General features: G+C 37.5%; 6 protein-coding genes and 1 non-coding gene across 10 annotated transcripts; 3 read left to right on the forward strand and 4 right to left on the reverse strand.

Annotated features, from left to right (window-relative positions):
- Positions 1 to 29,462: 29,462 nt before the first annotated feature.
- LOC133876600 (small nucleolar RNA Z247) lies at positions 29,463 to 29,601 on the reverse strand. Its single transcript, XR_009901590.1, has one exon. It is a non-coding gene; the product is annotated as a small nucleolar RNA Z247 (small nucleolar RNA).
- A 7,918-nt stretch (positions 29,602 to 37,519) lies between these two features.
- On the reverse strand, positions 37,520 to 39,065 carry LOC133876276 (uncharacterized). Its single transcript, XM_062314557.1, has 3 exons — positions 38,088 to 39,065; positions 37,985 to 38,038; positions 37,520 to 37,927 (listed from the first exon to the last, which is right to left on the reverse strand). The coding sequence occupies exons 1-3, from the start codon at positions 39,063 to 39,065 to the stop codon at positions 37,520 to 37,522; spliced, it is 1,440 nt and encodes a 479-aa protein (XP_062170541.1).
- A 67-nt stretch (positions 39,066 to 39,132) lies between these two features.
- Positions 39,133 to 42,484, reverse strand: LOC133876277 (uncharacterized). Its single transcript, XM_062314558.1, has 2 exons — positions 41,035 to 42,484; positions 39,133 to 39,557 (listed from the first exon to the last, which is right to left on the reverse strand). Exons 1-2 carry the CDS (start codon positions 42,482 to 42,484, stop codon positions 39,133 to 39,135), a joined length of 1,875 nt encoding a protein of 624 aa, XP_062170542.1.
- A 12,684-nt stretch (positions 42,485 to 55,168) lies between these two features.
- LOC133876278 (cysteine-rich receptor-like protein kinase 44) lies at positions 55,169 to 55,696 on the forward strand. The gene is made up of 2 exons (XM_062314559.1): positions 55,169 to 55,273; positions 55,391 to 55,696. Exons 1-2 carry the CDS (start codon positions 55,169 to 55,171, stop codon positions 55,694 to 55,696), a joined length of 411 nt encoding a protein of 136 aa, XP_062170543.1.
- Positions 55,697 to 57,036: 1,340 nt separating this feature from the next.
- On the forward strand, positions 57,037 to 66,299 carry LOC133875895 (G-type lectin S-receptor-like serine/threonine-protein kinase At4g27290). 4 transcript variants are annotated; one of them, XM_062314164.1, is made up of 7 exons: positions 57,037 to 58,458; positions 58,611 to 58,724; positions 64,648 to 64,823; positions 64,938 to 65,148; positions 65,291 to 65,528; positions 65,652 to 65,802; positions 65,893 to 66,299. In XM_062314164.1, the coding sequence occupies exons 1-7, from the start codon at positions 57,168 to 57,170 to the stop codon at positions 66,205 to 66,207; spliced, it is 2,496 nt and encodes an 831-aa protein (XP_062170148.1). In that variant the 5' UTR covers positions 57,037 to 57,167; the 3' UTR covers positions 66,208 to 66,299. The 4 variants fall into 4 exon arrangements, with proteins under 4 accessions (XP_062170148.1, XP_062170147.1, XP_062170150.1 ...); XM_062314163.1 differs by having other exon boundaries at positions 57,038 to 58,458; positions 58,608 to 58,724; XM_062314166.1 differs by having other exon boundaries at positions 57,039 to 58,458; positions 64,666 to 64,823.
- A 23,081-nt stretch (positions 66,300 to 89,380) lies between these two features.
- Positions 89,381 to 113,635, forward strand: LOC133876280 (uncharacterized). The gene is made up of 14 exons (XM_062314560.1): positions 89,381 to 91,045; positions 91,195 to 91,311; positions 97,267 to 97,442; positions 97,557 to 97,767; positions 97,910 to 98,147; positions 98,271 to 98,421; positions 98,512 to 98,823; positions 108,355 to 109,669; positions 109,811 to 109,933; positions 112,118 to 112,275; positions 112,390 to 112,600; positions 112,743 to 112,980; positions 113,065 to 113,215; positions 113,306 to 113,635. Exons 1-14 carry the CDS (start codon positions 89,758 to 89,760, stop codon positions 113,618 to 113,620), a joined length of 5,004 nt encoding a protein of 1,667 aa, XP_062170544.1. The 5' UTR covers positions 89,381 to 89,757; the 3' UTR covers positions 113,621 to 113,635.
- Positions 113,636 to 114,597: 962 nt separating this feature from the next.
- LOC133876281 (glutathione S-transferase T3-like) lies at positions 114,598 to 115,645 on the reverse strand. The gene is made up of 2 exons (XM_062314561.1): positions 115,274 to 115,645; positions 114,598 to 115,101 (listed from the first exon to the last, which is right to left on the reverse strand). Exons 1-2 carry the CDS (start codon positions 115,643 to 115,645, stop codon positions 114,598 to 114,600), a joined length of 876 nt encoding a protein of 291 aa, XP_062170545.1.
- Between the last annotated feature and the right edge of the window lie 22,218 nt (positions 115,646 to 137,863).

The following is a 137,863-nucleotide window of genomic DNA, read 5'->3' on the forward strand; positions in this document are numbered from 1 at the left end:
TCAACCCTTGTCGTGGGTGGTGACAATTTTCCAAATGTTTTGTCAAGGGGCCCTTTCAGCCGCCCCTATTTTCCACGTGTATGAGGAAAGGAAGGAATGGTCTTAATACACGTGCTTTCTACAAACAATAGTGCATGTAAGGCAGATGCAACGCCCTCGAAGATATATCTATAAAGCTTTCTTAAAAAAATAAAATCTCTTGATAAATAGTATACTAAAAGGCCTCTTCAGAAAATAGAACTCCTAAAAATAGTATTATTCTAATTAGTAACAAAAAAAAAAAAAACAACATTAATTACCTCTTACACTTTAATATATATACCTTACATGTCTGTGCTACTTTATTTTTCATGACATACGTACACAAAAAGAAAGATGAACAACAATTCATAGTTCATAGTGTAACGTAACTAAATATATATATATATATATAAAAAGTGTCTTAATTCAATTTATTATCTTAAACTCAAAATTTATTTATCGAGTCAGAGCAATAATCGAGGAAGTCTATCGGAGACAAGGCAGGATGTTGTAACGTGTGTCTGGCTCTTGCACTGGACTAAATCATGCGGTTGTTATAATTTATGGTGGTGTTTTATATATGCTACTATGGTATAATAGACAGTACTGGTTAGCTTGTACAACGTACAATAATTACTTGCTAAACTGTAAACTCACCACGATGGTGTTGTGATTGATTAATATTTCAAGATTACCAAAGAGGTAGAAAATTAACACAATCACATGAAATATCAAGATTTATGTCATTCAGCTTAACAAATTAGCTTACATTCATTGGCGGAGATCATCTAAAGAGAAATTAACTATCAAAGAAATGAGGTACAAAGAGAATCACTTAGCCGTTAAAGACTCAATACACAATTATCTCATGCTCACACAATAGGAAAACTAAATACAAAAAAGAAAGCATCTCTTAATTTCCTTACCTTTCGACACACCAAAGAAAAATGGTGAGAATACAAGTAAGACAAAACTGACTTATCTCTTGCCCAAGTGATGACTATATATCGTTGTACACGTCTTCACTGCAACAGCCTCTCTTCTTCTTTCATGGAGAATGTCTTTTTCGCACACCCCCCTCATAAGTCCAAATCACTACAAAAAAAAATTGTTTTTCGCCACTTGCAGTTCGCCACGTGTACGGTCACTGTACACGTGGCGAACTGTTGGCCGCGTGCAAGTGGCCACGTAAATATACGCGGTGGATCCGGTTGAGACTAACTGCACAATTAGCCGCGTGTATTTTAATGCGCGCGGCCGCGAATATTAAAATACACGCGGCCAACTGTTGGCCGCGTGTATTATTATACACGTGGCAATATGTTTTTTTTTTAAAAAAAATTAAAAAATAATTTTTTATTTAATTTAAATCTGTATTTAATTATTTTTTAAGTAATTGATTGTATTTTTAATTTAATTCTTTATTTTTAGAGGAAAAAAAATATAATAACTGAAAAAAAAAAAAAAAAAAAAAAAAAAAAAGGAAGAAGAAGAAGAAGAAGAAGAAGAAGAAGAAGAGGAAAACACACGTACGAGCAAGTTCAGTAGAGAGAGAGAGAGAGATACAGAGAGAGAGAGATAGAGAGAGAGAGATACAAAGAGAGAGAGACAAAGAGAGAGAGAGAGAGAGCGAGAGACAGAGAGCGAGAGATAGAGAGAGAGTGTGAGAGAGAGAGAGATATAGAGAGAGAGCGAGAGACAGAGAGCGAGAGACAGAAAGAGAGAGAGATACAGAGAGAGAGAGAGAACACACCGTGAGAGAGAGAGAGAGAGAGAGAGCGAGAGACAGAGAGAGAGAGGGAGAGCGAGAGACAGAGAGAGAGAGAGAGAGCGATACAGAGAGAGAGAGAGAGAGAGAGAGAACACACCGTGAGAGAGAGAGAGAGAGCGAGAGATAGAGGAGAGAGAGAGAGAGAGCGATACAGAGAGAGAGAGAGAGAGGGAGAGCGATACAGAGAGAGAGAGAGAGAGCGAGAGACAGAAAGAGAGAGAGAGCGATACAGAGAGAGAGAGAGAACACACCGTGAGAGAGAGAGAGAGAGCGAGAGATAGAGAGAGAGAGAGAGAGAGAGCGATACAGAGGAGAGAGAGAGAGCGATACAGAGGAGAGAGAGAGAGAGAGCGATACAGAGAGAGAGAGAGAGAACATGTATATTTAACGTTTTTTTTTTTTTCATTTGAAACTCCTATTCAGTGGCGTGCGGGACAATTCCCACGCGCCATTGCTACGTACCTTCGCAAATTCTATTATACGTATATATATATATATTAGCCACGTGTATTTAATACACGCGGCCATATACAAAACTTAATAAAATTTGTTTTTATTAATATATATTTGATAAAAACAATTGGACGCGCGTAGAAAATACACGCGGCCAACTGGCCGCGTGTAAAAAATACACGAGGCCAATTGGCCGCGTGTATAAATTACACGTGTCCAATTGGCCGCGTGTAATTAATTACACGCGGCCAACTGTGATGCGCCCCTTTCTAGCCACGTGTACTGTATACACGTGGCTAATTGGACGCGTGTCTACAGTAACAGGTACTGTAGACACGCGGCCAATTGTAGAGTTTTTTTGTAGTGAATGTGTCTTCAGCTTTTAACAAAAGCCTTTTGTTTCAAAACTTTTAGAAGAGGCTCAATAAGTCTAGAGACATTCAAACGTGTGTGTGCCCAACAATAAGTCCAAAAAAAGTTGTGAGGCCCACGGTAAGGCCGGATAAAATCAAGTCACTTAAAACTTTAATTACGGGTGGTTTGTACAATTATAGTTATATATAGATCAAGACAGAGACTCAGGAGAGCCTAACAACTTGGATTTCTACCCCTAGAGCTTGAGGTGGACTTAATGATAGGTACTTGTGAACTCAGACAAAGCTTTGACGGCGGAGGGATTAATCAGGTTTTAATTGTGTTAGTAGCAGTATCTTCACTGTGTGTGTATATATATATATATATATATATATATATATATATATATATATATATATATATATATAGTTTTGAATACTATGTACGTACATTGTATCATTAAATCATGTAAGTATATATGAACAGAGTTGTACAGTTACCTAATTAATAAATGAAATTATGCTCCAATTAGTCTTCTGGTGTTACCTTTACCGTTTATATTTTAGTTATATTAGAAAAGAAAATTTTTATAACATTTTTTTTCATCTGTCACTTTAATGTTACGATATAGAATTACACCTCATGGTTTTTTTTTTTGAAGTTAGTGAAAATGCCAGAACGTTACAGGAAAGTCAATCTTTTTGTTTTTACCATGTCATTCAGGTTTCGGAGGCTATTTTCAATAAATACCTGAGCACATAACCCCTTTCTCTCATACTTCTATATACCAGGAAAAGAAAATGTCTGATCAAGTTTCAGCCATACCTGTTCCATCCCAAAACCCTATGCCAGAAACCAGCCGTCGCTCGGCAAATTTTCATCCTAGCATTTGGGGTGATCATTTCCTCGCATATGCTTCTGACGTAGTGCTAAAAGTGTAGCTTTTTTATTTCATTAGTTTAGTTTTCCTCACTGACAGTGGGAGGGGCCATGGTCCCTGCACTCTCTCAAAATCATCAAAAACACCCCTTGGTATCCAAAAAAATCTAATAAAATCCCAAAAAAACAAACTTAACCCTCTCAAATATGAGAAAAATATACTTGGGTGTTTTTGTTTTTTTCAAATTCCAAAAGCTTTTTCCAAGAAAATGTAAAAGAAAAAACATATATTGGGAGTATTTCTTAAAACCCATAAGTTTGGCCTAAGAAAAAGTTCAGATGAACTAAAAAATCTCCTTTTTGAAAACCCTAAATGGGTAACTTTCATCCATCCCCCCTTTAACTTCTCCCTCTCTTTCGTTTGCTTCTCTATTTTCCTTAAATTCTTGTATGGCCTTCCGAATTAGGATGGTTTTCAGTCAGACCTACTTTAATAAAAAGGTCATATCTCGTGATTTCAACAACAGATTACGGCATACTTAGTGTCGTTGAAAAGCTCATTTAAAGGGCTACAAAGTCATGTTTCATGAATTTTTGCTAAGTTTAATGTTTACTAGGTTAAAACGGGTTATAAATAGAAAACTGAAAAGCTGAACAGAATAACTCGTTTGTAATTTATATTCGAACGAATTGGCGTAATAGTTTGTTTGATAACTCACTACAAAATATGATGACATTCGCCACGTGGTAGGGGTGTAAATCTAGGCCGGTTATAACCGAACCGGAACCAGATTCAGGCACTAACCGGGCCCAAAAAACCGGTAACCGGGTAGGTACCTGGTTTTTTAAAACCGGGTACCCGGGTTCATGTTTTCAAAAGACCCGGTTAAACCGGGAACCCGGAACTGGGTTGTAAATTATTAAAAAAAATAAAATAAAATAAAATACCCCCCTTCCCTTTTACGCTTTTACGTTTTAACTTTTAACCCTAAATCATACACTCACTGACTCACGCCACAGTGTCACTCTTTAGTCTCTTCTTCTCTGTTGTCCTCCGCTCGGCTGCTGTCACTCTTCTTCTTTACTTTTTTATTTTCCTCTGCCGGTGTCACTCTTCTTGTGATCTTGTCTTCATTTCTTTTCATTTCTTTTTTAAGGTGGGTTTTTATTTTCTTTTTTATTTTGTTATTTTGTTATTTATTATTATTATTATTATTATTATTATTATTTTTTTTTTTTTTTTTTTTTTCAGTTTTCACGCTGCATTCATTTCTTCTTCAGTTCTTCTTTTCTTTGTACTGGGTTTAGGACATGAAGAACAAAACTTACTAACTTAGTGATTTCGTCTTTATTTCTCTACAAATTTGTTGATTTTTGAAGTAGACGGAGCAAAGTAAGCACCGAAGTAGGCGGAGCAAAGGTTAGATCTAGATTTTTTTTAGATCTGCTTTAACTTTGCATTTGAACTTCTGATCTGCACTGGATTTTGGGGATTTTATAGATTTTAAACTTTTGAAGTTATGTTCCTGTTGGTTTTGGTTAAATGGGTTTGTTGAGTCTTTTCTGTCTTAAGTTCCAGCTGTTTGTTTGTTTTTTCATGTTTTCCTGTCTTGTTGACTGTGTTGTTTTGGTTATAGTCTGGTTTCCAGCTTGTTTTGCTGGGCTTGTTTGAGAAGTTTTAGAGCTTGTTTGCTCGTGTTTCTATTTTGTGGTTTTGGAGTTTGTACAGTTGTTTTGATTTCAATATAGTTCAATTATTCATAAAAAAAAAAATGGGTTTGTTTTCTTTTTGTGCATGTCTTGGAACCGTTGTTCCTGTTCTAGTGTTTTCAATAGAACATATGGGTTTGTTTTGGGTTTTCCTTCATTTCTAAAGCACCCAACAGCTTTAGACTTACAAATGATTAGTTGGATATGTATTTGTTTAAATACTTAATTAGATTAGATTGATGTATAATTTGGGTTTGGTTGGTGAAGATTTTTCCTGGTAGTGATTTGTTTTATGTTGCTGCCTCTGTTTCTTCATCCAGCAAACCTCTATTTTTTAATCAGTTATTTATTATTTAAGATAGCTGCCTCTGTTTTTTTTTTTAATAAGGTATCTTGTGAGTTGTGACAGGTGACTTGTATTTCTAATGGTAGCAGATCAGCAAATGCTACCATTAGAAAAGCTAATGCAAAAGGTCCCCTTAGACTTCCTTCTATTTGATATCATCCAGAGTTGGATCCCTGAAACTGCCACTAAATTTGGTGTGCCTTGTGTCCTTTTCAGTGTGTTTTCTACTTGTGCATTAGCCTTCACAGGGCCACCTGCTAAGCTGAAGTCCCTCAACCAACGAACAAAACCTGCACTGCAACTCTTTGTATATACAACTAATAACTGAATATATAAAGCATTAAAGCCCAATGAAGTCTCTCTCCCCCCCCCCTAAAAAAAAAAAAGGCCTAATGCCTAAAATACTAAAAACAAGCCCAAAAAATATAATTTTTTTTTTTTAAAACCCGGTCTAGGTACCCGGTTTACCCGAGAAACCGGGTAAACCCGGGTAACCAGGATTCCCGGTTACTCGGGGTACCCGGATTCGGTCTTAGTTATTGAAAATCCAATAATCGGGACCCCGGTTCCGGTTCCCGGTTTTGGCCAATAACCGGGAACCAGAACCGGATTTACACCCCTACCACGTGGCTACAGTAGAGGTTACCGTAGCCACGTGGCCAGATAGCCATGTGTCTTAATGACAACGTGGCCAACAGTAGCGGGGAGACATGTAGACACGTGTAATAATGGGACTCGGCCACGTTGCCGCGTGTCTCAAATACACGTGACTACAGTCTGCCACGTGTATTTCTACACATGGCCACTTGTTCCATATGCCACGTGGCCAACTGGCCACTGTAGCTTTTTTTTTCATCATTTTTTTTTTTTTTTTAGAAAAAAAAAAAAAAAACAAATAAAACTACTATATACATGCATAATGACTCGTTTTATACACAATGCATATAAATCCTTTGATGTAAATTTTTTTTTTAGAATTAAAAAAAAAAATCGTATTATTATTAACGCTATGTATAGTATATACACTTAACTAAAGTTAGGTTTTATGGTTTATGGCTATGTATAGTATATACACTTAATTAGGGTTAGGGTTTATGGCTATATATAGTAGGGGAAACTTCACAAAAGGGTATCGAATTATAGGCCGATTTGACGAAAGGACACTAAACTTCAAAAACTGTTGAACTCGGGTATTCAATTATCCTAAACCCTCACTTTAGGGTATTCCGTCTGATTTAGGCGTTAAAACCAGACAGAATTGCAATTACGTGACATACATGTGACTTTTTCGGCCGTTTCTACCTGTTTTGCCCCCAACCTAAACGCTGTGTTTTGCATATATCATTCGATCGTTTTGTATATTAAATCCCATTTTAAAATCAGATTTTTCCCCAAATTGTATTTGAACTCTCGTGAAAACCGTACTCCCCCTGTTCGACAATATTTTGAGAAGAACCCTAATAGGGCTGGTTCCCCGTAGTGAGGTTCGGCAATACACACAAGAATCAAGGCATTAAGGTTTTCTTCACAAAAAAGTAATGAACTATTTTGTTACTTTCGCTGTAAAAGTTTAGTTATGTAACACTAATTTGTGTAGTATTCCTTTATTTTGTAAATGTAATTAGGGATTCTGGTTTCTTATTGAAATGTTGCTTATTTCGAACATGATACAACGTGTTACGTGTGTTTTCTCATACTTTTCCCGTGGTTGAGTTTGTTTTGGGACCACAGTGGTTGAGTCTATTTCGGGTAGGGATGTAAACGAAGCAAAGTTACCCGTGAGCTCGCTCGAGCTCGACTCGATAAGGCTCGGCTTGTGCGCAACTCAGTTATTAAATGAGCTATTCGTGGACACGAAACTATACTCGATTATTAAACAATACATACCCGTATAAAACCCGGCTCGCTCGTTTAAAGTTCGCGAACATACTCGTAAAAAGGCTCGGCTCACTTATTAGCCCGACTCGTATATATTTATTAATAAATATATGCATATATATTGATAAAAATAACTTATTTAATATATCACTTATTAATTAATTATTGTTATATAATATATAATTATTAGTTATATTTATAATTATCTATATAATATATAATTTAATTATAAAATATAATTAATATGATTATATCTTATATGATCTAAGAGACTAAGACACTAAGTCTAATAAAATATCTAAGATTGTTGAATTAACAATAAATTGTTAATTATATAATTTAATGAAAATCTTGATACTTAATCTTATTATTCAAATAATCATATCATATACAATGAAAATGTATTTGGTATAATCCCAAATCAATCGATTAGCATTAAAATCAACAATGTGTTTCTTATAATAAAAAATTAAGTATAATTATTAGAATTCATATTATTAGATTATATATATATATATATATATATATATATATATATATATTGAGAAATCATAGATCTTTTATAAAATCATCCAGAAAATGCTTGCTCCGCAAGTACATATGATCATATATTATCACTATAATTTATATGAAATGCATATGATCTAATAATTTATATGATATTAAATCTTATGTGATATAGCACATTATATCTTTATTATATAATGTAATAATGATATCAACAATACTTATTTTGTATAATTGTATAATTGAGTATGATCCAAGTTCTAACAATGTACTATGATCTAATATCAATAGTTATGTGATATGATTTAATAATTTATTTGATTAAATTTAAGTATGATCTAACAATATATAGGATATTAAATCTCATGTCATATGGCACAATGTATATTTATTATATAATCTAATAATCCTATGGTCCTATTTCCTATGTATCTTAATTATAATAATAATGCTTATCTAGTTATATTATATTATATAAATGTTATTATTAATTAGATACTATGGAAGTTAGGATAAGTAATTAAGTATGATTCATAATTTCCATATCATATTATAAATAATCTCATATCATATGATATAAATCATAATTCAAAATTATATATAATTAAAAATTAAGTTATAACTTTAAATTATTATAACCACATAATGACATAGTCACATAATTTATAACTACATAAGTCATAACTCATAAGTATACAATTCACACCAAATAACTAATGTAAATTATAATGATTAAGTATTTAGTTACTTAGATAATTACTTAAACAATTTTTATACATACTTGATACTTCTAGCTTAAGTATAAAATAATAATTAAGTATGATTATGATTATTATTATTATTATTACAGTTTAAATATAATTAATGATTTGTAGGCTTTTATTTGTTAGAACACTCTCAATGGCTTATGTATATTTTAATATAGAATAATTAACCAAAATTCACTTTATCTAGTTTAACTAATGGGTTTTAAAAGCCACCATACATCCGATTATCTATTCTTAATTTTATATTATTTCTTTATTACTTTTTTCGTTATCGTATTTTTTGTCCTTTTTTTTAAAAAAAAAAAAAAATAGTCATATTTAGTCATATTTGTCAACGGTCATTTTGTTGAAACGGTCATTTTCACCATTTTTCTAATAGTCATTTTTTAATAGTCGTTTTATTAAATCTGTTATTTTTCTAACGCGATAATTTTTAAATGGTCATACCAATTTAAAGAAAAAGATTATCCTTTTATTATTACTAGTGATTAAACAAATGAATAATCTTAAAGCAACTTGGAATATTCTCACTTGTGCAAGTAAAATATCACAACTAATTGAGATATTTATGGGATCTCATTGGCACAATTTGGCAGTATGCTTCATGTAGAACATGGAGTGAAAGAAAAAAAGAAAAAAAGAAAAAAAAGAACGTGGAGAAAAAAAAATAGATATGTGAATAGTACAACCCTACATGTAGAGTTGCACTATTTAAGGAATTAAGTAAAATCTTTTTTAGAGTTTGAATAGATAAGCCAATGCAGTCTCTTTTTACCACTTTGGTTATCTATTCTAGCCTAAATGTGAAAATACATAAGCCATTGGGAGTACTCTTACAACATATAATTATATCTATAAACTATAAACTATAAACTATAAATTTATAATTAAATAATTATATCTATAAATATCTATATAATATATATAATTTAATAATAAAATTTAATCAAATGGTAATATCATCTAACTATTAAGTATCTAATAGACTATAGTAGTTGAATCAGTGTCGATAAAGTGAGTTGCCATGAATGTCAGCTGCAGAGCATACATGTATGTTACGATCCTAAGTGTCTCATAAGATTTAAGTACAATCTTAACCATGTATATATATAAGCTCTTGGACACCTCCTATTATAAAGTAATAATATATACACATGTTTAAGATACATATCATTATGAATACATTTTTTTATTTTTTTATTTTTTTTATTTTTTATAGAAAGCATATACATATTATTTTTTTATAGATTATATGCATATTATTATGAATGGTTAAATGTCTTATTAGATTAGACTGTTAGTCACATTTATATTATCATAAAAAACTAGTCAAATTACCATTAAAACTATTTAGAATCACTTTCATAATAGACCCATTCAACGTGTCATTTTAGCCCTCCAATGTGAGTATAACTTTTGGAGTGACTATCTTAAAAAAAAAAAAAAAAGAAAAAAAAAAAAGACAAAATAAGAAGCTTTTGGAGTGTCACATTATATATTCAACGCCATGATAGGCAAGCAACAAAGAAATGGAGACTCTATCAAACAACAAAAAAAAAAAAACCCAAAGAAATGGAAACAGTAGCAAATTCCACAACGTACGTAGTATGAGATGTTATAGCCTAACAAAACAGTATAATGATAAGATAGAGTCAAGCCCTGCCAAGGACACAACTCACACAATTGTCCCGAGCCCCACTAAAGTTTGGAGGGCCACAGACACTATAACGGTGTGTTGTTACAACAATCACTAATACACTCTTATACAAAACGATGCGTTGCTACAATACTAAAAAAGTGTTTGCTAATTAGCTGTTCTCCATACACTTAGTCTTCTCACCCACGTCGCACACACTATCCAAGGACTGAACACATCACCTGTCTTCACAATGCTCAAAGCCTAGACTGCACAGCTTTCACCGTCTCTTTGCTCTGGAATCTTCCATGTTCCTCTTCCTTTTGTTCTTTCTTTCTTTCTCCTTACACCTAAGGAGAAGACGATGAAGAAGAAAATGGTGAACCAATGTGCGATAATATGTCATGAAAAGGTAAATCTCAAGCTCTTACTTTTAATTCTGTTGTACCCACCATGAGTAGAACTCAAAAATGATGTTAATTCCGTAGGATTTTCTTAGGCTTGATTTATGTTGAGATTTTGAGGCTTTTACTCTTGTTGGTGTTGGCGTAGCTTTGGTTTAGGTTATATGAAAATTTTTCCTCACGAGCCGGGCGAGCCGAGTGCCCGATAAAGCACTCGGCTCGTCAAAAAACCAAGCTCGAGCTCGAGCTTGGACACGAATTTACTCTTGGCCAGCCGAGCCGAGCTCAATCTTCAATACCCGTCACGAGCTCGAGCCGAGCTCGAGCTCATGAACATTTTCCACGAGCCGAGCTTGGACGACCACTACTCGCCCGAGCTCGGCTCGTATACATGCCTAGTTTCGGGACCATTGTCAACGTCTGGGTCTTTTTGATGTTGCCGAAAGGGTGTGGTCCCATGTTGTCGTTATTATCTAGTTTGGGATTTGTTGTGGTTATGATGCATAAAAGGTTGATAATTTATATGGTTGTTTTGGTCAATGGGTGGGTCCTGTTGAGTTTGCTACTGTCGGGAAATTGTTTGTATTTGGTTTTTTGGACTCATTTGAGCTATTTAATATTGTTGTATTGTATTAGGAATAAAGCTATTTGTGGACCAAATGTCTTTACTTTGTTTCTTTAAGTATGCTTTTGTTTGTTTAAGTCTGCTCACTAAGACTTGTAATTGTATTTTTACTTTTCTAGGACACATCATGTATCCAGAATTGATAATGTTTGAGGTGCATTATGGTAGTCGGTTCAATAGGGAACATAGGGTCAACTATGTAGGTGGGGATGTAGCACATTACCCTGACCCATATGACAAAGATGTGGTGTCATTTATTGAGGTAGAAAGAGTAGCTAAGACTTATGGGTATGTTTCCGGTGACCTAATTTATTACAATATACCTACCAAGAGTTTAGATGAAGGGCAACAGCTTCTCTCTTCTCACCATGATGTCCTTCAAATGTTGGAGCACTACATTGGGCATGGAATTGTAAAGCTATACTTGGTTGCTTTTGTTGCAGTTGATGTACATGTAGATCTAGAAGGAGAAGAGGATTGTGTTGATGAGGAAGGGGAAGAGGAATATGAGCAACAGAATGTATACATAACTGATGGTTTTTGGGATGAGGTTCTAAGTGATGACTCCGATGCCTCTGAGTCAGATGGTGATGGCCATACAGGAGTTGGATTAGATGCTGATGAAGGCAGAGAAGCTGAAGTAGGAGGAGATCAAGGGTTTGGAGTAGAAGAAAAAGATGGTGTAGATCTAGAGGTGGGGAGAGCTGAAGTAGGAGTAGATCAAGGGTTTGAACATGAGGCTGTCAAGGATGGTAATGAAAGGGGTGAGGATGGTTCTTATTCAGGAAACAGAAGTGGTGTATTGGTCTCTCCTACTCCTAGTGATGAAGAGGATGCGGATGAGGTTGAGTCTAAAAGAGGGTGCCATTTAGTGTAGAAGATATGTTAAATCCTACTCTGGTGCCAGGTAACACTTTTAATGATGTCTATGAGTTTAGAAAAGCCATTAAACAAGCCAATGTACTGAAGGGGAAGGACTTGGCTTACTAAATGAATTCAAGGAAGAAACTTATTGCAGTGTGTGCAGACAAGAAATGTAAATACAGAGTTTATGGAAGGCAGTTAAAGGATGAGGCGACATTCATGCTGATTTCAATTAAGCCCAAACATACATGTGCCAGGAGATATAAGAATCACTTGATCACTTCAAATTGGATAGCCGAGTGGTGCATGGATAGTTTTAGGGATCAGCCGAATATGCCTATAGATGTCGTCAAGAAAAAGGTGAAGAAGAAGTGAAATGTTGATGTCCACGATAGTTCTTTGTATAGGGCAAGGAAGAAGGCACAAGAGTCCATATTTGGAAAGTTGGGGGAGCAATACTATCGTCTATAGGATTATTGTGCAACGATAAGAAGCACAAACGTTGGGAGTTGCGTCATTCTGATGGTTGAGAGACCTATGCCTAAGGTGCCTTGTAGATTCCAAAGGATGTATGTATCCCTCGCAGCCATGAAAAAATGATTCAATGATGGATGTAGGCTTGTGATAGGTCTAGATGCTTGCTTCTTGAAGGGGGTTTACAAAGGGAAATTAATGGCAGCTGTCGGAAGGGATGCCAATAATATGATGTATCCAATTTCTATAGTGGTGGTAGAGGCAGAGACCAAGGATAGCTAGACTTGGTTTCTCGAGGCATTATTGGGAGATCTTGGCCGTAGACAGAAGGTAATCTCCTCACCATTGTTTTTTATATAATTTTATATGATATTTCAATGACTATGTATTTGGTTTTAATATGTACAGGGCCTCGTACCAAGCCTTCAGGATGTGTGTCATAATGCTGAGCATCGTATTTGTGTGCACCACTTGTATGCCAATTTCAGAAACGAAGGTCATCGAGGGGTGCTATTGAAGGACATGTTGTGGAGAGCTGCTTCAGCATACGCACAACATGAATTTCATGCTGTAATGGACGAGATTAAGGGCATTAATGCCAAAGCACATGAGTACCTTGCAAAGGTTGACCCTAGAACTTGGTGTAGGGGATGGTTCAACACACATGCAAAGTGTGACCTCCTACATAACAATTTGGCTGAATGCTTCAATTCATGGTTCACCAAGCACCGGGACAATACCATTTTGACAATGTTGGAAGGAATTAAGGGTAGTTTAATGAGAAGATACAAAAAAAAAAAAAAAAAGATCTTATTAATTCAATGGAGGGGAATGTGGGGCCTAAAATAAAGGATAAGTTGGAAATAGAGGAAGATGAGGCCGACCGTTGTTCGCAATCATATGCTGGTGATGGGTTATTTGAGGTTGACTGCAAGGGTAGAAAGTTTGTGGTGAACTTACCATCGAAGATGTGGCTTGGTGGAGGCAACCCAGAAGATTACTTGTCTCCATACTTTGGCAAGGAAATGTACTTAAAGGCGTACGTACCCATCATTTATCCTATACCAAGTGAAGAGCAATGGGTGAGGATAGATCAACCCAAAATAGAACCACCTAAGTCAAGGGCAACCATAGGGAGACCAAAAAAAGTGAGAAATAGAGGACAAGAGGAGACATCAAATCCATACACAGTGAGAAGGGGTGGGAACAAAAATCAATGTGGCAAGTGCAAGAAATGTGGTCACAATACACGACCATGCACTGTGAGGAAGAGGCATGATGAAATACAAGAACGTAGAAGATCTTTCTACAGAGAACATGTAGGAGATATTGATTGCAATCTTGATATGGTAAGTTGTTCATTTGGCTGCATACTGTTACGTACCTTTTGTTTATGTAATTAGATGTTATTTAATCCTATTTCGTTTGCCATATTGTTCATTTGTTTTAGTAATTGGGTGGCTTTTCCAGTGCCCCACTTGTGGTCCATTCTACTGCACCAACCTCCAGTGCCCCACCTGTGGATCATCCCACTGCACCAATACAAAGTGCCCCATCTTTTGGCAATCTAACAACCAGTAGGGGTCAAAAGAGGACAAAATGAAAGGGTTTGATCACTTCATTCACACAGTATGGGGGTCAAAGTAGGAAGTAGGGCACTCTGGGTTTGGCCACTAGGACAAGAGCATCTGCAAGATTGAGATCTGGTGCTACACAAGCTAGCAACCCAAACAATAGAGGCAAGCTTGTAGTTGATCTCACTGGGGACCCTACTGGACCACCCAAAATCCCAGGGAGTGGACCTGCATGCTCATGGGGTCCTCCAAAAGGTGGCATCACTTTTAGAGTTGCCCCCCCTGATTTTGATATTAGCAAACATGACAAGGGGAAGAAGAAGATTTGGCAAGTCTAATGTGTATTGTTTGTTGGTTATGATGGTTATGGTTATGTAATTTGGGGTTAACTTTTTTGAAAGGTCATGAACAGCATGGTTATGATGATTATGTTCTTTTAGTTTGACTTATGATATTTTTTTGGAAGGTCATGAACAGGGGTGTAATTTGATGGTTATGTTATTGTAGTTTGACTTATGATTTTTTTTTTTTTTGAAGGGCATGAACATGGGTGTAATTTGATGGTTATGTTATTGTAGTTTGACTTATGATATTTTTTTGGAAGGGCATGAACATGGGTGTAATTTGATGGTTATGTTATTGTAGTTTGACTTATGTAATTTTTTTGGAAGGTCATGAACAGGGGGTTATGTTATTGTAGTTTTTGGAAGGCCATTTGTTGTTTTCTACATTGGTTCATTTGTGTATGGAAGGGCAGTTGTGCATTTTGTGGTCAATCATATTTGTATGCTATTTGTGCATTGATGCTTATGTTGGTACCATGCCAAAACAGGCAGCATGAGTTACAAATGACATGGTACCAACATTTCATGGTTCCTGTTTGGCAGCAACATTGTACATGGATTACACATTACAAATTTGCACATGGATTATACCATTACAAAATTCATACAACAAGTTTTGGAACATTTCAAAGTTAACCCAAAATGAGCAATTTCTACAACATCCACATCACAATTTCTTAATGCTCAATGCAACATCATCCTTGATGTAGGCGAATCTCTATTAAACCAAAGATACAACATAAAAATCATCCATGAACAAAGCAATGCAAATTGGTACTTCCTCTCTACTGCCCGAATCTTCTTCTTCTGTTTATCTACTTTGGACTTGTATTTCTCAGCTTCATTCCTGCATTTATCTTCTTCATTCTTGCTTCTCTCAGCTTCAATCTTGCATCTCTCAGCTTCAGTCTTATATTTATCAACTTCAGCCGAGATCTTTGTTCCACTCTGTTCCTGTTCAACCTTCAAGCTGTCGTGCCACTTCCTCAATCTCGACAGAACTCGTTGCCCGTACACTCACATTTCAGGATCACGCCATATGAAATAATCAGATTTCACTTCTGGTTGCTGCATAATTGGACAAAAAGAGATAGAACCCTAAACACCAAATTAGGAGAAATTACAAAAAATAATTCAAAATTAGGGGAAACAACCTAAATACTTCTTACCTTGTAATTTATACAAGAAAAAAACTTCCTACCAAAATGACTTAGGGTGAAGGATGTCAACGACAATGATTTCAATCCACATTTGTACAGTGGACTGTTAGCTCTTGACTAGCTCGATTCACTGTTGGACATTTGCTCCATTTCACCACTGTCGCTTGACTGCTCAGCTGGGTCTTCTTATTGAACCGAATATGTGTCCTAAAAAAAAACTTGGAATTTTTCACGATGGTGGGCAGTATGTAGCTTACACTAGAACCAGAGGAAGTGTTGGGCTTATGAGGGAAGAAAGAGTAGTGAGGATTTAATATACAAAACGGTCAAATGATATATGCAAAACGTAGCATTTAGGTTGGGGGCAAAACGAGTAGAAACGGCTAAAAAAGTCACGTGTATGTCACGTGATTGCAATTCCGTCTGGTTTTAACACCTAAACCAGACGGAATACCCTAAAGTGAGGGTTTAGGATAATTGAATACCCGGGTTCGACAGTTTTTGAAGTTTAGTGTCCTTCCGTCAAAACGGCCTATAGTTCGATACCCTTTTGTGAAGTTTTCCCTATATAGTATATACACTTAATTAGTGTTATGTTTTAGGGTTTATGGTTATATACAGTATATACACTTAATTAGGGTTAGGTTTTAAGGTTTAATGGCTATATATAATATATACACTTAATTAGGGTTATGTTTTAGGATTATGTGCTATATATAGTATATACACTTAATTAGGGTTATATTTTAGGATTATGTGCTATATATAGTATATATACTTAATTAGGGTTATGTTTTAGGATTATGTGCTATATATAGTATATACTCTTAATTAGGGTTAGGTTTTAGGGTTTATGACTATATATAGTATATACACTTAATTAGGGTTATGTTTTAGGATTATGTGCTATATATAGTATATACACTTAATTTGGGTTATGTTTTAGGATTATATGCTATATATATGTAAATAGTGTACTTAGGGTTTAAGGGTTTAGTTCCTTATATACGATATACTTATAAGTAAACCCTAACCCTAATTAGGATTAGCGTTTACATTTGTGGACGTACTACAAATAATGTTTTATTTATTTTATACTTTATCAATTTAGTACTAATTTAAATATATATATATACACGCACACACACACACATAATACATATTTATATACAAGTGTTAATGGTATATTTTACTAATAGAACCCTAATCCTAGTTTAGTGCTATATGCATATTGTAGAAAACTAAACCCTAATTTGATGCTATTTATATACTATATATTAATATAATAATAAACCCTAACTATATATATATATATATATATATATATATATATATATATATATATATATATATATATATATATATATATATATATATATATATATATATGTAGCACCCAGTTATTTTTAGTTTTATACACTATCGCCTTAACAATCATTCTATAAAGTAGAAATCTACAAATAAATACAAAACCTATAATTAATACTATATACATGCATAATTCACGTAAGCGGTTTAAAAACTATATACATGCATAATGACTCGAATATACCCTAACCCTATTTTTTGTGCTATATACAGTATGCGTATATATATATATGAGAGAAGGGTTTATGGCTATATATATTATATACACTTAGGGTTAGGTTTTAGGGTTATGTATTATACGTAAATAATGTACTTAGGGTTTGAGGGTTTAGTTCCTTATATTGTACATATAATATTTATATACCATCCTAACCTTAGATTTGTATAAAGGATAAATCTATAAAAAAAAAATACAAAACCTATAATTAATACTATATACATGCATAATTCACGTAAGCGGTTTAAAAACTATATAAATGCATAATGACTCATATATACCCTAACCCTATTGTTTGTGCTATATATAGTATGCGTATACATATATATGCCAGCAGGGTTTATGGCTATTTATATTATATACACTTAGGGTTAGGTTTTAGGGCTATGAGCTATATGTAAATAGTGTACTTAGGGTTTGAGGGTTTATTTCCTTATATTGTACATATAATATTTATATACCACTCTAACCTTATATTTGTGCTATATATAATATACGTACGTATATACATAATTTTGTTCATTTTTGTGTATTATATTATACAGTTTGTGAAGTGGCTAAATACGAATATACTATATATACAATATTCACGTGAAATTATTTATATATACAGTATATATACTTAGGGTTAGGGTTTAAGATTTAGTATTAGGGTTAGGGTTTAGGGTTTTGTTTTACGGGTTAGTTTTAGGGTTAGGGTTTAGTTTTATAGGTTCGTTTTTGGGTTATGGTTTATATAAACCCTAAAACATATATGTTATAGGGCTTAGGGTTTAGCACTATGTATAGTACATACACTTAGGGTCGGGTTAGAGTTTGTGTTTGTGTTTACACTTACAAAATATATATATATATATATATATATATATATATATATATATATATATATATATATATATATATATATATATTATTCTTTTCCAAAATACATTAAAAAAAAAAAAAATCACAAATGGCGACGTGTAAATGGCGATGTGTAGTAAATTACACGTCGCCCAATTGGGACGTGGAATTATGACACGTCCTAGATTTGCCACATGGAATTATGCCGTGTGGCCATAATTTTGCCAGGTGCATTGCGCGGGACAATTCCCGCGCGCCACCTGGCCATTTATTTTAAAAAAAATGATTTAAAATATAATTAATATATTTAAAAAACAAAACTAATATACATATATATATATTAAAACTAATATACATATATATATATATATATATATATATATATATATATATATATATATATATATATATATATATATATATATACATATATATGTATATACATTCAAATGGGTAGCTTCCTATTTGAATATACTCTCTCTCTCACACACACTCTCTCTCTCTCCCTCTCCGTCGCAGCACCACCGGCCGGCATCTCCACTACTGCGCGTCCGGCCTTCCCGCGGGCGTGGTTCCTCCACCATCCACGGTGTATGCTCTCTCTCTCTGTGCCTCTCTCTCTCTCTAACCTAAAGGAGGTAAACTCCGGCCGCTGCCACTCTTTCCGGCCAGCACAGTGGAGAAGTTCAGTTTCCCTCTCTCTCTCTCTCTCTGTCTCTCTAAATACCAGCCTAAACCCACTCTCTCCAGTAAGGGTTCAGTACCCTCTCTCTCTCTAATCTCGCTCTCTCTCTCTCTCTCTCTCTCTCTCTCGGTTTGTACATACAGTGTAATGTTCCATTGTAAGTAATTTTTACATTTTTGGAACTTGTTTTTTTTTTTTTTGCTATAATGTATTTGTGTATATATTTTCCTAATTGATTTTTTTTTTTTGTAATTAACAATAAAATATTTTTTGCTTTTTCCATGCAATGCTACTAATTTTGTTGGGTTTGTATATATATTGTTGTCTATTTTTCGGGGTTTTGCTGCAATTGGTCATAATGCATTGGAAATATGTTGTTTTGTGATATATTTTACTATGCTACGAATTTGTGTTGCTATTACCATTTTTGGCAATTTTTTTAAAAAAACCAGAATAAACAAACTCGTCATCATTTTAACTTTAAAATAAAATTATCGTAACCAATAATTTCAACCAAAATTAAAATCAATAATTATAATCAATTTTTTAAAAAAACAAGAATAAACAAACTCGCAATCATTTTAACTTTAAAATAAAATTATCGTAACCAATAATTTCAACCAAAATTAAAAATCAATAACTATAATCAATTTTTTTTTAAAATGAGAATAAACAAACTCGCAATCATTTTAACTTTATAATAAAATGATCGTAACCAATCATTTCAACCAAAATTAAAAGCAATAATTATAATCAATAATTTGGAAACAAATTTTAAACAAATTTGCCACCGTCTACCATTTACAATAATATAATTTATCAAACAATTTATAACAAAGTTCAAAACCCTAACCCACAACCCACAACCCTAAACAACCCTAAACCCTAAACCCACAACCCACAACCCTAAGCCCTAAATCGTAAACCCTAAACCCTAAACCTTAAACAACCTTAAAACCTAAACCAATAATTATAATCAAGTATTTTACGTCGAAGATGGAAGGAACCCAAATTGGGTTTGTGCCGTGAGGACTAAACCGCACAAGTGTATGGCATTGGTCAGGGGGAAGGGAGTAATGATGCAGGTACAACCTATCACGAGTGCGTACCGCTTGTATTAGCCACTGCTGACCTACATGATATGAATGATGAATTCGAGCACGATAGGCCCGACATTGATCCGATTGAAGCTCCCGTTATACAATGAGTGCTATATTCATTGTTGGTACAATTCACTTAAACTCAATATACTTTTTTAATTTGTAACATACAGTAATTAATAAATACGATCATTGTATAATTTGCATGTTCATTAGTAATATATAAAATTAATATTTTAATTAATTTGTCTACATTTGTTCGCAGGTATCGATGGACCAGAGACCCCCTCCTTGTGGACATCGGGCAGGATGCCTACCCGTGCCCCCCATGACCACGTCCACAGCTCCAACGCCACTATATATTACGGCATGGCTACACCACCCAGATACTGCTTATAGACCATTGCTGCTGGGTACGGTGGGGATGACCATGTCAGATCACGGGCAGACCAGCACTGCTGGATATTCTTGTTCTCCATATTTGGTGCCGCCGACGTTCTCGCAGATGGGGATCACCTCACCTGGTCATGTGACTCGATGGTGGGTGCGAAAGGGTCATGATGCGATCAACCCACATTGGGCTAATATGGGGTACTATCCGTACCCCTTTACAGGACCTACGCCTTGCGGATCTAATAGTGAGACACAGGATGTTAGGTTTCCGCTTTCACAGTCGGGGGAGATGCAAATGCCGGCTACGGGGGTGAGATAGATGCCGGCACCGACAGAGAGCCAGGTGCCGCTTTCTGGGGAGAGTCTAGTGCCGGATCTGGGGGGGAGCCAAATGCCCCATGAGGGGGACGTTGCGATGTTGGATTCGATCAGTTGACCCCTGATAGCCCTCAAGATATGCTTTCAGATAACGATCAACAGCCTCCCCCGGCGGAAGGGCTTGGCGAGGAGCATGCAGGCGACCCAGCGCATACAGACTGACCAGATTCGGTTGATGGGTAAGTACATATTTATACATCATTGAAACTCATATTATGTTACCAATAATTAATATTAAGTTTGAAAAAAAACATAAATTGAATTATATCATTTATTAATATAATTTATTTTTTTAGTATATTAAATTAAATGTTTTTATATTCTTTGATTATGGTACAATCCAGACAGAAGCATCTATTATGAGGTGATTAGGGACCCGGAGAGGAATTGGGTGCTCCCGAGAGGGAAGAAGATTGTGTTGCAGTACAATGCTGCAACACAACCCGTAGGACGAGCCTGCGATCGTTTTTGGCGTGCTATGGGAATGCTTGTGAGGAGCGGGTTTTTCATACATATGCGGGACGAATGGGCGAGGGTAGTTAAGCAGATTAAGAAGGCTATGTGGGACGCGCTGATGGTATGTTTATGAAACTAATTTATTTATTTATTTAAAATAAAACTTAGGGTTAAGTTTTTGTTGAACTTATAAAATTAATGCTTAAATTGAATCTGCAGGAGAAGTTTTATCTACCTGTATCCGTAGACAAGCGCAAGGCACATCATGAAGCGTGGGCTGATATTGGCCATAAGCACCGCTCGTGGAAGTCAAAATTTAAAAACGCATTAGCTATTCGAGACGGTGACACGCCCGAGAGTATACGTGCGAGAGTGCTAGAGAAAGTTTTTGAGAAGTATGACACAGCAGATGTGGAGTACCTGCTGAGTGATTGGTGCATTAAGTAAAAAAGGGTATGTAGGTCTTTGATTGTATTACTATAATGTTGTGTATTTTTAATAACTGTTTATTTAATTTTATTACTACTTTAAGAGTGTCAATGCTTACATTTTTATGAAATGTTCAATGCGTAGGCGACTTGTGAACGGATGAAGCGGATGCGGGAGCAGAATGACCTCCCCCATTGTTTGGGATCCAAAAGTTATGCCAGATTTAATCACGATGAGGTATGAACAAATATATGTAGATGTTTTTCTATTTGTGTCTAATTTTTTTTTTTTTTACATTAAATGAATATTACTGTTTGTTATATATTTCACCTGGATGGCGACAGGCATTTACATCTGGCACGCCCCCCACTCGCGCTGAGTCATTCGTGAAGACGCACACAAGGAAAGACGACACTTACCTGAATGAACGTACACGGGTCCTATGCGTATACTACTGATCTATTTTACTAATATTTTTAAGTTATGCGTGTGATAAAGTATGTATTGAATACATGTGTATTTTATGTTGACGGCATACATGAGAGGATAACGCAGAATTTATCTAGTGATCCTGCCGCCACGCAGAGCGTCTCAGCAGACACGATGCGTTGGGCACTGAACGACGCGTACGAACAGGCGTTGGGGAGGCCTAAGTACGCGGGGAGGGTTCGGCAGGTTGGCCCAAATGTTACTCCTGTTCGTGGGATGTGTTTCTCTTACCGGGCTCACTCGCAAGGGAGACCATCTCAGGGCACATCTCGGGACTGGGCCGTACATGACAGGAGGATGGCGACAATGGAGATGATGCTACGAGCTGAGAGAGAGAGGAATGACGCATTGGAGCAGTGCAAGCTATAACTCGAGGTCTTCCTCACCTCTATAGGAGTATCACATGTGAGCCCTGGTGCTTAGCAGTCTCCACTTGCAAACGGAGGTAGTACGTCGTCTGTTAGTAGTGCATCTGCAGGTATGATTAATATTGTGTAAACTGTTTATTTTTAATTTGTTTTCATTACTTGTTTAAATTTGCATATAATTTTATATTTTTTAATTGTTTTTATTACTTGCAGGTAATGCGACAACGATTGGTCCGTTGTTTCCTTTTGGACGACGGCAGAGCCAGCACTCCCTTGTAGGGACACCATCGCCCGCTACACCATCCCTTGCGTAGCAATCGCCCGTTGGCGAGTACATGCCTGGGACGGTACCTCGTGATCCGCAGGGACGGCCTTCAGATTTGTAGATATTTTGTGTAATTATTTTTTGTTAGTAACGAACACGTTTATTAGTACATGGTATTCAAATTTGTAGATATTGTTGTGTTGATTTATGTAGTTAACAAATACGTTATTAATTATTGATTTGTGTAATTTGATTTTGTGTTCGTAGTAAATTTAAAATGTTGTCTTAATATTTTTTTGATATTTTTGGGTAAAATAGATTTTGTGATATTTTTGGGAGAAAAAAAAAATTATTATTTAAAAAAAAAAAAAAATGCCACGTGGCACCTGACCATTCGGCAAAAAGTGCCAACTGTTGACTTTGGCCACGTGTATTTAGATACACGTGGCAGGCATCAGACACGTGTACTTTGGTACACGTGGCTGACAGTCAGCCGTGTGGATTCAATGCACGTGGCTGACAGCAGACACGTGTACTCCAATACACATAGCTACTGTGCCACATGTATTAAATACATGCGGCTGAAACGTCAGCCACATGTATATTACACATGGCACAGTGGCAACGTGTATTCACTGTACACGTGGCAAATTGTATAATTCACAACAACCGGATCTACCACGCCGCGCACACGTGGCCATTTACACGTGGCAACCTGTTTGCCACGTATATGGGCTCCGTAAACGTGGCCACCTGCAAATGGCAAACTGCAATTTTTTTTGTAGTGACTCTTTACAAAAACAAAAAACAATGGAAATAGGATGGCAACCCCCAATATTGGGGTTTGTATAAGAGGAAATCTTTTTCCGTTTTATTTCAAGAATGCACTCGTCTACAAGGCTAATTCGAACGAGGTTACAAATGAGCAAAAAAACACCACTAGCCTGCAAATCCCTTTCAAACGAGATTGCAAACGAGCTATTATGTCTAGGCTATTTTGGAAGCATAACCAATCTTCCGCAAATTTCTTTCGAATGAGGTTACAGATAAGCAATTTTGCTTGGGCTAATTTTGAAAGCGGATTCACCCATCCGCAAATCACCTTCAACCAAGGTTGTATGAGATTCCATGAAGTTACATATGCGATTGATCTTCAGCAAAAAAGACTGTAATTTATGAGATTACAATCTGTCACCACACAAAAATCCCTCCAAAACTTGGAAAATCAATCTTGGATTCTTGTTTTAGTGCCTTTTTTTTTTTTTTTTTTTTTTTTTGTATTTCCTTTACAAGTTTGCTTAACGTTTACCTTCTGTTTTATATTTTTCCTCCTTAGACATTAATTTCCTTTTCTTTTTAGTTGAATCATGTAATAAATAGTAGGGTCACGTTTGTAAGAAAAAACTCTGACAATAAATTATTGAGAAAAAAATAAAAAAAAAAACCCTTTCACCATTATGAGACTTTTGGACCAAGCTGTACGGCTGCAGGAAAAAAAAAAAAAACCACGACCTGGCTGGCAATGTTGAAATTTCAGCACAGTCCAGGAAGTCAATGCTAATGACTCACTCATCAATGGTAGACTGCTTGTTCAGTGCGTTTGTACAATCTAATTACTCCTTGTCATGACTCTCAACTGTCCATCGTGTAACCACCATTTTTTCTTTATTGATTTCGATTACGAACTTACTTTTTTTCTTCAATAGATTCTCCCATGCCGTTGACACCATTTCTCAATCCGAATCCATCAGCGACGGCAGGACTTTGGTTTCCAAGGACGGAAGCTTTGAACTGGGGTTCTTCCGTCCAGGTAAATCCACAAACCGTTATTTGGGAATTTGTTACAACACTATAAAAAATAAGCCTATTAGCGGCGACAAAATGTCGCCGCTAATAAGTGCTTTGTCGCCGCTATTGATAAATAGCGAAGACAAGTGGCCGCTAATGACATGGTCACTAAAAGTCGAATGCTAATGCTCAATAGCGGCGACTGACTTGGTCGCCGCTAATAAAACACTAATATGTCGCCGCTAATAATAATATTTTCGACGGTAAAGAACTATAGAACTGCACCCGAAAGTCGCCGCTAATACTTTATTATTAGCGGCGACATGAAAGTGGCCGCTAATGCACTATCATTAGCGGCGACTATATGTCGCCGCTAATGATATTAAAAAAGTAAAAAAGAAATATTAGCGGCCACTTTGGTGTCGCCGCTAATGCTATATTATTAGCGGCGACACCAAAGTGGCCGCTAATGTTATATTATTAGCGGCGACATGAGTCGCCGCTAATGATATTAAAAAAATATATATATATATATATATATATATATAATTCATTTATAGTTAAAACTAATAGCCTAGAAGTTAAATAGACTAGTTTATATATCTAACAAACAACAAACACGATAAAAGCTAAGTAAAAGAAATTAAAAAAAAAAAAAAATAGTGACTAACTTTCAACTATATACTCCTCAAATGAGCTGAAGCTCATCTTGCTTTATCATGTTATAAATATACACATTTTTTATGTCAAAGTAATAATAATGACAATAACATACGGACAGAATATACAATTGACGATCAAACTATCAACAACGACACTAATGTGGAATAAAGCACCAAATTAATCAAGCAAAGAGGGAGAAGTCCAAGCTGCAATCATGAATAAGATAACCACAAATGCTTGGAAGAGATAAAATGAAGAGTTGTTAAGATGCGAAGAAAACTCACCATTTTGGAGATTTCTGAATTGCACGAACTTGCTCATATAAGAGAACTTGGGAAACAATGCATGCCACCTTGCTACATGATTCAAGAGCCTTTTCCTTTCCACTTATGTCAACCAGAATGAATGAAACTACCTGCATATTGATGAAAGAGCTTTTCCATATTGTAATTTAGTCCTCTAGAAGATGTCAGCCCCAAACACACACACACACACACACACACACACACACACATATTACAAAGACAATGTAAGAGAAGATTTTTATTAATTGTCTTGTTTTATCTTGTCTGCTCAGTTCTATATTTATACATAGGAGAGAAAGACTGTAAAAGAAACATTAGACAAGTGGAGCCTAAATATCAGGAAAAGTTTGGGCTCCATGTTTCCTGTTGGCTGTTTCCTACTCCATGTTTCCTGCTCCATGTTTCCTGCTGTTTGCTTGAGATTCAATACACCCCCGCAATCTGAACGGATTGGGACAGACGTTTAGATTGGCCCGAAGAAGAGCAAATCGAGCAGAGGTAAGTGGTTTGGTGAGGATGTCAGCTAATTGGTCTTTGCTAGAGAGAAATTTAACAATGAGAGTTTTGAGGGCTACACGGTCCCGAACAAAATGGTAATCAATTTCGATGTGTTTAGTTCGAGCATGAAAGACCGGATTAGAGGACAAGTAGGTGGCACCAATGTTGTCACAGAATAGAACAGGAGTAGAGGTTAAGAAGACACCCAGTTCTTTGAGCAAAGATTGCAACCAGGTCAATTCGGCAGTAGCATTAGCAAGGGCCTTATACTCAGCTTCAGTGCTTGAACGGGAAACGGTAGGCTGCTTCTTGGAGTGCCAAGAGAGGAGATTAGGGCCGAGGAATGTGCAAAATCCAGAAGTGGATTTACGGTCATCAGGGCAGCCAGCCCAGTCGGCATCGGAAAAGGCAACAAGCTGAAAATTATGACAGGGTTGAATGAGAAGACCATGGGTTATTGTGTGTTTTAGATATCGAAGAATGCGTTTCACAGCAGTCCAGTGAACATCTCTGGGATCATGCATGAACTGAGAACATTTGTTGACGGCAAAGGCAATATCAGGACGTGTTATGGCTAAATACTGAAGGGCTCCAACAGTGCTTCGATATAATGTAGCATCGGTCAAGGTGATCCCAGCAAATTTGCTAAGAGATGCGGAAGCTGCCATAGGAGAAGTAAGGGGCTTGGCTAGTGTCATATTAGTTTTATGCAGAAGATCAGTGATGTAACGATGCTGAGAGAGGTGGAGGCCAGCAGCACATTGAGTGACTTCCACGCCAAGGAAGTAACTTAAGGGCCCAAGGTCTTTGACGGGAAAGGCAGCCGAGAGAGAGTGGAGGAGATCATCTAAGGCCGCAGAGGAAGAGCCAGTGAGAATGAGATCATCTACATATACAAGGACCATGAGTTGGACATGAGCAGATTTGAACAAGAACAAGGAACTATCAGCTGAGGAGACAGAGAAACCAAATTCCAAGAGGTGGGAGCTGAGTCGAGAGAACCATGCACGAGGGGCTTGTTTGAGGCCATAGAGAGCCTTTTTGAGAAGACAGACAGCCGAGGGGTACTGCGGATGGACAAAGCCAGGGGGTTGGGCCATATAAACTTTTTCAAATAAGGAACCATGGAGGAAAGCATTACTCACATCAATTTGCTTGAGAGGCCACCCATAAGAGACAGCAAGAAAAAGAACAGTCCGGATAGTAATAGGCTTGATGACTGGACTATAAGTTTCAGTGTAGTCAATGCCGGATTGTTGGTGGAAGCCTTTAGCAACTAAGCGAGCCTTATACTGATCAATGCTGCCATCAACTTTGCGCTTAGTTCTGAAAACCCATTTACAGCCCACAATATTCATGGAGGGCTGGGAAGGAACAAGAGTCCAAGTTCCATTCTTGAGGAGAGCATGGAATTCCTCGGCCATAGCAGTACGCCAGACTTCCTGTTTAACAGCTTGAGAGAAACAAGTGGGATCAGGGTTAGTAGAGACAAGAGAAGTAGTGAGAGCCCGTGGGAGAGGGTACCGGACAGTACCATCATTGAACTGATGTGGTTTGTGTATGTTGGACTGGGCACGAGTAATCATGGGATGAGCACTAGCAGGGGAAGGTGCAGGAGGCGTGGGAGCAGTAGAGGAATGAGCACGAGCAGGGGAAGGTGCAGGAGGCGTGGGAGCAGTAGAGGAATGAGAGGAAAAATCAAGAGAAGGAGAGGCCAAGGGAGAGGCATCTGAATTTGAGGATGGAGGAGGTACAGAGGGTGATATAGCAGGGGAGGAGAGACGCATGTTGGTAGGTAAAGGATGGGCTGGCAGGGGGGCAGAGGAAGGAGGAGGACCTAAGAGAGATTTGAACGGAAAGACTTGTTCATTGAAAATTACATGGCGAGCAATGTACAATCGTCCAGTGGACAAATCCAAACATTTGTATCCAAGGTGAGGTTTGCTGTAGCCTAAGAAAAGGCAGGACTTAGAACGATAGGAGAACTTGTGAGAGTTGTAGGGACGGAGATAAGGCCAACATTCACATCCGAAAGTTTTGAGAAAGGTGTAATCTGGGAGTTTGTTGAAGAGAAGCTCAAATGGTGATTTTGGACGTGTCAGAGAAGGGAGACGATTGATTAAATAGCATGCAGTGTCAAAGGCATCGTCCCAATACTTAAAGGGAACGTTGGAATGGGCAAGTAAGGTGAGCCCGGTGTCGACAATATGGCGATGGCGGCGCTCAACACTACCGTTTTGATGGTGAGTGTGAGGACAGGTTTGACGGTAAGAGATGCCAGCAGTGTGGAGAAAACGTTGGAGAGGGATAAACTCTCCCCCACCGTCGGTTTGGATGCTTTTAATGGAGCGGGAGAAGAAATTTTCAACAATGCGTTTGAAATTGATGAAGACAGAAGTAACATCAGACTTGCATGCCATAGGAAAGAGCCAAATATATTTACTGAAATCATCAACCACACTAAGAAAGTAACGGTGACCATTGGATGAAACAACAGGAGCGGGACCCCAAACATCGAGAAACATAAGATCAAGAGGATGCTTGGAGACAGAGAAAGTTAAACCAAAATGTAACTTGTGCAATTTGCCTTGTTGACATGCAGGGCATACAAAGGACTGCTTGGTGGGAGCGATAGGAAGGCTAGTCCTAGACAAAATGCGCTGAACCACAGGAGAAGCAGGGTGACCAAGGCGATAATGCCATTGATGAAGAGAGACTCGTTCTCCGACGAAGGCAACAGGAGAGCGACACAACGAGGGAGAAGCAGGCCAAGGGTAGAGGCCATCCTTACTCGGCCCTTTGAGAAGCAAGGTCCCCGTGTATAGATCCTTGACACAAAAAAAAGTGGGATGAAATTCAATAAACACTTGATTATCACAAGTAAACTTGTTAACAGAGATAAGATTTTTTTGAATTTGGGGTACATGGAGAAGCTGAGATAATTTAAAGACACGAGTAGGAGTAGATAGGGAAGAGAGACCAGTATGAGAGATGGCAAACCTTGGCCATTTCCGACGCGAATTTGGTGAGGACCATGATATTCATCAGCACGGATGGTGAGGTTGGACAGATCATGAGTGAGATGATGTGTAGAACCAGTGTCGGGATACCAGTTTTCATCAGATGGAGCAGAAGGAGCAGTGTAATAAACAGATGGAGGGGCAGGTTCAACTTGATAGGCATGGTCAAATCGATGGTAACATCTAGCAGCTGTGTGGCCAGGTTTGAGGCAGACTTGGCAGGTCGGTCGAGGAGAGGAATAATGATTGAAGGAGCCACGACCACGACCCCGGCGTCCACGACCACGGTTGAAGAAAGAAGGGACAGTTTGTTGTCTTGAAGAAGCAGAAAGTGGGCGTGGAGGACGTCCAGTGGTGAAATTGTTCTTTTGAGCAATGTTGACACTTGAAACAGCAAGATCAGTAGTAGAGGTTGCATGGTCAAGGCGTTGCTCATGGGTGAGTAAATGGCCATAGAGTTCTTCAAGAGAGATAGGATCAATGCGGGTGGTAATAGAGGTGATGAGAGGATCATAGTCAGAGCCAAGACCTGCTAACACATAGGAGACTAACTCAGAGTCTCGGAGAGGAGTATGAATAGCTGCAAGGGTATGAGCAATAGTTTGAGCTTTTTGAAAATAATCGGAGATGGAAGAAGCTCCTTTTTTTAAGGTGGCAAGTTGATAACGGCATTGCATTTCTCGGGCTTGGGATTGGGCGGCAAACATGCGCTCCAAGGCTTTCCAGACTTCATGAGATGTTTTGAGGCCAACAACATGAGTCAAAGTACTCTCACTGAGAGTGGAGAGGAGCATGCTGAGGATGAGTTTGTCTTGTTGGTACCATGCTGAGAATGCTGGATTGAGAACTGGAAGAGAGGATTCAGTTTTGCTGGCAGACGGGAGATATTGAGGAGGGCAGGGTGTGTCTCCGGTGACATAACCAAAAAGAGATTGTCCTTCTAGATAGGGGACAATCAAAGTGCTCCATAAAGTGTAGTTGTCACGGGTAAGTTTGAGATTGGGGTTTAGGGACTGAGGAAGGGAGTATGGAAGAGTGGAGGATGAGGTTTTAGAAACAGTAGACATGTTAAAAGAAAAGGAACAGAAATGACCTTCCTCTTTTTCTTTTTCTTTTTTTTCTTTTTTTTTTGTTTTTTTTTGTTTTTTTTTTTTTTTTTACTGTAACCGAGAAAAAAAAGAAAAGAAAAGGATAACGCCAAATATAGTGGGGGGCAAAATCAAAACCAAACAAAGCCAAAGCACATGGGTATGGCCGTATGGGTCTGGAGCTTTGAAAGTAAAAAAGCCAAAAAGTGACAGAAAAGCAATCCAAATGCCAAGACAAACAAGAGGAAAAGGAGGAGGTAAAGTGAGAGAGAGAAAGAAAAGAGATCCAGCAAAGTGGTATGGTCTTCTTGTCTTCTCTCTTACACGCACAGTTCGATCGAGAAGGAGAATAAAGGAGATGCAGAGAAAGGAGACTAGGAGAGGCCGATTGTGAGCCGGAGATTAAGAGAGAAACCCAAGGTGATTCCGGTGATCTGATCAAAAAAACCCGGTGAGAGGGAAGGAAGGCAGAGGAGGCGCGTACAGAACGGCCGGACTCGATGGGGAAAAATCTGCTTTGGAGGAAAGAGTCTGATGGGGAAAAGTCTGATGAACTGGACGAGATGGTCTCAGGGGCTGTGGCTAAGGTGTTTGACAGAAAGACGCAGAGAAGCTACAGGAAGAGAAAGAAGACGACGTTAGTCGATTTTGATGGCTTTGATACCATATTACAAAGACAATGTAAGAGAAGATTTTTATTAATTGTCTTGTTTTAGCTTGTCTGCTCAGTTCTATATTTATACATAGGAGAGAAAGACTGTAAAAGAAACATTAGACAAGTGGAGCCTAAATATCAGGAAAAGTTTGGGCTCCATGTTTCCTGTTGGCTGTTTCCTGCTCCATGTTTCCTGCTGTTTGCTTGAGATTCAATAACACACACACACCTAAAAATAACAATTTATCTTAATGCTCTCCCAGCCCCCACCAACTTTTAAACATTCAATAACTAAGGGCCATCTTAGTAGCAAAGCCAAATTGGATTTTGAACTTGGAAAACTGATTACAAATTAAATCCTTTTCATTTCTGAGAGCTCCTTGTTCTCGGATTATTAGTGGTTAGAAGGCCATCACACACTTAAAGTACAGAAAACTACAAGGCATTCAGGAAATTTTCAAAAAAACTGTTTCTGAATCCAGCCAAACAACATTTATGATATCTTTTACTTGCAAAAAGAAAACTATATAATATATGTTTTTCAAGTTTGGGAACATAACTTCTTTTAATCCTCCACCAAATGACCTACTATTTCCTAAAAAGTAAAATGGACTGATAAAATCTATAAATGGCTAGTTGATAAAAGAAAAACCAAATGCAAAGACAAAGGTTAACTCAGAGTTTAAGCTTCGTCCAAGAGTTAACTCACTAACAGAAAGGGTTATATCATAAAGTTTATGGAAGTGAAAAACATATATGACACAAAAGTAATTGATCAACCACAAACAAATAATAACAAGCAACTATCACAATGTTAACAACGTATAAGTTTGATGGCTTTCCAGACAGAAATTGGCTTGACCCAAAGATTCCATAAAACTGCAGGAATGCATTACCCTTGTAAATTTACATGGAAGAAACCTCAACTACTTGGGATTCAAGACTTTTCTGAATTTGAATTGAGTTAACATGAAGCAAACCTCGTTTAATCCACATGCTCTTTTGAAACTTAGCCAGAAACAATGCCAGTGATTTCTCGCCTTTTGTATCCATTACCTTAGGAGATAGATAAAGGTAGCAGGATTAAAGCATGTCAGTGGAAGGAGGCGAGATATGTTTCTAACACGCTTTTTCACTCTATCTTCAACAATATCAGTAGTCAATGATACCTAACTGGAAAGTGAAAATAAATGAGGAAAAAACATAGAATTGCACGCATGCGATGAACCCCAACATGGCATTGCCTTTTCCAATTAAGGTTATTTCTCAATTATAACAGTAACATGCCGTAACCAATTCTATCGAACATATTTATATTATTAGTGATTCCATACATTTTCGACAATTCAGCAAACAAGATTTTCCAGAATAACATAGAATATGATAATTCCCCTCGTACTTCCAGTGTCCCACCAATCACACTCAAATAGATACACCCGATTTTGGCCAGGATAACGTAACTCAAGAATGTTTTCAACTCACCATAATACTCAATGATCAACGTTTTGTGCTCACCTCGAACAACAACTCCACTATTCTGGGTAGTACAAATTTGTGCATATTCTTTTGTGTGAAACCTAACCCCATTCACAATACAACCTCTATAAGATCTAATTTGACGCTCAGACCCGCATGCGAGATCATATAATTGTTTTGGGACATTTTCTGCATTGCGCCCACCAATGCATATTTGATGTCGAAACCAACGCTCGAAATTAGCCTCATGCTTCTTCCGAATATCATGACAGCCTTCTCGTTTGATCAACTCATAGTGTTCACTGCACATAAAAGTACAATTGTTAACAATCATATTGTGTCATACATAAACATAACGTAATGGTAAGAAATCCTTATTGCTACACTTACTCCAAGTATAAAGCTGTATCCTTACAATTGCTAAGCAGATACCATTTAGCCCTTGCAAAAACATTCTCATCAAGTGTTACAAATTTTGCCGCACCCAACGGTCGAACTCATTGACTGAACACATCCAAGACTTCCTCATTTTCTTCCCGGCAGCCGTCTGCACTTCTCTCTTCACGGTTCCATCTTGTTTCAAAATCACGAAGATACATGGAGCAAAAGGTCAAACACTCACCAGCTATGTAACACTCGGCATTTGAACCCTCCGGTCGCGCTTTGTTCCGCACATACCTCTTATATTTACCCAGCGTCCTTTCAATTGGATACATCCAACGGTATTGCACTGGTCCCGCAAGCTCAGCTTCTCGGGGTAAATGAACTGCAAAGTGGACCATAATATCAAAAAATGCAGGTGGAAATATTTGTTCCAATTTGCACAGAATTATGACAATATTGTCCTTCGTTTGCTTCAAGACATCTACTTTCAATGTCCGTGCACACAATTGCTTAAAAAAAGTACTCAACTCAGTCAACGTTGTTTGTATTTCAGGCTTTAAATATCCACGGATTGCAACAGGAAGTAAGCGCTGTAAAAAGACATGGCAATCATGACTTTTCATTCCCGAAAGCTTACCAGGTAGCTTGTTCACACACCGACCAATGTTAGATGCATACCCATCAGGAAACTTCACACCTTTCAACCAATCACATAACATTTTTCTCTGATTTCTTGTCAATGTGTACTTTGTAAGTGGCATCGTGGTGGTTGCACCATTCTCTGCAAGTGCAATTATTTACGTATACCCATCTCACGTAAATCTAGTCGTGCCTTATATGTGTCCTTTGTCTTTCCATCAATATTCATCAATGTACCCAAGACACTATCACATATGTTCTTCTCAATGTGCATGACGTCTAAATTGTGTCGTAGTTTTAATGTTGACCAATAAGGCAACTTAAAGGGATAACCACACTTCACCCCCCTGATTTATCCACGGTGTGGCAATTTACCCCCCAATGTACAAAAATTGGTACATGACCCTCCCGAACTTGCCAACGTGTAACAAAATGGACCTTCCGTCCAATCGCCCGTTATTTTGGACGGCTAGTCGGTCACGTGCAAGTCACGTGACCGTTTCAGATAGAAATTCTACCCAAAATACCCCCGCCTCACCTCATCTTTATACACCCCCGTGCTCGCACATATTTCTCATCTCCTTCACCAACGGCTCTTTGCAAGAACTAGGAACTAGGGTTTTCGAAGTGGGCTTCCGATTTTCGACATCTCTGACCAGTTTCGCACCATTTCCCGAAGATGCAACCATCAGGCACTGCTTCTACGGAGTAGAAGTCGACAACGAGTGGGGCAACTTCTGCAGTAATGCCAATTTGTTATTGCGAGCGTCCGGCTTGTATGTTAACCTCCTACACCGAAAAAAATTTCGGTAGAAGGTTTGTAAAATGCCAAAATTACAAGGTAATTTAACCGAAAATCTTCAGCAATTTTTATGAAGAGCAATGCTGCTTACCTCTTACTGTACTTATATAAATATTTTTTTTAAAAAAATGGACTGGGTTGATTTTTATTTAGTAGTTTTTTTTTTTTTGGAGCATGTTATTAGATTACATTTTTACACATGTGATTAATTCTGTATAGACACGTGACTTTTGTTTTGTTAGTTAGTTAGACTGTTAGATTATAACTTGCAAAGCAAGTCATGTAACTCGGTATATATATACTGCGAGTCATGTACAATTGATTATGCTATTCAATACTAAATCAGAGAATCATTTTTCTCTCAAACCTTTTGTTCAGTTTCATATTCACAGCTTGTTCCTGCTTTACATAATCATTCAACATCAAATTCAATACATGTATTAAACTCATTAATTTTCTGAAGATTAATGAGTTTTGAAATGATATGGAAAAGTGCATAAATAGCCTACGACGATTAATTTTCAAATAACATAAGCCAGAAATAACCTTTGTTTCTGTCTGTTTTATTTTATTTATTTTTTGATTTATTTTTGTTATCGTTTTTCAGATAAATCAAGCTTGTGGTTTCTGGCAATGGGTTGATCCCAAAATGTGTTCACATGGAGAGAGGGTGGTAGGTCGTTTGCGTGAGTGGCATGGAAGTTTGATTCAAGAAGCTGAACGATGTCGTACAATGGTTGAAACTGAAGTTGCAAAGTTGAAGGTGAATATGGGGATAGAGGAAGCCGAACGATGCCGACTTATAGTTGAAGCTGAAGTTGCAAAGTTGAGGGCAAATATGGAGATTGAAAATGCTGCCCTCCGTAAAGAAATCGAGATTCAGGGGATCAATTACCAAACAATGAAGAAGATTTATAAGACAATAATTGTATGTACATGGATATTGATGATTGTGTATCTGCTTATGGCTGGATCAGAATCAAAAGGTGTATTCGATTCCAAACATGATTGTATGTTGTTACCATGAAGATTTAGGGTGATGATGTTTAGGGTTTAGGGTGATGTTTTGGGCAGGGTTTATGGTGATGTGTTTATGGTTACTTTATGTAGACCATTATTGGTACGTAATGGATGATGTTTTGGAAATGAAAAATGTATGTGTGTTGAACCTGAACTTATTTGAGTCCGGTTGTGTTAAAGCATGCATGTCCACTCTAATTTTGTGTTAAAGCATGCATTCACCAATACCATGCACATACCATGCATTCACCAAACCCATTTAACAAAACCTGTCCAAACCCATTTAACAAAACCTATCCAAACATACCAAAACCATGCATTTACCAATTCTGTCCAAACATAATTTTGTGTTAAAGCATGCATTCACCAATACCATGCACATACCATGCATTCACCAAACCAAACCTGTCCAAACCCATTTAACAAAACCTGTCCAAACCCATTTAACAAAACCTGTCCAAACATACCAAAACCATGCATTTACCAATTCTGTCCAAACATAATTCTGTCCAAACATAATTTTGTGTTAAAGCATGCATTCACCAATACCATGCACATACCATGCATTCACCAAACCAAACCTGTCCAAACCCATTTAACAAAACTTGTCCAAACCCATTTAACAAAACCTGTCCAAACATACCAAAACCATGCATTTACCAATTCTGTCCAAACATAATTCTGTCCAAACATAATTTTGTGTTAAAGCATGCATTCACCAATACCATGCACATACCATGCATTCACCAAACCAAACCTGTCCAAACCCATTTAACCAAACCTGTCCAAACCCATTTAACAAAACCTGTCCAAACCCATTTAACAAAACCTGTCCAAACATACCAAAACCATGCATTTACCAATTCTGTCCAAACATAATTCTGTCCAAACATAATTTTGTGTTAAAGCATGCATTCACCAATACCATGCACATACCATGCATTCACTACACCATAGGTTTTTTAAAGACACTGAAATCTGTTCAAACATACCAAAAGCATGCATTCACTACACCATAGGTTTTTTAAAGACACTGAAATCTGTCCAAAAGAAATCAGCATGCAATTCAAACTACTTACATAAACTACATGTCCAACCCTTTCCTATATACAAAATGCCATTATATTCCAGAAAACAAAAACTTCAATGCTTCCATTCTGGTCTTTTCCTTTTCGGCTTTGACTCCATAATCTGTAATCCTTTTTCAATGGTATGGGCGATCCTTTTTCCTTTCGCCGGTGTTGAGGATGTTGTCGCCGCACCGTGTTCTGCAACTTGTGGGGTTCTTGGGGTCAACCCAAATACTCTCCCTCCTCCATCAGTACTAGTCCTAGCTGTGAGGTCAATCAAAACAGGTGGACCCTTTTGAATTGGAACACTCTGCACCATGGCCCTGATTCGATTAGACACTCTTCTAACTGGTATGCATGGTTTGGGTGCTGGCGGTTGCCTGTTCCAGCTGGGCACTTTAAGTCCAACAGGATTTTGCTGCCATAAATTTCAAATATGAGATATTGACAAATAAATAGTAGGATGCATTTTAAAGACTAAACTAAAGTAACTACCAAATTTTTCTCAGCTGTTGCAATAGGTGGGGCAGTGGCAGTGGGTTGCTGTGTAGCACCAGTAATTGTCCTTTTGAGGGCTGGTTGTGCACCTCCCCTTCGACTGTTGGGGGCTGGTTGTGCACCCCCCCTTCAATTGTTGGGGGCTGGTTATGCACCCCCCCTTCGACTGTTGGGGGCTGGTTGTGCACCCCCCTTTCGACTGTTGGGGGCTGGTTGTGCACCCCCCTTCGACTGTTGGAGGCTGGTTGTGCACCTCCCCTTGTACTACTGCTAAATCCAACGCTTTGGGTCTAAAGGCCAACATTAATAACACATCAAATAATACATTAATAGCACATCAACTACTATACAACTATATTGGTTAGTGAGACTTACACTTGTTGGGGGTGGAGTGGGCAAACTAGCTGGGGGTAGAGTAGGCAAATCAACTTCTGTCGAGGGCTGGTCCTTCTTCCTTGGACAGGTCCTGCTGTTGTGTCCAACCAGCTTGCACATCCCACATCTACCCTTCAATCCAAACTTTCTCATTCTATAAGGATTCTGAGGAACTCTCGACTCATCAGGACCTCTTACCCTGGCCTTTCGAGGTCTGCCTGTCATCTTTCTTGATCTAGGCGGATCCAATACATCATGCCCAGTCTTTACCCACTGTTCCTCACTAGGCATTGGATATATGATGGGAGCATAAGCCTTCTTGTACATCTCAATGCTATAACATGAATCTACATAATCCTCCGGTTTATGCCCATGAAATGTTATGGTAGAATGTGCATGTGCACATGGGATCCCAGTCACCTCCCACTGTCTGCAACCACATGTCCTCCTCCTCAAATCCACAGCATATTGCCTTCTTCCCTACTCTACTTCAAATATGCCATCACCAGCAAAATGGGATAGGCAGTCCGATGCAGCCTCACCAATGGCCTCAAGCTTCTCAACAATTCTAAGGCACAACTTGCCCTTCAATTTGTTGATGCCATCTCTTTTAAGTTGGTACCTTCTCATGAGCTGCTTCCTAATCATCTCAAGCATCGTCAGAATTGGCTTGTCACGTGCCTTCAGGATGTATGAGTTGAAACACTCGCATATATTGTTGACAAGGAGGTCACATTTAGGATAGTCACTGAACCATGCTCTCGACCATCCGCTGGGGTCAATCTTGTCTAGGTAGTCAAAGGCATCAGGACTGACTTTCTTCATCTCTTCCATCTGAAATCTGAACTCGACCTCAGTATATGCCGATGCTGCCTTCCACAACAATTCCTTCAAGGCCCCCCCCCGAAATCCTTTATCTCAAAAGTTGGCATATAAATGCCTTACACAGATTCGGTGATCCGCCATTGGCATAACAACATCAAAACTTGGCACAAGACCCTACATCAATCCAAGTAATATGTAAAATTATGCAAGTAATATAACTAACCTTTTGCCGATCAGAAATGAATGTAGGAGCAGTGTGCGTCTTATGATGACCAAGATCTGAAACAAGGCACTCCAGAAACCAGGTCCAACTGTCTTTTGTCTCAGATTCTACAACGGCGATTGCAATTGGGTACATGTTGTTGTTGGCATCTCGACCAATCGCAGCCAGTAGCATTCCCTTGTAAGGTCCTTTTAGAAAGCACCTGTCTAGGCCTATGACAGGCCTACAATCTTCCAAGAACCCATTCTTCATGGCTGCAAGGGACAAGTAGAGTCTCTGAAACTTAGCAGGCAAATTAGGGTTTGGTCTTTCAACCTTCATCACTACATAGCTACCCGGGTTAGTACGCCTTAAAGTCTCACAGTAATCCCACAGCCTGCCATACTGTTCACCCAGACAACCGTATATCTTCTTTTCTACCTTCTTCCTACCCCTATACATTTGACTCCTGCTGACTTCAACATTCCATTTCCTCTTGACTTCATCTTGTATCACTCGCAGTGGCATGTCTGGTTGAACCTTAAACTTATCATAAAGTTTATCTGCTATCCACCTCGAATTGACAATTGAGCTCTTGTATACTCGAGTACAAGAATGTGTAGGTCTTAAGGACCTTATTTCAAATGAGGCCTCAGTCGCCATCTGTCTACCATACACTCTATAACCACAACATGGATCTCTACACACAGCTACACACTTGGCTCTTTCATTTTTCTCAAACCTTATGTCCTTTCCCCTTCTCACATTGTATTGCTTAACAGCTTCTCTAAATAGTTGAATGTTAGCGAACTTCATTCTAAGCTTCAGGTATGGATTGACAATGTCAACTTCATGGAACTCCACATCAGGGTGAGATGAAGTCCCACATGAAGTCCCACCATCCTCTTCATCACTGACAGGTACTGGTGACAATAGGATGTCACTTCTACCAATCTCAGAGTCATTCTCATCCACCTCAACATCTTCAAACGATGACATTTTTATACTAGATGGCCCACTCTGGCCATCATCATCACCCAAAGTACCCCCACTCTCACCCCCACCATCACCCCCACCCTTCAACCTCAGTACCATCACCACCATCTCCATCCCCATCCCCATCCTCCCCATCACCCTCCACGCCCTCATCAGTTTCTGGCATTTTTGAGGGGCCAGCACTATCCACCAGATAATCTTCAAAAACATCGTCATCATCACTGATTTTATCATCCCACCATGGATCATTTAAATCAACCCTACCTCCATCATCTCCCTCTTCATTATTTTCCAAATCTTCCCCATCCCCACCTTTATCATTTTGGAAAGAAACAATATAAAGGACTACATTAGGAGTATCCACATGTTTGGCAACCATATAAGCTACATCATAATCCGAGGATACTAGTTGTAGACCATCCACTAGATCTTTGGTAGGGTCCCTAAAGTAAATCAAATCACCTGGACTATACCCATATTGTCCCACTATAGACTCTATCAGGACAAATGACACATCATTAGGGGATCAACGTTATCCGAATGGACATCCACTTGACCCCCCACATAAATACATCCATATTTTCTGTCAAACCTACCCCCATAGTTTATCTCAAAGACTAGCTTCATTCTACACATGCAAACAAAAAAAATATATTATGCATGGGACAAGGGGACCACAATAATAAATCTCAAAGACTAGCTTCATTCTACACATGCAAACAAAAAAATATATTATGCATGGGACAAGGGGACCACAATAATAAGGCACTGCAACTAATATGCAAAGCACAACTGCAATCGGGACCCCACTGCATATAAAGTAGTAACATGCAAAACAAATAGTGCTCCAAAAAAATAGTGCAACTAATATGCAAAAAAATATATTTGATAGGTACACATACATATTAACCAATGCAGAGACATATTAAATAAGGACTCAATAATGCTCTAAAATCAATTGCAAAAAAATAGTGCATTGGGACCCCACTGCATATATAAGGTGTAAACAAAACAAACCACATGGGACCCAATGCATATAAACCAAACCCAATGCATATAAACAAAACAAACCAATTAGGTTCTCGGCATACAACAAACAAATCAAAAAATGATACAAATCAGGACCCCACTGCATATAAATTAGTAAAAAACAACAAAAAGGATACAAATAGGGACCCAATGCACTTTAACAAACCAATTACGTTTTCGGCAGACAACAAACAAAGCAAAAAAGGATACAAATCGGGACCACAAATGATTAAAAAACACATACTGTAAGCGAAACCCCCAAATCCCGACAAACCCTAACATTTTTTTATACCCAAATTGCAGTCAATTTCTACATTAAAAATGAGACTAAACAAACAACAAATGAGACTAAACAAACAACATTAACAAAAACCCCAAAGCCGACAACCCTAAATTAACAAAAACCCCCAAATCCGAAACCCTAGATTAACAAAAACCCCCCAAATTGCCTACCAAAAAAAAACTTTCTCCATTAAAAAACCACTAGCCTTTATTTAACAACGATTATGAACGAGTTGAGCGGTATGGATTTCGGCGACAGGTTGTGGGTGGGTCATTTGGTGTAGAACCTTCGAAAGTAGCCGTCCGTGCTAAGTGGAAGTGGGGACCTCACGCACGAAATGTCTAAATTCAAACGATAGGTGAGGCGGGGGTATTTTGGGTAGAATTTCTGTCTGAAACGGTCACGTGACTTGCACGTGACCGACTAGCCGTCTAAAATAATGGGCGACTAGACGGAAGGTCCATTTCGTTACACGCTGGCAAGTTCGGGGGGGTCATATACCAATTTTTGTACATTAGGGGGTAAATCGCCACATCGTGGATAAATCAGGGGGGTGAAGTGTAGTTATCCCCAACTTAAAGAAAATAATCTTCTTTGTCCAATTCAACTCAACATCTGTGCGCTTTCTCTTCGTCCCACTTCCTTTCCCAAATTGCACACCAGTAACATGTGTTAGTTGTTGCAACAACTCATCTTTGAACAATTCTTTAGGTTCTAATCTATGCTCCTCAGTACCATCGAACAATTTTCCTTTTCGGCGCCATACATGGCCCCTAGGAAGCCATCTACAATGACCCATGTAACACGTCTTACGTCCATACTTCAATCTCTTGAACGTTGTATTCTTGTTACATACCGGACATGCAAGGCTTCCCTTGGTAGACCACCCAGACAAGTTTCCATATGCGGGAAAATCATTTATTGTCCATAGTAATGCCACATGCAACTGAAATGTCTCTTTCGTCGCCGCGTCGTAAGTGCTTATGCCTTCATTCCACAATTCATGCAAATCATCAACCAACGACTGCAAATACACATCAATCTCGTTTCCGGGTGCCGTGGGTCCAGGGATAAGTAATGACAATATCAGATTTGGAGCCTTCATACACCTCCACGGAGGTAAATTGTATGGCACTAATACTACTGGCCACATACTATATGATGTACTCATATTACCAAATGGGTTGAAACCATCACTTGCCAAACCAAGTCGAACGTTGCAAGAATCACGAGCAAACCAATCATGTTCTTTATCAAACTCTTTCCACACAATCGAATCGGCTGGGTGTCTTAGAGTGTTGCCGTCATCTTCTCGCCCATCTTTGTGCCACCTCATTTCTTTAGGTATATCTTTTGACGTAAACAACCGTTGTAACCTCGGTTTTATTGAAAAATACCGCAAGACTTTTTGAGGAATTTTCTTGCCACTACATTTGACACTACTCCATCTTGAAGTGCCGCATTTTGGGCATTTATCTTTATCGGCATGTTCCTTCCAGAAAAGCACACAATCATTCTTGCATGCATGTATCAACTCATAACCAATACCCAAGTCTCGAGTAAACTGTGTTGCTTCTCTGTATGAGCGTGGCAATGTCTCTTCATCTGGAAGGGCCCCCTTTATCAAGTCAATCATCATATCGAATGCCTTGTTAGACATGTTGCAAATCGCCTTTATATGAAGCATCTTCAAAATGAAAGAGATTTTTGAAATTTTCTTATAGCCTGGATAAAGTTCTCTTAGACCATCTACACATAATCGGTCAAAAGATGTTCTATGTTCGTGATCGTCGGTAATGGAACCTTGAGCAGCAGAGGATTCACTTGTGTTAGCATCCAAAAATGTCCCCATACGCACATCACCTAACAATTCTTCAACCTCATCAATCTCATCTATCGTTGCATTCATACGCACAGAGTGGAAGTTGCCAGTAACATTTACCCTACACGGATCTTCTTCCCCATGAAATATCCATCGGGTGTATGTAAGGTCAATTCCATGTATATACAAGTGACGCTTCACCAAGCCAATATGCTGAAAAAGTCGATTTCCACATGCACGACATGGACACCTCGTCTCATCACCTACACCCACACATTTACTCGCCATTCTTAGGAATTCTTCAACACCTTTTTGATATTTATCTGAACATCGAGTAGGTTCTTGCATCCAACTCTTATCCATCTTGATGTCCTCTATCACTATTTACTGCTTTCCTACATTTAATCACAAGCGTATTTAGAGTAATTTTGTTTTAAGCACAAGTGTTCCTTAAAAATTTGGCATGAAGGGGGTGCATAACTATTCACAAGCGCACATATAATTGTCTTAGCAATAAATAAGTCAGCAACAAGTGGCCATTATACATTATCAAGAGGGGGAAAAAAATAACAAAGAGAAGAAACAAACAAAATAATAAATAATAAAAACAAAGAAGAAGAAAAAAAAAAACAAGTTATTTGAAATAAGAGATGAATATACAACCATTAAAAAAAAAAAAACAAAATACCGCAATTGCAAATATGAGGAAAAACTAGGAATTCTAGGATAATTATTAATACTCAGTTAATGTTTGTGATCACATCCAATATAAGCTTGGATTTACTTATTAGCTTATTCGTGTATGTGTGTGTGTGTATATATATAATTATATATAGGTTTTATAAATGTAAGTATGTTATATAGGTTACTTGACTATGTATATAACATTATAAATTTGTAAGCATAACTAATAATATTCTATATAAATATAATATTGGTATACACTATATGCTATAAGTATATACTACTAAGCATATATAATATATCATATAATAATGTAAGCATACTAACCCCTATAATTAAATATATAACATGTAACCTATTTATTTATGCTAACGTATTAACTATAGTCTTTGACTCTAAGTATATACTGGTTACTTATGTGCTTAAGTAATTAAATGAGAAAGGATGCAACCCTTCATGATTGTCTATATATTGACAAGGATTAGAGGACGAATTTCATAATTTAATTCTCTGACTTTTCTCTTTGTTTTTCTCCTTGATTTTCACTGTAACGGGATAATCCTTCCAAACACTTCCATTGATTATTCTTTAGAGTTCCATCAGTACGTGTGGAAAAGTTTGCATCTTTATAAGTTATTAGTGAGAGGCATTTAAAAAGTAAATAAATAAATAAATTACATTCTAGTTAGTATTACTAACTATAATGATTCTATTCAATGGAGAAAATGGAGCAAATTATTCAGTCTTTTAATATGGAAATTATAGCTTTCTATTCTATTCAATGGAGAAAATATGTAACTCATGCTAGTGAACTCAAAATGGCAGAACATTTTGCTGAACATCTAAGGCAAAATGTTGGGACAAAAAATACTGTGATATTTTTTGCTAATAAATATTAATCTATGCTTAGCCAACATGTAAAAGGACAAGATGTTCAGCAATTTTCATAAAGATTATGATGAAAGCAATGAAAGCCCATCAATGTTAACTACAAACAATCTCAAAGCCTCATATATGTAAAGAAAACAAAAATAAAGGAATATAGTGCAACACTACTTCCTTTTAAAGAACAGGATCCTCTTTTTTTATTCTCCTAATCGACAAAATATGCACCAGTATCTTTGTTTTTTTTTTTTTTTTTTCTTTTTCAAGGGTAGGGACATTGATATATTTATATCCTTCAAATATATATAAAGTTTCAATTCGGTTCTTAACAATTTAAAGTCTTGTCAAGGAAAAGACTTTCTCACTAAATTCAGTTTTCAAACAACTACTATTGGATGAAAGATACCCAAATAAAAACCACCCCTCAAAATTTGAACTTTTGGTCGGATATGGTTGGGAAGTTATGAACATGGTCTTTTGCTCTTACTTAGATTGGTGTTGGTGAACAGGATGTAAAAGCATGCGACAGCCTTAAACAAAAGAAAAAAGCCCTCTTTATTGCATGAGCAATAAAGATGTTTCCATCATTGGAAAGAACAGAAAAGATAAATCAAGCACTAAAATATGACTTTTATGCAGCCCAGAAATCCATCCGAAAGAAAATTTCAACCTACAACCAAAAAGTATTCAAAAGGAAGAGTCAAAGCGAAAAAAAAAAAAAGGTACAAAACTGAGTCAAGTACCAGAAGAATAAGTCTTTGTTGCACTAGCTAAGATGAGATGTGGAACAGACATGTTAACAGAAATAATTATTTGAAATCATGAAATGAACATAGCAAGAGTACAACAAAATCTACAAAAGTGCTCAAGAAATACCTATTTATGTATGAATATAATCATGTACAGAAATAAGAAAATCAAGACTTAACGATGAAAACACTATGTATCACCTAGAAGAAAAGGCACAAGAGAGCAATAGTTTACAAATAAAGTCTTACTAATTCTCCTCCAAATATCTATTTTTAAGGTGAGAAAAGATAGGTAAAGGCTTGACTTTACTCTCCTAAGGTTAGCCTTAGAAGTCTTATACTCTATTATTATACCCCAACAGCAGCACTGCATATATATTAGAATTGGTTGCCGCTGCTGCTTATCCTCTGTTAGTTCTTGTTGGCATGGCTAGATCAGTAGAAGATATTAGATTCATAGAGGCGGGTTCAAGGTATAGAAGGATTTGATAAAGTTGCACGATTGAAGCAGGAAAGCAGGAAATCCCCTAGATCTGATTGAACTAATAGAACCAGGGGGCCTATCGCTTTGATTCAAAAGTTGCTGATTCATGTGCAGCGGAAGTCTGACGCATCCTTTCTTATATACGGATTAGTCCTAATAGCGCTTATGCAGCATCTCTGAGAACAACCCATTCATGCCCAAGGCAAGCAAACTGAGTGCTCAATTTATTCAAATCATTATAGGCATGTGGGGTATCAGACATGTCTCCAAGAAGTATTAGAGAAGTGTCAGCGCCCATTTTGAAATGCATTTAAGATGTAATACTTAACTAGTTCAATGTCAATGTACTATAGGTAACATTACAATCTTCTACCAAATGTGTTTCAATATAACCACAATATCCCCCCAACCATGTATAACAGAGAATAATTCCATAGCAATAAATCAAAATGCTTACACATTGATCTTGGATCACTATATATAGTTCCAACTCAGGTTGTGACTGATACACAAAAAAACCCAGAGAAAAAAAAAATAAGATTACCTGATGTGTGACCAATTTGGGCTGTCCTTTAATTTGCTTTAAACGATACTTAGAAACAATAAATCCAGCAACACCTCTCTCTTTCCAAAAATGATCAACCTGACAGATAATGAAAAAGAAACACATTAGACATTTGGTCAGCTGAAGAATTTTATAAGAACATAATTATCAAAATGAAGTAATTTAGCACAATTGCACAAAGATATGACCAAAAAATATAGTCTGCCCCTATTAAATTAAAGAGTCTAATATTGATTGCAAATTCATAGGATATAAATAGACATATCATCTCGTTAAAAGAAAAATTCATTAAAATGATCAGATCCTTCACAGTATTTAAGAGAGGGAATGAAGAAGAAACTAATAAAAACAAAGAGGCGGGCATAATATCAGGAAGAGGATAAAAGGACAGAATCTAATTCCTTTTAATGCAAAAGTATTTAAGCTCAGAAAAAGGCCTAAAAATCCTTAATTACTCCAATAGAGCCTCACCTAAAAGAAAGATGTATGGACAAAATCAGAACGATGTTTCAACAGAAGAAAGACAGAGAAAAAAAGTGGATAAATTACCAAATAAAATGTTATTTTTCAGAATCTAAAGATCATAAATAAATGTACTATAAGGTTTCCAAACTAATAATAACTATTAGATAGATAATAGCATGCATACATTCTGGAATTCTAGGTATAATCAACACCTAATGCTTTTAGGTCTACATATTTCACATCTTCAATGGGAGTTGATTTTGTCTAAGAAGTTCCAGGAAAGAAAAGAACCAAAGCCCATTAAAAGAACCCCAGAAGAAGATTAATCAAGACCCACGCATAACAAAAGAGCAAGATTCAATTGTGAACCAAAAAGGAAGAGCTTTTTGTAACCAACTAGCTCAAAAAGAAGAACTTTAAGAAGCTGAAGACCAAGTAGAGATTGGATGATGTTTCTAAGATAGCAGAAACTGCAGGAAAGAAAGCATAAAGATTGGACAGAACATATTTCAAGCCATTTTAAGCTTGAGAACAAAGACAATGCGGGGATGAGCATTTTACCTTTTTGGACCAGTAGCTCAAGACTCTGATTCTCAGCAATGGTGGAAATGGCTTTCAATGAACAAGAAACAAATGGCTCTCTCTTGATCGTCTTTCTCTCTCTCTCTCTCTCTCTCTCTCTCTCTCTCTCTCTCTCTCTCTCTCTTTGTTTAGTCTCTAGAAGAAGAAAAAAAAAAACACCCAGATGAAAAATAAGCCTCCCGCTTCAATTTTTAGCCTCCCGCTAAATATTTTGACGAAAAAATAAAATTAGGATGTCGTTTTTCATTAGCGGCGACTTTTATATGTCGCCGCTATTAATCATGAATTAAAAAAAAAAAAAAAAATTAGTCCACAAAAATTATAAAAATTATAATCATTGTATGATTGTACATCGATCAATCAGACTATGTGTGAAATTTTGGTTTAGCGCCACTGATTCCCGCTTTTATTTTTATCTAAACACCGTGGTTTGCATTTTTTTTCATTTAATTATTTTATATGTTAATATATATTTATTATAAATGAAATTTATTATTTTTATTTTTTTTATTTTTTTTAAAAAAAAAAAGCAATATTTTTATTATTTTATTTTTAAGAAAGGGAAATGCACCATCAATCCATGTGATTGACCAAATTAACAAATAAGAAATGCTAAATGTACTTACAAACCTTTACAAAGAGAGATCTACAAACTGAAGTGGAGTCTATGTGGCATTTTGACGTCATTCTTGGTTTACTTTTTTATTTTTATTTTTTTTTAAAAAAAACTTCATTATTCTTTCTAGAAAGCACCGAGCCTCTCTGTTGCCAAATCTCCTCCCCGTCGCAGGACGGCCGGTCCTCCAGCAAGAGCTCGCTAGTGGTCGCCAAGGCTTTCTGTCGCCGGATCTCTGTGGCCGTGGCCGTTCTCCCCTTTCGCCTGCCCAAGAAATCTAGCACGTCGGCCGTTCTCCCTTTCACCGGCCGTTATCCCCTCTCCCAGCCGTTCTCCCTTCTCTCGAGCTCTAGTCGCGACCGTCCATGGCCTTCGAGAATGGACGCGCCTCGGATTCGAAGCCCCCCCTCGGGTGGGTTGCCGACCCGATCCCCTTTGCCCTTTACCATCTCTGTTTCACCAAAGAGAGTGGCAAATGCGCATGACAGGGCCGGCTCGTTGGATGGTGGCGAGGCACAGATCGACGACGTGGGCTTTTGCAGTGTTGCTGACGTCCTTTGTCGTGGGTCGACGCCACAGGGAGGCAGTGCGGAGGTTGGTAGCTCTGCGATCTGGTTGATCCTGGTGCAGTGGTGCTTTGGATTTGGATTTTCGATTGGGAGTGGGTTTGATTCTTGGTATTTGAGTGGATGGGTATTTTAGCAGTTGCAATTTACTGTTTTCCGGTTGGTTAGGTGCCTGTGTCTTCCGATGAGGTGGGTTTCTTGCAATAGGCTGGACTGTGGTAGTGGGAGGATGGAGATGGTGGGTTTCTGGCCGGTGTGCTTAGTTCAACCGGACTCCATCCTACCTGTCTATGTTTTTTAATTGATGAAACATTCATTTTACTTGGAATCCTACGTGTCTAAATTTTTTAATTGATGAAATGCCACGTAGACTCCACCTTAGTCTATAAGCCCCTCTTTGTAAAGATTTCTATGTAACACCCTGGTCCCATATTGGGAAGAGATGAATAGTTCACAGAGTGAGTAGTTTATAAAGATACTCATGGGTGTTAAGTCCCACATTGCCTAGTTACTAGGTGAAACTGGGCTTTATAATGGATTCTAAGGAAGCTTCAAATTGACTAGTCCTTTTGGAGTGATAGTGCAGATGTGGCTAGCGCTTTTCCTTGGGTCGTTACAAATTACCTCTAGCATTTTTCTTAACAAACCGCTCTATGTGGTATTAAATTAAATTCAGAGGTCTCTGTGGTTGGATGATTCATATTCAAACCCTTTTAACTCGCATTTTTTTAGCCATTTAATTCGCATTTATTAAATTTTTTTTCTCCGTCAACGATTGGGTAATAGTAGATTATTAGTGGCGATTAATAAAAGTCGCCGTTAATATCTTTCCACAAAATTGAATAATATTTTTACTATTTTTTTTTTTTTTTTAACTATTAGCGGCGACAAAATGTCGCTGCTAATAGTTTATTATTAGCGGCGACTGTTAGAGGTCGTCGCTAATAGTTTATTATTAGCAGCGACTTTGGGTCGCCGCTAATATTTTCCCGTACTAGCCCGCACAAGAAAAAAAAAATCCCACGAACTTATTAGCAGCGACATATTAGCGTCGACTTTTAAGTTGACGCTAATATTAATTTTTTTTATTATTACCGTCTACTATTAGTGGCGACAAAAATGTCGCCGCTAATAATCAACTATTAGCGGCGACTTATACATGTTGCCGCTAATAATCAACTATTAGCGACGACTTTTGTGTCGCCGCTAAAAATTTGGACGCTAATAAAGTAAATTCTTGTAGTGCAAGAATATCCCAGTTAAATCTGTTGTTTGGGTCGCAAACCGGCGCCACCCAATCAAGGACTTGTTCGGTATTACTACCAAAAAAAAAAAAAAAAGTGTTTTGAACCCTTTTTTTAGAGTCGTTTTAAGGCCTAAAAACGGCTCTAAATGTTTTGAGCCCTTTTTTTTTGAACTGTTTTCAAAATGGCTCAACATCTCAAGTATTAAAGTTTCGGTTTGAGCAGTTTTTCACTAAAATGACTCTAATTTGAGCCGTTTTAATAAAAAATGACTCAAATCGGTTTAAGCTGCTTTTTAAAACAGCTCTATTTATTGAGAGTCGTTTTGTCAAAAACGGCTCAAACCGGTTTGAGCAGCTTTTGTAAAAACGGTTCAAATCGGTTTGAGCTGTTTTGGACAAAAACAACTCTAAATAATTGAAGTCGTTTTAAAAACCCTAAAACAGTTCTAAATTTTTTATTTTTTTTAAAAAAAAAACATTAATTTTTTTAGAGCCGTTTTAGGGTTCCTAAAACGGCTCTAAATAAAAAAAATTTAGAAACAAAAAAAAAAATAAAAAATCGAAACCCCTGTTTTGTACACTATATACATCCGATCAAGAATCCCTCTAGCCAGGAACACCAATGAGTTGGACTAAATGGCTACAACCACACGCAGTTAGCAACAAAAGTTAACAAAACACCACAGAAACAAAACTCTACTATGGCCAGAGCAAAAAACAGCAACAAACAAATTCAGAGAAACAAAGAGGAAAAATAAGACTACATCTTCACTGATTTCGTTACATTCTTCAGTTACAAGAGTGAACAATATATAGGCTCATTAAGGGGAACACATCCCATGAATCATGCAGTGAAATATGGAGAAAACATGGAAATAAAGAAAAGGAAATCAGGGATGCGATTCTGCAAAAATCAAGTCGATGTTGTCAGGCAACTGAGGAGAATCCGGAGGAAATCAAGGAGAGGGAGTCGGCTGTTGTAGGCTGTAGGCTGTAGGCTGCTGGAGGACTTTCTGCTTATCTGGAGAAAATCAAGTCTCTGGGTCACGGGTTTGCCGGATCTCCTCTCTGCTCCTACCGGCGGTGTTTCTCCTAGCTCCCAGCTCTCTCTCTCGAACTCCCTCACTCTCGATCTCTCCTTCTCCGTCTCACCCTATCTCAGACTCTCTTCTCTCTCAATCTCTATCTCTCAGTCTCACCCTCTCTCAAACTCTCTCTTTTCATATCTCTGGGTTCAGGCGAGAAGAGGAGAAAGAAGAAAGAAGAGAGAAAAGAGTTGTGTGGCCGTGTGGGGCAGTGGCCAATGGGCTCATTTTATAAGAGAGAAAAAGAAATAAAAAATGTTTGAAATTTTTTGAACAAAATGATGAGGGTTCGTGTCCCGCGCACCCCCTCCAAAACGACTTGGAGTCGTTTTGGGAGAAAACGACTCCAAGTTGGAGTCGTTTTTGCCCAAAAGAGCTCCAACAAAAATAATTTAAAAAAAAAAATTAAAAATTAAAAAATATATATGTACAAATTAAAAAAATTAAAGAAAAAAGAAAAAAAATTAAAAACAAATTTTTGAATAAAAAAAAAACTGAAAATTATAAAAAATAAATAAATAAATAAACAAACGAAAAAAAATTAAAAATAGTTTTTATTTATTTATTTATTTTTCCTATAATTTTTTGTTATCTTATATATATATATATATATAATTTTAATAATTTTATGAAGGGTATTTTTGTCATTAGGGGTATTTTTGTCATTAGAGGGAACATTGACATTTTTTGTTAGTTTGAGGAAGAACATTGATATAATTGATAGTATCACGATCAATCACATAGATCGTACCACGATCCATCATATGATCATACCACGATCGATCACTTAGATTGTACCACGATCCATCACATTGACCGTACCATGATCAATCGCATAGATCGTACCACGATTACGGTACGATCTATGTGATCGATCGTGGTAGGATCTAAGAGTGATTTATCGTGGTACAATCAATGTGATCGATCGTGGTAGGATCTAAGTGTGATCGATCGTGGTACGATCAATGTGATCGATTGTGGTACGATCATGTGTGATCAATCGTGGTACGATCATGTGTGATCAATAGTGGTACGATCTATGTAATCGATCATGGTACGATCATGTAATCAATCGTGGAACGATCTATGTGATCGACGATCAATGTGATTGATCGTGGTACAATTTATATGATCGATCGTGGTACCATCATGTGATCGATCGTGGTACGATCTATGTGATCGATCGTGGTAGGATCTAAGTGTGATCGATCGTGGTAGGATCTAAGTGTGATCGATCGTGGTAGGATCTAAGTGTGATTGATCGTGGTACGATCAATGTGATTAATTGTGGTACGATCATGTGTGATCAATCGTGATACGATCATGTGTGATCAATAGTGGTACGATCATGTGATCGATCGTGGAACAATCTATGTGATTGATTGTGGTACGATCAATGTGATTGATCGTGGTACAATTTTTGTGATCAATCGTGATACGATCAATATGATCGATCGTGGCACGATTTATGTAAAACTTTTTTTTTTTTTTTTTAATTGTTGCAATTAGAGCCGTTTTGATCAAAACGGCTCTAATTTAAGTCGTTTTAACTAAAACGGCTCTAATTAGAGCCGTTTTAGAAAAGCGGCTCTAATTTGAGCCCTTTTAGAAAAGCGGCTCTAATTTGAACCCTTTTAGAAAAACGGCTCTAAGTGTAATTGATCGTGGTAAGATTTAAGTGTGATTGATCGTGGTACGATCAATGTGATCAATTGTGGTACGATCATGTATGATCAATCTTGGTACAATCATGTGTGATCAAATAGTGGTACGATCTATATAATCGATCATGTGATCGATCGTAGAACGATCTATGTAATCGATCGTGGTACGATCAATGTGATCGATCGTGGTACAATCTTTGTGATCAATCGTGATACAATCAATATGATCGATCGTGGTACGATTTATGTGAGACTTTTTTTTTTTTAATTGTTGCAATTAGAGCCGTTTTTTATCAAAACGGCTCTAATTTGAGCCCTTTTAGAAAAAGCGGCTCTAATTTGAGCCGTTTTTATCAAAAAAACGGCTCAAATTAGAGCTGTTTTTCTAAAACGACTATAATTAGAGCTGTTTTTAAACTACCTCAAACTAATTGGAGCTATTTTATTTAAAATGGCTCTAATTGGAACCGTTTTGACTAAAACGGCTCTAAGAGCCATTTTTACTGAAACGGCTCTAATTAGAGCCGTTTTTTTAAAAGGGTTCTAATTGGAGCCGTTTTAGTTAAAAACGGCTCAAATTAGAGCCGCTTTTCTAAAACGGCTCTAATAAAAACGGCTTAAAAAGCCTTTTTTTTTTTGTAGTGCGTGTTGATGGTAAATGGTTGTCAATAATGCTTTCCTACTGCACAAGTATCACAAACCTCACTTTTTTCTTCAATAGCAGGAACAAATGTAAAATCTTCTATGCCACATATAAAATCACACCAATATACTTGTATTAACTTTGCACCTTACTCATCTAGTGAGTTTGCATGTACCAACATTTATAAGGTTTTACAAGTGTAGTTTAACTACAATAGAACTCAAGAAAGCTATACATCAAAAGACTCATAACTGTGATATAATTCAAACTTATCACTTGTTTTTCTAATCTCTTATCACTTTTTTGATTCTAATCTCTTATCATTTGACTCTCGTATAGGTTTAGAATTGGTTTGGATATGTGTTGATTTGGATAACACGTGATATGCTTTAACACCACAACCATGATTTATAGAGCAAACTAGCTTTTAAAGCAACACCTTTTTCATTCTTAAAAATGAGTGCAAAGCTTGTATAAATTGTAACTTCAACCACAACCATTCTTTGTTTTCCTTGGTCATAAATTGTACATTCATAATAACCATGCTTTAAGAGTAGTCCAATACTAAGCATGTTTTAATCTAGCTAGTTCCAAAACAAATAGCATATATATATATATATCATGAATTCACTTTCTTCTTTTCTTTGTTTCAATTCCAATGCTATCTTTCCCTTTCACTTCTACCACTTCATCATTTCTCATATTTACATTGGAATTGAAGTATACATGTCAAGAAAAATTTCTTTCTTCAGTGTCATATGGATGCTACATTAATTGCTATCCAAAAACCATACACCAGTCTTCTTTTTGAAAACATTTTGGCATGCATGTATAAGATAAGTTTCGTTCGCTTTTGATCCCTTCGAACAACTTCTTTCTCCTCACTGAAGTTTGTTTAACAATTATTTTTCAATTTACAATCTTTTTGCAAATAACCAAAATTCTTTTAAATGGTAACATGGAGGCTTTTCCTTAAACCAATAATCATTCTCAATGGAATCGATCTTTTCACAAACATTACACCTTCATGAAGAGCCTTAAGCATTTGATTTTATGTCATAGTGAAATATCTGGATTCAGACCCCAAGTTTAAAATAGTTCAATTCACCAAACAAATTGTTATCAAATTATTCACCAAAGATATTGTCACCACAATTAAAATAAACATAACATAAACTGATCGACACACAAATTTGTTGACGCATTAGAAACACTTTTGAAAATGCACAATTTTGGAAACTAGAATTGGCCAAAGACTCATTTAGAAAAGAGGATTTGGTGTTAACAACTTGATTCAAATAAGATTGTTCTTTCCCTTTCAGTGATAATTGCACTTATGAACGTCCAGAGGAACTCGATTGCAAAGCCTGTTTGGATGGGTCTACAACCGAGTCTCTCTAGGGGTCTCCCAATGTGACTCAGCCGCATTCCCAGCCGGAGGGGGTTGTAACCAAGCTTCTCGTGAGATCCCTTAATGAATCTTGGCCGTAACCCTGTCCGAACGGGAATGCGACTGAGGGTCTCGGCGGCTCAACCATTAATAGCGTTAGGCTACAACCCGTGTCCAAACGATGTTGCGGTCGAGTCGTATTGCCCTCCAATTTTGCCCTAGGGTTATGCTAAATCACTCACCTAATGTTAACTTAATTAAAGTTAACTAAACCTAGCTCAATCTAACTAGAGTTGAGATCATATGAAAAACAGTGTTGTGACAATGCATTAACCATAACATAGTTTGAACATATTTGTTGTAGTTGCCCTATTTTGATTTCTTATGTGAAAAGTGAAGCACATTTTGGTTGTATCAGAGAAAGCGAAGAATGATGTGATAATAGGCCAGAACATTGAAGGCCAAAAAGAAGACCTGGAACTCCCCTTGTTCGACCTATATACTATAACTAATGCCACTAACATCTTTTCAAGCAACAACAAGCTTGGCGAAGGTGGTTTTGGACCCGTATACAAGGTAAGTACTTTGTAACAAGTTGTATAAAGTCCTTAAGAAAAAGCAGCTCTTATCATATTCACTCTTAGTATAATCTATCTACAAATGTCAGTTTCTAAGGCACACTAGTAGATGGACAAGAAATTGCTGTGAAGAGGCTTTCACGGGGCTCTGAACAAGGACTAAATGTGTTTAAAAATGAAGTTATATTGTTCGCTAAACTGCAGCACCGAAATCTTGTTAAGCTTTTGGGTTGTTGCATTCAAGTAGAGGAGAAAATGCTAGTATATGAATACATGCCCAACAGAAGCTTGGACTGCTTCATTTTTGGTTTGTAACCCTTCACTATCTACTTTTAATCAGGTTTCAAGTTATGATTTCATGGTTAATCAAAGAAATTTTCGATTTCTTTCTCTCATTTTTTCCTGTTAAACATGTGATTAACATAAATGACATACTCGCCAGATCAAGCAAGAGCTAAAGTTTTAGGCTGGTCTATACGCTTCCATATTATTTGTGGAATTGCTCGGGGACTTCTTTATCTTCACGCAGATTCTAGACTTCGGATAATACATAGAGATCTTAAAGCAAGTAACATTTTACTTGATAATAAGTTGAATCAAAAAATTTCAGATTTCGGCTTGGCTAGAATTTGTGGAGGAGATCAGACTGAAGGAAACACAAACAGAGTGGTTGGAACTTAGTATGTATTCTAAACATGCTATATGATTGACTCTTTTTTTTTTTTCCTAATAAATTAGTCTCATTGTTGATGGTTTTTTGCAGTGGTTATATGGCACCCGAATATGCCACTGAAGGTCTATTCTTAGTAAAATCCGATGTCTTTAGCTTCGGGATATTGTTGCTAGAGATATTAAGTGGAAAGAAGAATCGAGGGGTTTTCCATTCAGACCAAAGTCTAAACCTTATTGGACGTATGAGTGTTTAAAACAGTAAACCATTGATTTTACGTATAATGAAGTACTACTGATGAATGGTTTTCAAAATGTTTTAGGCATGGGAGTTGTGGAGAGATGGCAGGCATTCTGAACTGATTGATGCGTGCTTGGGGGACTCGTGCAATTTTTCCGAGAGTTTACGTTGTCTCCATGTCAGTCTCTTATGCGTGCAACAACATCCTGAGGAGAGGCCTAGCATGTTGTCTGTGGTTACGATGTTGAGCAATGACAACTCATTACCTGAACCCAAAGAGCCTGGTTTCTATGCAGGAAAAAGTTCGCCTTGGGCATATTCTTCATCGGCCAACCAGCAATCATCTTCAACCAATTATATATCTGTAACACAGTTAGATGCTCGATAGAGGCTAGGATCATTTATTGCATGTATTATACAACATATCCAGAATTAACTAGGAAAGTATCCAAAACATAACAAAAGTTATATATCCTTGATAAAAAAATTCAAAAAATTTAAAACTAAAAAGTTATAGGAATTAAAAAAAAAAAACTAAATTAAAAATTCAGAACTAAAAAAATAAAAATAAAAAATAAAAAACTAAATAAAAAAATTAAGAATTAAGAATTATTTTTTTTAAAAAAAAAAAAAATTAAACTTAATAAAAAGAAAAGGAAAAGAAAGGATGGTGGTCCAACCACTCCCAACTGTTTGGGGGTGGCTTAGAGACCCACAAAAGTCATCCATTCCCAAGCGTTTTTTAGGTGTGGATCAACTACCCCTGAAACTTAAGGGCCACCCAAAAATTAAAAGTGTTTGGGGTTTTTTTAAAAATAAAAAATAAAATTGTAAAGGTATTTATGTAAATTTAGTTTTAAAATTATGGTAATTTCATCATTTTATTATTATTATTATATATATATATATATATATATATATATATATTAACGATTCTGAATAATAAAGAGGGTTATTTGTAAAAAAAATGGCACTTTAATGCAGTTGGGTATTCAGTTGATAGGGCAACTTATTAGTGAGTGGTAGTTCATAATTGGGAGAAACGATAATTAACCATTTTTTTTTAATAATTATATTTTGGGAAAAGTATGATATTTCAAAGTAAAAATAGGTGTATTATGGGAAGAAAAATAGAAAGTGGTCGTGTGCATTTTAATGTTTGACGTATAGAGTGGGTTTTTGACTTGTCTAAATGTCACTTTTGGTAGTTTGGTGGTGGTAAATGAAAAGTGGTGGAAGTTGGATGTCATAAATGAGAAGTACTGGTCGTAATTTGGTAGGCCAAAGAGGTTTTTTTTCTTTTTTCAAAATTTAACTAATAAAGTACTTGTAATCACATGAATTACCACGTCAATTTATAAGAAATTTGTAATAAAATATATAGTATCTTTAGCCGCACTCAAAAATATTAGCAAATTAAATCATTAGCTTTGCTAGGACATTATAATTTTTATTACAAATTCTTCGCGCATAGAGTTATTGATCCAAGTGACATTTACCACGTCATCAAATTTAATCGTTGTTTGTAATCAAATTTGATCATTTCATTACCATACGTATTTACTCAAATTTTTTCATCAATAAAAATCTCTTGTATTGTAACATCATCAATTAATAAGGTAGGACGAAGTTCTAAAACTTTATGACGCGCGTGAACAGTGACGTAAGTCACCGACGCCTGAACTACATAAAATCGTCAGTCTCTCATTTATTTTATTTTTGTATTTGGTTGTCTTTTCTTCCCTAAATTAAGGTTCACGAATGCGACAGCCTGCTTCAGTCTAAGCATGCGTGTTTACTTTCTAATTGATCCTTATAATGAGCCTCAACTGTAAATTAAGCTCTCTGAACACAAAGCTATGCAGATTTTTTCTCTTGTGATTGTGATTACCAACTTTCTTTTTTTCTGCTCTGGATTCTCCAATTTTGTTGACACCATTACTGGATCCCAGTCCATCAGCGATGGCACGACCTTGGTTTCCAGGGATGGAAAAAGCTTTGAACTGGGGTTCTTCAGTACTCCAGGTAGTTCCACCAACCGTTATTTGGGGATTTGGTACAAGAATATCCCGGTTAAAACGGTTGTTTGGGTAGCAAATCGGCGAAACCCAATCAAGGATTTGTCCGGCGTGTTGATGGTAAACGGCTCAGGTAATCTTGTGCTTCTCCACCGGAACGGGAGAGTTGTGTGGTGGGCGAGTTCGACGAAAGAGGCCCGGAATCCAATAGTACAGCTTTTAGACTCGGGAAATCTAGTACTGAGAGATGAGAAAGAAGAAAATCCAGAAAACTGTCTGTGGCAGAGCTTTGACTATCCTTCTGATACACTTTTACCGGGGATGAAGCTCGGATGGGACTTTAGGACTGGTCTGGAACGGCGCCTGTCCGCATGGAAGAGTTCAGACGATCCATCTCCTGGAGACCTTTCTTTTGGTATTGAACCTTATAATTACTCCGAGTGTGTCATGAAGAAAGGCTCTAAGAACTACTTCCGGACCGGCCCATGGAATGGCCTTCACTGGAGTGGTTCACCGGAGTTAAAGGGCACGCAGATTTTCAACAGCAGTTTTGTCTCCAATAAGGACGAGGTGTACTTCATATACCACCCAATAAATAAGTCTCTGATCTCAAGAGGAGTTTTGAACCAAACTGCCAACTTGTATCAGCCCTACATATGGATGGAAAACGATCAAACTTGGAGCGTGTTTGCACCTCTGCCAAGAGAGATCGACTGTGACATGTATAACTATTGTGGCGCTTATGGAAATTGTGTCAGGGGTGAATTTCCTGTCTGTCAATGTTTACAAGGATTCAAGCCCAAGTCTAATGACAGCTCGAACCCAGAGAGCTGGTCTCAAGGATGTCTACGCAGTACGAAATTGAGCTGCCAGGATAAACATAGAGATGGGTTCCTAAAAGTTGGTGGGCTCAAATTGCCAGATACCATGCATTCTTGGTTGAATACAAGTCTAAATCTCGAGCAATGTAGAGCAACATGCTTGAGCAACTGTGCCTGTATGGCCTTTACAAACTCAGACATCAGAGGAAGAGGTAGCGGCTGCGCCATCTGGTTTGGTGATTTACTTGATATTCGAAAGCTTACATATAATGAGCAGGATCTGTATATTCGAATGCCTGCTTCAGAGTTAGGTATGAGCCAATATATATGATGATCTTTACTCCTTATTTCCTCCCTTTTATTGCATTAAGTTCATTTTTTTCTTAGCCATATAGCTTTTCAATCTTTCTTTTTTCTTTTTTCTTTTTTTGCTTTGTGATTGTCAAATCAACCGTTGAAGAAGTGATAAACCACCAAAAGACGAAGGTGATAGTGATAGCTGTAGCTGCCATTGCCGTTGTCATTGGGGTGCTATTTGTTGCCTATTGCATACGCAAACGCAGGACAAACTTCAGAGGTAATATCACTTTCCTTCGACCACCTCCACAAAAGATGTTGCTAGATTTTTTAATTGAACTTCTTAAAAGTACTATACAAGGCAGCTAATGAAACTATGAACAAAGAAATTAAGCTTTTAATGAAAAAATTTGTAGAAATTAATCTTGTCGATGCTTTTTGTTGTGCAAACAACCACATACACAATAAGACAAGAATTTGTGAGGTTCCCTCGATAAGAGGTACATCTAAACTATAAACGTAACCAATCACGAATAATATCACTAATCAAAGATAGACCTCGGCCATAATCAAGATTGTTTTGACAGCGTATGATAATAACATAAACTAAGATTTGAATATATAAAAGAGCATTAAAGAATAGAGAAAATAACAAATATTGAAGAGAAAGACCCTAGTTGCTCCAAATAAGCAAACAAACAAATTAATAGCTCTAAAAGACTGATATTTAATTTAAACTTCAAAACTTGATTGTTTCATTTAGTGTGTATCCCTTATATAGGCTAAAATATGCTCCTAATTTAACAAGGGGGAAAAAAAAAATTCCTAATCAGAAAAGAAAAACATAATCCTAATGAAAAAGGAAAAACTTTGTTGGTACAGTTTTCGGTATGGTGTGAATCTGCACGTTCTTCACGTTTCTTAATAATTCTGCAAAACAACAAAAACTAAGGGGCCCTTCCGGGGGTCCTCTCCGATGCCTAAATTAGCTTCTGTAAGAAAATAATGCTCTATGCATGAAAATTGAGTCTTAGTTTATACATGGGGTATAGGCCTATTTATAGGCAAAAAGGTGGAGTCAGACTTGGATTAGGATTCCTTCTCCTTATTGATCTAGAACTGGTGTCTGAGTTCTAATTGGACTCTGATTCTTTATTAGACTTCTAATTTGATATCTTTTTAGGCTTCTGATCTGATCATTCTTCTTATCTGAGTAGACCATGAATCCTATCCCAATTCCACCAGGGATAGGACTACTAATCAAACTGATTTCTCTGAAGTAGTTGCTAAATGTCTATCTCCTCCTTGGATTAGGTTGAGTGGAATTTATCCCCAACAGTTACCCATTATCCGAAGCTTGCTTGAATAATGGGAATTCTATGGCTAAGGAAACCCGAGCTTTGTCTCCTTCTGAAAACCTGCTAACCTACAAAACTTGAGGGTTAAATCTTACCCCCCATTACCTTCTTGTTTTTCCTTAGAGTTTTCTCCCTGTCTCTTGGAATGGCTAACTCCTGAAAACCTGCAAAACCCTAGGGTTAAATCTGACCCCCCCTGGCTCTCTTTCTTTCTTTCTTTCGACAAGGATTGATCCGAGTTGCTTTCTTGTTGCTCTCGGCTAAGACTGATCCGAGAGGTTTCTTCTTGCTCTCAGCTAGGACTGATCTGAGAGATTTCTTCTTTCTCTCGGCTAAGCCTGATCTCAGGGTTTTTCTTCTTACTCTCGGCTAGGACTGATCCGAGAGTTTTGTTCTTGCTCTCGGCTAAGACTGATCCAAGAGGTTTTCTTCTTACTCTAGGGTAGAATTGATCCGAGAGGTTTTCTTCTTACTCTCGGCTAGGACTGATCCGAGAGGTTTTCTTCTTGCTCTCGACTAGGACTAATCCGAGAGGCTTCTTTCTTGCTCTCGGCTAGGACTGATCCTAGAGGTTTTTTTTCTTGCTCTCGACTATGTGATGTCCCACATCGCCTGAGAATGAGGATGTGCTTATATGTATAAATGTACAATTTATGACACAACGCGTTTTAAAGCTGTAACGGTCATGAACCTATCAGAACTCCACAGTTAAGCGTGCTTCTGCGAGAGCAATCCCAGGATGGGTGACCTCCTGGGAAGTCTGATTTGGGGAACTAAAAGCGGACAATATTGTGTCATTGGGGGTGGGTCGTTACAGGCTAGGACTAATCCGAGAGGTTTTCTTCTTGCTCTCGGCTAGGATTGATCTGAGAGGCTTCCTTCTTGCTCTCAGCTAGGACTGATCCGAGAGGTTTTTTTCTTGCTCTCGGCTAGGACTAATCCGAGAGGCTTCCTTCTTGCTCTCGGTTAGGACTGATCCGAGAGGTTTTCTTCTTGCTCTCGGTTAAGACTGATCCGAGAGGTTTTTGCCTGCAAAAGAAGCGACATCAACGGGTTTCCGGTCCCTGGACCGGGAACACTCCAATGCTTAAGTCAGCTTTATTCTTTTATTCTGAAAATACTTATTCCCAAAATCTAGAGAATTTTCTGTCATTTATTATAACTAGTTTGAGTTAAAAATAAAAGTCTAGTTCTTTGCAAACATAAATGCTAAAAATAAAAGTCTAGCCTGAAATTCCCGAGAGTCCTTTCTACATGATCACGGACAAATTCTGTTGTTGCCTCGGCTCTCTACGCCGTGGGCTTCTGCTTCCTCGGTCTCCTCTTCTTTCTATATCATCATGGGGATCATTCTCTTGATGCCTCTCGTCTAGCTGAGGACGGTCTCAGGGATAGTAATCCCGTGGCTGCTGATCTCGAGGTTGATAGTCTCGATGATTCCAAGGCCTGTTATTTCCTGGTTGGTTTCGTTGCTCTCCCAAGAACCAAACCAGCTTGCCATTCTTTATGAATTCTTCTATTAACAACCTTAGGGTTACGCACCCCTCGGTGTAATGACCTGCTTGTTTATGAAAATCACAATACTTGTCTGCATTCTTGTAAGGTGGATTACCTGGTATCTTTTGTGGTTCCCAAAACGTCGGATCTCTTTTGATCTCCATCAGAACTTCTGATATTTCGGCATTGAGAGGTGTAAAGTTATAATCTTTGAACTTCTTTACCTGCCTCTGCTCTTCCCCATCAGCTTTTCTAAATTCTTTTCTTTTCTTTTCTGGAGCTGTCTCTCGGAGTAGCCTAGAATTGGCCATAGACTTCAGTGTCTCTTCCTGATTGATGAATTTTACCTTATCCATAGGCCCTGCAAGGTACTCGGTTGCTTCCAGACCAACTTCTTCATCAAAGGCTCATCGGGTGAAATTCCCTGATAAATGGCAGCAAAAATCTTATCTTTGGTCGGATCTTCGACTGTAACCTTCTCTTGGTTGAACCGGGCCATAAACTCCTTAAGACTCTCGTTGCTTTGCTGGTGCAACGATAGCAAATATTCCGAAGGCTTCTTCTTTGTCCGAAAAGCTAGAAATTTTGTTTGGAATATTTTGTACAACTCCTTGAACTGATCAACAAAATTCAGGGGCAGCTTCCTGAACCAGTCCCGGGCATTCCCCGAAAGAGTAAGGGGGAGGGCCCGACATGCTACTTCATCGGGTGTCGCATGAAGGTCTAAATGAGCTCGAAAATTCTCTAAGTGATCTAGAGTATCTTCGTCTCCAGCATAACTTAGAATTTGGGGTACCTTAAACTTCTCGGGTAGTCGATAGTCTGCTACTTGTCTGGTGAAGAGTGAGTCTGTACCCCTTAGGAGCTTATCCACAACTACGGATCTGCTTTTGTCCTTCCTTTCCATCTCCATGTATGTGCACCTTCTCTCCAAGTCGGCAATAACTCTGCTCAAATCTCCTTGGCGGTCATCCTCCCTCCGAGAATTAGTGTTGCTGTTGCGATCTTCTTCCTCATGCTCATCTTTGTTCATCTCGAGATTGGATTGTCCCGGCCTCCTGGGCAACAATTCTGCATTTAAGGCTTCAATCTGAGCTTCTAACGCTGCTATGCGATCTTGGTCTCCACCGAGCGGTGGAGGCTGTGGATTATTCTGAAAAACCGGTTCAGTGGGGCTCTAGGCTGTCGATTGGTCTGGCTTCCGGAACGTGTGTTCATCACTATGCTGGATCTTCTTTTTCTTTTATGAGGAACGAATGATCGTTTCCCACAGACGGCGCCAAACTGTTGGTATAGTTTCCGGTATGGTGTGAATATGCACGTTCTTCTAATGTTTTTCACGCTTCTTAATAATTCTGTAAAACAACAAAAACTAAGGGACCGTTCCGGGGGTCCTCTCCAATGCCTAAATTAGCTTCTATAAGAAAATAATGCTCTATGCATAAAAATTGAGTCTTAGTTTATACCTAGGGTATGTGCCTATTTATAGGTAAAGAAGTAGAGTTAGACGTGAATTAGAATTCCTTCTCCTTGTTGATCTAAAACTGGTGTCTGAGTTCTAATTGGACTCTGATCCTTTATTAGACTTCTAATTTGATATCTTCTTAGACTTCTGATCTGATCATTCTTCTTATCTGATTGGACCATGAGTCCTATCCCAATTCCACCAGGGATAGGACTACTGATCAAACTGATTTCTCTGAAGTAGTTGCTAAATGTCTATCTCCTCCTTAGATCGGGTTGAGTGGAATTTATCCCTAACAAACTCAATTCTTATTGAAAATGAAAACTAAAACATACATGCATAAATAAAATATATTCACACTAAAGTTTGTCTTCGCCCTGCATCAGTCTTTCTGGGTTGGGAAGAACTCACCTCGAGTTCAAGTCATCTCTATCAGCATCAATAAAACATGGAGTTAGGTGCTTCGCGTTGAACACGTCAGAGGTCTTTAAATGACTTGGAAAACGTAGCCGATATGCATTATCATTTATCTTCTTCAGAACCTCACAAGGCCCAATCTTTCTCTCTCGTAGCTTGTTATACTCACCGATGAGGAAGCGATCACTGCGAGTACAACCCAAACCAAAATTTGTGAGGGCTCCCTTGGACCTCTGGCAAATAAAGCATTATTTCCCTTGACATGACATATCACTAGTTAGCTTGGGCCAATAATAGTTTGATGATCAAGGCTAAAGTATTGTCTCTCCCAAAGTGACCTTGGGATGACGATGTCTTGGAAGAATTAATCTTCAAAGGGGCTACACATCATGTGGAAGAATTAATCTGCACTTCCTGGGTTAAAAGGGGTGTCACAGCTTGTGCAATGAAACTTTTCTTATAGGACTCCTTTAATTACTTCTCAAACTTAGCTGCAAACCTACACACATCATTAAAATTCATCACAACTTTTGTCAGGCATCCCGCCAAGATAACGGCTATATATAGTTTCCTCATCGGGCTCCGCAACATCATACCTCAACATTAGATACTCAAATTTAATAATATAATCCTCAAAAGATAATTCCTTTTACTTAAAATAATGAAACTTTAAGGAAATGATGTTGCCTGTAATTATCTGGAAGAAACTTCTTTTTGAGCACCTTCGCATGCTCTTTGCTTCACGTTGTTCTCAAAATTGAGTCATATTTCTTCAACTTGATTGCCACAATTTCCAAAGTTTCGCTCTACGATATGCAACTAATCAATGAAATCATTTGAATGTGCTCTCCCTTTGAATTCTGAAATATCATCTTTCATGCTGAATTCTCATTAAAATTCATAGTTTCTTTGAGAATGATTGGATGTCGGGCTATGATCACGATGAAAATGATTGATATCTTCTTCCTCATAATTTGAACCTTCCTCCTTTGATCCATGATTTAATGCATCACGTCTCAAAGGTTGAAGCAAGCCAACTGCTTTAAGTTGTTGCACTTGTCTTCGCAATTCTTCATTCTCAATGTCACAAAGATCACACTCACAATTTGGCCTTTCAACTTCTAGCCCACATTGACCACAACCTCGATTGGCCATTAAAACCAAAGCTCTGATACCGAAAAATATAGAGAAAAGCAAAACCAAAAGGATAGTACAAATTATCCAAACCTTGAGAATAATAATAAAGCCTCACTTCCAACTAGTATAAGATAATCCCCAAAATTACAAAAAACATCACAAATCATAATTATAATAACTCTCAAAATAACCCTTATTAACTTCCGTGTCATCAGCCACGCATGGTTAAATGGATGATTAGGTTGTGGTTGCGGATCCTAATTTGTATTTAAACCAAAGTTATGAGTTAATGTTGTCCTTTTTTCTTATTTCTTATGTGAAATGTGAAGCACATTTTGTTATATCAGAGAAAATGGAGAACGATGTAATCCTAGGTCAGAACACTGAAGGCCAAACAGAAGACCTGGAACTCCCCTTGTTCGACCTACTTACAGTAACTGATGCCACCAACAACTTTTCAGGCCACAACAAGCTTGGTGAAGGTGGTTTTGGACCCGTATTCCGGGTAACTCTGCAACATCCTAGTATAATGATTATTAAAAAAGGAGAAGAAAAAAATAGCTCTTGTCATATTCAGCATATATATAGATAATCTCTCTCTAAAATTGTAAATTTCCAGGGTATACTGAAAGATGGACGAGAAATTGCTGTAAAAAGGCTTGCACGTAGCTCTGGACAAGGATTGAATGAGTTTAAAAATGAAGTTATATTGATTGCCAAATTGCAACATCGAAATCTTGTTAGGCTTCTCGGATGCTGCATTCAAGGAGAGGAGAAAATGCTAATCTATGAATACATGCCCAATAGAAGCATGGACTTCTTCATTTTTGGTTTGAACTCCTCAATACCTTATAATTTAATTTAAGAAGACCTCATGCTATGTTTTTTTATGGTACTTTAAAGAATTTTTTCAATTTTCAGTTTCATTGTTTATGTGAGACAGAGAATTAACATAAATGAGAAACTTACTAGATCAAAAGAGAGCTGAAGTTTTAGGCTGGTCTATGCGCTTCCACATTATTTGTGGAATTGCTCGGGGGCTTCTTTATCTTCATGAAGATTCCAGACTAAGGATTATACACAGAGATCTCAAAGCAAGTAATGTCTTACTTGATAGTAATATGAATCCAAAAATTTCAGACTTCGGCATGGCTAGAATATGTGGAGAAGATCAGACTGAAGGAAATACAAACAGAGTAGTTGGAACTTAGTAAGTATAAATATCCTTAACATGCTTTGTAATTAACGTTTCTTTTTCTAATCAAGAAGTGTCAATGTTCATGATGTTTTCTTTTTCTAATCAAGAAGTGTCAATGTTCATGATGTTCTGCAGTGGATATATGGCTCCCGAATATGCAATTCATGGGTTATTCTCAGTAAAATCTGATGTCTTTAGTTTTGGAGTATTGTTGCTAGAGATATTAAGTGGAAAGAAGAGTCGAGGATTCTTCGATTCAAGCCAAAGTCTGAATCTTATCGGACACGTGAGTGTTCAAAAGAGTAGTTATCTTTCCATTTAACATTCAGTGAAGTCATGAAAGACGAATGACAGTACATTTTCCAATATGTTTTAGGCATGGAAACTATGGAGAGAAGGCAGGCCTTTAGAGCTGATCGATACGTGCCTAGGAGACGACTCATGCCCTCAGCTTCCACAGATTATACGCTGTGTCCATATCAGTCTCTTATGCGTGCAACAGCATCCTGAGGATAGGCCCAGCATGTCTTCTGTGGTTACGATGCTAAGCAGTGAGAGTTCATTACCTGAACCTAAAGAGCCTGGTTTCCATGTTGGAAATAAATCACTTTCTGTGGAATATTCTTCATCCAGCAAGCAGCAATCATCTTCAACAAACGATATATCTGTTTCGCTGTTAGAGGCTCGATGATGGATCATTTTATTATATGCATTATTTATACTTGACATATCCTGGGAGTACTGTCCAACATTAACTATCATTTCTGTTTCTACACACACCAAGTATGTCCCTACTGCGTGCCAATTTGTTATCCCAACAATGAATGAAAATCTAAAAGGATAAAAGGAAATGGATATAACATCATAAGTTTGAAATTAGATGGCTATAATTTAGATAATTTTGAAAGCAGATTCACTCATCCGCAAATCACCTTCGAACAAGGTTGCATGAGATTCCTTGAAGTTACATATACGATCTTCAGCAAAAAAATAAGTGTAATTTACGAGATTACAATCTGTCACCACACAAAAATCCCTCCAAAACTTGGAAAATCAATCTTGGATTCTTGTATTTATTGCCTTTTTTTTTTTTTTTTAAAAAAAAAATTTTTGGATGAATCAAATCTCTTATAACCAAACAAAGAAACAACATACACTTCCCAACAAAACACACTGGAAAAACAGAGCTACTCACAGTAGCTACAAACAACAGCAAAACCCAGCAACAAACTGTTCAAGCTGAGTTTCCCCACTAAGCATATACTAGACTAGTACCAAGTTCCATCACGAATAATAGAAGATAGTCTAGGACCAACAGAACGACCAGCATCATATATGATTCGGTATCCATATTTTTCAAAAAGACAGCCTTCAGGATGCCGCACATCCCCTACTTTGAATATTTTTATTTTTATTTTTGTATTTCCTTTCCAAGTTTGCGTAGAATTTACCTTCTATTTTCTATTTTTCCTTCTGTAGACATTAATTTCCTTTTCTTTTTAGTTCAATCATGTAATAAATAGTAGGGTCACGTTTGTAAGGAAGAACGTACTCTGACAATAAATTATGTGACTTTTGGACCAGGCCGTACGGTTGCAGGAAAAAAAGAACCACGACCTGGCTGGCAATGTTGAAATTGCAGCGCAGTTCAGCAAGTCAATGCTAATGACGTACTCATCAATGGTAGACTGCTTGTTCGTTGCAATTACTCCTTGTAATGACTCTCAACTGTCTATCGTTTAACCACAGAGCAAGATGAGAAAAGAAAGCAATGAACATTGACCTTCTTTGACAAATGTTTGTAAATACTAGAACGGTGGTTTGTTAATTTTAAAAATAATAGAAAGTGATGATGCGATATAAAGTAAAAATAAATTGTATAGAAAGTGAAAAAATTTTGTATTGTAGTAAATTTTTTTATTTGAATAATAATAAAAAATTATTAATGTGATATAAAAAGTATAAAAAAGTAAAAATGTTTTTATGTGAATTGTTATTGAAAAATGTGAAAAAATGAGAAAAATAATGAGAATAGTGTGCTCCACTATCATGTAATGGTATGTTGTTTGTCAAACATACCCATTTTTCTTTTGTGACTCCGATTACCAACTTACTTTTTTTCTTCAATGGATTCTCTCATGCCGTTGACACCATTTCTCAATCTCAATCCATCAGTGACAGTAGGTGTAACTATCCACCACCAACGACACAATATTGTCCATTTTTTATTCTTTAGAACCAGATTTTTCAGGAGGTCACTCATCCAAATACTAGTATCACAGAAACACACTTAACTGTGAAGTTCTGATAGATTTATAGCTATCACAGTTTTAAAAAGCGTTACATCGAAAAATGTGCAAATATATATATAAGCACATACCCAATCCCATGGCCAAGCAATGTGAAACGTCACAGGAAACATACAGGACCTTGGTTTCGGAAGCTGTGACCTGGGGTTCTTCCGTCCAGGTAGTTCCACAAACCGTTATTTGGGAATTTGTGTAATAACTCCGACTTCCTTTCGAGGGTAAAATGGTCTTTTACTTCCTATGAGAATGGATGACTGGATAGAAATAATAAACACGTGAGTTTATATTTAATATTTTATTATTCATATTAAATACCCGCTTTTATATTTTATTAAATACCTACTTTTACATTTAATAATTTTTATATTAATATTAAATGCCGCTTTTACACTTAATATTTTATATTAATATTGAAGTACCCATTTTTTTTAGCCTTACATGTAAAATCCTAATTTTTTTTTGAAAAAATGTGATCATGTACAATCAAATTATAAAACTAAAGAAATTACATAAAATCTTCATGTACAAAAGTCTGTACGAATGGTGGACACACCTCCTTCCAGACCATTTCATGACAAACCATCAAAGCATGCTTAGCTAAACTATGTGCCACTTTGTTAGCTTCCCTCTGAGTATGACTCACTAACCACTTTGAATGCTGTATTAGCCTCTCTTGCATTGCTTCTACCATCATTCCACAAGGCCTCCAGCAAGCTTAAGAGGAATTGATAGCCTTTACCACATTAAGGGAATCCCCTTCAAAAATTGCTCTATGCACACCAATCTCTTCGCATAGCATAAATGCTCGCTAAGCTACCATTGCCTCCGCTACCTCTAGGTCACAGATGAAAGGCATGGAAGAGGCCATAGCCACACAAAACTCCCCTTTATCATCCCGAGCTATGACCCCCACTCCCATCCGTTTACCTAAATGATCCACATAAGCATCCCAATTGAATTTCATAAAGCCCATTGGAGGCTTGCTCCATCGGGTATTTCCTTGATTCGTCAGGAGATTGGAGCTTGTTGCTTGACCTTTTGCTGCCACGAACTCTTCCCGAGAAGCCAACGTCTGTTGCACTAGAAGGGCTGGTGGTGAAAACAAACCCTCAAACACAAAAGACTTCCTTCGCGCCCAAATGACCCTCGCCATCATAAGTGCATGAATAAAATCTAGCTCGTCCAACTTCTCCTAGAGTGTTCTTAGTAGGGCCATACCATCATCTTCTACCAATGACAGCTTCTAGATTTTACGTGAGCTCTCTTGCCATACTGCCTGAGAAGAGTAGCATCCCTAAAGAATATGGCCCACAGTCTCAGTTTCCAATTGGCATATTGGACATATTGGATCTGGGACTATATTTCTTCGATGAAGGTTTGCCTTAGTTGGGAGGATATTCAAACTTACCTTCCATAGAAAATTTTTTAGAGCCCCAGGAACATCAAAAGCCCAAATGAATTTCCAGAATTTCCTCTCATCCCCTTTATTTGAGCTCTCTCCTTTCTCCTCTTCACATCATTGATTCTCCATAAAATAAGCACTTCTCACTATGAAGACTCCCTGTTTTGACCCTGCCCAAACCAATCGGTCTCTCGGTAGCAAAGGGCTTAGTGGTATACTGCAAATACTTGCCACCTCTGAGGGAGAGAAGATGGGCAATAAAAGTTGTACATTCCACCTCCTGGAGATTGGTTCAATTAGTTCGGTGACTTTGGCTTTAGCATGAAGGATAGTTACAGGGGATTGCACTTGGCATGTACCAAATCCAAAAGCCATCTATCCTTCCAAATTGAAATTTGCAAACCATTTCCTACCCGCCATTTCAATCCTGCTTCCAGAATATGCCGAGATTGAGAGATACTCTGCCAAGCATAAGAAGGCTTTCTTCCAACATTAGCTTCCATAAACGAGACATCTGGGAAATACTTCTCTTTGAGAATTTCAGCCACCAACGACTCTGGGTTTTATAAGATCCTCCATCCTTGTTTCGTAAGCAAAGCATGGTTGAAAGTTTCCAGTTCCCTAAAGCCCATTCCTCCTCCTTGTTTAGATTTCCTCAATTTCTCCCAACTCAACCAGACCACCCTTTTATCCTTCTTCTGGGAGCTCCACCAAAAGCAACTCATAAGGGAGTTTAACTGAGCACACAGTGATCTAGGAAGCCGGAACACGCTCATGTTTCATGTCAGAATAGCTTGGACAACGGCTTTGATTAAAACTTCTTTCCCTGCCTGCAATAGGAACCGTTCTTTCCACCCAAACAACCGTTTGCATACTCGCTCCTGAATTCTTGCAAAAGTCTGACTTTTTGAACATCCAACCATTACTGGAAGTCCTAAGTACTTGTGATAATTAGTTATGGCTAGAATTCCCACCAAAGAACCGATGTGCTCCTTGAACTCCCTTTTAGTATTTTTGTTGAAGAAGATGGACGTTTTATCTGCATTCAATTTCTGCACAGAAGCTCGTTCATACCTTTGTAAAATCTCATGAATGTTTTGCCACTCTGTTAGATTTGCACGACAAAAAAGTAAGTTGTCGTCGGCAAAAAAGAGGTGGCTAATCCGAGTCCCTCTAAAAGAGATTGGCACCCCTGAAATGCTCCCTTCAATTTCAGCCCTTGTGAGCATAGCACTAAGCCCCTCCGCAACAAGAAGAAACATAAGGGGATAAGGGATCCCTTTGTCTGACTCCCCTAGATGGATAGATTCGCCCCTTGGGTTGACCATTCACAAGAACTAAGAAGGAAGGAGATCTCACACAAATCATCAACAGGGCTTTGTAGGCAACTAGTACGTTGTGTTGGGGTGAATGCCAATAACAAAATGCACAGCGGAAATTATCTACCCCTCTTTGTGCAAATTAAATAGTCAATCTAGCTAGCATCATAATATCAACTCATCCAAAAACAATGCAGAAAAAGGATTTAGGCAACCACCACAAGCAAGACACCAAAATTTTTACGTGGAAAACCCTCCGGTGTGAAGGGAAAAACCACGGGACCTAGTCTAGTTAAAACTTCCACTATCAACAATAATGGGCTTACAAATTGTCTTCTCTAGAACAATATCTAGAGGTTATCACCACATCAAGAATACACACATTCTTGGATTAAAACATAAATTCATCACTATAAAAGTGGATTCCAACAACAACAAAGAAAGGTCTCACCAAGTAGGGATGAATAACCGAGCAACTGGAGAAGAAGTCCAACGATCGACACCAGTCAATACGTAGCCCTCGTCATCAGGAACAACATATTGAAATTTCATCAAGTTCGGACCATAAATGACCTTCTAATCTCTGACGGAAATGGGTATGTGTAAAACACTATTTTTCTTCTCCTCCCTCACTGTTTGCTCGAGCTTCTGTTTCAAAAAAAACAAAGCTTCCCTCTCTGTCTAAAGCTTCAAAAACTGCAAGCCTTCCTTTTATTTTTATTTTTCTTTTTCTTCTTCATTTGGGCGCAAGTCACGCACTGTGCGTGACTTGCCCTCTGCCAACAAAAACAGAGGCGACAGCCTTTGTTTCTTTGGCTTATGGGTTGGTCCCCCACGTAGGAGGGACCACCCAACAAATCTCCCCCTCCCGACTACGTGGGGGGCTCTACCAAGCCCGCTTTCCTTCTGCAAGTTTCGAGCTTTTGCATAGGCAAAGTTTTTGTCATCATATCTGAACCATTATTATCAGTATGGATTTTCTCAATGTGCAACAATTTCTCATCCAATGCATCACGAATCCAATGATACCTAACATCAATATGTTTGGATCTTGAGTGAAAGGTTGAATTCTTACTGAGGTGTATGACACTCTGACTGTCACAGTAAAGCAAATACCTCTCTTGCTGTAGACCCAATTCTTGTAAGAACTTCTTCATCCATAACAGTTCTTTAGCAGCTTTTGTGATAGCAATGTACTCAGCCTCTGTAGTAGACAAAGCAACACATTTCTGCAATCTGGATTGCCATGACACTGCTCCCCCTGAATAAGTAATCAGGTACCCTGAAGTAGACTTTCTGGAGTCAATATCACCGGCCATATCTGCATCTGTAAACCCATCAAGCACCTGTTTACCGTTACGGAAGCACAAGCATACCCTCGAAGTACCTCTGAGATACCTGAGAATCCATTTCACAGCTGCCTAATGTTCTTTGCCGGGATTAGAAAGGAACCGACTGACAACTCCAACAGCATGAGCGATATCAGGCCTCGTGCACACCATGGCATACATCAAGCTACCCACAGCTGAAGCATAAGGCACTTTCTTCATTTCTTCATTTTCTTTCTCACTTGTAAGACTTTGCTTTGAACTTAGCTTCAAATGACCTGCAAGTGGAGAGCTCACTGGTTTTGCCTTGCTCATGTTGAACCTGTCCAATACCTTCTCAATATAACTCTCTTGTGATAGCCACAATCTTCCATTTTTCCTGTCACGAGAGATCTTCATACCAAGAATCTGTCTTGTGGGTCCCAAGTCCTTCATAGCAAAGGACTTGCTCAACTCCTCCTTCAATCTGTCGATTTTGCTAGTGTCACGACCAACTATCAACATGTCGTCCACGTATAGCAAGAGAATAATAAATTCTCCATCTGAGAACTTTTTCACAAATACACAGTGATCAGAAGTAGTTTTGTCATACCCGTGCTCAACCATGAAGGAGTCAAATTTCTTGTACCACTGTCTCGGTGCCTGCTTGAGTCCGTACAAGCTCTTTTTCAACTGACACACTAGATGTTCCTTGCCTCTAGTTGTAAACCCCTCTGGTTGCTCTATATATATTTCCTCCTCCAAGTCACCATGAAGGAAAGCAGTCTTCACATCAAGCTGTTCAATCTCCAAATTCATATTGGCAGCCAGGCCTAGAACAACTCTGATAGAAGACATCTTCACCACGGGTGAAAAAATTTCTTCAAAATCAATACCCTTCTTCTGACTAAACCCCTTTACAACCAACTGTGCCTTGTACCTTGGTTGTGATCTGTTTGGTTCAATCTTGCATTTGAACACCCATTTATTCTTGAGTGCTCTCTTGCCCTTAGGCAGATCCACCAAATCATATGTGTGGTTCTCATGCAAGGATTTCATCTCTTCTTGCATGGCTTTTTGCCACTCATTTTTCTGGTCATGTAACATAGCTTCCTGATAACTTTCTGGCTCTCCCCCATCAGAAAATAACACATACTCATCAACTGAATATCTTCTGGAAGGTTGGCGCTCTCTGGTAGATCTCCTCAACTGAATCTCAGTGGATGGCTCTGAGGAAGCTTGCTCTAGGTGCTCTTCTGACTCCACATTATCAACTACGAATTCACCATCTCTACCAACTGTGTCAACATGTTCTTCTTGTACATCTCTCATGTGTTCATCATGTGTCACACAAGGAGGAACAACTAGACCCAAATCAACACGTTCTTCATAGAGAGACTCTGGCTTTTTAGTCTGTTCCATGTCTTCAATGGTTTGATCTTCAAAGAAAACAACATCTCTGCTCCGTATGATTTTCTTAGAAATTTGATCCCAAAGTCTGTAATCAAACTCCTCATGTCCATAACCCAGGAAGATACACTGTTTAGCCTTGCTATCAAGCTTGGACCTCTCATCTCTAGGAACATGAACAAATGCCCTGCAGCCAAACACTCTCAAGTGCTCAAAAGAAACATCTTTCTCTATCCACACCCTTTGAGGAAAGTCACAATTCAAAAGAACTGATGGAGAAAGATTGATCAAGTCAACTGCGGTCTTCATTGCCTCACCCCAAAAGGATTTGGGCAATTTTGCATGAGAGAGCATACATCTGATTCTTTCACAGATAGTTTTGTTCATTCTCTCTGCTACGCCATTATGCTGCGGAGTCTTGGGCACAGTTTTCTCAAGCCTGATGCCATGGCTTCTGCAGTACTCTTCAAACGGACCTCTGTATTCACCACCATTATCTGCTCGAACACATTTCAGCTGCCTCCCAGTCTCTCTTTCAACCTTCATGTGAAAAGCTTTGAACACATCCAGCACCTGATCTTTAGTTTTCAAAGCAAAAACCCACACTTTTCTAGAGTGATCATCAATAAATGTCACATAATAAAGTGCACCACCAAGAGTTTTAGTGTTCATAGTGCAGACATCAGTGTGAACTAAATCAAGAATATTAGTCTTTCTTGATTGTGGGAATTTATGAAATGAAACTCTTCTTTGTTTTCCAACAAGACAATGAGTACAGGGCATTAGTGACGTACCTCTGATATTAGGTAGGAGCTGCTTCTTGGCAAGAACTTGAAGTCCCTTCTCACTCATGTGACCAAGCCTCTTGTGCCATAGCTCAGTGGAAGTTTCATTCTCAACAACATTCACATCTCTCTTGACAAATTTTGCTTTAGTCTTGTATAGAGTGTTAATCTTCTTCCCCCTGGCTAAAATAAGAGAACCCTTGCAAAGTTTCCATTGTCCACCTCCAAGGTAATTATGGTAGCCTTCATCATCAAGCTTCCCAATGGAAATCAAGCTGAAGCGCATCACAGGAACATATCTGACATTTTTGAGAAGCAATTTACACCCGATACTGGTTTCTAACTTTATATCTCCCATGCCTAAAATTTCACATTTTGCTTCGTTTCCCATCTTGACCCAACCAAAATTGCCATTGGTGTAAGAAGAGAAGAAATCTCTATGTGGCGTAATGTGAAAGGAGGCTGCCGTATCAACTACCCACATAGACTCATGACATGCGAGATTAACATAAGCATCTTCCCAAACAACTAAATCATCACCATCAGATGCAACTGCTGCAGTGCCTTTTTCTTCTTCACCTTTTTCTTTCAACTGTTCCTTTTTAAATTTTCTGCACTGTCTCTTCATATGCCCAAGCTTGCCACAGTGAAAACATTTTATCTCTTTTCTTGTCTTGGACATTCCCCTTGACTTGTCACGGCTGTCATTACCACGAGGTTTTCTGCTTTTACTTCTCCCCCGCTTTTCTATAACAAGTGCCTCTGTATGAGAAGAAATACCATGCTCTTTTTTCTTCTTGCTTCTTCATTGAACATGCTGTCTTTTACCATACCCATAGTCATCACACCGTTGGGAGCCGAATTGCTGAGTGACACTACCAAGGTTTCCCAACTGTCTGGCAAAGAACTCAACATAAGTAATGCTTGCACCTCATCATCTAGCACAAGTTTCATGGTAGACAACTCATTCAATAATCCTTGAAAATTACTCAGATGCTCCGTAACACTTTTCCCATCTTTGTACTTCAAATTCACAAGCCTTCTTATCATAAAGGCTTTGTTCTGAGCAGTCTTTCGCTCATAAAGACTCTCTAACTTCAACCAAAGTAAGTAAGCATCAACTTCTTTGGCTACATGACGGAAGACACTTTGATCAACCCATTGCCTAATATGTCCGACGACTTTCATATTTAATTTCTTCCATTCATCATCGGTTTTGGCATCCGGTTTAATCCCATTCAACTCAATAGGCTCAAACAATTCTTTACAGTACAAAATATCTTCCATCCTGGTCTTCCAAATTGAATAATTGGAAGCTGTGAGTTTAACCATGCTATTAGATGACTCCTCCATTTAATTTACACAGCAATTTCACAACCAAAGCTCTGATACCACTTTGTTGGGGTGAATGCCAATAACAAAATGCACAGCGGAAATTATCTACCCCTCTTTGTGCAAATTAAATAGTCAATCTAGCTAGCATCATAATATCAACTCATCCAAAAACAATGCAGAAAAAGGATTTAGGCAACCACCACAAGCAAGACACCAAAATTTTTACGTGGAAAACCCTCCGGTGTGAAGGGAAAAACCACGGGACCTAGTCCAGTTAAAACTTCCACTATCAACAATAATGGGCTTACAAATTGTCTTCTCTAGAACAATATCTAGAGGTTATCACCACATCAAGAATACACACATTCTTGGATTAAAACATAAGTTCATCACTATAAAAGTGGATTCCAACAACAACAAAGAAAGGTCTCACCAAGTGGGGATGAACAACCGAGCAACTAGAGAGGAAGTCCAACGATCGACACCAGTCAATGTGTAGCCCTCGTCGTCAGGAACAACATATTGAAATTTCATCAAGATCAGACCATAAATGACCTTCTAATCTCTGACGGAAATGGGTATGTGTAAAACACTATTTTTCTTCTCCTCCCTCACTGTTTGCTCGAGCTTCTGTTTCAAAAAAAACAAAGCTTCCCTCTCTGTCTAAAGCTTCAAAAATTGCAAGCCTTCCTTTTATTTATTTATTTTTTTTCTTATTCATTTGGGCGCAAGTCACGCACTGTGTGTGACTTGCCCTCTGCCAACAGAAACAGAGGCGACAGCCTCTGTTTCTTTGGCTTATGGGTTGGTCCCCCACGTAGGAGGGACCACCCAACACGTTGTCGGTAATGAGTCTTCCTGGAAGGAATTTGCTCTCTTGCTAGGAAATCACAGCAGGCAGGACATGCTTTAACCTCTTTGTTAATGCTTTAGCAATTAACTTGTAGAGCACATTACATAAGCTTATGGGACGATAATCACAAACAGAGTTAGCTTGATCAGATTTGGGAATCAAAGCTAAATAGGTAAAATTAATCGAAGGGTCAAAGATCCCATTATTCAGAAAATTCAGAATAGCTGTTTGAACCTGTTCTCTAATGATGCTCCAGTGTTTCTGGAAGAAGCAAACTCCAAATTTGTCCGGACTCGGACCTTTAAGGGGTTTCATTTGGCCAAGGGCATTGACTATCTCATCCGTTGTAAACTCCCTGAGCAGGCTAGAATTCATCTCGGGTGTAACTTTCTGAGACACCGACTCTAGACAATATTCCATATCCCTTGGACCCTCTGAAAAATACAGAGAGTGGAAATAGGCAATGAATGCTTCCCCTATGTCCTCAGTAGAGCTCCTTGACACACCTACTTCATCAATCACAGAATGGATTGTATTACTACGTCTTCTTTGAGTAGCCCATGCATGGAAGAACTTGGTATTGCAGTCCCCCCCCCCCCCCCCCCCTCCCCCCTTAAACCAATTTCTCTTGGCCTTTAAAGGTCTCCACTTTATATCCTCCATCTCTAGCAATATATTTATTTCTCCCTGCAGAGCTATGATTTCATCCCTGTCATTGACCCTTTGATCCATTTGCATGGCCTCCAATTTCTTAGTGAGGCTAGTAAGCCTCTTGCTGGTATTGCCATATTTGTTCCTGTTCCATGAGGATAATGAGGCAGCACATCTCTCCATCTTCTGTGCAATCAAAGAAAGTGGATTTTCACCAACTATATCTTTCTCCCATTCATTCTTGATGACCCCTGCACTCTTCTCATCTTCATTCCAGCAAGCTACAAATTTAAAGCACTTAGATGGTCGACCCTTCCCTTGAAGAAATTGAACCCATAAAGGCTTGTGATCGGAGGTTCTTGTAGCTATAACTTCCATGACCACATTTGGGAATTGAGAGTACCATCCCGTAGTAGCTAAGGCACGATCTAGACGCTCCTTAATGAACTCATTTCCTTCACGGTAATTACACCAAGTTTATCGGGAGCCTTTATACCCCAATTCCCCCAACAAACATTCATCAATCACCTTACGGAAAGGAGCCATTTGAGCAGTACTCTTAGGAAGGCCTCCCTCATTCTTTGAGATATCCAAAATTTCGTTGAAGTCACCCAAGCATAGCCAATCCAGGGAATTGATTTGGCCGATATGAGAGAGAAGTTTCCCGGAATCCTCCCAATAAACCGGGTTTGGGTGCACATAAAATCCAGTAAGTAGCCAAGAGTAGTTAGATCCCTTCAGAGAAATCTTTGCTGAGATATGGTGTTGGGAATAGTTCAGAATCGTCACCTCCCTGTTATCCCTCCATAGCAATGCCAACCCCCCACTTTTTCCAACCGATTCAACTGTCAACATACCTTCGAACCCTATGGAAACTCTAAACTTTTGCATCTTTTCGTTTCTAATTTTTGTCTCAATAAGAAACAAAATAGTAGGCCTCTTTTCCTTCACCAATAGGCGAAGATCACGAATTGTTCGAGGGTGCCCAATCCCTCGACAGTTCCAAGATAACAGACTCATTGGGTTCGGCAGGGCTGTTCAATAGCCACCGCCGATGATCCCACATCATTCGTTTGAACAGTACCATACCTCGTCTCCCTTTTTGTCTAAACTGGGTCACCTTGCTCTAAGTCCAGCTCTGAATAACCCCTCTTCCCTGGAAGGATACGAAGATCAGAAACTAGTTCCGACACCTTCTAGAATTGTATGACGGCTTCACCATTCTGCACTTCCACCTCTTTGAGCTTAGAAGCTGACCCCTCCTTGACAAACGATCGTTCGAGATACGTTGACGTAATTTGTGCATGACTAGTGGTTGGGCTTTTTTGCTGAGTAAAGGGATCCATCCTAGCACTTACGACAGGGACTTCTATAAGCTGGGCCGATGGCTTAGGCCGATACACTGGGCCTTTTGTGAACCCAGTCTTATTAACCGGGCCTTTAGATGCCTTCCCAATTTCCTTAGTAAACCCTTTTCCGCCCCTTCTGTGATCCGAATCTTTTCCTTTAAAAACCTCCCGTCATTTGAATCTTCAGTTACCAAAGTCTTGGCCGGCCTGCCCTTTAAATTCTGAGGAGCGTTTTCCATGATTTCCGTTTTTCCGCAAAGGGAAGTTTCCTTCTGAGGGTTTCGGATCAGCAACTGATTTGGACTCTAGGATTTCTGCCTTCGAATTAATTCCCATATACGACATACCATTCTGGGAAGATTTACCATTGTTGGACAGAACAGTGCCATCACCGTCGTCCTCCTCCTCCACCGGTGGCTGAGGTTGACCATTATCCTGGTTTCCTTCCACTTTCTCTGGAATTTTTGATTGATCTTCAACCCGAATCCAGGATCCCCACCCCCAGACTTCTACTTTATGGTTTGCTCGCTTCGAGGACAGAATAGGACAACCCGAAGTAGCATGAAGGATTCTCCCGCACTTTTTCATATTTCAGTTTAACCCAGTAAAAGGTCCCTTCCAGAGTTAGGGAACGCCCCCGATCTAAGGGCTGGAATAGATCAATCACCACTCTAAGCCGAAGGTATCATTCCCACCCCACATCATCATCCGCCACTTCTACTTCCTCTACTTTTCCCAAAGAAGCTCCAATCTTGGACCCAATTCCTCTGTTCATGAAGTACATCGGCATATCATGGACCTGGATCCATATTGGAGTACAATTAAAAGTCATCTGAGATGGAGATTTTTTGCCTTCGAGTTCTTCAATAATAATGATGGTTCGATCGTAGGACCATGGATGCCCTTCAAGCACCCTTCTACGATCATTATCGTCCTCGAATTCAAACACCCATAAATTGTCTTGGATCTCTTTGTAGAACATGTCCCCGGCCAGCCTTCAAATATGAATGAAAAGTTTTCGAAAAACCTTCTTGTTAATTCTTTTCGGTACACCCGTCCTTCCTACCAAGCATTTCTTACCCTTGGCTCGCAATTCTTCCACCTCTTCAACTTCTAATTGAATGCTCTTGCTTTCCCCTTCAGTGAGGGGAAAATTTCCCACCTTTTCCCCGTAGTCTCCAGCCATAGGATTTCTTTACAAAGAAATTTCTACGTGGAAGATCGGGACTAGTACACTCATCTACCGTTAGCCGGGGGAGACAAAACGCAATCCTTGAAAAAAAGGATCTCGCCAAAACCCAAATCACGTTAACCGGTTGAACGTGCCGCCAATTGATTGTATTCGGCCAATTTCCAATTCACCGACATTGCTCCGAGAGACATTCCCCATCAAAATGTTTCTACTTGGAATGTAAAATCCTAATTGTCAAAACCCTAACAGCAACCAAGTGAGAAAACCCTAACCCTATAAATACATCTTTTAGCGGTCACTCTCTCCTCTCATCTCAGAATTTTGTTGCAAGCCGTCTCTCCATCACTGTGCCTGCAAAGGTATGCACAATTCTTTTCTCTTTTTCTTTTGGCTGCCTCTCTAACTTGTGTGAAATAGGAGTTGGTCATATCTAGATTCATTGATTAAAACATTATTTATTTCTCTGTTTCTTTTTGTCTCATCCTTTCTTAACTGTAGCAAGTCCCTGTACTTGGAGTTGTTCTCCTTCGCTTCCTTTCTTGTACTGCAGTCGGCATGTAGTAGTTTTGCTACAACCGAGGATTTATTTTGTTGTCGTCTTTTTTCATGTCTCTGTAGCAATGACTAGTTGTTTTTCTTTCTCTTCTTCTTTTCCTTTTTCTTTTTACAACCACAGTAGGTTTCTAGGCATGAATTGTTTTTTGCCTTTTTAGCTACAGCCAAGTGCCATCCCTAAATGGTCCTTTGTTTGAAATTTTTTCTTTTCTTGTACAAGACTCATAGGAGTTAATTTTTGTTATGTTCCTTTCTCGGCTTATCCATATATAGCAAGTCTTGAGCTTGTATCCATAAGAATTTTTTTTTTTTTTTTTTTTTTTTTGATTTTTTTTCTCTTCCTTTTAGTTAATATAGCTGAATGCCACTTTGAGAATTGCCATTTGTTTGTTTTGTTTTTCTCTTCTTTTCTTTCTCTGTACTGACGCTAGCCATTTCAAACTATGAGTTGTTTTATTTTTCCCTCGTCTATTTTAACAGTAGCCCGTAACAAGTCTTTCCATGGCATGCTTTTATTATTATTATTATTTTTGTCTTAAATCTGTTTCACAGAGAAACAAAAAAAATTTAAGTCAAGTGTTTCTAACACTCCTATAAATTGCTTAAAATCAGGGAGCTTTTAATAATTTATTTTGAGCATGTCATATATGTATAGTTATGAAATACATGTGTTTTACAAAATTACAGTTGCTAACACGTGTTAATACTTTATTTAATATATGTTAACACGTGTACACAAATTGCAAAAGGGTTGAAATTGATAAGTTAATAATATACCAAATCAATTTAATTATTCCTCAAGAATCCATTCTCAATAGGCTAGCAAGATGAACCTTAGTGATGTTAGTGTGTCATCTAGTGACTAGCATGTGATATTAATTTATTTGAACATGTATCAAGTAACTAGCTAGCTGTCGAGATATTCATTAGCAGCGAGTAGAAAGGTAAGGGATCCTCTACCCCTTCTAGAATTTTTTTTATGTATTATTATTTTATCCATTTATCCTAGCATATTTGTGAATAATTATTCTCGCCATGTATTTAAAATTAGGGAAAATTACAGTTTAGCCCCCCAAATTACCACCCGTTTTGCGGATAGCCCCTTAAACTGCCAACACTCCGACTCCGACCTACCAAACTACCAAAGCCTTTGAAAAAGGCCCCATTTGGCGAAATATCTCCATATTACTCCTGCCACGTGTCATTTTTTAATTAAAAAAAAATCAAAACTAAAAAAACAAAATTATTTATTTATTATTATTTTTTTAAAAAAAAAGTGAAGAAAATATGGGTTTTTGGGGAGGGGGTGGCTCGACAGCCACCCCCAGAGGTGGCCGGCGCCACCTCTGGGGTGGCTAGCAGGCTACCTCGGCCCCTGGGGGTGGCTCGACAGCCACCCTTGGAGCCCTAGGGGTGGCTTTTCGGGCCACCCCAAATGGATTTCGGGGTGGCCCGAGAGCCACCCCTAGGGCTCCAGGGGTGGCGCGCGGCCACCCCTAGGCCCGGGGGTGGCCGCGCAGCTACCCTCAGTGGCCGGGGGTGGCCGCGCAGCTACCCTCAGTGGCCGGGGGTGGCCGCGCGCCACCTCCCGAGCCTTAAGGGTGGCTTACGGGCCACCCCGAAATCCATTTGGGGTGGCCTAAAAGCCACCCCTAGGGCTCCAGGGGTGGCGCGGGGCCACCTTTAGGGGCCAGGGTGGCCTGCGAGCCACCCCCCTCCCCAAGGGGTGGTTGCCGGCAGCCATCCAAAAAACCCATATTTTCTAACTTTTTTTTTTTAAAAAAAATAATAATAATAAAATTTTAGTTTTTTTAGTTTTTATTTTTTATTTTTAGTTTTTTTTTTATTTTTTAATTGAAAAATGACACGTGGCAAGGGTAATATGGGGATATTTCGCCAAATGGGGCATTTTTCAAAGGCTTTGGTAGTTTAGTAGGCCGGAGTTTGAGTGTTGGCAGTTTAGGGGGCTATCTGCAAAACGGGTGGTAATTTGGGGGGCTAAACTATAATTTTTCCTTAAAATTATATTGTTGCATAAAAGATTGTTTGAAAATAGTGTTGATATGAAGGTTATTGGTGTAAAATGATATTCTTGAAATCAACAATTTTGAGAAAAACCTTAGTTCTAAAAGACTTTCCAATTATAGAAAATTATTTATATTATTTCCAAGATGGAAAGTCACTATTTTCTGAAAGCAGTGAAAAGAGAAGTGTAAAAACCCTCCCACATGTTGCTTTAAGAGTTGCCAAGCATAGTGAAAAGAGTAAGAATAATTATGAAAAGATGAAAGACTTTTATAAATGAGGAACGTGTGTGGAGGAGATTATGATTTCAACCCCAGAGATATTCACAGAGGCTTAAGCTCGGTACCGTTGCTTGGATGGAAGCGCAATCGCTGAAGGACTTTAAGAAGGCAGTAATTGATCCCTAGGTCATGCTAAGTGCACTTTGATTAATTAGCTGACGGGGCAGGCCTGTGGCCACAGTTTACTTGCCTAGGTCGCATTGATCGCGCAACCCTAGTACACAGGGCGTAATAGTTTACATGGGCCCTAAATATGAGGAGTTTTATTTATCAACCAGTAATTTTATGCTTTAAGCAAAATGCTGAACTTATATTTTGTATCTTGGAAATTTAGATTTCAAGTGTGCTACAATAATCGTTTTGAAGAAAATGAATTTAACTTAATGTTTTATGGTTGATGGTTACCTTACTGAGCATTTCTCCCTCACTCTTATTTTGTTTTTATTTTCAGGTTATGAGCAGAAATACCTAGGCGGCCAGAATGAGATATAGGCTAGCATTAGGGCATTGCATTTCATTTACCTTAATAAGTGTACCAGCGCAATAAATTTAGTTCTAATTTGGATTTTCATTTATTTTATTGAACATAATTATTCTTTTCAAAATACTCATTTCTGCATTTATTGAAGCTTTGAGTTTAAAATTATTATTCTGGTAATTTATTTAATTCGGCATGTTAGTTAGGTTATCTGGTAGACCTTATGAATCTTTGCAGCTTTGTGCAAGAAAATGAACGAACCTAACCCTAACGGTTTGGGGGCGTTACAATTTGGTACAAGAATATATATCCCAGTTAAAACTGTTGTTTGGGTAGCAAACTGGCGCAACCCAATCAAGGACTTGTTCGGCGTGTTGATGGTAAACGGCTTAGGTAACCTCGTACTTCTCTACCAGAATAGGACTGTTGTTTGGTCGGCGAATTCAACTAAAGAGGCCCGGAATCCAATAGCACAGCTTCTAGACTTGGGAAATCTTGTACTAAGAGATGAGGAAGAAGAGAATCCATAAAACTCTCTGTGGCAAAGCTTTGACTATCCTTCTAATACATTGTTATCGGGGATGAAGCTTGGATGGGACTTAAGGACTAGTCTGGAAATTAGGTGCCTATTTGCATGGAAGAGTTCGGACAATCCATCTGCTGGAGAACTTACCTGGGGTATCGAACTTCATAACTACCCTCAGACATTCATGAAGAAAGGCTCTCAAAAGTTCTTCCGACCGGCCTGTGGAACGCGTTCGTTCCAGACTTCAGATAATACATAGAGATCTTAAAAAAGGTAACATTTTACTTGATTGTAAGATGAACCCAAAAATTTCAAATTTTGGCTTGGTTAGAATTTGTGGAGGAGATCATACTATAGGAAGCACAAAGAGAATGGTTGGAACTTAGTAAGTATTCTAAACATGCTATATAATTGACCTCTTTTTATTTATTATTATTATTATTATTATTTTTTGTCTAATCAACCCTTCATTCCTCTTTCCACCAGAAAATACACTCTACCTCCCTGAAGTATTAACCTATTGGCATTTTGATGTCTAATGTTTAAAAAACGACAAATGACCCCCAATGTAGCTAACTTTAATAAATATTACCTTCCGTCTATGTTGTTCGTTAGTTTGGACCGAAAAAAGCATATGACCTTTTAAGGCCTTGACGTTTCAAATTTACCGTACCCCTCTGAAAATGAACCCGCTTGCGAAACTGTTAAGGCCCTAACGTTTCTTTTATTTGTAAAAGAATAAATAAATAAATAAATTAAATTGTAAGGGTATTTATGTAAATTTAGTTTTAAAATTATGGAATTTTCATCATTTAAAGTTTTTTTTTTTTTTTTTTTTTTCTTAATGATTTTGACTAATAAATAGGGTTTTTTGTAAAAGAAATGGGCACTTTAATGCCGTTGGGTATTCGGTTCATAGGGCAACTTGTAAGTGAGTACTGGTAGATATTCATAATTGGGAGAAACGATAATTAATCCTTATTTTTTTAATAATTATATCGGGAGAAGTATGATAATTCAAAGTAAAAATAGGTGTATTATAGGAAGACAAACAGAAAAGTGGTCATGTACATTTTAATGTTTGACGTCAATAGAGTTTTTTTTTTTTTTTTTTTTTTTTTTTTTTTTTTTTTTTTTTTTTTTTTACAAGTAATGATAGTTTGACATGTCTAAATGTTGACTATTTTGGTAGTTTGGTGGGGTAAATGAAAAAGTGATGGTAGTTTGATGGCGTAAATGAGAAGTGGTCGTCTTTGGTAGGCCAAAGTGTATTTTTTTTTCCAAAAATTTAGCTAACAAAGTGGTCGTAGTCACATGGATTACCACGTTAGTTTGTAAGAGATTTGTAATAAAATATGTAGTATCCCTAGCAGCACTCAAAGATGCTACCAAATTAAATCATTAGTTCTGCTAGGGTATTATAACTTTTACTACAAATTTTTTATGCATTGACTTGTCAGTCTAAGTGACATTTACTGCATCATCAAATTTTATTGTTGTTTGTAATTAGATTTGATAATTTGATTATCATGCTTATTTCCACAAATATTTCTACCAATAAAAATCTCTTAGTATACATCATCAATTAATAAAGAGTTGATTGAGATCTCCAGCCACAATTTCTCCAATCTAAGCCATCCATTTAAAATAACGGCTATTAAGAAACCACCTCATCGATCCGCATCAACCTCAGAAAAAAACATCTTCTCCCTCCGCCAAGTACGGTCTACGTCTCTCTCTCTCTCATTCTTCTTCTCCTTTTTTTATTTTTTTTTTATTTTTTTAAAAAAAAAAAAAAAAAAAAATTTCTTACCCATTCTCCATTCTTCTTTCCCCCAAAACATCTTCATCTTCAGAAAAACCTTTTCTTCCCCAAAACTTTCACCCAATTTTTCCCTCCTTCCTCACCCCATCGACGACCATCCCCCCGCCACCCATCGAAGCACCGCCCACCGCAGTTCACCTCCCTAAGCCGACCACCGTATTCTCTCTCTCTCTCTCTCACTCTCTCTCTCTCTCTCTCTCTCTCTCTCATTTTTTTTTTTAAAAAAAAAAAAAAAAAAATTCTCTCTTGCTTAGGGATTGTTTGGATCTAAGCTTCTGATTCTCCTAAACGTTACCAAGACCGTTGGATCTGAAGCTTCTTTTCCGTTTTCTTCAACTGGGTCTTAAATAAGTTCTTGTATTTTAGTCCTGAGCCTAAGATTCAAGCTCTTACCTTTTTTCTATTTGAAAATGGTAGTGAGGTTCTGTTTGGTTCCCTGGAAGATTGAGGGAAAAGAACGAGAAGGGTAGATGCATAACGAGAATTTGAAACACCATTTCAATGGGGATTTTCCCCTACTCTATGGCTGTAGATGTTGTGGGGTCAATTACACCATAGAAAAGGGAAATCACAATCTCAAGTACGACATAACCCATCTAGGCCATGCTTAGAGCATCATCATTGAACTCTCCAACTTAAAAGTTTCAACAAATTTTAGAGAAAAACCCAGAAATCCTTCGTGCAGCAAACTCTCCAAAGTTTCTCTAAAATAAGTTATGGCCAAAAACCTCTCCAAATTTGACCCCAAAATTTCTTAAGCCATCTATTTTTTTTTATCATTTTCTTTCATTCTCCCGCTTCTTCCCTCTATTCCTTGGCGCGCCCTTTCCCTTTCCTTTTCATTTTCCTTTTCCTTTTCTGTGACCCGCCGGTGATGACAGTGGAGGCCTTGGAGTGGAACAACGAGTTTTATTTCTTCTATTCCCGAACCTTCATTTCCCGTAGACCTCTCTACCTCTGTCTCTGTCTCTATCTTTGTCTCTCTCTCTCTCTCTCTCTCTCTCTCTCTCATTCCGCCATTTTCTTTGTTCTTGAGCTTCTGGAATTTTCTCAATCCTTCTTGGTGCTTCTCTGCTGTTCATTTCTTTACCTGCAATGAAAAGTTTTACAGAAAGTGCTTGAAATTAGGGTTTCTTGGTTTGTGGTGGAGCTGGTTGAAGATGGTGGACCCAGTTGCTGTTTGAGTGCAGCTGCTCTTTATGTTCTCGGAAGGAGTAGTGGAAGGTTTATGTTATTTCCTCTTTGTTAATTCATGGGTCTGACTGGGAAAGATGGGTTTGATCGGAAATGGGTCTAACTGGGAGAGTGAAGCTTTTTAATTTTGATTGAAAATGGGTTCTGAGAAAGATGGGTTTGTTCGTGATGGAGTGGATTGGGAATGAGATTAAGAGGAAGGGGTTGTTAAAGCGGTTGGTCTTAAAAATCAATAAAAAATAATATTAAGTTAAAATGGAGAAAATTTTAGAGAGTTTGATGTAGGAAACATTTTAAAAGTGATAAATAAAATCAAAAAAGTAGTATCTTAAGCCAAAATTTAGAGAAAATTTAGATAGCTTGATGAGGATGCTCTTACAAGTTTGAAAAGAGAGAACGAAAATGACCTATGTGTGAGAAAATTAATGTTCATTGTACGAAACGCTTAATTCATTTGGTTTATGACTTTATTTATTAAATCCTAATCTTAATTTTATTTTATTATTATTTTTTTTTTTTTGGTGTTTCAATAAGTACGTCAAAATTTATTCTCTGCTGTGTATTCTGATAAATTCATGTTTTAACATAAAAATAGACAACCTTAATTTGACAGTTGTTGTTAGTATACTCTTTTCACTTGATGTAAAATAATATAAAAATTATCAAAGACGAGATTCCGTCATTGACTGACAGGATTCCGGCCACTTTTACCGGATTTCGCCATCTCGGCTACTATAGCCAGAATCCAAGATAAAGGCCAGATTCCGAACAGTTTCGTCAGAATCTGGGTTGGTCGGATTTTGGCGAAAGTGGCCGAATTCCGGCCAAAAATTACCGAAATCCGGCCGTTCTGGCCAGATCCTGGCCAGTCAGCAGGGATCCCGCCGTTCTGGCCTAATCTGTCCGGCCAGCCGGCTGGAATACGGTGGCCGAAATCTGGGCTGATCAGATTCCGGCGAAGATGGCCGGATTCCGTTACCGGATTTCGGCGATATTGACCGAATGCTGTCGGATTTCGGTACCGGCAAGATTTCGGTGATGGTCGACTGCTTGAAGTTAAGGTCGACTGTGTCGTTTAATAGGGGTCGAATGCGTCTGGCGTCTTCGGAAAATGATTTACGTTTTTAAAAAGTGTAAATCATTTTTCGAAATTTACTAAGTATTTTTTGTCAAACAGAAATCATTTTTTATTGACTGTTATTTTCGCCCTTACCAAACATTAAAAAATACTGAAATTATTTTACTCCGAAACAAACGAAGCATAAATACAAGTCATAAATGACCTTTTACAGTGACACACAAACGGAATCTCCGCCGCGTGAAGAGCACCAAGAAAAGGAGAAAAAGGCCCACCTCGTGAGAAAAAAGCCAAATCCCTAATAGTCAGCATGCCTATCTCTCCAACTTGTCATCGCCCTCCAATATCCGAGCTTCCAATGCAAAGTCCAAGTTCCAAATAATGTAGGAAAAAACTCTACATTCTTCTTTAAATGATCACCTAATTGATAATATTTTTTAAAATTTTTATTTGAAGATAATATCTTTTTTAAACTATCAAAAAAATTGTAAAATGTCCCTCAAGATCAGTAAAAAGATAAAAATAACTTTAAAATTTTTTCAATAAAACAAAAAATATCCCTATAAATTTGAAAAAAGAAAAAAAAATGATTTTAAAGAAGAAAAAAAATAAAATTTTTTTATTTAAAAAAAAGGAAAATTTTATTTATTTTTTTTAGAACGAAAATTTTATTTATGTTTTCAAGTACGACATAATCCATCTAGGCCATGCTTACAATTTTAAAAAATTACATTATCAAAAGATACTAAGAAGGAAAAAGAACAATCATGGCCTCATGGGTACCTTTTTGTTACCCATGAGATTTGCGACTAGAGCCAACCATAAGAAGTCATAGGTCTATTACTTTTGCTATTTTGTTGTTGAAAATCTTTTGCTAGTCATGGATTTTGTGTGGCTTTCTTTTTTAATACCTCTTTTCTATGGTGTAAGAAAAAAAAAAAAAAATTAATAATAAGTATTCGGTGTGATTGGAAAGGTTAGTTAGATAGGGACGTTGTAGGTTTATAATGCTTGTTACTTGTGATTAAATGTGGTCCACAGATAATTCTGAAGCTAGACCCTTTAGTTTTCAGCATAAATAATGGAATATATTTTCACCATGTATATATATATATATATATATAGCCTGAGATAGAATTCGTGGTTGGCAATGGCATCGATCTGTAATTTTCAGAATGGATACAACTTGTACTTTCGGTGATAATTTATGTTTGAGCACGAGACAGGACATCCGAACGTATATAGCTGTTGAAATTTCCAGTAACTTTCACAAATTCACAGTAAAAGCTCACGGGAATCTATGTTCGTCTTCAAGCGTTTCGTACGATGAACATTAATTTTCTCACACATAGGTCATTTTCGTTCTCTCTTTTCAAACTTGTAAGCATGGCCTGATGGGTTATGTCGTACTTGAGATTGTGATTTCTCTTTTCTATGGTGTAATTGACCCCACAACATCTACAGCCCTAGAGCAGGGAAAAATTCCCATTGAAATGGTGTATCAAACTCTCGTTATGCATCTACTCTTCTCGTTCTTTTCCCTCAATCTTCTAGGGAACCAAACAGAACTTCACTACCATTTTCAAATAGAAAAAGGTAAGAGCTTGAATCTCAGGCTCAGGACCAAAATACAATAACTTATTTAAGACCCAGTTGAAGAAAACGGAAAAGAAGCTTCAGATCCAACAGTCTTGGCAACGTTTAGGAGATCCAAACAAACCCTAAGCAAGAGAGAGAGAGAGAGAGAGAGAGAGAGAGAGAGAATACGGTGGTCGACGCTCCTGGTCGGCTGAGGGAGGCGAACTGCGGTGGGCGGTGCTCCGATGGGTGGCGGGGGATGGCTGTCAGTGGGGTGAGGAAGGAGGGAAAAAATTGGGGGAAAGTTTTAGGGAAGAAAAGGTTTTTCTGAAGATGAAGATGTTTTGGGGAAAAGAAGAATGGAGAATGGGTAAGAAAAGAAAAAAAAAGAAAAAGGAAAAGAACAGGAGAAGAAGAATGAGAGAGATAGACGCAGACCGTACTTGGCGGAGGGAGAAGATGTTTTTTTCTGAGGTTGACGCGGATCGATGAGGTGGCGTCTTAATAGCCGTTATTTTAAATGGATTTAAATGGATGGCTTTAGTTTGGAGAAATTGTGTCTGGGCAATTTCTTTGAAATTCCCAGAGATCTCAATCCAAGTCACCGACGACTGAACCACATAAAATCGTCAGTCTCTCTTTTATTTTATTTTTGTATTTGGTCTTTTCTTCACTAAATTAAGGTTCACGAATGCGACAGTCTGCTTCAGTCTAAGCATGCGTGTTTACTTTCTAATTGATCCTTATAATGAGCCTCAACTGTAAATTAAGCTCTGTGAACACAAAGCTATGCAGATTTTTTCTTTTGTGATTGTGATTACCAACTTTCTTTTTTTCTGCTCTGGATTCTCCAATTTTGTTGACACCATTACTCGATCCCAGAACATCAGCGATGGCACGACCTTGGTTTCCAGGGATGGAAAAAGCTTTGAACTGGGGTTCTTCAGTCCAGGTAGTTCCCCCAACCGTTATTTGGGGATTTGGTACAAGAATATCCCCGCTAAAACGGTTGTTTGGGTAGCAAATCGGCGAAACCCAATCAAGGACTTGTCCGGCGTGTTGATGGTAAACGGCTCAGGTAATCTTGTGCTTCTCTACCTGAACGGGAGTGTTGTGTGGTGGGCGAATTCAACGAAAGAGGCCCGGAATCCAATAGTACAGCTTTTAGACTCGGGAAATCTAGTACTGAGAGATGAGAAAGAAGAAAATCCAGAAAACTGTCTGTGGCAGAGCTTTGACTATCCTTCTGATACAATTTTACCGGGGATGAAGCTCGGATGGGACTTTAGGACTGGTCTGGAACGGCGCCTGTCCGCATGGAAGAGTTCAGACGATCCATCTCCTGGAGACCTTTCTTTTGGTATTGAACCTTATAATTACCCTGAGTCTGTCATCAAGAAAGGCTCTAAGAACTACGTCCGGAACGGCCCATGGAATGGCCTTCATTGGAGTGGTTCAGCGGAGTTAAAGGGCACGCAGATTTTCAACTTCAGTTTTGTCTCCAATAAGGACGAGGTGTACTTCATATACCACCCAATAAATAAGTCTCTGATCTCAAGAGGAGTTTTGAACCAAACTGTCAACTTGTATCAGCCCTACTTATGGATCGAAAAGGATCAAACTTGGAAGGGGTTTTCACCTATGCCAAGAGACAACGACTGTGACATGTATAACTATTGTGGCGCTTATGGAAATTGTGTCAGGGGTGAATTTCCTGTCTGTCAATGTTTACAAGGATTCAAGCCCAAGTCTAATGACAGCTCGAACCCAGAGAGCTGGTCTCAAGGATGTCTACGCAGTACGAAATTGAGCTGCCAGGATAAACATAGAGATGGGTTCCTAAAAGTTGGTGGGCTCAAATTGCCAGATACCATGCATTCTTGGTTGAATACAAGTCTAAATCTCGAGCAATGTAGAGCAACATGCTTGAGCAACTGTGCCTGTATGGCCTTTACAAACTCAGACATCAGAGGAAGAGGTAGCGGCTGCGCCATCTGGTTTGGTGATTTACTTGATATTCGAAAGCTTACATATAATGAGCAGGATCTGTATATTCGAATGCCTGCTTCAGAGTTAGGTATGAGCCAATATATATGATGATCTTTACTCCTTATTTCCTCCCTTTTATTGCATTAAGTTCATTTTTTTCTTAGCCATATAGCTTTTCAATCTTTCTTTTTTCTTTTTTCTTTTTTTGCTTTGTGATTGTCAAATCAACCGTTGAAGAAGTGATAAACCACCAAAAGACGAAGGTGATAGTGATAGCTGTAGCTGCCATTGCCGTTGTCATTGGGGTGCTATTTGTTGCCTATTGCATACGCAAACGCAGGACAAACTTCAGAGGTAATATCACTTTCCTTCGACCACCTCCACAAAAGATGTTGCTAGATTTTTTAATTGAACTTCTTAAAAGTACTATACAAGGCAGCTAATGAAACTATGAACAAAGAAATTAAGCTTTTAATGAAAAAAATTTGTAGAAATTAATCTTGTCGATGCTTTTTGTTGTGCAAACAACCACATACACAATAAGACAAGAATTTGTGAGGTTCCCTCGATAAGAGGTACATCTAGACTATAAACGTAACCAATCACGAATAATATCACTAATCAAAGATAGACCTCGGCCATAATCAAGATTGTTTTGACAGCGTATGATAATAACATAAACTAAGATTTGAATATATAAAAGAGCATTAAAGAATAGAGAAAATAACAAATATTGAAGAGAAAGACCCTAGTTGCTCCAAATAAGCAAACAAACAAATTAATAGCTCTAAAAGACTGATATTTAATTTAAACTTCAAAACTTGATTGTTTCATTTAGTGTGTATCCCTTATATAGGCTAAAATATGCTCCTAATTTAACAAGGGGGAAAAAAAAAATTCCTAATCAGAAAAGAAAAACATAATCCTAATGAAAAAGGAAAAACTTTGTTGGTACAGTTTTCGGTATGGTGTGAATCTGCACGTTCTTCTGATGTTCTTCACGTTTCTTAATAATTCTGCAAAACAACAAAAACTAAGGGGCCCTTCCGGGGGTCCTCTCCGATGCCTAAATTAGCTTCTATAAGAAAATAATGCTCTATGCATGAAAATTGAGTCTTAGTTTATACATGGGGTATGGGCCTATTTATAGGCAAAAAGGTGGAGTCAGACTTGGATTAGGATTCCTTCTCCTTATTGATCTAGAACTGGTGTCTGAGTTCTAATTGGACTCTGATTCTTTATTAGACTTCTAATTTGATATCTTTTTAGGCTTCTGATCTGATCATTCTTCTTATCTGAGTAGACCATGAATCCTATCCCAATTCCACCAGGGATAGGACTACTAATCAAACTGATTTCTCTGAAGTAGTTGCTAAATGTCTATCTCCTCATTGGATTAGGTTGAGTGGAATTTATCCCCAACAGTTACCCACTATCCGAAGCTTGCTTGAATAATGGGAATTCTATGGCTAAGGAAACCCGAGCTTTGTCTCCTTCTGAAAACCTGCTAACCTACAAAACTTGAGGGTTAAATCTTACCCCCCATTACCTTCTTGTTTTTCCTTAGAGTTTTCTCCCTGTCTCTTGGAATGGCTAACTCCTGAAAACCTGCAAAACCCTAGGGTTAAATCTGACCCCCCCTGGCTCTCTTTCTTTCTTTCTTTCGGCAAGGATTGATCCGAGTTGCTTTCTTGTTGCTCTCGGCTAAGACTGATCCGAGAGGTTTCTTCTTGCTCTCAGCTAGGACTGATCTGAGAGATTTCTTCTTTCTCTCGGCTAAGACTGATCTGAGGGTTTTTCTTCTTACTCTCGGCTAGGACTGATCCGAGAGTTTTGTTCTTGCTCTCGGCTAAGACTGATCCAAGAGGTTTTCTTCTTACTCTAGGGTAGAATTGATCCGAGAGGTTTTCTTCTTACTCTCGGCTAGGACTGATCCGAGAGGTTTTCTTCTTGCTCTCGACTAGGACTAATCCGAGAGGCTTCTTTCTTGCTCTCGGCTAGGACTGATCCTAGAGATTTTTTTTCTTGCTCTCGACTATGTGATGTCCCACATCGCCTGAGAATGAGGATATGCTTATATGTATAAATGTACAATTTATGACACAACGCGTTTTAAAGCTGTAACGGTCATGAACCTATCAGAACTCCACAGTTAAGCGTGCTTCTGCGAGAGCAATCCCAGGATGGGTGACCTCCTGGGAAGTCTGATTTGGGGAACTAAAAGCGGACAATATTGTGTCATTGGGGGTGGGTCGTTACAGGCTAGGACTAATCCGAGAGGTTTTCTTCTTGCTCTCGGCTAGGATTGATCTGAGAGGCTTCCTTCTTGCTCTCAGCTAGGACTGATCCGAGAGGTTTTTTTCTTGCTCTCGGCTAGGACTAATCCGAGAGGCTTCCTTCTTGCTCTCGGTTAGGACTGATCCGAGAGGTTTTCTTCTTGCTCTCGGTTAAGACTGATCCGAGAGGTTTTTGCCTGCAAAAGAAGCGACATCAACGGGTTTCCGGTCCCTGGACCGGGAACACTCCAATGCTTAAGTCAGCTTTATTCTTTTATTCTGAAAATACTTATTCCCAAAATCTAGAGAATTTTCTGTCATTTATTATAACTAGTTTGAGTTAAAAATAAAAGTCTAGTTATTTGCAAACATAAATGCTAAAAATAAAAGTCTAGCCTGAAATTCCCGAGAGTCCTTTCTACATGATCACGGGCAGATTCTGTTGTTGCCTCGGCTCTCTACGCCGTGGGCTTCTACTTCCTCGGTCTCCTCTTCTTTTTATATCATCACGGGGATCATTCTCTTGATGCCTCTCGTCTAGCTGAGGACGGTCTCAGGGATAGTAATCCCGTGGCTGCTGATCTCGAGGTTGATAGTCTCGATGATTCCAAGGCCTGTTATTTCCTGGTTGGTTTCGTTGCTCTCCCAAGAACCGAACCAGCTTGCCATTCTTTATGAATTCTTCTATTAACAACCTTAGGGTTACGCACCCCTCGGTGTAATGACCTGCTTGTTTATGAAAATCACAATACTTGTCTGCATTCTTGTAAGGTGGATTACCTGGTATCTTTTGTGGTTCCCAAAACGTCGGATCTCTTTTGATCTCCATCAGGACTTCTGATATTTCGGCATTGAGAGGTGTAAAGTTATAATCTTTGAACTTCTTTACCTGCCTCTGCTCTTCCCCATCAGCTTTTCTAAATTCTTTTCTTTTCTTTTCTGGAGCTGTCTCTCGGAGTAGCCTAGAATTGGCCATAGACTTCAGTGTCTCTTCCTGATTGATGAATTTTACCTTATCCATAGGCCCTGCAAGGTACTCGGTTGCTTCCAGACCAACTTCTTCATCAAAGGCTCATCGGGTGAAATTCCCTGATAAATGGCAGCAAAAATCTTATCTTTGGTCGGATCTTCGACTGTAACCTTCTCTTGGTTGAACCGGGCCATAAACTCCTTAAGACTCTCGTTGCTTTGCTGGTGCAACGATAGCAAATATTCCGAAGGCTTCTTCTTTGTCCGAAAAGCTAGAAATTTTGTTTGGAATATTTTGTACAACTCCTTGAACTGATCAACGAAATTCAGGGGCAGCTTCCTGAACCAGTCCCGGGCATTCCCCGAAAGAGTAAGGGGGAGGGCCCGACATGCTACTTCATCGGGTGTCGCATGAAGGTCTAAATGAGCTCGAAAATTCTCTAAGTGATCTAGAGTATCTTCGTCTCCAGCATAACTTAGAATTTGGGGTACCTTAAACTTCTCGGGTAGTCGATAGTCTGCTACTTGTCTGGTGAAGAGTGAGTCTGTACCCCTTAGGAGCTTATCCACAACTACGGATCTGCTTTTGTCCTTCCTTTCCATCTCCATGTATGTGCACCTTCTCTCCAAGTCGGCAATAACTCTGCTCAAATCTCCTTGGCGGTCATCCTCCCTCCGAGAATTAGTGTTGCTGTTGCGATCTTCTTCCTCATGCTCATCTTTGTTCATCTCGAGATTGGATTGTCCCGGCCTCCTGGGCAACAATTCTGCATTTAAGGCTTCAATCTGAGCTTCTAACGCTGCTATGCGATCTTGGTCTCCACCGAGCGGTGGAGGCTGTGGATTATTCTGAAAAACCGGTTCAGTGGGGCTCTAGGCTGTCGATTGGTCTGGCTTCCGGAACGTGTGTTCATCACCATGCTGGATCTTCTTTTTCTTTTATGAGGAACGAATGATCGTTTCCCACAGACGGCGCCAAACTGTTGGTATAGTTTCCGGTATGGTGTGAATATGCACGTTCTTCTAATGTTTTTCACGCTTCTTAATAATTCTGTAAAACAACAAAAACTAAGGGACCGTTCCGGGGGTCCTCTCCAATGCCTAAATTAGCTTCTATAAGAAAATAATGCTCTATGCATAAAAATTGAGTCTTAGTTTATACCTGGGGTATGGGCCTATTTATAGGTAAAGAAGTAGAGTTAGACCTGAATTAGGATTCCTTCTCCTTGTTGATCTAAAACTGGTGTCTGAGTTCTAATTGGACTCTGATCCTTTATTAGACTTCTAATTTGATATCTTCTTAGACTTCTGATCTGATCATTCTTCTTATCTGATTGGACCATGAGTCCTATCCCAATTCCACCAGGGATAGGACTACTGATCAAACTGATTTCTCTGAAGTAGTTGCTAAATGTCTATCTCCTCCTTAGATCGGGTTGAGTGGAATTTATCCCTAACAAACTCAATTCTTATTGAAAATGAAAACTAAAACATACATGCATAAATAAAATATATTCACACTAAAGTTTGTCTTCGCCCTGCATCAGTCTTTCTGGGTTGGGAAGAACTCACCTCGAGTTCAAGTCATCTCTATCAGCATCAATAAAACATGGAGTTAGGTGCTTCGCGTTGAACACGTCAGAGGTCTTTAAATGACTTGGAAGACGTAGCCGATATGCATTATCATTTATCTTCTTCAGAACCTCACAAGGCCCAATCTTTCTCTCTCGTAGCTTGTTATACTCACCGATGAGGAAGCGATCACTGCGAGTACAACCCAAACCAAAATTTGTGAGGGCTCCCTTGGACCTCTGGCAAATAAAGCATTATTTCCCTTGACATGACATATCACTAGTTAGCTTGGGCCAATAATAGTTTGATGATCAAGGCTAAAGTATTGTCTCTCCCAAAGTGACCTTGGGATGACGATGTCTTGGAAGAATTAATCTTCAAAGGGGCTACACATCATGTGGAAGAATTAATCTGCACTTCCTGGGTTAAAAGGGGTGTCACAACTTGTGCAATGAAACTTTTCTTATAGGACTCCTTTAATTACTTCTCAAACTTAGCTGCAAACCTACACACATCATTAAAATTCCAAAAATGTTGTAATTATACCACATCACAACTTTTGTCAGGCATCCCGCCAAGATAACGGCTATATATAGTTTCCTCATCGGGCTCCGCAACATCATACCTCAACATTAGATACTCAAATTTAATAATATAATCCTCAAAAGATAATTCCTTTTACTTAAAATAATGAAACTTTAAGGAAATGATGTTGCCTGTAATTATCTGGAAGAAACTTCTTTTTGAGCACCTTCGCATGCTCTTTGCTTCACGTTGTTCTCAAAATTGAGTCATATTTCTTCAACTTGATTGCCACAATTTCCAAAGTTTCGCTCTACGATATGCAACTAATCAATGAAATCATTTGAATGTGCTCTCCCTTTGAATTCTGAAATATCATCTTTCATGCTGAATTCTCATTAAAATTCATAGTTTCTTTGAGAATGATTGGATGTCGGGCTATGATCACGATGAAAATGATTGATATCTTCTTCCTCATAATTTGAACCTTCCTCCTTTGATCCATGATTTAATGCATCACGTCTCAAAGGTTGAAGCAAGCCAACTGCTTTAAGTTGCTGCACTTGTCTTCGCAATTCTTCATTCTCAATGTCACAAAGATCACACTCACAATTTGGCCTTTCAACTTCTAGCCCACATTGACCACAACCTCGATTGGCCATTAAAACCAAAGCTCTGATACCGAAAAATATAGAGAAAAGCAAAACCAAAAGGATAGTACAAATTATCCAAACCTTGAGAATAATAATAAAGCCTCACTTCCAACTAGTATAAGATAATCCCCAAAATTACAAAAAAATCAAATCATAATTATAATAACTCTCAAAATAACCCTTATTAACTTCCGTGTCATCAGCCACGCATGGTTAAATGGATGATTAGGTTGTGGTTGCGGATCCTAATTTGTATTTAAACCAAAGTTATGAGTTAATGTTGTCCTTTTTTCTTATTTCTTATGTGAAATGTGAAGCACATTTTGTTATATCAGAGAAAATGGAGAACGATGTAATCCTAGGTCAGAACACTGAAGGCCAAACAGAAGACCTGGAACTCCCCTTGTTCGACCTACTTACAGTAACTGATGCCACCAACAACTTTTCAGGCCACAACAAGCTTGGTGAAGGTGGTTTTGGACCCGTATTCCGGGTAACTCTGCAACATCCTAGTATAATGATTATTAAAAAAGGAGAAGAAAAAAATAGCTCTTGTCATATTCAGCATATATATAGATAATCTCTCTCTAAAATTGTAAATTTCCAGGGTATACTGAAAGATGGAAGAGAAATTGCTGTAAAAAGGCTTGCACGTAGCTCTGGACAAGGATTGAATGAGTTTAAAAATGAAGTTATATTGATTGCCAAATTGCAACATCGAAATCTTGTTAGGCTTCTCGGATGCTGCATTCAAGGAGAGGAGAAAATGCTAATCTATGAATACATGCCCAATAGAAGCATGGACTTCTTCATTTTTGGTTTGAACTCCTCAATACCTTATAATTTAATTTAAGAAGACCTCATGCTATGTTTTTTTATGGTACTTTAAAGAATTTTTTCAATTTTCAGTTTCATTGTTTATGTGAGACAGAGAATTAACATAAATGAGAAACTTACTAGATCAAAAGAGAGCTGAAGTTTTAGGCTGGTCTATGCGCTTCCACATTATTTGTGGAATTGCTCGGGGGCTTCTTTATCTTCATGAAGATTCCAGACTAAGGATTATACACAGAGATCTCAAAGCAAGTAATGTCTTACTTGATAGTAATATGAATCCAAAAATTTCAGACTTCGGCATGGCTAGAATATGTGGAGAAGATCAGACTGAAGGAAATACAAACAGAGTAGTTGGAACTTAGTAAGTATAAATATCCTTAACATGCTTTGTAATTAACGTTTCTTTTTCTAATCAAGAAGTGTCAATGTTCATGATGTTTTCTTTTTCTAATCAAGAAGTGTCAATGTTCATGATGTTCTGCAGTGGATATATGGCTCCCGAATATGCAATTCATGGGTTATTCTCAGTAAAATCTGATGTCTTTAGTTTTGGAGTATTGTTGCTAGAGATATTAAGTGGAAAGAAGAGTCGAGGATTCTTCGATTCAAGCCAAAGTCTGAATCTTATCGGACACGTGAGTGTTCAAAAGAGTAGTTATCTTTCCATTTAACATTCAGTGAAGTCATGAAAGACGAATGACAGTACATTTTCCAATATGTTTTAGGCATGGAAACTATGGAGAGAAGGCAGGCCTTTAGAGCTGATCGATACGTGCCTAGGAGACGACTCATGCCCTCAGCTTCCACAGATTATACGCTGTGTCCATATCAGTCTCTTATGCGTGCAACAGCATCCTGAGGATAGGCCCAGCATGTCTTCTGTGGTTACGATGCTAAGCAGTGAGAGTTCATTACCTGAACCTAAAGAGCCTGGTTTCCATGTTGGAAATAAATCACTTTCTGTGGAATATTCTTCATCCAGCAAGCAGCAATCATCTTCAACAAACGATATATCTGTTTCGCTGTTAGAGGCTCGATGATGGATCATTTTATTATATGCATTATTTATACTTGACATATCCTGGGAGTACTGTCCAACATTAACTATCATTTCTGTTTCTACACACACCAAGTATGTCCCTACTGCGTGCCAATTTGTTATCCCAACAATGAATGAAAATCTAAAAGGATAAAAGGAAATGGATATAACATCATAAGTTTGAAATTAGATGGCTATAATTTAGATAATTTTGAAAGCAGATTCACTCATCCGCAAATCACCTTCGAACAAGGTTGCATGAGATTCCTTGAAGTTACATATACGATCTTCAGCAAAAAAATAAGTGTAATTTACGAGATTACAATCTGTCACCACACAAAAATCCCTCCAAAACTTGGAAAATCAATCTTGGATTCTTGTATTTATTGCCTTTTTTTTTAAAAAAAAAAAAAAAAAATTTTGGATGAATCAAATCTCTTATAACCAAACAAAGAAACAACATACACTTCCCAACAAAACACACTGGAAAAACAGAGCTACTCACAGTAGCTACAAACAACAGCAAAACCCAGCAACAAACTGTTCAAGCTGAGTTTCCCCACTAAGCATATACTAGACTAGTACCAAGTTCCATCACGAATAATAGAAGATAGTCTAGGACCAACAGAACGACCAGCATCATATATGATTCGGTATCCATATTTTTCAAAAAGACAGCCTTCAGGATGCCGCACATCCCCTACTTTGAATATTTTTATTTTTATTTTTGTATTTCCTTTCCAAGTTTGCGTACAATTTACCTTCTATTTTCTATTTTTCCTTCTGTAGACATTAATTTCCTTTTCTTTTTAGTTCAATCATGTAATAAATAGTAGGGTCACGTTTGTAAGGAAGAACGTACTCTGACAATAAATTATGTGACTTTTGGACCAGGCCGTACGGTTGCAGGAAAAAAAGAACCACGACCTGGCTGGCAATGTTGAAATTGCAGCGCAGTTCAGCAAGTCAATGCTAATGACGTACTCATCAATGGTAGACTGCTTGTTCGTTGCAATTACTCCTTGTAATGACTCTCAACTGTCTATCGTTTAACCACAGAGCAAGATGAGAAAAGAAAGCAATGAACATTGACCTTGTTTGACAAATGTTTGTAAATACTAGAATGGTGGGCTGTTAATTTTGAAAATAATAAAAAGTGATGATGCGATATAAAGTAAAAATAAATTGTATAGAAAGTGAAAAAATTTTGTGTTGTAGTGAATTTTTTTATTTGAATAATAATAAAAAATTATTAATGTGATATAAAAAGTATAAAAAAATAAAAATATTTTTATGTGAATTGTTATTGAAAAATGTGAAAAAATGAGAAAAATAATGAGAATAGTGTGCTCCACTATCGTGTAATGGTATGTTGTTTGTCAAACATACCCATTTTTCTTTTGTGACTCCGATTACCAACTTACTTTTTTTCTTCAATGAATTCTCTTATGTCGTTGACACCATTTCTCAATCCCAATCCATCAGCGACGGTAGGTGTAACAATCCACCACCAACGACACAATATTGTCCATTTTTAATTCTTTAGAACCAGATTTTTCAGGAGGTCACTCATCCAAATACTAGTATCGCAGAAACACACTTAACTGTGAAGTTCTGATATATTTATAACTATCACAGTTTTAAAAAGCGTTACGTCGAAAAATGTGCAAATATATATATAAGCACATACCCATTCCCATGGCCAAGCAATGTGAAACGTCACAGGAAACATATAGGACCTTGGTTTCGGAAGCTGTGAACTAGGGTTCTTCCGTCCAGGTAGTTCCACAAACCGTTATTTGGGAATTTGTGTAATAACTCCGACTTCCTTTCGAGGGTAAAATGGTCTTTTACTACCTATGAGAATGGATGACTGGATAAAAATAATAAACACGTGAGTTTATATTTAATATTTTATTATTCATATTAAATACCCGCTTTTATATTTTATTAAATACCTGCTTTTACATTTAATAATTTTTATATTAATATTAAATGCCGCTTTTACACTTAATATTTTATATTAATATTGAAGTACCCATTTTTTTTAGCCTTACATGTAAAATCCTAATTTTTTTTTGAAAAAATGTGATCATGTACAATCATATTATAAAACTAAAGAAATTACATAAAATCTTCATGAACAAAAGTCTGTACGAATGGTGGACACACCTCCTTCCAGACCATTTCATGACAAACCATCAAAGCATGCTTAGCTAAACTATGTGCCACTTTGTTAGCTTCCCTCTGAGTATGACTCACTAACCACTTTGAATGCTGTATTAGCCTCTCTTGCATTGCTTCTACCATCATTCCACAAGGCCTCCAGCAAGCTTAAGAGGAATTGATAGCCTTTACCACATTAAGGGAATCCCCTTCAAAAATTGCTCTATGCACACCAATCTCTTCGCATAGCATAAAAGCTCGCTAAGCTACCATTGCCTCCGCTACCTCTAGGTCACAGATGAAAGGCATGGAAGAGGCCATAGCCACACAAAACTCCCCTTTATCATCCCGAGCTATGACCCCCACTCGCATCCGTTTACCTGAATGATCCACAAAAGCATCCCAATTGAATTTCATAATGCCCATTGGAGGCTTGCTCCATCGGGTATTTCCTTGATTCGTCAGGAGATTGGATCTTGTTGCTTGACCTTTTGCTGCCACGAACTCTTCCCGAGAAGCCAACGTCTGTTGCACTAGAAGGGCTGGTGGTGAAAACAAACCCTCAAACACAAAAGACTTCCTCTGCGCCCAAATGACCCTCGCCATCATAAGTGCATGAAAAAAATCTAGCTCGTCCAACTTCTCCTAGAGTGTTCTTAGTAGGGCCATACCATCATCTTCTACCAAAGACAGCTTCTAGATTTTACGTGAGCTCTCTTGCCATACTGCCTGAGAAGAGCAGCATCCCTAAAGAATATGGCCCACAGTCTCAGTTTCCAATTGGCGTATTGGACATATTGGATCTGGGACTATATTTTTTCGATGAAGGTTTGCCTTAGTTGGGAGGATATTCAAACTTACCTTCCATAGAAAATTTTTTAGAGCCCCAGGAACATCAAGAGCCCAAATGAAATTCCAGAATTTCCTCTCATCCCCTTTATTTGAGCTCTCTCCTTTCTCCTCTTCACATCATTGATTCTCCATAAAATAAGCACTTCTCACTATGAAGACTCCCTGTTTTGACCCTGCCCAAACCAATCGGTCTCTCGGTAGCAAAGGGCTTAGTGGTATACGGCAAATACTTGCCACCTCTGAGGGAGAGAAGATGGGCGATAAAAGTTGTACATTCCACCTCCTGGAGATTGGTTCAATTAGTTCGGCGACTTTGGCTTTAGCATGAAGGATAGTCACAGGGGATTGCACTTGGCATGTACCAAAATCCAAAAGCCATCTATCCTTCTAAATTGAAATTTGCAAACCATTTCCTACCCGCCATTTCAATCCTGCTTCAAAATATGCCGAGATTGAGAGATACTCTGCCAAGCATAAGAAGGCTTTCTTCCAACATTAGCTTCCATAAACGAGACATCTGGGAAATACTTCTCTTTGAGAATTTCAGCCACCAATGACTCTGGGTTTTGTAAGATCCTCCATCCTTGTTTCGTAAGCAAAGCATGGTTGAAAGCTTCCAGTTCCCTAAAGCCCATTCCTCCTCCTTGTTTAGATTTCCCCAATTTCTCCCAACTCAACCAGACCACCCTTTTATCCTTCTTCTGGGAGCTCCACCAAAAGCAACTCATAAGGGAGTTTAACTGAGCACACAGTGATTTAGGAAGCCGGAACACGCTCATGTTGCATGTCGGAATAGCTTGGACAACGGCTTTGATTAAAACTTCTTTCCCTGCCTGCAATAGGAACCGTTCTTTCCACCCATCCAACCGTTTGCATACTCGCTCCTGAATTCCTGCAAAAGTCTGACTTTTTGAACGTCCAACCATTGCTGGAAGTCCTAAGTACTTGTGATAATTAGTTATGGCTAGAATTCCCACCAAAGAACCGATGTGCTCCTTGAACTCTCTTTTAGTATTTTTGTTGAAGAAGATGGACGTTTTATCTGCATTCAATTTCTGCCCAGAAGCTCGTTCATACCTTTGTAAAATCTCATGAACGTTTTGCCACTCTGTTAGATTTGCACGACAAAAAAGTAAGTTGTCGTTGGCAAAAAAGAGGTGGCTAATCCGAGTCCCTCGAAAAGAGATTGGCACCCCTGAAATGCTCCCTTCAATTTCAGCCCTTGTGAGCATAGCACTAAGCCCCTCCGCAACAAGAAGAAACATAAGGGGATAAGGGATCCCTTTGTCTGAGTCCCCTAGATGGATAGATTCGCCCCTTGGGTTGACCATTCACAAGAACTAAGAAGGAAGGAGATCTCACACAAATCATCAACAGGGCTTTGTAGGCAACTAGTACGTTGTGTTGGGGTGAATGCCAATAACAAAATGCACAACGGAAATTATCTACCCCTCTTTGTACAAATTAAATAGTTAATCTAGCTAGCATCATAATATCAACTCATCCAAAAACAATGCAGAAAAAGGATTTAGGCAACCACCACAAGCAGGACACCAAAATTTTTACGTGGAAAACCCTCCGGTGTGAAGGGAAAAACCACGGGACCTAGTCCAGTTAAAACTTCCACTATCAACAATAATGGGCTTACAAATTGTCTTCTCTAGAACAATATCTAGAGGTTATCACAACATGAAGAATACACACATTCTTGGATTAAAACATAAATTCATCACTATAAAAGTGGATTCCAACAACAACAAAGAAAGGTCTCACCAAGTGGGAATGAACAACCGAGCAACTGGAGAGGAAGTCCAACGATCGACACCAATCAATGCGTAGCCCTCGTCGTCAGGAACAACATATTAAAATTTCATCAAGATCGGACCATAAATGACCCTATAATCTATGACGGAAATGGGTATGTGTAAAACACTATTTTTCTTCTCCTCCCTCACTGTTTGCTCGAGCTTCTGTTTCAAAAAAAACAAAGCTTCCCTCTCTGTCTAAAGCTTCAAAAACTGCAAGCCTTCCTTTTATTTATTTATTTTTTTTTCTTCTTCATATGGGCACAAGTCACGCACTGTGCGTGACTTGCCCTCTGCCAACAGAAACAGAGGCGACAGCCTCTGTTTCTTTGGCTTATGGGTTGGTCCCCCACGTAGGAGGGACCACCCAACACGTTGTCGGTAATGAGTCTTCCTGGAAGGAATGCGCTCTGTTGCTGGGAAATCATAGCAGGCAGGACATGCTTTAACCTCTTTGTTAATGCTTTAGCAATTAACTTGTAGAGCACATTACATAAGCTTATGGGATGATAATCACAAACAGAGTTAACTTGATCAGATTTGGGAATCAAAGCTAAATAGGTAAAATTAATCGAAGGGTCAAAGATCCCATTATTCAGAAAATTCAGAATAGCTGTTTGAACCTGTTCTCCAATGATGCTCCAGTGTTTCTGGAAGAAGCAAACTCCAAATTTGTCCGGACTCGGACCTTTAAGGGGTTTCATTTGGCCAAGGGCATTGACTATCTCATCCGTTGTAGACTCCCTGAGCAGGCTAGAATTCATCTCGGGTGTAACTTTCTGAGACACCGACTCTAGACAATATTCCATATCCCTTGGACCCTCTGAAAAGAACAGAGAGTGGAAATAGGCAATGAATGCTTCCCCTATGTCCTCAGTAGAGCTCCTTGACACACCTACTTCATCAATCACAGAATGGATTGTATTACTACGTCTTCTTTGAGTAGCCCATGCATGGAAGAACTTGGTATTGTAGTCCCCCCCCTTAAACCAATTTCTCTTGGCCTTTAAAGGTCTCCACTTTTATATCCTCCATTTCTAGCAATATATTTATTTCTCCCTGCAGAGCTTTGATTTCATCCCTGACATTAACCCTTTGATCCATTTGCATGGCCTCCAATTTCTTAATGAGGCTAGTAAGCCTCTTGCTGGTATTGCCATATTTGTTCCTGTTCCATGAGGATAATGAGGCAGCACATCTCTCCATCTTCTGTGCAATCAAAGAAAGTGGATTTTCACCAACTATATCTTTCTCCCATTCATTCTTGATGACCCCTGCACTCTTCTCATCTTCATTCCAGCAAGCTTCAAATTTAAAGCATTTAGATGGTCGAAACTTCCCTTGGAGAAACTGAACCCATAAAGGCTTGTGATTGGAGGTCCTTGCAGCTGCTCTTTATGATCTCGGAAGGAGTAGTGGAAGGTTTATGTTATTTCCTCTTTGTTAATTCATGGGTCTGACTGGGAAAGATGGGTTTGATCAGAAATGGGTCTAACTGGGAGAGTGAAGCTTTTTAATTTTGACCGGAAATGGGTTTTGAGAAAGATGGGTTTGTTCGTGATGGAGTGGATTGGGAATGAGATTAAGAGGAAGGGGTTGTTAAAGCGGTTGGTCTTAAAAACCAATAAAAAATAATATTAAGTTAAAATGGAGAAAATTTTAGAGAGTTTGATGTAGGAAACATTTTAAAAGTGATAAATAAAATCAAAAAAGTAGTATCTTAAGCCAAAATTTAGAGAAAATTTAGATAGCTTGATGAGGATGCTCTTACAAGTTTGAAAAGAGAGAACGAAAATGACCTATGTGTGAGAAAATTAATGTTCATTGTACGAAACGCTTAATTCATTTGATTTATGACTTTATTTATTAAATCCTAATCTTAATTTTATTTTATTAATTTTTTTTTTTTTTTGGTGTTTCAATAAGTATGTCAAAATTTATTCTCTACTGTGTATTCTGATAAATTCATGTTTTAACATAAAAATAGACAACCTTAATTTGACAGTTGTGGTTAGTATACTCTTTTCACCTGATGTAAAATAATATAAAAATTATCAAAGACCAGATTCCGTCATTGACTGACAGGATTCCGGTCACTTTTACCGGATTTCGCCATCTCGGCTACTATAGCCAGAATCCAAGATAAAGGCCAGATTCCGAACAGTTTCGTCAGAATCTGGGTTGGCCGGATTTTGGCGAAAGTGGCCGAATTCCGGCAAAAAATTACCGGAATCCAGCCGTTCTGGCCAGATCCCGGCCAGTCAGCAGGGATCCCGCCGTTCTGGCCTAATCTGTCCGGCCAGCTGGCCAGAATACGGTCGCCGAAATCTGGGCTAATCAGATTCCGGCGAAGATGGCCGGATTCTGTTGCCAGATTTCAGCAATATTGACCGAATGCTGTCGGATTTCGGTACCGGCAAGATTTCGGTGATGGTCGACTGCTTGAAGTGAAGGTCGACTGTGTCGTTTAATAGGGGTCGAATGCGTCTGGCGTCTTCGGAAAATGATTTACGCTTTTAAAAAGTATAAATCATTTTTCGAAATTTACTAAGCATTTTTTGTCAAATAGAAATCATTTTTCAGTTGACTATTATTTTCGCCCTTACCAAACATTAAAAAATACTGAAATTATTTTACGCCGAAACAAACGAAGCATAAATACAAGTCATAAATGACCTTTTACAGTGACACACAAACGGAATCTCCGCCGCGTGAAGAGCACCAAGAAAAGGAGAAAAAGGCCCACCTCGTGAGAAAAAAGCCAAATCCCTAATAGTCAGCATGCCTATCTCTCCAACTTGTCATCGCCCTCCAATATCCGAGCTTCCAATGCAAAGTCCAAGTTCTAAAATAATGTAGGAAAAAACTCTACATTCTTCTTTAAATGATCACCTAATTGATAATATTTTTTAAATTTTTATTTGAGATAATATCTTTTTTAAACTGTCAAAAAAATTGTAAAATGTCCCTCAAGATCAATAAAAAGATAAAAATAACTTTAAAATTTTTTCAATAAAACAAAAAATATCCCTATAAATTTGAAAAAAGAAAAAAAATGATTTTAAAGAAGAAAAAAATAAATTTTTTTATTTAAAAAAAAGGAAAATTTTATTTATTTTTTTTAAAACGAAAATTTTATATATGTTTTCAAGTACGACATAATCCATTTAGGCCATGCTTACAATTTTGAAAAATTACATTATCAAAAGATACTAAGAAGGAAAAAGAACAATCATGGCCTCATGGGTACCTTTTTGTTACCCATGAGATTTGCGACTAGAGCCAACCATAAGAAGTCATAGGTCTATTACTTTTACTATTTTGTTGTTGAAAATCTTTTGCTAGTCATGGATTTTGTGTGGCTTTCTTTTTTAATACCTCTTTTCTATGGTGTTAAAAAAAAAAAAAAAAAATTAATAATAAGTATTCGGTGTGATTGGAAAGGTTAGTTAGATAGGGACGTTGTAGGTTTATAATGCTTGTTACTTGTGATTAAATGTGGTCCACAGATAATTCTGAAGCTAGACCCTTTAGGCAATGGCATCGATCTGTAATTTTCAGAATGGATACAACTTGTACTTTCGGTGATAATTTATGTTTGAGCACGAGACAGGACATCCGAACATATATAGTTGTTGAAATTTTGCAGTAACTTTCACAAATTCACAGTAAAAGCTCACGGGAATCTATGTTCGTCTTCAAGCGTTTCGTACGATGAACATTAATTTTCTCACACATAGGTCATTTTCGTTCTCTCTTTTCAAAATTGTAAGCATGGCCTGATGGGTTATGTTGTACTTGAGATTGTGATTTCTCTTTTTTATGGTGTAATTGACCCCACAACATTTACAGCCCTAGAGCAGGGGAAAATCCCCATTGAAATGGTGTATCAAACTCTCGTTATGCATCTACCATTCTCGTTCTTTTCCCTCAATCTTCTAGGGAACCAAACAAGACTTCACTACCATTTTCAAATAGAAAAAGGTAAGAGCTTGAATCTCAGGCTCAGGACCAAAATACAAGAACTTATTTAAGACCCAGTTGAAGAAAACGGAAAAGAAGCTTCAGATCCAACGGTCTTGGCAACGTTTAGGAGATCCAAACAAACCCTAAGCAAGAGAGAAATTAGAGAGAGAGAGAGAGAGAATACGGTGGTCGGCGCTCCTGGTCGGCTTAGGGAGGCGAACTGTGGTGGGCGGTGCTTAGGAAGGAGGGAAAAAATTGGGGGAAAGTTTTGGGGAAGAAAAGGTTTTTCTGAAGATGAAGATGTTTTGGGGAAAAGAAGAATGGAGAATGGGTAAGAAAAAAAAAAAAAAGAAAAAAGAAAAAGAAAAAGAACAGGAGAAGAAGAATGAGAGAGATAGACGCAGACCGTACTTGGCGGAGGGAGAAGGTGTTTTTTTCTGAGGTTGACGCGGATCGATGAGGTAGCGTCTTAATAGCCGCTTTTTTAAGTGGATTTAAATGGATGGCTTAGATTGGAGAAATTGTGTCTGGTCAATTTCTTTGAAATTCCCAGAGATCTCAATCCAAGTCACCGACGACTGAACCACATAAAATCGTCGGTCTCTCTTTTCTTTTATTTTATTTTTGTATTTGGTTGTCTTTTCTTCACTAAATTAAGGTTCACAAATGCGACAGTCTGCTTCAGTCTAAGCATGCGTGTTTACTTTCTAATTGATCCTTACTATGAGCCTCAACTGTAAATTAAGCTCTGTGAACACAAAGCTATGCAGATTTTTTCTTTTGTGATTGTGATTACCAACTTTCTTTTTTTCTGCTCTGGATTCTCCAATTTTGTTGACACCATTACTCGATCCCAGAACATCAGCGATGGCACGACCTTGGTTTCCAGGGATGGAAAAAGCTTTGAACTGGGTTTCTTCAGTACTCCAGGTAGTTCCACCAACCGTTATTTGGGGATTTGGTACAAGAATATCCCCGTTAAAACGGTTGTTTGGGTAGCAAATCGGCGAAACCCAATCAAGGACTTGTCCGGCGTGTTGATGGTTAACGGCTCAGGTAATCTTGTGCTTCTCTACCGGAACGGGAGTGTTGTGTGGTGGGCGAATTCAACGAAAGAGGCCCGGAATCCAATAGTACAGCTTTTAGACTCGGGAAATCTAGTACTGAGAGATGAGAAAGAAGAAAATCCAGAAAACTGTCTGTGGCAGAGCTTTGACTATCCTTCTGATACAATTTTACCGGGGATGAAGCTCGGATGGGACTTTAGGACTGGTCTGGAACGGCGCCTGTCCGCATGGAAGAGTTCAGACGATCCATCTCCTGGAGACCTTTCTTTTGGTATTGAACCTTATAATTACCCTGAGTCTGTCATCAAGAAAGGCTCTAAGAACTACGTCCGGAACGGCCCATGGAATGGCCTTCATTGGAGTGGTTCAGCGGAGTTAGAGGGCACGCAGATTTTCAACTTCAGTTTTGTCTCCAATAAGGACGAGGTGTACTTCATGTACCACCCAATAAATAAGTCTCTGATCTCAAGAGGAGTTTTGAACCAAACTGTCAACTTGTATCAGCCCTACTTATGGATCGAAAAGGATCAAACTTGGGAGGGGTTTTCACCTATGCCAAGAGACAACGACTGTGACATGTATAACTATTGTGGCGCTTATGGAAATTGTGTCAGGGGTAAATTTCCTGTCTGTCAATGTTTACAAGGATTCAAGCCCCAGTCTAATGACAGCTCGAACCCAGAGAGCTGGTCTCAAGGATGTCTACGCAGTACGAAATTGAGCTGCCAGGATAAACATAGAGATGGGTTCCTAAAAGTTGGTGGGCTCAAATTGCCAGATACCATGCATTCTTGGTTGAATGCAAGTCTAAATCTCGAGCAATGTAGAGCCGCATGCTTGAGCAACTGTGCCTGTACGGCCTATACAAACTCAGACATCAGAGGAAGAGGTAGCGGCTGCGCCATCTGGTTTGGTGATTTACTTGATATTCGAAAGCTTACATATAATGAGCAGGATCTGTATATTCGAATGCCTGCTTCAGAGTTAGGTATGAGCCAATATATATGATGATCTTTACTCCTTATTTCCTCCCTTTTATTGCATTAAGTTCATTTTTTCTTAGCCACATAGCTTTTCAATCTTTCTTTTTTCTTTTTTTGCTTTGTGATTGTCAAATCAACCGTTGAAGAAGTGATAAACCACCAAAAGACGAAGGTGATAGTCATAGTGATAGCTGTAGCTGCCATTGCCGTTGTCATTGGGATGCTCTTAGTTGCCTATTGCATACGCAAAAGCAGGACAAACTTCAGAGGTAATATCACTTTCCTTCGACCACCTCCACAAAAGATGTTACTAGATTTTTTAATTGAACTTCTTAAAAGTACTGTACAAGGCAGCTAATGAGAATATGAACAAAGAAGTTAAGGTTTTAATGAAAAAAATTGTAGAAATTTTGTGGATGCCTGTGGTTGTGCAAACAACCACATACACAATAAGACAAGAATTTGCGCGGTTCCCTCAATACGAGGTACATTTATAGACTATAAGCCTAAGCAATCACAAATAATATCACTAATCAAAGATTGACCCCGACTATAATCAAAATTATTTTGACAGCGTATGATAATAATATAAATTAAGATTTGAATATATAAAAGAAAATTCAAGAAGAGAAAAATTAACAAATATGGAAGAAAAAGACTTTAGTTGCCCTAAATAAGCAAACAAATAAATAACTCTAAAAGACTGATATTTAATTTAAATTTCAAAACAAGATTGTTCCATTTAGTGTGTATCCCTTATATAGACTAAAATATACTCCTAATTTAACAAGGAAAAATAAAAAAAAAAAAAAAAAAAAAAAAAAAAAAAAACAGAAAAAAAAAATCCTAATAGGAAAAGAAAAACATAATCCTAATGAAAAAGAAAAAACTCAATTCTTATTGAAAAGGAAAACTAAAACATACATGCATAAATAAAATAAATTCACACTAAAGTCGGTCTTCGCTTGCATCAGTCTCCCCAGGTTGGAAAGAACTCACCCTCGAGTCCAAGTCATCTCTATCAGCATCAACAAAACATGGAGTCAAGTGCTTCGCATTGAACACATCATAGGTTTTTAAATGACTTGGAAGATGTAGCTGATATGCATTATCATTTATCTTCTTCAGAATCTCACAAGGCCCAATCTCTCTCGTAGCTTGTTATACTCACCGATGAGTTGTGAGGGCTCCCTTAAACCTCTAGCAAATAAAGCATTATTTCACGTAACGTGCAACATCACTTGTTAGTTTGGGCCAATAATAGTATGGGGATTGAGGCTAAAGTAGTCTCTCCCAAAGTGACCTTGGGATGACGATGTCTTGGAAGAATTAATCTTCAAAGGGGCTACACAACATGTGAAAGAATTAATCTGCACTCCCTGGGTTAAAGGGGTGTCGATCACAACTTGTGCAACAATAACTTTTCTTATAGGACTCCTTTAATTACTTATCAAACTTAGCTGCAAACCTACACACATGATTAAAATTCCAAAAATGTTGTAATTATACCACATCGCAATTTTTGTCAGGCATCGATCCCGCCAAGATAACGGCTATAGTTTCCTCATCGGGCTCCGCAACATCATACCTCAACATTAGATATATACTCAAATTCAATAACATAATCCTCAACAGGTAATTCCTTTTACTTCAAATAATGAAACTTAAGGAAATGATGTTGCCTGTAATTATCTGGAAGAAACTTCTTTTTGAGCACCTTCGCATGCTCTTTGCTTCATGTTGTTCTCAAAATTGAGTCATATCTCTTCAACTTGATTGCCACAATTTCCAAAGTTTCGCTCTACGATATGCAACTAATCAATGAAATCATCTGAATGTGCTCTCCCTTTGAATTCTGAAATATCAACTTTCATGCTGAATTCTCATTGAAATTCATAGTTTCTTTGAGAATGATTGGATGTCGGGCTATGATCACGATGAAAATGATTGATATCTTCTTCCTCATGATTTAATGCATCACGTCTCAAAGTTTGAAGCAAGCCAACTGCTTTAAGTTGCTGCACTTGTCTTCGCAATTCTTCATTCTCAATGTCACAAAGATCACACTCACAATTTGGCCTTTCAACTTCTAGCCCACATTGACCACAACCTCGATTGGCCATTAAAACCAAAGCTCTGATACCGAAAAATATAGAGAAAAGCAAAACTGAAAGGATAGTACAAATTATCCAAACTTTGAGAATAATAATAAAGCCTCACTTCCAACTAGTATAAGATAATCCCCAAAATTACAAAAAAACATCACAAATCATAATTATAATAACTCTCAAAATAACCCTTATTAACTTCCGTGTCATCAGCCACGCATGGTTAAATGGATGATTAGGTTGTGGTTGCGGATCCTAATTTGTATTTAAACCAAAGTTATGAGTTAATGTTGTCCTTTTTTCTTATTTCTTATGTGAAATGTGAAGCCCATTTTGTTATATCAGAGAAAATGGAGAACGATGTAATCCTAGATCAGAACACTGAAGGCCAAACAGAAGACCTGGAACTCCCCTTGTTCGACCTATCTACAGTAACCGATGCCACCAACAACTTTTCAGGCCACAACAAGCTTGGTGAAGGTGGTTTTGGACCCGTATTCCGGGTAACTCTGCAACATCCTAGTATAATGATCATTAAAAAAGGAGAAGAAAAAAATAGCTCTTGTCATATTCAGCATATATATAGATAATCTCTCTCTACAAATGTAAATTTCCAGGGTACACTGAAAGATGGACGAGAAATTGCTGTAAAGAGGCTTGCACGTAGCTCTAGACAAGGATTGAATGAGTTTAAAAATGAAGTTATATTGATTGCCAAATTGCAACATCGAAATCTTGTTAGGCTTCTCGGATGCTGCATTCAAGGAGAGGAGAAAATGCTAATCTATGAATACATGCCCAATAGAAGCATGGACTTCTTCATTTTTGGTTGGAACTCCACAATACCTTATAATTTAATTTAAGTAGACCTCATGCTATGTTTTTTTATGGTACTTTAAAGAATTTTTTCAATTTTCAGTTTCATTGTTTATGTGAGACAGAGAATTAACATAAATGAGAAACTTGCCAGATCAAAAGAGAACTGAAGTTTTAGGCTGGTCTATGCGCTTCCATATTATTTGTGGAATTGCTCGGGGGCTTCTTTATCTCCATGAAGATTCTAGATTAAGGATTATACATAGAGATCTCAAAGCAAGTAATGTCTTACTTGATAGTAATATGAATCCAAAAATTTCAGACTTCGGCATAGCTAAAACATGTGGAGAAGATCAGACCGAAGGAAATACAAATAGAGTGGTTGGAACTTAGTAAGTATAAATATCATTAACATGCTTTGTAATTAACGTTTCTTTTTCTAATTAGAAAGTGTCAATCTTCATGATGTTCTGCAGTGGATATATGGCGCCCGAATATGCCATCCATGGGTTATTCTCAGTAAAATCTGATGTCTTTAGCTTTGGAGTATTGTTACTAGAGATATTAAGTGGAAAGAAGATTCGAGGATTCTTCAATTCAGGCCAAAGTCTGAATCTTATTGGACATGTGAGTGTTCGAAAGAGTATTTATCTTTCCGTTTGACATTCAATGAAGTCATGAAAGACGAATGACAGTACATTTTCCAATATGTTTTAGGCATGGAAACTATGGAGTGAAGGCAGGCCTTTAGAGCTGATCGATACGTGCCTAGGAGACGACTCATACCCTCAGCTTCCACAGATTATACGCTGTGTCCATATCAGTCTCTTATGCGTGCAACAGCATCCTGAGGATAGGCCCAGCATGTCTTCTGTGGTTTCGATGCTTAGCAGTGAAAGTTCATTACCTGAACCTAAAGAGCCTGGTTTCCATGTTGGAAATAACTCACTTTCTGTGGAATATTTTTCATCCGGCAAGCTGCAATCATCTTCAACAAACGATATATCTGTTTCGCTGTTAGAGGCTCAATGAAGGATCATTTTATTATATGCATTATTTATACTTGACATATCCGGGGATTGTCCAACTTTAACTATCATTTCTGTTTCTACACAAACCAAGTATGTCCCTACTGCGTACCAATTTGTTATCCCAACAATGAATGAAAAACTAATAGGATAAAAGGAAATGGATATAACATCATAAGTTTAAAATTAGAAGGCTATAATTCAGATAATTCAGACCACCAAAAGGGGGCAAACAAAAAAAGGGTTTGACTTTGCTCACTTAGAGCATTCTTAGTAGCCTTACCAAATTTTACTTATCAAAATAGCTAAAAATCACTTTTCTCTATTCTGATGAGTCACTTTTTTAAAGTTTTCATAACAGCCTCATCATTTTAACTATTCACTATAATCACTATTTTATTTATATAATACTTTTTCAAATGTCTTTATTCTTTCTCTAGTTAATCTTTTTTAAATTTGTCTTTTCTTAACGGTCATATTTTTGAATACTTGTCTTATTCTAATGGTCATATTTTTAAAAATTTGTCTTTTCCCTCAGGTCGTATTTATGAATATTCAATTTCTTAATGCTAGAGAATGAAGTAATTTTGAAAGCTAATTAAAGCATGATGAAAGCAATTACAGTCCCAAAGCTATCCAAATATTTGTTCCAGTCAATCTAAATGAAAGCCACTGCAAAATACGCCTACAGACCCCTATCAAAATACGACTTCTACAAGGATCAAAATCAAAAGTGCACATACAAGGACCGAGATCAAAGGTGTGCATACAGGGACTGAACATTAAAGCGCAATAAGAGAATTACAACACAACAAAGAGAGTACAAGAGCAAATCATGTCTACTTTCTTGATTCTTGACTCTCAATAATTTCCTTTTGGTGTGCCTTCCAATATTGTTGTTGTAGTTCGGACATCTTACTTGTATCAAGAATCATTGTTCTCTCTTCGCGATTCAATTGTTCTGATTGAAACTTTTTCCTTTCAATATCCATCTTCTCTTTCCATTCCAACCCTTGCAAATGAAGCCTTTTCCTTTTCAATATCCATTATATTTTCTTGATCCATTTGTTCCGATTGAATTTTTTTCCTTTCCATATCCATTTTCTCTTGCAACTCCAACTCTTGCATATGAAGCATTTTCAATTCAATATCCATTATCTTTTCATGATCCAATTGTTCCAATTGAAGCTTTTCTTTTTCCAAGCGAATTATCTCTTCTCCTTGAACACGAACTTCCTCAAGACTTTCTATTTTTATCTTTATGAATTCCACAACATCTTCGGAGGGATCCTCTTTCCTCTTTCTTTTTGCCTTTTCGGCTTTTCTGCCTATTGGTCTCTCACAGTCTACATTGTTACCATGCGACACATTGTCCCCCTCACCTTCATTTATTGAATCTGGAGTATGAGTGACATTAGTATATGTTTCCATAGATGATCTTTTTTGTTTGTCCTTGTTGCCATGGTGCAACCACTTCTGTTCCCTCTTTAATAAATTTCAACATTGTTCATGTGGAAAAGCTACATCGTTATTCTACGAGCGATACACATACTTTGCCTTTTGAATCTAAAAATTAAAGTAAATAGAAAAATAATTCGTATCTTGTAACTATTGGTAATTTAATGTATTGAATACCTGCTTTTAATATAAGTTAAACCTTATCATGCTCAGTAGTATCACTTTGGTTGAGATGTTCAATCTGAGATAGGCACGCAGTAAACTTAGTAACTGATTTTTGAATAGTTGACCACCTATTCATTAGAGAGGTATAAATTCGTTTAGAAGGGAACTCCTCATGCTCATGGAAATATGTGTGAACTCTTTTCCAAAATTGGCTGTGTTTTTCGTCAGCCCCTTGCACTGCATCCATGCCAACATTTAACCACGACGATACCAATTGCTTGTCTTCCTCTATAGAGAAGTTGGCACCCCATTGTGGTTTCTTAGTGCAAGCCATAACAACTTGGGGTTGAGAGTGATCAATGGACATTGAAGCTTGTTGAGATTCATCCAAGAATGAGTTGTCCATGTCAGCATTTCCTTGTAAAAGATTTATGAATGACTTATCTCTTTGTACTTGGAAATCCATCCTAAAATTATATATCAAGTATATCACGCCTAATTACATATCAAGTATGCAAAATAGATTTCAAGTAATAACAATGTAGAAAGCAGTCCCACCTCCCTTTTTCCTACATTACATGGAACCACGAAATTCAATCCAATCAGTACTTATACAGAAGTAGCAAAACAGGCAAACGTTCAAACTAAACATAAGAGAAACCATTACAGACCATAGAGCAACCAGATTGATTTTGTAAGAGAATGTTGAGGGTAATCTTTTGTTCCTAATAAGTGAGAGTACATCTCAAGATCAAGCCAACCATAATGGGAAGGTAAAAATTAAACCAAATGAGGTTGAATGGGTGAAGAATTTATAAAAAGAAATTAAACAAGGTATAACTAGGGTTATTTTAATACTTTAACACTAAGCATTTAGTTATATACTTTACAAATATATATATACTCGTCTGATGGTGGGAACAAAACTCCAAAGTTTTGCAAACAAATTCAGTGAAAGCAAACAAACACACAGACACGCACATGCGCCTATTATGCAACATAAAAATATGCAATCTGAAGCTTCATAGCATATAGAATTTATAGATAATAGTTTAGAACTTTCCCTATTACGTGGAGTCCCAACTCAACCCTAATGACTCAAAGTTCTGGTTACTATACAGAGTATCAACTTACTTTTGGAAATGAACTTAAACCCCTAACCATCTGTTTGGTTTCCGGAAAGAAAATAGCAGAAAAATGCTAGAAAACAACATGAAACTAGGAATTTCCACTACGTTTCATTTCCTTTAATTAATTTTCTCAGCGGCCAAATGTTAATAAAATCAAAATCATCTCACCTCAATCAACTCAGACCACAAACCTCTGTTTGTTTGCTAGATACAAAAAATATCAAAAACATATACCGGTATATAGCTGAGGCAGCTAAGAAATTCAACCATTTCGTGTCCGTTTCTTTCTCAGTAACCAAACAGAAAGACAAACTTGCTGCCCTGATTACATCGAATCTTAGGGTTTCCAGATCCTTCGAAAGAAAATTAACGAAAAAAATATATATATATAAATTAAGTAATCACGTAAAAGTGTGAAGAACCGCACCTCATCTTCGCGGTTTCTGCAAAAACCACATGCTCAGAGAATCTTTTGGATTACACAGAGAGCGAGAGCCAAGGAGCAGAGTCGGAGATGTAGGAGGAATATGCAAGAGAAGAGAAAATAAAGGGCTTTAGAGTGACGTTGGGGTCGTCGGCTTCGTGTTGATGAGCTCAGGATGCTGTGCATGAGAGATAGAAGAAGAAAATGGGAGAAGAAAGGAAAAAAGTGTACTGTGATCGTGTGAGAGAAAGGAGAAACAAAATTGGTGGGAATTGATGAGCGAATACTATTCATCAAAATTGGTGAGTATTTTCACTCACCAAAACTTTTTTGGTTAAAGTAGTGAGACTGTTAAGAGTGATTTTTTAATATTTTCAATAAATTAGCTTACCAAAATAGCTAAAAAAGCTATTTTGGTAAGGCTAGAATGCGCTTAAGGTATGGCCTGGCTTGTAGTTTGAAAGCTAAGGAATCATAGATGGAAATGCATTTCTCAATTTAAAAATTGAAACTTCACCCTTTTGAAATCTACTAGTCTAGACAAATTACAGTATACGTACTTACAGTTCCCGTACTTCATGGAAAATGATTATTTTCTCACCTATGATCTAGAAAAGGGACACTTGATGCACCCACATGGCCACATGTGTGTTAGAAAAATGACACTTTCCATGTTAGAACATATAATAACGATAATTTTTATTATTATTATTATTTTTTTATATCATAATTGGGAATTTGTTTATATTATTATCAGGTTTAATTGTAATCAAATATCATTTTTTTTTTTTTTTTTTATATAGATGTAATCAAATATCATAGTTATCTTATCTTTACCTATTCCAATTCTATTGTACATGAGAGTCTTTTGTACCCCTATTAGGCTATTTTCTAGTGATGAACGTAGGTGTTTAATACTGAACCATACTAAAATTGAATTGTCTCTATTTTCTATTTCTTCTACTATCTTCTTTATTTTTCATTTTATTATAATTTTCTTCATGGTATGAAAGTCTTTTGACTAACGTCAGTCTTCGATCCCAAAAGATCATGTGGACTCGATCTCTTTTTCTTCTTTTCTCGGCAGTCCCTCTCTCCCAGGACCCTCATCGTCGTTCAATAATATTTTACCTTGAGTTCTTGTCTTTCGAGAATCCTATCAAACTTTTGAGCACGTCAATCGAAAGCTCATTGGCCGATCTACACAACACCCAAAAACTCAACCAAATTCAATGTTGCACACGCCCATATTAGGGCTGTAAGTGAGCAGAGCTACTCGTGAACATACTCGGACTCGAACTCGGCATAATTAGACTTGGGATCGATTTGTTCATTAAACGAACAGAGTTTAAACATTTTTTTTAAGTTCGTTTAAAAAACATGCTAAACATGCCAAGGCTTGGCTCGGCTCGGGTTAGGCTTTTGAACAAAGTTCATGAAAGCTTGACTCAACTTGATAGGCTCGCTCATATATATATCAAATAAGTATAATAAGTATATATTTAAAAGTAAGAATTTATACAACTAAAAGACTATTAGTCTTAGACAGTTAGTTGTCGAAGTGTTAACTCGTTAGCCTCTTTGGTTTCTAACTTTCTCCAAATTCCAATACACCTCGAGATTCAATGACAGACAGATCTTTAAAAAAATTAAAAATAAAAAGACAGACAATATCGAAATTTTAAAAGTATCATTTATTTAGCCGTTGGATCTTCATTGATGAAGATACAACGGCCAAATAAAGATGGAAAGCAAGATATTTTGTCTTTTAGAGGTTTCAATGTTTCACGCTTAGAGAAGACTAGTAGAAGTGTAACGCCCAGATTTTAAGACATATATTATAATGGTTTAAATTAATTTTAAAACATTTTTAATAAGGAAAAAGAATAACTACGATTATTTATAAATGTGTATTTTGTTTGTAGAAACGTTTATAGTTGCAATTTGATAAAAACTCAAAACAGACCTTAAACTTTGGAATAACGAAAACAGGGTCAAACGAACTCCGTTTTGGTCCATTCAAAATTCTGAACGCTCGTCTTGAAGTCCTCTAGCTACCCTCCAAATTTCATAATTTTTGGACTCCATTTGATACCCGAAAACATTCGTGAAAAATAGGACCCCTGTTCTGGACGGAAATTCACATTATTCTTTAATGGGCTATCTTTGGACTTAACCCAACCCATTCCAATTGCTATCTACAAACCCAACCCACATTTCACATGTTAAATTCACATTATTCATTATTGGGCCATCTTTGAACTTAACCCAACCCATTTCATTTGCTATCTACAAACCCAACCCACCTTTGAGATAATAGTAATTTCCTTGAGTGAGAAACTAGGCATAGTAAATTGGTCTAGCAATGAGAATGGTTAAATAATAATAATAATAATAATAATGTTAGAATAATATATTAAAGTTGAGTGCATTGTGATAGGTAAATTTGAGTGCATTATGGTAGGTAAGTTTGAGTGCATTTTTGAGTGCATTGTGGTAGGTAAGTTTGAGTGCATTTTTGAGTGCATTGAGGTAGGTAAGGTTAATTCCCATCCATTGGATCAAAATGTGTCTACTTGATCCTAACCATTCATTCTCTTATAAATAGAACCCAAAATGGAACACAATACCCATCAAGTTTCACTCACACACACACCTAAGGCCAAGAGAGAAAATGGTGAGATTTGTGTAGTTTTGTGTGGTTTAAGGCTTGAAGTGCATGTGAGCTAGGAAGTATTTTGGTAAAAGCTCGATTCCGATGCTAATGGGAAGTCCAAGTAAGGGAACCCTCTACCCCTTCAAAAATTATTTTATTACTTTAAATATTCTTTTATTTGCATAATTTCGATTTGATTCGGTATTATTAAATTATTTTGTTTATATAAAGGATTTGTTGGTTTTGATAATTTTTGAGTAAAAAATAATATTCTTGAAATTGTGATTTTGAGAATTTATTATTTTAACTGAGATGTGAAGTCAACTTTTTGGAATAACAATAAAAGGAGAAAAACATGAGTAAAAACCCTCCAACACGTTGCCCCTGGATACATGAGGAAAGAATGAGAAAGTTGTGTGAGAAAACTCTATGAGTTATATATAAAGGAGAAATTGTTGAAAAGGGCACGTGTGTGGAGGAGTTTTGACAATTGTTTTGGAGATTTATAAAAGGGAGTTTTGACAATTGTTTTGGAGATTTATAAAAAGAAGTTTTTGACAATTGTTTGAAGATTTTCAAAAGAATTTAACTCAACTGTTTTATGGTTGAGGATTCCTTACTGAGCATGTTTTTTTTTGTGCTCACCCCTTATTTTATTTTTCTTTTCAGGTTATGAACAGAGAGACGTAGGTGGCCGGGATGGGATCTAGGAATGCATTAGGACATTTCATTTATATTACCCCATAATTTTCAGTTATTGTATCTTTTACAATTAAATGACCGTTTCCGCATTTAAAAAAAAAAACTCTGAGATTTTGAAACCATTATTATTTTTATTTATTTAAATCAGCATACTAGTTAAGATATTTGGCAGACCTTACGAATCTTTGCAGTTTAAAGAGAAAAGTGACGAACCTAACCCATAGCGGTTTGGGGGCGTTACAGTTTTGGTATCAGAGCAAAGGTTATAAGGTTCTGTAGACTTTAGGAGCTAGATCATTAAGATAGACTTAGCGGGGTAATGGGAAATCACATTCCGGCCTAGCAGAGTCCGTCCTTTCTTGTTTTGTATTCAGTGCTAGGGAATCATTCCCTATATTTTTTTACACCTCGCTAAGGATTTCAGGGGAACAAACGGAATACTACGCCTGCACGTGTATATACCTTAACTCCAGATGATGTAGCCGCGTCAAACGAAGTAGTGACGGGTACACTTTTGATTTCATTCCACCAGGTTACTGTACTCTTTAACTCTGGTACAACGCATTCAATTATGTCATACTCTTTTTCACGAGACTATAACTTGATATCTGAGTAGTTAGATGTAGACCTAGCAGTAGCTACCCCTGTAGGGAATTGCATCATAGCAGTTTGACTTTGTGAACCCTAGGATTGATCTTATTAAGGTTGAAGTCTCTAAGTTGGAATCAATACTAAGGAGTAAGTTATGATCAGTATCAAAGTATGATAGGTTTTCAAGACCTGTTGGACTAAGTGTTAAGTTGTACAATCTTTCTCGAGGAATAGCAAATTGCATCGGTTATAAACCAACTTGTTTTGGACGATTAGGTATTGATGACCACAATATTTTGAGGTATAGTCATGATTTATGAAATGCTTTTAGAGATAAAGATTATAGAAATTCGGATGCTTAATAACTTGGCAGATTTATGGATATTAAGTCAATAAATATATTAAGCATCACGTAGATATTTTATGTGCTTAGTGATTATATTGAAGTTTAGAGATTTCTTGATTTACTCGAGGATGTAAACAAAGATATTTATGATCTAGAATCTGGTATTCTTTTGGAGATGGACACTTAATCTATAGATGCTGATTCATGTGTTTTAAGGATATATAAGAGAATAAGTTGATCGAGTAAATTGAGGATATTTGGAGCAATTATATTTTGTGATCAGATAACTTTAGTGAAGTTAGAATGTATTGAGGAATTATTGAAGTTTCTAGAGGATAAGATAATCCACATGATAAGATGAATCTTTCGGAAGATCTTAAGTTTGAGAAATGCTCTAATTATCATATTTGAGGATTTATCAATGGTAAAATTGAATTGGATTGAGGTTCAGGTCGAATCCATTGACCTATGAGGATAATGTCTAGATGATAAATTGAAGTCTATGGACTAATTGAACATTGGAGAATTCTATAGACTAAGAATTTACTTGAGGAATTTATTTTTGCCTCCCACTAAGCTGCATTTGAGGATGATTGAGGTAAACCATATCATGATTTATAGTTTGATGCTTAGTGTAATTTCCCTGATGTGATTTACATGTTTGAGGTCTAAGGAATGAACGACTATCGTCTACTTGAAGATAAGAATGGTTAGACTTAGACTTATGTTTAAAGAATTTCCTAATGGAAGGAAACTTCAACCTTATTGATGAACATATATGGAGAATAGGTTATGATATACCACTTATATTGATGCCTAGTTGAATTTTAGAAAAGTGAGTAATGCTATGTGAAGGACAAAAGGAAGTTGTTCCTAAATCAGACTACAGGAATATGATAATTGATTATTAGATGTTGATAACACATTGATTTTTGGAGATGACTGATTTAATGAATTAGATATTAAGTGAACGTCTGATTCCTAGCTGAACACATTTGAGGTTTATCCGATTAACCCTAGGATGTAAAGGAAAGATATGTTATGACTAATGGGTATCCATTATTCCAAATCTGGTATCTTTGAAGATAGGTGTATAAGCGTAAATTACTGATTTATATATATATGAGGAAATTAGTTGATCAAATGATTTAATGATTTTTGGAGAGATTATTTTCCTATGCATCTGACGAACTTTGGGAAAGTTTATATATATTTGAGGTCTTTCTAGAGCTTAAGTTAAATAAAATTTTGATTATGTGATTCATTGATTCTCTTAGATATCCTTGCTTGACGGGTAAGTTTATAATTAGCAAATCGGAGTATTGATTGACTGCATAACTAAGTTGGAGTAATACTAAGATTTTAATCTATTGCAATTTGAGGATGATAGTAATTATGCAGGAATAAGAAAGAAGATCATACAAGAGTTATACCTTAGCAATAGGTCGAGAAGAAATAACAGTTCAAAGGATTATAGCAACCTTAGGAGAGTTTTAGATATAAGAACAGTACGTAGAGAATAATTATTGTCTTACAAGATGAACCACTTTAGATTTAAAGAAAACCATAGACTTGCAAATCGGACCTTTTTGCATCATTCCCGGAGAGTTCATACCTGCGAGTATTTCATAGTACTGCAGTTAGTTATTTATTTTTGGTAGTAAAGAAATGCTCGATCAAATAGAATACCTGGCTAAGCCTCAGAGCGGAAAAACCCTAAGATTTTGGACTGCAAGCAAGAGAACCTCTCTGAGATAGGAACAATGGACGCCAAATTTTTGGTAGCACTTCAGGCGCAGTATTTAGATCAAAATTATTTTGAGAGGATGAGGAAGCCATTTTTAGAAAACTAAGGAAATGATGATGTTTTGAAGTATGAATATGGTATGTTTTGGCTGATTCAAGTACTTTTGAGTATATTGAAATTTTGATAAACTGTCGGGATTCTAAAGAAAGATTTCCAATCTGATTTATATGGGATGAGTTTGAGGTTTAAAGATTAATATCAATTCTATGATAGTAGCCAGTGATTACGGATTTTGATGATAGGTTAAGGCAATTCTGAATTTACGGAACTAGAAATATATGATTTTGTTATTGGAGAAATTTTTGGTGTTATAGAAATATGATTTGCACAATTATTGTTGGAAAACAACATGTTATGATTAAATCCCATTTTGAGGTTTATTTAGACTAGAATAATTTTTATGGGATAATACTGTGGAGACTAGGTTTCGATACATTTCTGATATTGATGCTTAGTTGATTTTTGGAAAGTGAGAAATACTACATGGCAGTAAATGGAATCAATTATATATCAGTTGATATGATTAAGGAAAATGATTATGTTATTTGAGGTTTAAGTCTTGAATTTGAAATTTGCTGATTTACAGACTTGATGTTCATACTGGATGATCTTAGAATTTCTGCACCTTTATTAGATATTAAGTATACCGTTGATGATTAATTGATCTATACTTCGAGGTTAAATCTTGCAATGGAATGCAAGAATATTGTCTGATTTATAATTTGAGGTTTACCTATGATTGGAGACAAGATTTGGAAAATGATAGTGTCTTACACACTTTTTGTTGATAAAGGAAATAAAGATTTTATTGTAGGACCTGATCTTAAGCCTTTATACCTTTGTCATGATATTAAGGATAGTTATGATTGATTTGATTTACGTGTCTAGGATATGATCTATGTTTTTGAGGTTTGAAGAATTAAGACTGTCTTACTTGAGGATAGGAACAGTTGAATTTAGAAATAACGTTTAAGGATTTTCTAATGGAAATGGAAGCGATGTGGATAGTGATGGTTACATTGGAAGTCATAGTTATGACAAGATAGTATAAAATATGCATTAGTTTCTTTGTTTGGAGAAAACTTTATAGCTTTCGAATTTCGGGGACGAAATTCTGTTAAGGGGGGAAGAATGTAACGCCCAGATTTTAAGACATATATTATAATGGTTTAAATTAATTTTAAAACATTTTTAATAAGGAAAAATAATAACTACGATTATTTATAAATGTGTATTTTGTTTGTAGAAACGTTTATAGTTGCAATTTGATAAAAACTCAAAACAGACCTTAAACTTTGGAATAACGAAAACAGGGTCAAACGAACTCCGTTTTGGTCCATTCAAAATTCTGAACGCTCGTCTTGAAGTCCTCTAGCTACCCTCCAAATTTCATAATTTTTGGACTCCATTTGATACCCGAAAACATTCGTGAAAAATAGGACCCCTGTTCTGGACGGAAATTCACATTATTCTTTAATGGGCTATCTTTGGACTTAACCCAACCCATTTCAATTGCTATCTACAAACCCAACCCACATTTCACATGTTAAATTCACATTATTCATTATTGGGCCATCTTTGAACTTAACCCAACCCATTTCATTTGCTATCTACAAACCCAACCCACCTTTGAGATAATAGTAATTTCCTTGAGTGAGAAACTAGGCATAGTAAATTGGTCTAGCAATGAGAATGGTTAAATAATAATAATAATAATAATAATGTTAGAATAATATATTAAAGTTGAGTGCATTGTGATAGGTAAATTTGAGTGCATTATGGTAGGTAAGTTTGAGTGCATTTTTGAGTGCATTGTGGTAGGTAAGTTTGAGTGCATTTTTGAGTGCATTGAGGTAGGTAAGGTTAATTCCCATCCATTGGATCAAAATGTGTCTACTTGATCCTAACCATTCATTCTCTTATAAATAGAACCCAAAATGGAACACAATACCCATCAAGTTTCACTCACACACACACCTAAGGCCAAGAGAGAAAATGGTGAGATTTGTGTAGTTTTGTGTGGTTTAAGGCTTGAAGTGTGAGCTAGGAAGTATTTTGGTAAAAGCTCGATTCCGATGCTAATGGGAAGTCCAAGTAAGGGAACCCTCTACCCCTTCAAAAATTATTTTATTACTTTAAATATTCTTTTATTTGCATAATTTCGATTTGATTCGGTATTATTAAATTATTTTGTTTATATAAAGGATTTGTTGGTTTTGATAATTTTTGAGTAAAAAATAATATTCTTGAAATTGTGATTTTGAGAATTTATTATTTTAACTGAGATGTGAAGTCAACTTTTTGGAATAACAATAAAAGGAGAAAAACATGAGTAAAAACCCTCCAACACGTTGCCCCTGGATACATGAGGAAAGAATGAGAAAGTTGTGTGAGAAAACTCTATGAGTTATATATAAAGGAGAAATTGTTGAAAAGGGCACGTGTGTGGAGGAGTTTTGACAATTGTTTTGGAGATTTATAAAAGGGAGTTTTGACAATTGTTTTGGAGATTTATAAAAAGAAGTTTTTGACAATTGTTTGAAGATTTTCAAAAGAATTTAACTCAACTGTTTTATGGTTGAGGATTCCTTACTGAGCATGTTTTTTTTTGTGCTCACCCCTTATTTTGTTTTTCTTTTCAGGTTATGAACAGAGAGACGTAGGTGGCCAGGATGGGATCTAGGAATGCATTAGGACATTTCATTTATATTACCCCATAATTTTCAGTTATTGTATCTTTTACAATTAAATGACCGTTTCCGCATTTAAAAAAAAAACTCTGAGATTTTGAAACCATTATTATTTTTATTTATTTAAATCAGCATACTAGTTAAGATATTTGGCAGACCTTACGAATCTTTGCAGTTTAAAGAGAAAAGTGACGAACCTAACCCATAGCGGTTTGGGGGCGTTACAAGAAGTCTAGAAGAGTCTTTGAGACTCAAGCATTTAATGCTCTCAACTACCCACTGACCCACACCATACATTCAATGACATTTGCTATGCCTCTCTCTCACAAACGTTTCTAAGAGCATTGATGCAGGAGAAAATCAGACACAAGATTTGAAAATTATTTTTTGAATAAGATCAGCCCGAGAAGGGAAGGAATCGTACAAAATATTTTAAGAATACAAATATCTACCGAATTCTCAACATCCATCAAGGGAATGAAGGAAAGAAGAGACTATCGACAAATCCCTTGATTCATCTTTTACATAATTTCCATATTTATATTTACGATGTCGTCAAGTAATATTATAGTTATTATATTTTCCCTAATATGGTAATTCTTTGGCACCAAGTATTTTCCATTAATTGGGAGATATTCTTTGGTACCAAGTATTTCCATAATATGCTTATTTGTATTTATTTCAAGTCTTAGGAGATTTTATTAGGGTTTTTCTATTTTTGGTAAAATCCTAGAGGTCGAATTTTCAGCTATATTAGCTCGGCTTGTGGGTGTTTTTCCGACAGCTTATTGTTATTGATTAATTATCAAAATTCAGAGTTTTCTCTCTGTTTTGGGGTGAATTTTCTAGTTTCTTCCTTGCAAATTACCTGTTGATTAGCCTATAGAATAATCGCTATTCTGTTCCGGCGTCAATTGGTATCAGAGCTTCAGCACCTTCCTGAGACGTGGTCTTCATCAGTTTCGATGGCTGGTGGTCGTGGTCATGGTGGTCGTCGTGGGCAGGTTCCGAATGAGGAAGCTCCGCACCGTGATCGTAACATTCAGGATGTGATGATTGAGGATTTGCAGAGGCAAGTTGCAGAGTTAGCCCAGCGCCTTCCGGTGCAAGAATTCGGTAATCGTGAGATGGAGAACTCCGATTCCGATTCCACCTTCGACAACCCGTATCACAATCCTGCTCCATACCGGGAACATTGTGGTCAGGATGAAGAAGAATTTGTTGATGAAGAGTTCCAAGAAGACGAGTTCGTTGATGAAGAGTTCATACATGGAGATGTTCATAATGATGTTGAACATGAAGATGTTGAAGATCCTTCACAAGGATTCGTGAATTGGGATTCTCCACCAATTTATGATATTGATATCAATGATGAAGATCTTGTGGAAGATTCTTTGTCGTTCGATCAAGAGAAAAAATCTATAGTAGATTTAGATTGGGTCTCTCCAATAATTTGTGACGACATATATCCTGACGAAGAGGATTTATTGAATGAGGTAAGTTTTCTAGTTGATGAAATAAAATTTATTGAAGAACATAATGACTACCATGTGTTTGATGAAAGTCCACATAACGAGAGATTTCAGTTGAGTAATGAGGAAATTAGTTATGTTGATTTTATTGGGATTGAAAGATTTCTATCAAATTCATCTAGTAATAAGTTGGATGTTGGTTTCGGCGTGTTAGCTGACAATTTTAATTTTTGTGGTCAAGAAAGAATTGATAATTCTTTGAAGACTTTTATATAGCGTGAATTGGAGAAAATAAATGAAAGACGTGAGAAGATTGATTTATTTCAATTTAGTGTTAGGCTAGTCATTGTGATGGGTTGCAACTTGTTTATCTTTTGGTTTAAAGTTACTTTGGTATTGAGAAATACGGAATGGAATGAATTGATCGGCCATCCAAAAGATCAAGGTAAAGAAGGTTCGAATTCGAGGACGAATTCTTTCCAACCCGGTGAGACTGATGCAGGAGAAAATCAGACACAAAATTTGAAAATTATTTCTTGAATAAGATCAGCCCGAGAATGGAAGGAATCGTACAAAATATTTTAAGAATACAAATATCTACCGAATTCTCAACATCCATCAAGGGAATGAAGGAAAGAAGAGACTGTCGACAAATCCCTTGATTCATCTTTTACATAATTTTCATATTTATATTTACGATGTCGTCAAGTAATATTATAGTTATTATATTTTCCCTAATATGGTAATTCTTTGGCACCAAGTATTTTCCATTAATTGGGAGATATTCTTTGGTACCAAGTATTTCCATAATATGCTTATTTGTATTTATTTCAAGTCTTAGGAGATTTTATTAGGGTTTTGCTATTTTTGGTAAAATCCTAGAGGTCGAATTTTCAGCTATATTAGCCCGGCTTGTGGGTGTTTTTTCCGACAGCTTATTGTTATTGATTAATTATCAAAATTCAGATTTTTCTCTCTATTTTGGGGTGAATTTTCTAGTTTCTTCCTTGCAAATTACCTGTTTATTAGCCTACAGAATAATCGTTATTCTGTTCCAGCGTCAAGCATTCACAACAGCTTTCCAGCCATATTTCCTATACGTAGGGAACACAACTACTCTTCTTTTTTTCTTTTTTCTTTTTCTCTTAAAAAAAAAAACACCTCCCAATAGCTTCCCTTCATTTTTTCATATATCATGAAAATATTATTTTTTACTTTTCCTTTAATTAAAAGTAGGAAAGAGAAATAAAGTAGAAGAGAGATGATATATTTTGTGAATAAACAATTGAATGGGAAGTGAATAGTGCTTATTTATTTCCCAGGGAAACGAAAATTTTAATGAAGCTGTTGTGGAGGGGTTTTTGTAACTTTCTTGAAAGTTTTCCTAAAACTTAGGGAACAGACTTCCTTTAAGGAAGTTGTTGTGAATGCTCTAAAACTAACCCTCACAAGCAGTAGTTTTTTTCTCAAGAATCTCAGCCCCTCTCTCAGCCTCTCTCATCTTCTCTTTGTTCAATTAGATCTTGAAGTTTCACCTCTACGATTTGGCAGTCAAATCTTGAGCATGAGAATGACAACCTATTTTGGGCTCACTCGCACCACGAATTGCACGCTTTAGCTTCATCATCTTATAGGCTGTATAATGTTTCATTTTTTTTTTTTGTTATTCTGTTCGATTACTCTCTTGTAGAAAGAACTCTGAGATTTGAGTGATTTCTCCAAAAATTTGATAAGTGTTGCAATTTGTTTGGTGAAGCTTTCTTTCTCCTTCATCCTCGTAGCTTATCTTCTCATGTTCTTTTTTACTTGGTTCGGTTACTCTCTTGTAGAAAGAACTCTGAGATTTGAGTGCTTTCTCCAAAAATCTCATAGGCGTTACGATTTGTTTGGTGAATCTCTCTTTCTCCTTCATCCTCTTAGCCTATTTTCTGATGTTGTTCATCTTTTGTGCCAACAAAAAAAAAAAGAGCTTGAGCTCGTTTATTTGATAAATGCTTAACGAGTTCAAGCCGAGTTCGAACCATTTGAAAAGTTAACGAGCCGAGCTCGAACATAAATTCTGAAAATTTTATCGAGCTCGAGGCAAGCTCGAACACACCAAAAATTCACCAAGCCGAGTTCAAACATCCAAAGCTTGGCTCGGCTTGGTTCATATACATCCCTACGTGCCACCTAAGGCTTTTATCAATCATGCCACACGCCAGTATATATCTTTATCCTTCATTATTTTAAACGACATGTCGTTTAGGTGGGTCAACATATATGACTCCTAATGACAAGTCCTTTAATTAGCTCCTGTAAATATATATAAATATTGAAGAGATGTTGAGTGTAGACGTTAAGGGTAGTGCAAATATTTTTTAATCACAAAAATAACTGCCATAAATACATTTGTGGTGCCAAAATAAAAAATGTTGGCACGATTTGCAAAAAGTAGTATTAAAAAAATTATAACATTGTCTTTTTGGCTATTTAAATCTAAAGAGAAAATCTGACAAATGCTTGTTAAGTTTAACATTTGCTAAAAAGTTTGTTGAAAAAACTAAAGACTCCTTTGTGCGTGTGTGATCAACCAATCAACCAAAATATAAGATGTGGAAAGTAAATAACACAGATATTTTGATGACGAAGTGGAAACTTTTTGTACCAAAGAGAAAAACCACTCCGGGGCAGCCAAACTCAAGAAATTTACTATTCACAAGAAAAAGCTAGTTACAAAGCAATCATAATCACATACCTATTGCAGTAGTCGTACATTTAACTCTAACACGTACCTACGTACCTATACATGAACGCCTCTCAACCAGGCTTCCTGTCTGAAAAGTTCTTCAATAGACTCCTTATCTTAGAACTCCTCTCTAAGTTAGAGTTCAAACAGTTGATCAAATCACACAAGTACTCTAAGAGAGTTAGTATATCTAACAATATCTGTCTAAACACCCTCTCTTCGTACACAGGAATTCTACACTAATTCTTCCAAATACACAGCCTCCAAACCTCTTTAAATAGGCTCCAGAAATCCTAATTTTACACAAACTTGGATTTCCATAGGCGGCGTCCGGACGGTACTTATGGCGTTCAGACCTTCACTTAAATCTTTAGTAAGTTTCTGAGGTGTGTCCGGACCAGTAACCTTGGTGTCCGGACGATATCATGAAAACCTTTTCTTTGTCCGCAATCATTGCATTTTTCGTCCGAACCCTGTGCAAACGGAGACTTACTAACTTCAACATCTGCTGGGACGTCTAGACCTCTTCCGAAACTTGAGCTACTGACTCCATCATCTGTTGTAGCATTTAGACCTTGATTGGACACTGAGTTTCTGACTTGGGTGTCCGGACGGTCTGTAGGGAAAACCGACTTTCTGAGATGTAAATCTTTCAGATTCTTTCCTTCAACATGATATTTCCTTCTTAGTGAAATTATGTGCAGATTACTTCTTTGTTCAGCCACTTTCATCTTGGAATTAAATATTTTGCATCAATTCTTCTGGAGTCCTTTGGAATTATGATGTCTTTGTTATGGTAGTCCCAAATATGGAGGCGTTTTTATCAACCAGAATGTAGCCAATAAAAATAAACTAACATTTGTTATGTGGAAATTTTTATGATTTTTGTTAAAAATATAAATAAAAACTAAATATAAAGAAGTCATTGTGAGTCGGGGCCACCACTCGGAGTGTTGCTAGGATCCCACTACCTCCTGTACGTAGACCCTAGCTAGCTTAGAAAAAAGGGTTAAACACTTTTTTGTCCCATGTGGTTTGACTTTTTTATTTTTTGCCCACAGTTCTTCAATTTTTATCATAAATGGTACTTGGATTATGGGAAAAGACGAAGATAGTACGTCCGTCCAAATTTCTGTCAAAAAACTAACGATAGTCTACGTGTCTACAGTCAAGTGTTGACACTTGTCATATGCATTAAAAAACTGAAAATAAAAAGCTTTAAAAATTAATAAAAAAAATTAAAAAATTGAAAATAATAAAACTATAAAAAAAAAAAAAAAAAAAAAAAAGGAAAAAAGGAAAAAGAAGCCACCCCCAAGTGCAAGCTGCATTTTTCGCCACCACCCTAGAAGCAAAAGGGGCCATGGGCCGAGGTGGTTCGGTCATCCCCAGACCGGGTAATGGGGTGGCTCAGCCACCCCTTCTCTTTTTTTTTTTTTTTTTTTTTTTTTTTTTTCTTTTTTTTTTTCAATTTTTTTCTTAAGAGTAGACACGTGGACTATCGTTAGTTTTTGGACTGAAATTTGGACGGAGGTATCATCTCCATCTTTTGGCATAGCCCAAGTACTATCTATGATAAAAATTAAAGCAGATTAAGCAAAAAATAAAAAAGTCCAACCACATATACCAATACCCTATTTAACTCTAAAAAGAATTCCCTCCGCGTGTCTTCTGGACTTGCATGCCTAAGACAGCCAGCTAAAGGTAAAACCTAAGCCTTGAAACCTCCCCTTTGTCAAATTCTGTGCTTTAATTTATCCATAATTTCAACAATAATAAATTCATTTGCGAAGAATTTGGCAATGAATTAAACGCTACTATGCTAATCAATCTTGACAACTGTGCTCCCCTTTATCCCTACCATTTCTTCGTCATTTATCTAAATTGGCCACCGAAGTTCATGATCGTATCAATCTAGCTTGCCTCTCCTGGCCTCTTTTTAACTGAGCGTAATGCCTCGATCTCGTTCTTATTAATAAGATTAATGTTATATATATATAGGGAAAAATACAAAAAAGCCCCCAAAACTACCATCGATTCTCCGGATGGCACCCCAAACTACCAAAGCTTGGATTCTGGCCCCCTAAACTACTAGACGCTTGCTTTTTGGCCCCATCCGTCAGTTTGGGCCGTCTATATGGATGGAAAATACACATGTGCTGCGCACATGACGTTGAAGGACAAAAAAGTCGAAAATGCCCTCCATTTTCAACTCCAAACAGATCCACGAGACTCGCTCCACCTCAGGGTTGGCCGAACTCTCCGACAACTTGAAACTCATCTCCAATAAAACCAGCAAAAGCTTCAAATAGAAAAGCCAACAAAACAAGAGCTTCAAATAGAAAATCCTCTGGTTTAGACAAAACAGACAAACCAAGTAAAAGAACCCTTAACGGTAGGAAACTCGAAACAGAGAATATCAATGTAGCATTTGCAAACAGTTTCCTGCCATTTCCGGTCAAGGGCACGTCTCCACAAACTTAACCGAATTACCTCACCAAAACCCCACCAGATCACAAACAATATGAATGTAATTCGAATGATCCAAGGACCACTAAAATAACTGAGTTGAATACAACCTTGGCTACGAATCCGAGACCGGAAGTAAAATGAGTAAATGATGCATAGCAAACCAAGTAGAATCAAGACCACAACTAGACAAATTGTCACCACACCGAATGTATCGGCAGCAAATCTCGTCTGGGGCATTACCCGAAGCACAGATTCCACGCATGCTCTCAGCCAGCATGGATACGAAGAATCCTCTTGTAGCGTATACACTTCCCAGTATTAAGGAGAATAATAAAAACAGCTTCCAAAGTAATACCTGGAGATGCTCATTGACCACAAACTAACCATAGGCAATCAATCACTCAGTATGATGATTTAGCAAAATTGTCGACAGCCCCCATAAACTTCTCATGCTCCATCTTTTTTTGTTCATATCATTTTCATCTCCAATTAGTGCTACCCTTTCAAAGAAGTTGGACCAAACAATATCGGCGTGTGGAGTTATATACATGGAAGGATAACATGCCCAAGTGATGAGTTGGAGCAAAAACCAGAGGAGGTGGTGGCAAAGCTCCACTTTCTCTTATCTCTTCACCCATCAGGACATAGAAGGAAGCCAGAAAAAGTCACTCACTCTCCCTCTCTTTGTTTGTTACGGTTTTGTAGTAAAACAGAGCATGCAACTCTCATGCAGTGTCGGTCTTCTACGTGTATTCAGCATTTTTAGTCTTTATCATTCCCACGACGGAAGCGTGTCGGTCTTCTACGTGTATTCATTGCTGGCCGAGTTCAACTTGGGCCTTGTCGAGGATTGCCACCATCTCAATGTGTACACCGACATGTGCCCCCACGTGGCCAACTCCGGTCTGTGCCTAATACTCCAACTAAAGCAATCCCATTGCCACCCACACCAGCCATATTTGACAGCAAGAAAGCAACCTTGCAGTTAGTTGACATGGAATGTGGAGGTTTAGTCTTTGTGCTCTGTTTTGGAGGTTTAAAACAGAGCATGGTCTCTTCAACGGCTAGTCTGGCCCACTTCTCAATACTAACCGAAAAATCCATGCAAACCAGGTCACACATGATCAGACTAACAAGTTACGTGAATTACCATTAACTAATTGCTTTATTTGACCAACCAATAATCCACAAAACGCCGTCGTTTAGCTCGGTGACCTAGACGGCGGCCAAATAGCTGAGAGGCCTGTCGAAGGCGAAGAACTCTTTGAAGCAGTCGGGGACGTCGTGGTTGGGCGAGAGGAGGGTGTGAACTGAGAGGTTCTTGGCTTTGGCTTGGATAAAGTCGACGCCTTGGTCGTTACAGACGAAGTGGACGCGGGTGTCCTCTGGGTCGGTGAAGAGACGGCCGGCGAGGGCGGGGAAGTGGGTAAGAGCGAGGGATAGAGAGTGTTTGAGAGAGCAAAGGAGGTGGTCGATGGAGTAGGGTGGGCGGGTGAGTAGGACACCCTTTTGGATGTACTGGCACGAGAGCATGGGGAGGTCGGAGAAGGAGAGCTTTAGAGGTTTCATCTCTGATTTTTGTTCTGGGTATATCGTGCATTTGGAAACCAGAGTGACGGAAGACGAGGAAGGCATTTTTGTATGGGATTTTGGGGGTCGCCGGACGGTGAGGGTGATCAGTGAGTGAGTGTGTGAGAGGGAATGGAGAGGTGATGAGGGTTTAAATAGAAGAAGGGAAACGAAAGCATGAGGTTTCCAGGAGAAGAGAGCGAGAGAGATGGTCCACGAAAATGACCTAGTGGATTTTTTTCCCAAAAAGGGCAATTTAGTAATTTTAATGTTAAAATTAAGGGTATTTTCAACTTTTTTGTCCTTAAACGTCATGTGCGCAGCACATGTAGTGTTTTCCTTCTATATAGACGGCCCAAACTGACGGAGGGGGCCAAATAGCAAGCGTCTGGTAGTTTGGGGGGCCGGAATCTAAGCTTTGGTAGTTTGGGGTGCCATCCGGAGAATCGATGGTAGTTTGGGGGGCTTTTTTGTATTTTTCCCATATATATATTACGTTTTTATTTTAATATTGTCACATAATGCTAATATGACGCTCTTAAATCAACTATTTAATTTTTTTTTTTTTAAAAAAAAAAATAAGAATTAGTTAAAACTGGCATGCTAGCATTGTAAGATAATTATAAAATAAAATTATAATTTCTAGCATTACTCTCCTAATTAATAAACACGGAAAGGTCATGATTCAACTTGAATTTTCCTAATAGGTGGAACCGTGGAAGTACTTCACCAACTATATATATAGTAGAACTACAGTAGAAATAAGTTGGATGAGTAATATTAGAAAGACGATATTTGTTTTTTTTTGTGTTATCTCAAAATTGATGTGTCTTTTAAATTTAGAGTAATGATTCACTACCACCTAAATATACAACTTTTCACCATCTTGTCTATGTGGCAAGGTGGTCCCTCACCTTAATTTATTTTTAAAAAATAAAAAAACTCAAAAAGTAGTGGGGGACCACCTTGCCACATAAGCAAGGTGGTAAAAAGTTGTATATTTGGGTGGCATTGAATCATTATTCTTAAATTTATTATTAAGTTTGTGATAGACCACTATTAGATTTTGATCCAATGACTTTTAAAATTAGCATTAGATCAAATAAAGTCTAATAGTAGTATATCACAAATCAAATTCTAGTTTTAAAAGTCACACTATTTTTTTTTTTTTTTTTTAAAAAAACACATAAAAAAATATAAATATTTCTTTTAGTCTTGCTTTCTTTTTCAACCCTTGTCGTGGGTGGTGGCAATTTTCCAAATGTTTTGTCAAGTGGCCCTTTCAGCCGCCCCTATTTTACACGTGTATGAGAAATGGAAGGAATGGTCTTAATACACGTGCTTGCCCTCGAAGATATATCTATAAAGCTTTCTTAAAAAAATAAAATCTCTTGATAAATAGTATATTAAAAGGCCTGTTCGGGAAACAAAACTCCTAAAAATAGTATTATTCTAATTAGTGACAAAAAAAAAAAAGAAAAAAAGAAAAAAGAAGACAACATTAATTACCTCGTACACTTTAATATATATACCTTACATGTCTATGCTACTTTATTTTTCATGACATACGTACGTACACAAAAGGAAAGATGCACAACAATTCATAGTTTATAGTGTTACGTAATTAAATAAATAAAAAAAATAATAATTTATATATATATATATATATATATATATATATATATATATATATATATATATATATTTTAAGGAAAATGTTAGATTTACAACACCAATACAACAACTGTATAACAATCTTTCACATGAGGGTGGGTTCCATATACTGGGGCCCACCCTCATGTGAAGAGTTGTTGTGCAGTTGTTGTATTGGTATTGTATAAGAATCAAATCATTTTTTAAAAAAGTGCCTTAATTCAATTTATTATCTTAGACTCAAAATTTATTGATCGAGTCGGAGCAATAATCGAGGAAGTCTATCGGAGACAAGGCAGGATGTTGTAACGTGTTTCTAGCTCTTGCACTGGACTAAATCATGTGGTTGTTATAATTTATGGTGGTGTTTTATATATGCTACTATGGTATACTTCGTCCCATCTCAATGGTTAATTATGATATCTAAATTAACATCATCGAAATTGTCAGTTTTTGGAAATATATGGCACCGTTTGTTACATGGCTGTGTCGTTGAATTTTTTATTAAATAATAGTAAAAAGTGATTAATGTGATATAAAGTATTAAAAAGTTTAGAATTATTTTATAGAAAAGTGAAAAAATTTTATTTTGTAGTGGATTTTTTTTTATTTGAATAGTAATAAAAAATGATTAATGTGAAATAAAAAGTGAATAAATAAATAAAAATAAATAAACAAATAAAAGTTAGAGCTATGAGGAAAAATGGAGCTTTGGATTTTGATTGGTTTTCTTAATTCCTACTACTCTTTGTAATTTATATTTTGATGGTAAATTTCCTCCGGAGTTGTCCCCAAACTACTTAAATCTTGATGTTATGTGATTGATTTTACTTTCTTCTTATTTATTGCATCTCACGAATTTTGAAAAATATAGTATATTTCCTAACAGACAATTACCCTTGGATTGTGATTTCAATTTTTGTTGGATATTCGTGAGATTGCCCAGTGAATGTTAAAAATCATTCAAGCAAATATACCTAATTACTGGCATTGCTAAATTCTTCGCAAATGAATTTATTATGTTTGAAATTAAGGATAAATTAAAGCACAGAATTTGACAGTGGAGAGCTTTCGAGGCTTAGGTTTTACCTTTGGCTTGCTGATTTAGGCATGTCCAGAATCCAAGAGGGAATTTTTTTTTGGGTTAAATAGAGTATTGATACATGTAGTTTGGCTTTTTTTTTATTATTATTATTATTTTTTGCTCATGTGCTTTAATTTTTATCACAGATGGTACGGTATTTGGACTATGAAAAAAGATGGAGACGGTACCTATCAGAGCCATTGCCCAGCCTGAGATGGTGGGAGCGTGCACAAGCCCAAAGAGGGTTGCCGGCGGGCACTCGTTGGGATGCCAAGAATGGGGTGATCCCATGAGAGTTGCCAGCGAGGACGCTGGGTCCCAAGGGGGGGTGATTGTGACGTCCCACATCGCCTGGGAATGAGGATGTGCTTATATGTATAAATGCACCCTATATGACACAACGCGTTTTAAAGCCGTGATGGCCATGAACCTATCAGAACTCTGCAGTTAAGCGTGCTTTTGCGAGAGCAGTACCAGGATGGGTGACCTCCTGGGAAGTCTGGTATGGGGAGCCAAAAGCGGACAGTATTGTGTCATTGGGGGTGGGTCGTTACAAATGGTATTAGACATAGTGGGACATATGTAAGCTTGTATGATCAAGTTAGGATGTCAAAGGTTTTAAAGGGATGTCTAAAGTGGATGTACCTGTATACTTATGTCCTCTGATATAGTGGGATATATGAATGCTTGTATGACCAGGTTTTGAATGTCCACGGTTTTCATGATAAATCGATACCATGTTTTGATGTACTAGTATACTTATGTCCTCCGAAATAGTGGGATATATCTATGCCTATATGATCGGGATATGATGTCGTGATTTTCAAGATTGGATGTGTCTGTATATTTATGTCCTCCGACATAGTGGGATATATGTATGCTTGCATGACCAAGTTGAGTTAAATGCTATACATGTACATGTGTATATCGTAGTAGACCTTCCAATTTATAGGTACCGGTGTTTACTCAATCAGCTGCACTACGTTTTAAAATAAATGCATCATGTTGATAGTAGCTGTTATTGTAAACGAATGGTATTAATTAAAATGATTGGCTCATTACGAAAACTTAGTGAGTTTTATACTGCTGAGGTGGTGAACTCATACTTTCACCTGTACGGATGTGGCTAACACCACAACCGTATAGATGTTGATGCTTTGGCTGCAGGAACCACAGACGTCGACGACAACCCTGTGGCAAACTACTTGGGATGCTACGACTGAGGCACCACGCTGGGGTCGTAGCTGTGTCAGACTTGGATGGTCACTTTTTGTAGATGTTTTGTATATGGCTAATGTTG

The sequence above is a fragment of the Alnus glutinosa genome, chromosome 8 (genome assembly GCF_958979055.1).
Source record: "Alnus glutinosa chromosome 8, dhAlnGlut1.1, whole genome shotgun sequence".
Classification (NCBI taxonomy): Eukaryota; Viridiplantae; Streptophyta; class Magnoliopsida; order Fagales; family Betulaceae; genus Alnus; species Alnus glutinosa.

Excerpts from the sequence above, each read along its gene's own strand:
- LOC133876276 (XM_062314557.1), bottom strand. The coding sequence starts at position 39,065 with ATGTCATCGTTTGAAGATGTTGAGGTGGATGAGAATGACTCTGAGATT. Across the intron at positions 38,039-38,087 it reads TCATTTCTGATCGGCAAAAG|GGTCTTGTGCCAAGTTTTGA; the intron begins GTTAGTTATATT and ends GGATTGATGTAG. Across the intron at positions 37,928-37,984 it reads TGGCGGATCACCGAATCTGT|GAATTGTTGTGGAAGGCAGC; the intron begins GTAAGGCATTTA and ends GGGGCCTTGAAG.
- LOC133876277 (XM_062314558.1), bottom strand. The coding sequence starts at position 42,484 with ATGGCGAGTAAATGTGTGGGTGTAGGTGATGAGACGAGGTGTCCATGT. Across the intron at positions 39,558-41,034 it reads ACAACTAACACATGTTACTG|AGTCTATAGTGGGACAATAT; the intron begins GTGTGCAATTTG and ends TTGTCCTGATAG.
- LOC133876278 (XM_062314559.1), top strand. The coding sequence starts at position 55,169 with ATGGCACCCGAATATGCCACTGAAGGTCTATTCTTAGTAAAATCCGAT. Across the intron at positions 55,274-55,390 it reads GTGGAAAGAAGAATCGAGGG|GCATGGGAGTTGTGGAGAGA; the intron begins GTTTTCCATTCA and ends AAAATGTTTTAG.
- LOC133875895 (XM_062314163.1), top strand. The coding sequence starts at position 57,168 with ATGCAGATTTTTTCTCTTGTGATTGTGATTACCAACTTTCTTTTTTTC. Across the intron at positions 65,149-65,290 it reads CATGGACTTCTTCATTTTTG|ATCAAAAGAGAGCTGAAGTT; the intron begins GTTTGAACTCCT and ends GAAACTTACTAG. Across the intron at positions 65,529-65,651 it reads AACAGAGTAGTTGGAACTTA|TGGATATATGGCTCCCGAAT; the intron begins GTAAGTATAAAT and ends GATGTTCTGCAG.
- LOC133876280 (XM_062314560.1), top strand. The coding sequence starts at position 89,758 with ATGCAGATTTTTTCTTTTGTGATTGTGATTACCAACTTTCTTTTTTTC. Across the intron at positions 98,422-98,511 it reads GTCTGAATCTTATCGGACAC|GCATGGAAACTATGGAGAGA; the intron begins GTGAGTGTTCAA and ends AATATGTTTTAG. Across the intron at positions 112,601-112,742 it reads CATGGACTTCTTCATTTTTG|ATCAAAAGAGAACTGAAGTT; the intron begins GTTGGAACTCCA and ends GAAACTTGCCAG.
- LOC133876281 (XM_062314561.1), bottom strand. The coding sequence starts at position 115,645 with ATGGACAACTCATTCTTGGATGAATCTCAACAAGCTTCAATGTCCATT. Across the intron at positions 115,102-115,273 it reads ATACTACTGAGCATGATAAG|AGGGAACAGAAGTGGTTGCA; the intron begins GTTTAACTTATA and ends AATTTATTAAAG.